The 131,448-nt window shown below is 44.0% G+C and overlaps 3 protein-coding genes across 3 annotated transcripts in view; 2 read left to right on the forward strand and 1 right to left on the reverse strand.

Annotated features, from left to right (window-relative positions):
• Positions 1 to 13,394: 13,394 nt before the first annotated feature.
• LOC311237969 (T-box protein VegT-like) lies at positions 13,395 to 26,300 on the forward strand (the record flags this gene model as incomplete). Its single annotated transcript, XM_084325942.1, has 9 exons — positions 13,395 to 13,437; positions 18,455 to 18,587; positions 19,638 to 19,740; positions 22,124 to 22,288; positions 22,661 to 22,807; positions 23,632 to 23,705; positions 24,296 to 24,375; positions 25,108 to 25,300; positions 25,787 to 26,300. The coding sequence occupies 9 exons, from the start codon at positions 13,395 to 13,397 to the stop codon at positions 26,298 to 26,300; spliced, it is 1,452 nt and encodes a 483-aa protein (XP_084182068.1).
• A 20,547-nt stretch (positions 26,301 to 46,847) lies between these two features.
• On the reverse strand, positions 46,848 to 95,901 carry crkl (v-crk avian sarcoma virus CT10 oncogene homolog-like). The gene is made up of 3 exons (XM_084326469.1): positions 94,430 to 95,901; positions 76,355 to 76,808; positions 46,848 to 48,653 (listed from the first exon to the last, which is right to left on the reverse strand). The coding sequence occupies exons 1-3, from the start codon at positions 94,738 to 94,740 to the stop codon at positions 48,519 to 48,521; spliced, it is 900 nt and encodes a 299-aa protein (XP_084182595.1). The 5' UTR covers positions 94,741 to 95,901; the 3' UTR covers positions 46,848 to 48,518.
• Positions 95,902 to 120,153: 24,252 nt separating this feature from the next.
• The window catches only part of LOC311237970 (acidic phospholipase A2 1-like), a gene marked incomplete at both ends in the record, with an annotated part of 13,802 nt that continues 2,507 nt past the window's right edge, over positions 120,154 to 131,448 (forward strand). The window contains one exon of the mRNA XM_084325943.1: positions 120,154 to 120,215. Within this exon, the coding sequence (XP_084182069.1) occupies positions 120,154 to 120,215 (62 nt within the window). The remainder of the gene's footprint in view (positions 120,216 to 131,448) is intronic.

The raw sequence follows: 131,448 nt of genomic DNA on the forward strand, positions 1-131,448 counted from the left end.
AGTTTTGCTTGTATATACAGTGTGCCCCCCCCCCCCCAACCACCTCCAATGTAGATTACCCAGTATGGTTGTCAATATCCCAGTGTACCCAACCCCCCCCCACCCAACCTCCTCCAATGTACAGTTTCTACGTCAAATGTATATACTCCCTTTTCCTGACTCCTTCTGTATCACAAACAGTACTGTATTTGCAAATCTGGTATGACATAAATGTATAGATGTAGCAGTACTGACTATCTGTATGTCATGTATGTCATATATGTCCTGATGAATTGAAAATGGGGGACCCTGATGTAAACAAGACGAAAGTCTTTCTCTGGTCTGCATCCCCTTAACAATTGTGTGTATTGAGCTGTACTGTATTGTACCCATTCTGCAATCTGTTAATAAAGTTTTCAATCAATCAATCAATCAATGTATGTCATATATGTCCTGATGAATTGAAAATGGGGGACCCTGATGTAAACAAGACGAAAGTCTTTCTCTGGTCTGCATTCCCTTAACAATTGTGTGTATTGAGCTGTACTGTATTGTACCCATTCTGCAATCTGTTAATAAAGTTTTCAATCAATCAATCAATCATGTGGACGAAGCCTTGCATCACGTGTCCCCTCCGGTACACGAGGAGGCAGCCGTTGCATCTTTTCACCTGCACAGCGTGATCTCTCAGCGGCGAGGGTCTGCGTGGGAGGGACACGCCGCCCCCGTTGCTTCCTGATTCTGCTGCACAGGCGCACCAACCGACCTGTAGGAGTCGCTGTCCACAACGTCCGATCCCCACCCACCAGCTTTCCCACCCCCTAATACTGCCAATTGTATTAGTATGAACGACCAGCCAAGCTGGTAGCAACGCCGAGAGCTGGACTCGAACCCAGCATCTCCTGCGTTGGTGGCGAGCGCCTTGCCCACTGCGCCACTTAGCCGCCCATTGTATTGCATAATTTCAACATGGAATTAAGGAATATCAAAATAAAAGCACTCGTTGTTGAACTTGATTCATGCATATTTATTCGAATTTTTTTTATTACAGCATGTATAACTTATCAATAGACATTTATAAAACAAGGCATATTTAGCCAAAATATGTTGCCAGAACATTAAAAAATAAATTTAATTTTTTTAATTTTTTTTTTATTTTTTACTTGCCAATACCTGCGACCCGTAGTTTGAGAACCGCTGGCTTAGACCAGGGGTTCCCAAACTTTTCAGGCCGGGGCCCAGAAAATAAGGTGTCAGAGAGCCGCAGCCCAATGCACATCGTCTGGCTTTTTTTTCTTTTTTTTTGCCAGGCGACCGATTTTTTAAGCCAAATATCACTTCAATCCTATTAAGTTAGTTCAAGTTAGTTATTCATTTATATGTGCTATTTATGAGAGGGCTAACTTGTTGCAAAATAATAATGATAATAATAATAGCCTCATTAAAATACTATTGTTGCTTCGGTTGTTTTCAGCGTTTTATGTGCATAATCTGTTATTTAGTTTGAAATGTTCGTTGAAATAAGTAGATTTTTCGTTTTTGTTTATTTATTAAGTTAATATAAAACCATATAGTCACATTTTAGAATACAATAGAATAGAATTTTAGAATACAACTAGAAACACTGTCCTGGCCTGCTTCTAAGTTCAGTGGCCTGACAAAAAAAAAAAAAAAAAAAAAAAAAATGTAAATCATCTCGCGGCCCATCCGTGGCTGCTCGCGGCCCACCTTTGGGTCGCGACCCCGACTTTGGGAACCACTGGCTTAGACCACCTCTATCTGTCTCTATGTAGACATGGCTCCTAGACCACCTCTATCTGTCTCTGTGTAGACATGGCCCCTAGACCACCTCTATCTGTCTCTGTGTAGACATGGCCCCTAGACCACCTCTATCTGTCTCTGTGTAGACATGGCTCCTAGACCACCTCTATCTGTCTCTGTGTAGACATGGCTCCTAGACCACCTCTATCTGTCTCTGTGTAGACATGGCCCCTAGACCACCTCTATCTGTCTCTGTGTAGACATGGCCCCTAGACCACCTCTATCTGTCTCTGTGTAGACATGGCCCCTAGACCACCTCTATCTGTCTCTGTGTAGACATGGCTCCTAGACCACCTCTATCTGTCTCTGTGTAGACATGGCCCCTAGACCACCACTATCTGTCTCTGTGTAGACATGGCCCCTAGACCAGTGGTTCTCAACTGCTCTAGCCTCGGGACCCAACATTTTCCTTAGTCATTAAGTCGCGACCCAAAATTTTTAACCACTATGATTTATGTAAAAAAAATATATATTTGCAGTAATACGCAATCTTTCAAAACATGAAATAAACACAAAAAAGTGCAACAAAAGTGCAACTATTGCTAAAAACCCAATGAAATAAAAGAATAATAAATAATATATGCTTCTTAGCAGATTTCTTAGCTTAACATAACAGACCTACATTTGGGGGAACTAATGGGATAACTGAGTTTGCAACAAAAGTGCAACTAGGGCTAAAACCCAATGAAATAAAATAATAATAAATAATATGCTTCTTAGCAGATTTCTTAGCTTAACATAACAGACCTAAGTTTGGGGGAACTAATTGGATAACTGGGGTTGCAACAAAAGTGCAACTAGGGCTAAAAACCCAATGAAATTAAATAATAATAATAAATAATTATGCTTCTTAGCAGACTTCTTAGCTTAACATAACAGACCTAAGTTTGGGGGAACTAATGGGATAACTGGGATTGCAATAAAAGTGCAACTAGGGCTAAAAACCCAATGAAATAAAATAATAATAAATAATATGCTTCTTAGCAGATTTCTTAGCTTAACATAACAGACCTACGTTTGGGGGAACTAAGGGGATAACTGGGGTTGCAACAAAAGTGCAACTAAGGGCTAAAAACACAATGAAATAAAATAATAATAATAATAAATAATATATCCTTCTTAGCAGAATTCTTAGCTTAACATGCAGGGGACTAATGGGATAACTGGGGATGATGTTTGCTCCTGACAAGAGTCTCAAAGTCTGGGGTGATTGTAGACAAAGCAACTCTGAGGTCATGCTCAATGTCCAATCTGTTCCTCCGCTTTGTCTTCAGCTGGACCAGAGCTGAGAAGCCACTTTCACAAAGATAGGTAGTGGAAAAAAAAAGTAAAAAAAAAAAAAAAAAATTTTTTTTTTTTTTCACACACATCCGCGACCCACTCAAAATGGCCCCGCGACCCACTTTTGGGTCGCGACCCACCAGTTGAGAAACACTGCCCTAGACCACCTCTATCTGTCTCTGTGTAGACATGGCCCCTAGACCACCTCTATCTGTCTCTGTGTAGACATGGCCCCTAGACCACCTCTATCTGTCTCTGTGTAGACATGGCCCCTAGACCACCTCTATCTGTCTCTGTGTAGACATGGCCCCTAGACCACCTCTATCTGTCTCTGTGTAGACATGGCCCCTAGACCACCTCTATCTGTCTCTGTGTAGACATGGCCCCTAGACCACCTCTATCTGTCTCTGTGTAGACATGGCTCCTAGACCACCTCTATCTGTCTCTGTGTAGACATGGCTCCTAGACCACCTCTATCTGTCTCTGTGTAGACATGGCCCCTAGACCACCACTATCTGTCTCTGTGTAGACATGGCTCCTAGACCACCTCTATCTGTCTCTGTGTAGACATGGCTCCTAGACCACCTCTATCTGTCTCTGTGTAGACATGGCCCCTAGACCACCACTATCTGTCTCTGTGTAGACATGGCTCCTAGACCACCTCTATCTGTCTCTGTGTAGACATGGCTCCTAGACCACCTCTATCTGTCTCTGTGTAGACATGGCCCCTAGACCACCACTATCTGTCTCTGTGTAGACATGGCTCCTAGACCACCTCTATCTGTCTCTGTGTAGACATGGCCCCTAGACCACCTCTATCTGTCTCTGTGTAGACATGGCCCCTAGACCACCTCTATCTGTCTCTGTGTAGACATGGCCCCTAGACCACCTCTATCTGTCTCTGTGTAGACATGGCTCCTAGACCACCTCTATCTGTCCCTGTGTAGACATGGCCCCTAGACCACCTCTATCTGTCTCTGTGTAGACATGGCCCCTAGACCACCTATATCTGTCTCTGTGTAGACATGGCTCCATTAAAAGTGTATCAAGTGTGTTTCACACTGTATTTTTGTCTGTCAGTCAGTCTTTTCCGATCTCACACACAAACAAATACAAGACAAGATACAGAACAGATACATCTATGCTTCACTGAAGTAAAAGTAATTTTAGATTAGATTAGATTCAAATGTATTGTCATCATCATACAGCACAAGTACAGTACAACGAAAAAAATAAGTTTGGCATCTAACCAGAGTGTAAATGTAGCAGTAAAGTGCAACAGCAATATACAATGTACAGGTGATTATAAATTGGGCACAAAACATACAAATTAGTACCACTGAGTGTAGTGCTAATTAGATGCATGTACAGAGTTGTAGTATAATATGTACAGTGATACAGGTGTAAAGACACCTGTGATGGCCTGGATGCCCTGCTACATGTGTCGGAGGTCGGTGGGAGTTGAAGTGCTCTTCAACCCTTAGCTTGTGGCCGCGCTCGGCCCACTGTATTCCCTTATTCAGGTCAGCCCTGGCTGCACAGTAGGCCTGTGTGTCACCAGATCTAAAAGCAGTGTCACATGCCTTTAGTAGTGTAGGTCTAAGTGCCTTTAGTAGTACTTTCATCAAACCTACGCACTTTGAACTGCAATTTCTGTATGAAAGGTGCTATACAAATAAAGTTATTATTATTATTATTATTACGCATTGCAAGTAAATCATTGGTTTACCGGACAAACTAGGACTAGATAACACCTGACAAGGAGTTTGATGTTGTGTAACCACTGACGTCTAGTCTGGCTCCTGAACCCCATCCATACAGTCACTTTTGAGACAATGGCCTCCACTCTCTAACACTCCAATCTCTTTGTATTCAGTGACGACAAGGAAGATGCATATTTCAGCATGAATATATTGTGGTAGTCTTATATATGTAGTGAAAGGTTAACCGTCTGTAGTGTGTGTGGTAGTGAAAGGTTAACCGTCTGTAGTGTGGTAGTGAAAGGTTAACCTCATGTAGTGTGGTAGTGAAAGGTTAACCTTCTGTAGTGTGGTAGTGAAAGGGTTAACCTTCTGTAGTGTGGTAGTGAAAGGTTATCCTTCTGTAGTGTGGTAGTGAAAGGTTAACCGTCTGTAGTGGTAGTGAAAGGTTAACCATCTGTAGTGGTAGTGAAAGGGTTAACCTTCTGTAGTGTGGTAGTGAAAGGTTGACCGTATGTAGTGTGGTAGTGAAAGGTTAACCGTCTGTAGTGGTAGTGAAAGGGTTAACCTTCTGTAGTGTGGTAGTGAAAGGTTAACCGTATGTAGTGTGGTAGTGAAAGGTTAACCGTCTGTAGTGTGGTAGTGAAAGGTTAATCTTCTGTAGTGTGGTAGTTAAAGGTTAACCGTCTGTAGTGAAAGGTTAACCGTCTGTAGTGTGGTAGTGAAAGGTTAACCGTCTGTAGTGAAAGGTTAACCTTCTGTAGTGTGGTAGTGAAAGGTTAATCTTCTGTAGTGTGGTAGTGAAAGGTTAACCGTCTTGTTGTCAAGTTGAAGTTGAACTTCAGTTTGAACAGGCTGACTCTAGAGGTATGTGGCAGCGCCTCAGAACGATGACAGATTACAAAGGCACCTCCCTCAAACTGAACAGTGACATCTCCTTAGCAAATGATCTCAATACCTTCTATGCGAGGTTTGAGGCTGTGAATAACAACACCAGCCTACAAACCACTGCAATGGAGGGGGGGGGGGCACTGCTGATAGAGACTCAGTGTTCAGGATAACAGAGCATGAGGTGAGGCGGACCTTTAAGAAAGTGAATATCAGGAAGGCAGCAGGACCGGACGGCATCCCCGGCCGCATCCTAAAAGTCTGTGCCGACCAACTGGCCCCGGTATTCACTGACATATTTAACCTGTCCTTAGAACAGGCTGTCATCCCCACCTGTCTGAAGAAATCCACCATTATCCCTGTACCCAAAAAATCTACGCCCTCTTGCCTCAACGACTACCGCCCTGTAGCTCTCACCTCCATAGCCATGAAGTGCTTTGAGAAGCTAGTGAAGGGCTACATCTGTTCCTCCCTCCCCATCAACCTGGACCCCCTGCAATATTGCCCCAACAGGTCCACGGAGGACGCCATAGCCCATGTGCTGCACACAGCAGCATCACACCTGGACAAGAGGCAGGGGAACTATGTGAGAATGCTGTTCATCGACTACAGCTCAGCATTCAATACCATAGTCCCCTCCAAACTCATAGCCAAGCTCAGGGACCTGGGCTTGAACTATGACCTCTGCCAGTGGGTCTTGGACTTCCTGACGGGTAGACCCCAGGTGGTGAGAGCAGGCAACTGCACCTCCTCATCCATCACGTTCAACATAGGGGCCCCCCAGGGCTGTGTTCTGAGTCCCCTCCTCTACTCCCTGTACACACATGACTGTGTGGCACAGTGTAACAACAACACAATCATCAAATTTGCTGATGACACAGTAGTGGTGGGCCTGATCTCTGCCAACGACGAGAGGGCCTACCTGGAAGAGGTAGAGAATCTGTTGCAGTGGTGTCAGGAGAACTGCCTCTCCCTGAACGTCAGCAAAACAAAAGAGATGATTGTGGACTTCAGGAGGTCGGGGGTCAGGGACTACAGCCCCCTCAGCATCGACGGGGCACCGGTTGAGAGAGTGAACAGTTTCAAGTACCTCGGAGTCCACATATCCGAGGACTTGACATGGACCACACACATTGACAGTGTTGTGAAGAAGGCACGGCAACGCCTCTACTTCCTCAGGCGCCTAAGGAAGTTCCAAGTCAGTCAGAAGATCCTTAAGAACTTCTACTCATGCACAATAGAGCGCATCCTGACTGGCAATATCACCTCCTGGTTTGGGAATAGCACCGCACAAGACCGTAGCAGACTACAGAGAGTGGCCCGTTCAGCCGAACGCACAATTGGAGGGGGGCTTCCCACTCTCCAGGACATTTACAACAAGCGGTGCATGGGTAAGGCTAAGAGAATTATCAAAGACTCCAGCCACCCAAACAACTGCCTCTTTGAACTGCTGCGATCAGGCAAGCGATACCGGAGTCTCATGGCAAGCACAGAGACTCAGAAGACGCTTCTATCCTCTGGCCATCAGAATGCTAAATGACAATAACACTATGTAACAACCATCAAATGCACTCACAGCTCACACATCCACACGCACACACTCACTTTAAACATACAACTCACTGCAGCACCCACTTTACCCACTTTAGAACACCTAAACACACTTTATATTTATTGGTAAAGAATTTGCACTACAACCCATACCTCATTACACCTTACTGTAAATTGTACCTAAATTGTACCTCATCCCATTTCTGCTTGTACTGTACAGTATATTGTATTGTAACTCAGGTACTTCTACTCTGCATTGTACATTGTATATTATGTATATACTAGTCTGAACATTTTTGTCTACGTACTTGACTTCTATTTTATACTTGCTATACTTATTTTGTACTTATCTATTTTGTCTAGCACAGTCTCTGGAGCGTAACAGAAAGAAGCATTTTGTATAAAAGTATTCTGTACTTCTGTATGACAACTAATAAAGAAACTTTAAACTCTGTAGTGTGGTAGTGAAAGGTTAACCTGTAGTGTGGTAGTGAAAGGGTTAACCTTCTGTAGTGTGGTAGTGAAATGGTTAACCATCTGTAGTGTGGTAGTGAAAGGTTAACCTGTAGTGTGGTAGTGAAAGGTTAACCTTCTGTAGTGTGGTAGTGAAAGGTTTACCTTCTGTAGTGTGGTAGTGAAATGGTTAACCATCTGTAGTGTGGTAGTGAAATGGTTAACCATCTGTAGTGTGGTAGTGAAAGGTTAACCATCTGTAGTGTGGTAGTGAAAGGGTTAACCTTCTGTAGTGTGGTAGTGAAATGGTTAACCATCTGTAGTGTGGTAGTGAAATGGTTAACCATCTGTAGTGTGGTAGTGAAAGGGTTAACCTTCTGTAGTGTGGTAGTGAAATGGTTAACCATCTGTAGTGTGGTAGTGAAAGGTTAACCTGTAGTGTGGTAGTGAAAGGTTAACCTTCTGTAGTGTGGTAGTGAAAGGTTTACCTTCTGTAGTGTGGTAGTGAAATGGTTAACCATCTGTAGTGTGGTAGTGAAATGGTTAACCTTCTGTAGTGTGGTAGTGAAATGGTTAACCTTCTGTAGTGTGGTAGTGAAATGGTTAACCTTCTGTAGTGTGGTAGTGAAAGGTTAACCTTCTGTAGTGTGGTAGTGAAATGGTTAACCTTCTGTAGTGTGGTAGTGAAAGGTTAACCTTCTGTAGTGTGGTAGTGAAAGGTTTACCTTCTGTAGTGTGGTAGTGAAAGGTTAACCTTCTGTAGTGTGGTAGTGAAATGGTTAACCATCTGTAGTGTGGTAGTGAAAGGTTAACCTTCTGTAGTGTGGTAGTGAAAGGTTAACCTTCTGTACAGAAACAAGCATTTCAGCATAAAGTATTCTGTATTTTGTTGTGACAAATAATAAACCAACTTGAAACTTGAACTAGTGAAAAGGGACCAATGCAAAGTCAATGGGCTGGAGCTCCTGTCCTACGAGCTGACTGTGATCTCCTTCACGTGTGGAGGAGGTCCCAGTTGTCTTCAGCCAGCTCGTACAGACAGAAGCTTGGCCCCACTGACTCTGCCTTGGTTTAGGGCAAACCACCCAGAGATAGAAGTAAGATAAGATAAGATAAGATATTCCTTTATTGATCCCCTTGGGGAAATTCAGGCATCATAGCAGCATGGGAGGGAGGGGGGGGGGGGGGTACAGGTAGTAAAACAACACAGTATACAGGTAGTAAAAAACAACACAGGCAGTGTAAACAATTTGATCAATATGGTCAATATAATTTACTATCTGACTAGCTGAGGAATATTCACATTATTAAGGTGCAGTATGCATGAGGTAGTGTTATAATTTACTATCTACTGAGTATACATTATTCACAGTATCACGGTATCCACTGAAATATACATTATTCACAGTATCACAGTATCCACATAGGGTGCAGTAAGCCTAAGGGTGCGGTTACACCTTTCGTTTCATTTTCGTATCATTGTCATATGCGTTTCGCCGCGACGTCGTGCGCCTCGAGTCACACTTTCGTTTTTTTTTGTTTTTGTCACCCGAGCACACTGATGTAGTACACTGCCAAAGCAGTAGGTGGCAGTAGGTGGCAAACATGAAGGCAATTTCAACCAATCAGAACAGAATGTGCCAATACACTTCCTGGAAGCTCCAGCAAAGAAAATGTCAATAAGGCAGGCGCCTATGCCGCGCCACCATCTTGCCTATTTACTCAATGCAGCAATTCTTTTTCAGCAAAGCCTAATAAAAGTGCAATAAACAAAACGGATACATTCACTGTGTGTTCTGCCTGTCATTTGTTGATGAAACAAAACTAACATCAACACAAGTGACCACCAAGAGCGGATAGTTTAGTCTAAAAAACGATCGGTAGCATTGTTAGCTGCATGCTAACGTCAATGGAATTTGCCATTATAACAGTATAGCATTGTGGCTAGAAGCTAACGTTAGCTCACGCTACTTAGCCAGCACCAAACTGATGATATCGGGAGCTATCAGTGGTTAGATAACATTAGAGACAATGCTGTGTGTATTAAACAAAGGTGAATAGATGACTGGGCCATTTTGTTTAATGCTTGTTAAGTTGAAAGAGGAGCTTTGAGCTAACAGGGTTTGATAGCTAACACTAGCTCATGTTATCCAGTGGCAGTGCCAATCGGTAATGCTAGCAGAATGAATGGATGTAAACTTTCTTTAACATATTGCATATGGGTACAATACAATACGGCTCAATACAAACAATTGTTAAGGGAATGCAGACTGTTGTAGCTTGGACTGGGGTCCTTATAACAATAACTTGACAACACATAGTAGCTGCAGCTATTTGGTTTGGGACAGCTCTCTGTCACCGGAAGGGCACGCAGATGGTATCTACTGCGCATGGGCGTTTTCGCAACAACGGCTCATGCAGACTACACGCTGTTGACGGCGCGTTTTTTAGCGTTTCTCCAAAACGCAAACACAATTTTGCGTTTCAGCCGTATCCACAAAAAAACGCCAAAAAACGCATTTCTGTGTAATAGGGACATGAAACGTATTCAAAAACGTATAAAAAAACGCCACAAATACACTAGTCTAACCATGGCCTTAAGGTAGTGTAGGTTGTCCTCCTTGGGTTCCTATAAGTCCCAGGTCAATGTCTGGTAGCAGTCGCTGTCGCTGCCCCCTGTTGTGGAGCCTGGAGGCTGCTAGTCGCTGCCCACTGTTGTGGAGCCTGATGGCCGCTGGTATGAAGGACTGTCCGAGGCGGTTAGTTGAGTGTTGGGGGGGAATGAGTCTGTGGCTGAACGAGCTTCTCATCTTGACTAGCTCGTCGTAGAGGGGGTGGTAGGGGTTCTCCATGATGGCAGCCAGCTTCCTTATCATCCCCCTCTCTACCATCACCTCAAGTCTAGGTAGCTCGACTCCCACCACGGAGCTAGCCTTCCTCACCAGCTTGTTGAGCTTGTTGGTGTCCCTTGAGTTGATGTAGCCTCCCCAGCATGCCACAGCATAGAAGAGGATGCTGGCCACAACAGACTGGTAAAAAGACTGCAGCAGTTTGTTGCACACATTGAAGGACCTGAGTCTCCTCAGGAAGAACAGCCTGCTCTGTCCCTTCCTGTAGAGGGCCTCTGTGTTGTCCGACCAGTCCAGTTTATTGTTCAGGTGTACCCCAAGGAACTTGTATGAGTCCACCATCTCCACATCCACCCCTCGGATGGAGATGGGAATCGGGGGGGGCCTCTTCTTGCCCCTCCGGAAGTCCACCACCAGCTCCTTGGTCTTACTGGTGTTGAGTTGGAGGTGGTTGCTGTCGCTCCACCCCACGAAGCTCTCCACCAGGGCTCTGTACTCCTCCTCATCATCGTCGGTTCATTATTAAGTAGCTAGATCTATACCTCGTCCTTGCATTTTTTTTTTGCATTTTAAAAAGCTTGCATTTGTACTTTATTGTTTGCATTACTTCGCTTTTATTCTTATTACTTTTTTATTATATGAAGCACATTCTCAGGAGGCTCATACAGAACCAAGCATTTCACTGTAATGTACCTATGTGACAAATTAAACAACTTGAACTTGAAACTTGAACTAGATGGCTACTTTTAAACATTCCCAGAGCAGACTTACAGGTTTTGTAAGACAAGTCAGCAGGAAGGGTACAACTCTATCAGCTGAGTAACAATGTTCATCAAAGTGTTGAAGAGTGCTACAGTGTAGTTGAGCTTATAGGACTAGATATTACAATCCCTTAGATAATCAGCACTTTTTTGAATGGGGTAGTGGTAAAAGCTTCACTGGGGTCTTATTAGAACAAGAGCATGACAGTAAGGTTCGTTTTTTTTTTATATTGATTGAACAAGTGTGTCTTTAGTAGACGGCGAAATATTGGTCGGGTTTCGGCTGTCCTAACTGTGGTGGGAAGTTCGTTCCACCATTGGGGGGCAAGGACCGAGAATAGGCGGCTTCTCTTTGATGAGTGATGACCCTCCCGGAGCTCGATAAGGAGTAGGTCTGAGGGGGCCAGAAGATGCAGAGCGTAGAGGTCTTGAGGATGTGTAGTTAGAGACCATTGACCTGAGGTAGGTGGGGGCCGTTCCCTTTGCCGCACGGTATGCTAGGTCGAGGGCCTTGAAGCGGATTCGTGCAGCAATGGGGAGCCAGTGCAGGTCTCTAAGGGCCCTTTCTCACTCACTCTATTCGTTTCTATTTCGTTCCGTTCTGCCCGTGCCGAGATCTGATGCAAACTCCCCCCCCCCCTTCTCCCCCCTCTAGTTTGTGTACACACTTCAGTCTGGGTGCGCTCTGGGTTTTGTTTACGGTTTGCGTTTTGAGCTTGTAAGCTTGCCGTAGTCGATGATGTCACGCTCGAAATGTAAACACAGGAAGTGTTAACACGGAGACTGGAGAATGGATGTTGATATAAAGAAACAAATAACTAATAAATATGAAGTTATATTTGAACCTCTGTTGTCAAGCCTTGTCAATATAACCCACCCCCCTTTTCTCACGAATGGAACTCTGTTGTAGAGTCCGCTTTTGATCGTTTTGCAGGGTTAACAATAACGCTAACGGCAAACGATAACGTTACATTGCTCGCATCGATTATATTGAATGTCATTGATCTACTGGTCGACCGAAAATGTAAACGGGAATGTCTTAACACGACTGCGGACTCTGGATGTTGATATAAAATGAACAAATTGCCAATAAATATGAAGTTATATTTGAACCTCTGTTGTCAAGCCTTGTCAATATAACCCACCCCATTTTATCACGAATGGATGGTGTTGTAGAGTCCGCTTTTGAGCGTTTTGAGCGATCTACTGGTCGACCACGGCCGACTGGTTGGGCACCACTGGTCTAATAGAAATAAATGCATTCGAACAATGTATAGACATAGCAATGGCAAACAAAATGTATGACGTTATGTCAGCACCAGGCGCCACACCCGTGAAAAGGTACAAGCTCGCAAAGCCACACCCCCCGTTCTCCCGGGACCGACCCCGAGACCACCTCTGCCAGCTGATCCCGTTCAGCGGGGGGTGAAACGATTCAGCGCCGTTTCGCACCCCAAAAGGGGTGAGTGAGAACACTGCCCCCCGTGCTCCGGGACGGTGATTCGATACAAAAGGCTGAGTGTGAAAGCCCCCTAAGAAGTGGGGTGACATGGGCTGACTTTGGTAGGTTTGAGATCAGGCGGGCAGCTGCATTCTGGATGAGTTGAAGAGGCTTGGACGGAAGGGCAGCAAGCAGTGCGTTGCAGTAGTCGAGGCGGGAGATGACTGTTGATTGGATGAGGAGTTTGGTGCCTTCTTTTGTCAGGAAGGGGCGGATCCTTCTGACGTTGCTCAGGAGGAATCTGCAGGTTCTGGTTGTTGCTGCGATGTGAGCAGAGAAGTTCAGCCGGTCTTCAAGGACAGCACCAAGGTTCTTGGCGGTTGGGGACGCGGTCACAGCTACATTCTCCACTGTGATGGAAAACGTCAGTCAGGGGGGAGGATTTGGCCGGCAGGTGAAGCAATTCTATTTAGCTTAGGTTCAGTTTGAGGTGGTTGGTCATCATCCAGGCAGAGATGTCGGACAGACAGGCCGAGATCCGCTCAGACATGTGGATATCTGAGGGAGGAAAGGAGAGGAAGAGTTGAGTATCATCGGCATAGCAATGATACGAGAAGGCATGAGACGTGATAATGTTACCCAAAGTGTAGAGCTAGAAGAGGAGGGGTCCATGGACGGAGCCCTGGGGGACACCCGTCCTCAGGGGGCACTTGGTAGGACAGGGACACTTCGGTAGGAGCGGTCGCTGAGGTATGATGTCAGCCATGTCAGCGCAGAGCCAGCCACTTCCATTCCTGCGAGGGACACAAGGAGGATCTGATGGTTGACTGTGTCGAAGGCTGCAGACAGGTCTAGGAGAATCAGGACAGAGGAGAGGCCTTTCGCTTTTGCTAAGTGAAGAGCCTCTGTGACTGATTAGGATCTTAGGATCTTAGATTCTAGGAGGTCATTCTGTAAGAGATAATCAGTAAGTCTACATATCTGTAGTCAGATACTATATCTGTACATATCCCTTACTAGTTACGCTGCTGGCCAGTATGACTACGGCCATACTGTCTTTGTACCTATATCACTCACTGTACATATTGGTATTACAACTCTGTACATGATGCCAATACATTTGAATCTAATCTAAGGAGGTCCAGACATCAGAAAGGATCCCTTGAAGCTTGTTTTCACGCTGGGCCTTGGTCTTTAGAAGACTCTGATGGTCTGAAGGTCCATACAGATGCTAAGCAGCAGCATGGAGCTGAGATGATGGACCATCAAATAGGTCGTTCAGAAGAGCTCTTCTGTCGTCCAGGAGTGTGTTTGTTCTGGTCGTTGACCAGGTTCACTGCTCACCACCTCTTTACATAATGATCAGTTAGAAATGCTATTGAACTCTGTATATAATTGACATCAATAGAGCCACCATTCTCAACCTCTCAACCCATGTCTGTCTGTACATACCTGCATATAATCCTTTTTACATATCTGTAGATACAATATCTGTACATATCCCTTACCTACTCTTACTAGTTACGCTGCTGGCCAGTATGACTTACTACCATACCGACTTTATACCTGTATTACTGTACATATTAATACTACAACTCTGTATACATCTGATTAGCACAGTAGTATCCATTTAAATATTTTATATCCAGTTTAATCACTTGTACAGTGTATATTGTTATTGCACTTTAATGCTACATTTGCACTCTGGTTGGATGCCAAATTTATTTCTGTTGTACTGTACTTGTGCTGTATGATGACAATACATTTTAATCTAATCTCATATAATTATGGTAGGTTCACTATTGTATGTTTTCAAAGAAATGACTCCACCACTGACTCTTCTCTGCTGTATCCGGTCAACATGTGGCTCAGGGACCTTCATCAGGACATAAATCATATATTATAGAGAAGGTTATAATATATTTAAAAAAAAAATCCTCATATTTTTATATTCCGATTTAATTTGAATTTGAAGTGATTTTATTTCTGTCTTTTTTTTCAAAGCATAGTAGTAGAACTTCCAAAAAAACAAAAAAATTAAATGACCGAAAAGGTGTAGGCTGAAGCCGAGGCTTATAATTGCCTACCCTTTTTACATTACATTACACTATTTACACAAAAAAAAATTAAATACAAAAAAGAAACATAATTCAGTATATCATTTAGCAAAGGTTACAAACGTTTCATAGTTTTATGTACAAAACTCATACACATTTATTTATGTTTTATTTCTTTTTTAAATACTTTTTCTTTTTTATATATATATATATATCTTTTTCTTTTTCCCTTTGTCACTATTTGAACACTGCTATGTTATAGATGAAATATAACTAGGATAATAATGAGGTTTTATATTTATGTATCACCTTATATTTGAATAATTTCTTAAAAGTATGTAGCGAACTACACATTTTTACTTCTTTGTCAAAGCTATTCCATAATTTTGCCCCTTTAACAGATATACATCGACTTTTTAAAGTTTTTATATTTGTCCATGCCTTTGCGATATTGAATACACAAGTTCCCCTAAGTCTATCTGCTCTCTCTAGTCTGGAACAGTTTACACTGTTTATTTTCTCATATGTTTATATTCGGGTCATGCTGATTTCCCAAAGGGGATCAATAAAGGAATATCTTATGAACTTTTTTCTTTTCTTACCATTATACATCAGGCATCTAACCCTATTCTAACCCTGGGTGTAAGAAGTAACACAGAAAGCGACAACAACAAATCACCAGGCACCCTTCTTCTCTTCTCCAGTTCTGAGGAGAATCCGCCACCTGAATTGAAAGTGAATCAACTATTTCCTCTGCCAACCCCCCCCCCCCCCCCCCCCCCCTCCAGGTTAACAACCTGCTAAGTACCAGCTCCATCACAGGGCCCCACTCTCCAAGGCATGTGGGGGGCAGGGGGGGGGGGGGGCGATAGGCTCGCAAAAGATTAGCGAGGACAATCTGCCATTCAAGGCCAGGGTACTCCACTGCATCTGCCCCCCCACCCTCAATACACAAACCCAGTCCTCCCAGCCGCCAGGAAGGAGAGAGGGGGGGCTCGTTCTTCCACCCCCTCAGGGACCTCTGAAGAGTCTGTATTCTAATGCCCTGCTTTCCCCTCAGGTCCTGTCTGTGTGGATGTGTCTGTTTGTGTCTCTCTCTCTCATGACGTCACAAAGCCCCATCTGATGCCTGTTTGTTAATTCACGACAAAAATGAAGTGTATTTGACTCGGCTACAGTTGACCAAAGAGTTACGCAAGGCTAAATAATAACGTTTAACCATTTCACTACCACGCCACCAAAGGGTTAACCCCTTTCACTGCGACAATACAGAAGGTTAACCCTTTCACTGCCACACAACAGAGGGTTAACCCTTTCACAACCACACTACAGAAGGTTAACCCTTTCACTACCACACTACAGACTGTAACCGTCTGTAGTGTGGTAGTGAAAGGGTTAACCTTCTGTAGTGTGGTTGTGAAAGGGTTAATAATAAAAGTGTGTTTTTTCAGACAGGATTTGAAGGAATCAACGGAGAGGGTGGTTCCGGTAGAGAGGAGTAACATACAGACATACTTCTTCTTGTATGTGCAGTGTCCAAACCTTCCCAGCATGCTCTCTGTCTCCCCATCCTCTCTGAGACATTGTGCTTTTTTTTTTTTTGCAATTAAGATGTTTAAGTTTGTCGGCCATCCAGCAAGGCAGCGGGTAACCATGGTAACCACTTCCCAAATATTCCATGCATGGCAAAGATACACTGCATACAATGATAAAAGATAAAAGCGTCAGCAAAATTACAAAAAAAATTATTGTGCAAAGATGTATACAGTAGTTTTTTAAAGTGACCTTTTTTGTAGCGTATTGTGTATGTAGGGGTATGTGAGAGGGTGTTAGTGAGGATGTGTAGTGTGTGTGTGTGTGTGTGTTTATGTGTGCTTGTGTGTGGAGAGATCAGTGTTGAGTGTTTTGATAGCCTGAGGGAAGATTGGCCAGTCTGCCTGAATGCGGAGGCATAATTATACCTATCTACTGCCTTCACTGTTAAAGGCAGTGACTTTAAACTGTTAATAAACAGTCATCCAGAACTATTTTATTGCACTGTAAAAAACTGTGATTTTATATGTCTGCACTTTATGTGCACTATTTTACTCTGTCTATTCTATCTTACTCTTTTTATTATTGTCTATTTAAAACTGAATCTAACCATAAACAATGTGGCCTGTTGGGCTGTTGTGAAGCACTTTGAGCTGCAGTTTCTGTATGAAAGGTGCTATACAAATCAAGTTTATTATTATTATTACAATGGCCTTACACTGTAATCATAACTACCTACCTCATCCTATAGTCTACCCATATATTACTGTTTACATACCTGTATGATAGACATGTACAATAATACTATACTACTGTATATAGCGTACATATATTTATCTATAACTGTTTGGATATCTGCATATTTTACATTTAGCTGATGCTTTTATCCAAAGTGACTTACAAGTTCTGTACAACAAGTCAGCAGGAAAGGTACAACTCTGGCAGCTAATATATATATATCCATGTTCACATACCTGTATATATGATATCTATATCTGTGTATATCCCATACCTACTCTTACTAGTTATACCACTGGCCACTATGGCTTACTACCATAGTATATTTATACCTGTATCACTGCACTTAATTATACTGTACATATATCAGTTTAGCATATTACTCAGTAGCTTGTTAAATATATCATATTTAATTGAATGTACATTGTATATCGTTATTGCACTTTACTGTTACATTTGCACTCTGATTAGATGGCAACATATTTTAGTTGTACTGTATGATGACAATACATTTGAATCGAATCTATACAACCCCCCCCCCACCCCATCTTGCTATTACAATGCCCCCCCCCCTCCCCCTCAAACACACACACACCACAGAACTGACTTCAAAGAGTTGATACCTGTCTGGATACAGTCTATCCTGACCACACCCACTGGCTGCTAAGACGCCTCCCCCCACAATCTGGGAGGAACCAATCAAGTTCAAGGGTCAGGGCCCTCTAACCCTGAGAGTGCAGACATCAACAGCCAGAGGTCAGACAGAGAGAGAGAGAGAGAAGAAGAGGTGATATGGTTAGATAGAATTTCTCTGTGGATTAAAGGACATTGTTTGTCCACACTGAACAACTGAGCTCCTAACAGTGAAATAATATCCAGGCGTCTGACGTCAGAACCGGTGAATATTTGGACCAGACAGGAGAGAGAATGCAGGATATCAACGGTAAGCGTGACTTTAAAAAGCTGTCTTGAATCAGTGCACACTGCACACTAGTGCCAAGGTTGGGGGACACTTGTACATGAGGGGAAAAAGGGGCATTGCACAATTCATTTATTATGTTTTAGTTTAATGTGTACAATGAGATTAGTGTGTTTTTCATTGTAAACAAATCTTTAAACATGAATTCCGTTCCCAGTGAGATGTTGAGTGTCCTTGATATAGTTCCTCATATGTAGGCATTCTACTGTTTGGTTATATTATTATTATACATTTTTTAATATATTTCTGATCAATTAGAATCCTGTACGTTAGACCAGGATCCAGGCCATGTGTTCTTGTGGCAGTGTGTGATTTCTACCCAAACGGTTCCACCACGCGCCACTGTACTACTAATGGTTACAGGCGGCCATGTTGGAAGAAACTTTTATAAAAGCCTCTTGTTCCTGTCCCTCTCTCCAACAGACGACATGCCCGCGTCCCCTCCGGCGAGCGACTCGTACCAGCCGGGTGGCATGGACTTGACCCTGCAGAACTCTGACCTCTGGAAGACCTTCCACTCCAGTGGCACCGAGATGATCATCGCCAAACACGGCAGGTAAGTCATCGCTCGCCTGACGGCTCAGCCCACAAGTCTTCCATGTCGTTAGCCTCAACCATAATTGCCTAAGTAATTTTTCAAGATTTTTGGAAAAGAAGAAATAGCCAAATTTTCCAGCAAATGTGTAAGAGTTTTTAATTTATATTTTGAAAATAAGTTCCAAAAGGTGTATCAACAAGTTTGCAAAAACACAACGACCATTGCGTAACAGAATAAGGTGACTTTTTAAACAAAATATGTCGTGACTTAGGCATTTTTCCCTCATACATACATGTCATACACTAAGGCAGTTGTTATACTTGCCTAAGTCATGCGATCGTCATCTGGGTATGTAATGTTGAAATGCACAAGTCAGTGCACGAGTGAGTTAGGCAGATGGGGATTTTTGAACGTAACAAGCATCCTGGCTGAGGACAGGGCTATGCAGCAGTGTGAGGAGAGTACAGTTAGGCAGAAATCTCAATTTGGCCAAAAATTTATCGTATGAGGCTAACGATATGCAGTAATATCTACCCCACTGCACACCGTGGTATACTGTAGTACTAACACAAGCCTTATGCATTACTGGCATTATCACTGTTCACAGCACAGCATAACCTCTCACTTAAGGGAATGTGCCGACGTTGTCGCAGCTAGGCTAACCCCGGCCCCTATCCGCTGCCATTCATTTGTGCTAAGCTAGTCGCTATCTCGCAGCCAGATAGGAAACAGTTGATTCACTTTAAATTCAGGTGGTTAGATTCTCTTCAGAACTGGAGAAGAGAAGAATGTTGCAATAGAATAGAAATACTTTTATTATCCCGAGGGAAATTTGACACTGCAAATCGCTCAACATTAAACACAGAACAGGTCACACCAATGACCTGGTGGTTTGTTGTTGTTGCTTTCAGTGGACTGATGTGTTACTTCTTACACCCAGGGTTAAAATAGGGTTAGATGCCTGATATATAATTGGTTTTTGATAAGATGTTCCTTTATTGATCCCCTTGGGGAAACGCACAGAGAAGAAATTGGTATCTAATCTTCTTGTCCAACTCTGGATCTCAGGAGGATGTTTCCACACTGTAACGTCAGCCTGTCTGGACTCCAGCCGTACGCCAACTATGTGATCATGGTGGATATGATCCCAGTAGACAACTTCAGATACAAGGTAAGGAAAACATCACCCTCCGCTAATCTAGTTGAACCCTTTCACTACCACACGACAGAGGGTTAACCATTTCACACCACACTACCAAATGGTTAACCCTTTCACTGCCACACGACAAATGGTTAACCCTTTCACAACCACACGACAGAAGGGTTAACCCTTTCACTACAGACAGATAACCGTCTGTAGTGTGGTCCACAGACCAGGGCTACACATGAATTCCCCTCCAGGGGTCCAGAGAACGTGGTAATCGGTCCCAACAATTCATATGGATTCTTTCATAGTAATTTCCCTCGTGGCGGTCTTAAAAGTTTGAACTTTATAACTTGTTTAAACCCGCAGGAGCCCTGTGGTAGCAGCACGAGCCACACAGCCCCAGACTCCACACGGCAAACATTTTTATTGATTTAGTGTAGCTAGCTGCTATACCGTCAGCTTTGTTCTGACGAAAACCCAGAATAAGAACGTTGTTTTCCCAGTTGCAGCCAACCAGCAAAATAAAAATAAAACATTACACAGAAGAATCAGTCTGCTCCACCAGACGCAGTCCTGCTCCCGCCACGCAGACCAGCCAATCAGCACAGCCGCTGCATATCAAAGATCATTATTACTTCCTGTTTTTCTACACCCAGCTGGTGGCCTCATTAATTAGCATCCTTTCAACCCCCCCCCCCCCACCCTGCTGCCACACACACACTGCTCCACCCCTCCCCCCTGAGCAGGGTGATTGGCAGCAATCAGACCTCTCCTCTGACATGCCTGCGACGATGCCCCCCCCCCCCCCCCCCTCAGCCAGACTCCTCCACCATTTGGTCACGTTATTAGCACACAAATGAAAGGAAAATATAGAGAGGTGTGGGGGAGCACTTCAGACCTCTGTCGTTCTCTGTTCTCTGAATGTAGCAAACTCTCTCCCACCCTATATTTCCTGCCCTTTCCTGCTGATTCTATCCCTCTGGTGTATGTGCAGATGTATGCTTTCATTTGTCAGGGACAATACAAAAGGAAACATTATAGCAGATTAGAATAACAAGATACGGATGAGTTGCATTGCATGTAGGATTTTTAGTCATGGCTAATTTGCGTCCTCTGTCCCTGGTTTGTGTGTGTGTCTGTTCATCTAGCTGTGTGTAATCTATGTGTGTCTGTTCCTCTAGCTGTGTGTAATCTATGTGTGTTTGTTCCTCTAGCTGTGTGTAATCTGTGCGTAATGGTTTCTATAAGTACCCAGTGTCGACACGTTCCTACATAACCTCCATGTCAAGTTGCTCAGTCATCCTGTGGAGAGATTGTAGTCTGCTTGTTAAGACTTGTCCTGGAGTTTCACACCTGGGTTAACCCCCCCCCCCCCCCATTCTCTTCTCTTCTCTACTCTTTTCCTCTTTCTCTCTTCTATTTATCCTCCTTTTTTTCAATCATGATTTCCTTCAGTCTAGAGCGGCAAAGAAAACACCACGTTAACCTTTTGCTGACACACTACAGAAGGTTAACATTTCCGTCTGTAGTGTGGTAGTGAAAGGGTTAACCTTCTGTAGTGTGGTTGTGAACGGGTTAACCTTCTGTAGTGTGGTTGTGAAAGGGTTAACCATTTGTCGTGTGGCAGTGAAAGGGTTAAGGAACACGTCAACATTATGCGAAATGTGCTTACTGTCTTCACCTGGTCGGACAACAGGATACATACCAATTCCCTCAAGCCTAGCTTAGCGCAAATGAATGGAAGCGGATACGGACTGGCTAGCCTTCGCTTTTGGGTCAATAATAACAACTCCCAGAGTTTTAACCTAGGCTAGCTGCTCCGTATCAGCTTCCATTCATTTGTGCTAAGCTAGGCTGTAGCTCGCAGCCGGGTAGCTTTCTACTGAACGCACAGAGAGGAAACTGGCATCCATCTTCTTGGTCCGACAGTATGGTGTTGTGTTCCTTTGCAGAAGCCGCTTTAAACAATCACTTTAAAAACAAAATGTCACTTTAAATAATGGAAAAGTCACTTTAAAAGAAGGAGGTATTGTAATAGTATAGTTTAGATACATTAAGTATAAAAAGGACAGAGTTAAAATTGTAAATTGTATATTGGATAGTAGTGTACATAGGAACCAGTGCCTTCTCAGGAACTTAGCATGTCTTTATTTTTTTATCATGCACATCTTGTGTCTTACCTATTTCTTTTTCTATGTCTATTTTATTATTGTATTATTGCACAATCGATGCGGGCATGACCACCCGCATTTCACTGTATGCCCTGGTATGTATGTGACAAATAAACCTCTTGATTCTTGCTTCTTGAGAAAAAATAACCCTGAAACAAATCTAACCTGGTTCTTCTTCTCCTCCTCCTCCTCCTCCTCCTCCTCCTCCTCCTCCTCCTCCTCCTCCTCCTCCGCAGTGGAACCGGGGCCAGTGGGAGGTGGCGGGCAAGGCAGAGCCCCAGCCCCCCTGTCGCACCTACCTGCACCCGGACTCCCCCGCGCCCGGGAGCCACTGGATGAAGCAGCCGGTGTCCTTCCTCAAGCTCAAGCTGACCAACAACACGCTGGACCAGCATGGCTATGTAAGAGCTGCATAGAACACAGAGCTCTAGATAGAAGAGCTGCAGAGTACAGAGCTCTAGATAGAAGAGCTTTATAGAACACAGAGCTCTAGATAGAAGAGCTTTATAGAACACAGAGCTCTAGATAGAAGAGCTGCATAGAGCTCTAGATAGAAAGGCTTTATAGAACACAGAGCTCTTTATAGACCGTTTGTAACCTCAGGATTTAGGGGCTGCCCTAAATCATAATCATGATTATTTTGGTCATTTTAACAGTGTGTTTCCACAATAGTTTTTATCTCTTGTTTTCATAATCCAAAATTGTATCATATATCCCGTCTGATAGCTGGTTAACAATAACAACAACCCTCTCTCTCTCTCTCTGCCTCTTAGATAATTCTACACTCCATGCACCGGTATTTTCCACGCTTCCATGTCATCCAGGCCGACAGCCAGTACACTGTCTGCTGGGGTCAGTTCCAGACCTTCACCTTCCCCGAGACCACCTTCACGGCCGTCACGGCCTACCAGAACACCAAGGTACCCAATGAGCTCCTCCTTCTCCAATCGTGAATCAAGTTAAATAAACCTGTAAAGGGGAAATAAAAAATCATTATTTTGTGTCACAAGTTCACCGTCTATCCTTGACTACAGGACTTTACAATTCCCCGTACATTTATTTATTGGTATATTTGTCAGGGGCGATGCAAAAAGGAAACATTGTAACAAGATACAGATGTGTTGGGCGGCCGGGTAGCGCAGCGGACTAAGCGCCTGTCTACCACCACAGAGACAGTGGGATTGAATCCAGCTGCGGTGCCTCACGCTTGGTCGACCGTCCATATACTGACACAATTGCCAGTGTCAGTGGGTGGGAAAGCCGGTGGGGGTGGGTCCTGGTCGTTGTAAACAGCGACTCCGGGGCCCCTGCACAGCGAGGGAAGGATCTGGGAGAGGTAGTGTGACCCTTCCACACGTTACACTCCCCCAGTGAGAGTCCGCGCTGCCAGGTGAAACGAAGCGGTGGGCCTGGCTACACATGTGTCGGAGGAAGCATGTGATTGATATAGTTTCCACTCTCCCGGACCGACGGTAGGGGGGTAGAGTGCGCAACGACCAGGAAGGGGATTGGGAATTGGCATACCGGCTAACATTGGGATGGGGGAAAAACGGAAAAGGTAGGGGGGGGGGGGATAAATAATAAATAAAAAAAAAAAACAGATGTGTCGCACAGACCTCCTGCTCTTGTTCTTTAGGTGTCATGAACCAAAAAGGTTGAGAACATCTGGTCTAGTTGAGATCGTTAGCTCTGGTTTCATGTGCTGATCACCTTCTCCCCCCTCCTCCTCCTCCTGGTTCTTCAGATCACTAAGCTGAAGATCGATCACAACCCCTTCGCCAAAGGCTTCAGAGAGGAGGGCCTGCTCTCCAGCAAGAGGTAACGGCTGCTTTTCTGTCTCACCTGTTGATGTTGTTGTTTATTAACCCCGTCACTGCCGCACTACCAAAGGGTTAACCCTTTCACTACCACACTACAGATGGTTAACCGTCTGTAGTGAAGGGGTTAACCTTCTGTAGTGTGGTAGTGAAAGGGTTAAGAGTGTGTGTGTGTGTGTGAGAGAGAGAGAGAGAGAGAGAGAGAGAGAGAGGGAATGATTGGGAATGATTGAGAGAATATCATTACTTTCAGAATCAGAAAGGTCTTTATTGCCAAGTAGTTTTCACATACAAGGAATTGACAAGGTTGTTTTTGGTGCGACATTGACAGACAGACAATTATGGTAGAAAAAAAAATAAAAAGGTGGAATAAAATAAAACATAAACTAAATTAACATAATACAATATAATATAATAATTATACAATAAGAATAGGCCAGGGCTGTACAACTGTGCACCATGTGGTCAAGTATATACACTCATTCGAATAAAAAATAACAATACATTGTTGAATATGTACAGGATGTAATATTTAGCATGGCTGTGCAATTGAGCAGTAATGTAATGTTTGATTATGTTTTTTGTGTGTAGGTGTCGGCCCAAGAGGAGTCCCATCGAGGCTTCATCAAAGAAGGCCAGACTAGACAGAAAGGCCTGCAGAAGTCCTCCAGGTAACAGTGCTAATATGCCTATACTACTACTAGGGCTGTCCCCGACTAAGGATTTGGATAGTCGCCTATGATTGGCCAAAATTTGCCGTTAGTCTACTATTAGTCGAAAAACAAAAACAAAAAGTATAATATATATATATATATATATATATATATATATATATATATATATATATATATATATATATATATATATATATATATATATATATATAAAAAATTACCATTCCATTTGGGCTGTGGGGGTGCTTAATGTCTGAAGGAGTCGACTGAAGGCTTCTTGTCCTCTGCAAAAGCATGCAATTGGTCCACTGATGGATACATCTTGATATTTGTCTAGTCTAGTGTGTTCATTAGATGGGTGAAATCATCTTTCAGTGCCTCTGTGCCTGTTTTCGTAGGCAGTTAGCCTCTGGTATGCGTGCCATTAGCGTTAGCCACGCTTCTAGGCCTCTTTTCTTTTGGAAAGAATGATAAAAAAATATATATATATTTTTTATACTTTTTTTATTTATTTTTTATTTTTTGTATTCGACTGGATATTATTGACACTTTGAATATAGAAGACACAGGTGATTGACAGTTCTGACTGACACGTATGTACTGGATCTATGATGAACTTCCCTGATTATTTTACAGCTTCCTTTTTCTTTTCTTTTTCCAATGCCACGATTTCCTGTTTTCATTGTTTTGATCTGACCACATCCCCTGAACGTTGTATTTCCCCCCCAGGCCTCCAGAGGGCTCCCTACGCCTCTCAGTCAGCAGAGTCCAAGTTGAGCCTGTGTTCCCCGGGAGACGAGGAGGGCCAGCTCTCGCCCTGGGCCCCGGGCCAGGACCTCTCCCAGAGCCTCCACCCCGAGCCCCAGGACTACAGCAGCGAGGAGCAGATGGTGCCGGCGTCCATGGCTTACCAGCCTTACAGGTACGGATAGATGCTCTGTCTGTTTGACCTTACTCTTTTTATTATTGTCTATTTAAAACTGAATCAACCCATAAACAAGGTGGCCTGTTGGGGTGTTAGATCCTAATGTGGAAAAACTGTGATTTTATATGTCTGCACTTTATGTGCTCATTTTATGCCTGACTTTTTTCTGTTGTGAAGCACTTTGAGCTGCAGTTTCTGTATGAAAGGTGCTATACAAATAAAGTTTATTATTATTATTATTACAGGATGGGAGCTAAACGCTGGTGTTTAAATGTTACAAAACACCTGTACACTCATCCGTCCACGTTTAAATGGATCTGTACATGTTATAGAGTATCCGTACATGTTATAGAGCATCTGTGTCACCACAGTACATACTATTATAAATATATAGCATATAAAGTGTCGCTGTCTGGCGACATTACAGATTCGATGTTTTACCGCTAACATTTGGCTAACATCTACACGTGTCATCCTCTCCAGATCGCTGGGCTACAGCAGACCTCCATCCCCGTTCTCCGTGACGGAGGACAGCGACGGACGGAGGAGCTACGAGTCCCACGTCCCCGACGTGGCCACCGTCCCCGCCGGACACAACGGCGCCACCGCCAGGCCGACCAGGGAGGCTGGTGCGAGTCACCAGCAGCAGGAGTACCGACTCACCCCCATCGGCGTGTCGCCCGTGCCGCTCAAATCCAACCCGGGCGTCCTGAGCTACCCGTTCTACGGACACGGGCAGGGTCTCTACCCCGCGGCCGAGCAGGGAGGCGGAGCGGGACAGTGGGTCCCCGAGTCGGAGGCCGGCGGCGGGGGGTCGTATCTGGTCCACGCCATCGCGTCCCACCACCACCACGCTCCTCCTCCTCCTAACCCGCACGCACACTCTCTCACCGCCACGGGGGGCGAGCACCACCACCAACGCGGCTATCATCACCAGCACGGCAACACGTCGACAGAGTGGAGCCAGTGTCCCCTGTTCTCGTACTCCTGCTGGTGAACTTCTGAGGACGACGACGACGTCACTCCTGTTTGACGGGGGATGAAAATGGAACGTTTTGGGACACAGTGACGCCGTTGGTACTTCAGGCTTTCTGGACGTTTCCCGTTTAAACTCGGGGTTCCTATACACACGTTTTTGCCTTCACCACACACTCCAAGCTGGGCCTCCGATGTACGGCTGCTGAGACTCTTTCCACTCTGGTTAAACGAGTTAGCGAGAGGCTAACGTCATGCTAGCCAGCCTTATTGTGGCTAAAGTGGGAAATCCATGGGAAATCAATGAATATAAATCGGACGGAATATTTGTTAAACTAGTTAGCTACCTAGCTGGCCACTTCTTTGTCTCAGCGGTTTTCACCAATAGATATATAGGTGACTAATCTAACCTAGTTTACACTGCAGATTAGTAGCCTAATGTGCTATCTGATACAGGATACAAGAGTCTGCCTAATGAATGTACATTGAGTGCATGTGTAATGAATTGAGTGCATGTGTAATGAAATCTTATATGACTATTTGATGGTTATGTCAATTGCCCTTTGAAAAATACAAATAAAAGGTTTTCTGAAAAGCAAACAATTTAAAGAACAGATGAATTGTTTTGTTATAATGAATAGTGCATGTTGCTATATATATATAATTATATATACATTAGTCTAGTTTCTATTGTTGTAAATTCATGGACAAGACTTTATCTGACAAACTGAGGAGGGATATTAGATATTAGTAGATATTATTTATTACACCATAGCTTGTTCTGCTGGTCTCCTCAGCAGACTGCACTAGCAGCTGCGCTGTAAATGTTTTAGGAGAGAGAGAGAGAGAGAGAGAGAGAGAGAGGGCCAGATTGAAGCTGGATGTGTATGCAGATGGAGAAAGGGAGGGAGTGTGATAGAGAGAGGAAGAGAGGGACAGGGAGATATATATTATATATATATATATATATATATATATATATATATATATATATATATATATATATATATATATATATATATATATAGAGAGAGAGAGAGAGAGAGAGAGAGAGAGAGGGGCTGAAACTGGGCCATGCATGGGGCTTCTCTTCTGGGAAAGAGACATTACACGGTCCAGGTCAGCTCGGGCCAAACAGATCTCATCTTCTCACGTCACCAGCAGCGTATAGACATACAGGTCAGATGGTGTGGCCTAGAAGCTCAGTTTTTGCCCTGGGAGGCTGAGAGTTGGGACTGGAGGTCAAGTGTGTGTGTGTGTACGTTTATACAGGCATGTGTATCTGCTTCCACGTGACTGTGTATTTGAGGGGAGGTGCTCCCCATAAGTACTTTCATCCTATATAAATGAAACTTTACATTTGGATACAAAATACAAAACAAAATACCTTTGTATTGTGACTTTTATGTATTTTGTTAATTTTGTATGTAATAACATACTCAAATGAGCTAATATTTGTATGTGCGTGTGTGTGTGTGTGTGAATGCATTTGCGTAGACGGTCACAGCTATTGTAGATTCATGCTTGTATAACTCTTATTAAAAGGAACACGCCAACATTATGGGAAATGTGTTTACTATCTTCTCCAGAGTTAGACAAGAAGGTAGATGCCAGTTTTTACAGCGTTCAGTAGAAAGCTATCCAGCTGCAAGCTAGCCTAGCTTAGCACAAATGGAACTAGCCTAGAACAAAGACCAGACCGGTCCAGAGTTATTGTGTACTGATCAAATCAAATAAAAATCACATGAATGTAACAAGAACAGAGTGGACTATATCTCTACATTTCAGACTAAACTGTATTCCTTTTGTTAATACCATTTTGTGGGTAATCCAGGAGGCTTTAAGCGTGCTATAGAGAACATTCAGCCACTAGATGTCGCACTAGAGCACCAGCAGTCCATTTATCCAATGATCAGGTGCATTCCACGTGGGGAAATGTAAACAACAACATTCATTTAGGAAAAGCTATTATTTTATTCTGCACCTTTCTAAAAGCTCTGTGGATGTATTATACACATTTTTTAAAGATTACTCTACATCATTTTCTAAAGCTATGGCACCTTTTAACTCATTCTGCGCCAGTCACGAGAAAAGCGAGCGCCCTGCTACAAGCCCCATTTCATGTATGCACGAGGAGACATAATAATGATAATCTAGCGTTGATTTCAGGAAGATTCGATAATCAGGCGAAAAATGACAACGTGATAAGTGGATTATTCCACTAAAACGCTATTATCGCGTCTTTTCCTGGGATTACTAAAGTGCTCCTCACACGGCGGCCGATTTTTTAAGCGAGGCGACCGACAGAATTCTATCGCCTCTATTGTTATGAATGAGAGAACCCACACGGCAGGAGATTTTGAAGCGACGGTCGCGCAGACATTTGTCGCCTCGCAAAAAATCGCCTCGATCCTATTTTTTGAGGCGACGGCAGGCGACACAGCAAGGACAATGAGGAAATAACATGACTTCTACTGGTGTATCATTTGTACACCATTAATTTATCAATACATTCATTGATCAATAACCTACGTATTATTACCATGCTACTTATGTTCATTATTATTAACAGGAACAATTTAAATATATAACGTTAGTGGTGTAGTGGTTAACACTGTCGCCTCACAGCAAGAAGGTCCAGGGTTCGAATCCCGCTTGGGGACCAGGTTTCCATGATGCCAGTTACCCAGGTGGGGTATCTCCCAGGCCTTTCTGTGTGGAGTTTGCATGTTCTCCCCGTGCTCGCAAGGGTTTCCCCCCCCGATAAGATAAACCCAATGGAAAAACATGCACAACAACAAGATCGCTAACGCTGTGGCGTCCTTGACGAAGACGGACAGGAGCACTTGGATTGGTCCCCTGGCGCGGCTCACGTGGCGCCTGTCTGCTCCCGGCTGCCCTTGGGGGGGAAGGACGACGGGATGGGTTAATCGCAGATACGCATTGTATGCATGGTTCGCATGTGTGCCAAATGATGACCTCGGAGCAGGTCCTAAATTATTATTATATTATAGAAGCTATAGTGGCCGCTTGTCATTAACTAATAAATGAACAATGCGCCACGATGCACCTACTAGTGTTTTTATACTCGGGTAACAAAATAAGTTGTGGGTGTTGACAGAGTTTAATGTCCAAGCTGCAGCTGATGTAGTTTATAAGGTTTATTGTCCAAAGAAAATTATGGTTGAATGAATGAATGAATGAATGAAAACTTTATTTAACAGATTGCAGAATGGGTACAATACAGTACGGCTCAATACATACAATTGTTAAGGGGATGCAGACCTGAGAAAGACGTTTGTCTTGTTTCCATCAGGGTCCCCCATTTTCAATTCATATAGACATTTATGACATACACAACATACATGACATTTATGGCATAGGGACATATAGGTATTTAGTACTGATACATTTGTGACATAAACGGTATTCAAATATACAGTACTGTTACCCCTAGATCCTGACAGAGTATATACATATGATGGGGAGGGGACTGTACATTAGGAGGGGGTGGGTGGGTGGGAGAGAAATATACATACGGCGGGGAGGGAATATTATACATGCGGTGGGGAGGAGACTGTCTATTAGGAGGTGGTGGGGGTTTTGGGCATTTAGAACATTTAGGTTGAGAACAGAACAGTTCGCGTCTTCAGTGAAAAAACATTCTCTCTCAGCAGGTGCATAATACTTGTCCAATCGGTGGTAGTGAACGTATTGTAGCGATGCAGTAATGTCAGGAAGAATGAGGAGAGGTTGTATTCGTATATATGGTGGTTTAATTCCAGCTCAATATGGGTTTTACAGGTTAATACTTCCCTCGTAAAGCACAACACAGCTACCTGCAAATACGCTAGGTTCAACCTAACATCCAGTCCGTCCTCCTATATCTCCCTCTGGGAGGAAGCAAGTAACCACACCCCCAGCTAGACAGATCGACACATTATTATACCTGTGAACGGTCGCCTCTGGTGTGGGGGGCCAGGCGATTGTCGTTGAGCGACAGACGATCGCATCGCCAGGCGACGTCGGTCATTCGCCGTGTGCGGACCACTTAAGAATGAGCCAAACTATACTCATATTCAAAACGGTATAAAACGGAAATGTACGGATCTGTTTTTTGCATGTTGACCAGAAGCAACTCACTGACAATCGATGGTGTTATTAGACCCATAGCTATAATATAAGATATATTTTAAGCACTCGCAAAAAAAAACGATGGCGTTCTAGCCAGTAGGTAGACAGCGCCCCCTGGCGCTGAATGAGTTAAGGAACTTTAAATGCACCATTTATAACACATCACAAACACTGACTGTAATTCCACTGATATACAGTGTACCATGTATATAATATAAATGTACATGATCTACATATATTATCCTGTATTATGATAGTAAGCAAACCACCTCTGCTACCCAAGAAACTAGATCTGACAAATCTAATTACAGTTGTCACCATATATTTTTTTATTTTTAACATTTTTATTTAGCCTTTATTTAACCAGGTCAGTCCCATTGAGACACAATGATCTCTTTTCCAAGGGAAGCCTGGTCAAGACAGCAGCTTAAAACATCGAATTTCGACAGTTAAAACAGACGATGCAAAATTACACAATAAAACAATACCAAATCAACAACAGATAGACTTAAGATACAATCTGGTCAGAGCAATAGAGTTACATAATGGGCCTTTCATATAAAGCAGGAGCAGCAAGACCCATATTAGGCTGATTCCAAGTTACTCACAGACAGTGGACAGCTCTCACCCCATAAATCCGGAGTATCAATTATTGCCTTCCGGCCAACGTTTGGAGACCCCTGCCACTAAAAACAATAGATACAAATTCTCATTTATACCTACCTCCATTTGTGCCATCAATGGAGGAGGCAGGAGAGGGCGGCTTTGAGGTGGGTGGGGGGATGGTTGTGGTTGCTTGTTGACTGTTATGATCTGATCCTGCAACCATGTACTGTAGGTGTTCTTCTTGTTATGTATGCTTGCTGTGTTTTTTTGGAGCTCCTATTTATCTGCTGTAACATGAATTGCCCAGTTTGGGGCATACTGTACCAATAAACTTGACCTTGACTCACAAGGTTTTTAAATGTTCTAAGAGAAATTAGCTTCTTCAGGTACAGAGTGCTCTGTAGTGAATTCCAGGCAGCGGGTGCAAAGTGCATGAAGGAGTGCTTGCCAAATTTAGTGCGAACTTTGGGGATATGTAGCAGATAACAGTTGTTGGAACGTAAGGAGTAAGTACTCTGGGTTCTTAAAATATAACCACATAAATATTGGGGGAGTAGGCCTAAAATGGCTTTATATATAAAGGTGTACCAGTGTGAGAAACGACGTGCAGCCAATGAGGGCCACTCAACTCTGCCATATAGGGTACAGTGGTGAGTGAGGGCTTTGCAACATGTGATGAACCTCAGGGCACTGTGATACAGTCCAGAGATTACAAACATTTAGCAAGGGCGTGCATATAAAGGTCGCCATAATCCAATACAGGAAGAAAGGTGGCTGCAACTAACTTCTTCCTGGCAGCAAATGTAAAGCATGTCCTGTGGCGGTAAAAGAAACCCAATTTCAGTTGTAACTTTTTGATCAGGTTCTCTATATGAGGTCTACAAGAAAGCCGATCATCGGTCAAAACACCCAGGTACTTATAACAAGGCACTAAATCGACCGTGTTTCCTTGTAAGGAGAACACACTGGGAGGGGGCAGTTAGAACAATTAATTTGTTTGGTTTTAGAAACATTTAAAACAAGTTTCAAGTCTATAAGCTGACGTTCCACACGGTTAAAGGCAGTCTGTAAGTAGCCAAAGGCCTCAGCAAGGATGGAACCACAACAAAGTATCATCAGCATAGAAATGGAATTTAGCATCAGGGACGTTTCTGCCAAGTGCATCCACATAAATACTAAACAAATTGGACCCAAAACAGAGCCCTGGGGCACGCCAGAAGAGACATTTAACATTGTAGAATAACTACCTTCAAAATATGTACATTGCATTCTGTCTGACAGATCATTAGCAAACCAACCAACTGCTTGATTTGACAGCCCAATATTCGACAATCGTTGCATCAAGATGGAATGATTCAGTATCAAAGGCCTTGGAGAGGTCAACAAAGAGGGATGTGCAGAATTGTGTTGTTGTCCAGTGACTATATTAGATCATTTGTGACTTTTAGGGAGGCTGGGTTGGTACTATGTTGTTTCCTGAAGCCAGATTGGTATGGGGAGAGAATATTGTTTGTTTTGGAGAAAGTCCTTCAACTGGTCATTTATTAACCTTTCAAGGACCTTTGACAAAATGCACAACTTAGAAATCGGTCGATAGTTGTTCAAGCAGGTTTATTTAATGGTTAATATTTTGATAAAAGGTAATTTACTGTATTCTTATGGCATTTACACTTAAAGTAGAAAAATAAAAGTAATCTGTAAAATAATACAGTGAATTTCCGGTGAAAAAACATAAATTTTTTACAGTGTACGTCATTTCAATTGTGTATTAATGTACGTTCTGACCAGACCTCTTGGTCACTTTCTGGTCAGACGCTTGTGTGTACACATGTGTGTTTCTCTATAAACTGATCTCTGTGGAAACACAGATATTAAACTATGTTCTATGTTTTTATATACAACTGACTCAATCAGAATTTCTACAGTTCACTGTCATGGCTCATTTAAAATATTCCACAACAAGGGGTTTAGAAATCAAATCAGCGGCTAACTTTAAAAACTGAGGTTTTAAACTATCTGGGCCGGCAGATTTAATAATATCCAGAGAAAGGAGAGCTCTATGGACTTCTTCCACTCCACTGTGAACAATGTAAAACAAAAAGGCTGACCAGCATGTATAGGGAGGTGTAGTCAGGCTGACCAGCATGTATAGGGAGGTGTTTAGTCTGACGTCACTTTAGTTTCCTGCGCGGCTATTGTAATAATTCTGCCTCATGAACATCGGCAAGCTTTCCATTTTTGCACAAAATGTGTTCCCCTTCTATCACTAACATTTTTGGTTGAAATTTTTTTTACGTCATTACGATTAATTGCTAATTGTTTCATGTTGAGCTATAGATTGTGGATGAATACACACAGAAAGGTACACCATGCGAATGTTCATGCTTTATTTGTTTTAAAACGAGACGATTTAGAAATGTGTCTATTGGAAATACATTTCAAGCGAGGTGGACCGCGCGGGAAACAACAATGATGTAACCACTACACTTCCCTATGAGACCAGCATCTGGAGCAGGAGGTACTGGGGCTGGTGAGTCAACTTGGGGAGAAGAACTAGAGAACAGGGAGCCAGAGGCAATAAAATGCTTGTTAAAACAATCAAGCATGGAAGCCCTATCAGATACAGTGGTGTCATTGTAAACAATGCTGGGTGGGAGGTCACTAGACCCCCTGGGCCAGCCCTTTATACCGGCAGCCATCAGGCTCTACAACAAAGGGCTCGGACGGCCGGCTCTGCTGCCAGAACTCCATGGTTACACTGGTATATACAGCAACGTTTTTGTTGCTGAATGATTACGTAAGAAACGCCGTTTTGGCAAGAAAAACGCGTTGTCCTACTGGTAACGCTGAAAAGGTGTTTCAGTTTTGGATACTCGCCAAAACTCGCAGACAATGGTGCCATGTAATCTGCGTGAGCCGGATACAGAGCCGTTCTGCTCAACGCCCATGCGCAGTAGAGACCTGCACGGTTATTTCCAGTGTTTACAGCAGAGCTGTCCCAAGTAGCTGCGGCTACCATGCGTTGTCAAGTTATTGTTATAAGGAGCCCAGTCCAAGCTACAACAGTCTGCATTCCTTTAACAATTGTTTGTATTGAGCCGTATTGTATTGTACCCATTCTGCAATCTGTTAAATAAAGTTTACATCCATTCATTCTGCTAGCACTGCTATACTGTTATAATGGCATATCCCAACCACGTTAGCACGTAAGCTAACAAACTTCGCTGCTAGCCACAATGCTATACTGTTATACTGGCATATCCCAATCACGTTAGCATGTAAGCTAACAAAATCGGCGACAATCTTTTTGTGAGACTAAACTGCGCTCTTGGTGGTCAATTGTGTTGATGTTAGTTTTGTTTCATCAACAAATGAGGCAGAACACACAGTGAATGTATCCGTTTTGTTTATTGCACTTTCTTTGCTGAAAAATAAATGCTACGTTGTCTAAATGGTTCACGCGAGGCATTTAAAGATGGTGGATTGTTGATTTTGAGCAGGAAGTGTATTGGCACATTCAAGTTTTCTGATTGGTTGAAAATTGCCTTCATGTTTGAACTACATCGACACCTACTGCTTTGGCATTGTACTACATGTATATACATCACTGTGCTCAGGAGGCAAAAACAATGTCTAACTTGCCTGCCATTATGTTGCGTTCTGAAAAGCTAAACTGACCCTGAAAACGAAACGAAAACTGGCGATAGTGTAACCGCAGCCTCACTGTCACAACTCGGGACTTGAGAACTAGAGACTCATATCACTTGGCCTATCTTATCACTGGAGAATTTTGTACTTTTTTATATTATATTGTATTTATATTTTATATTGTATCTATAGTGTATATAGATACTGGACTGTATCTAGCACACTCTCATCTAGCACACACTCAGGAGCAAAACAGAAAGAAGCATTTCATGCAAAGTATTCTGTAATCTGTATGACAACTAATAAAGAAACTTGAAACTTGTATAGGACTGTGAATCTCTGTATCCCCCCCCTGTATCCCCCCCCCCCCATGCTGCTTTGACACCCGAATTTTCCCAAGGGGATTAATAAAGGATCCTCTTATCTTATCTTACTACGATTCTAATCAGTTGAAATGGATTCTTATATGTCTCTCTCTTTCTCTCTCTCTGTGTACATTCAATGATTAGAAGTAGCCAGACGTTACACTATAAAAACGAACTGGATAGTTGATGATAATAAATATTTCACTTCATTAGCAGAAATATTCTAAAATCATTAGGTCTGCTATAAGATATTCTCCCTCTCTCTTGTCTGAGTGTTAATTTAAGGATCGGTTGAGGCTGCGGTTACATTAGGGCCAAAACTATTCTTTTTCATTTCGCTTTTCAGAACGCTGCTTAACACATTCCCTGCCACGCTTATATCCATCAATGTTTGATCACTGCCACCAGTCTAAGCCTATGGAGATGTTTACCTTCTTTGCAGGGCTATAACTTTTTAAATTGTATTGCTAAATTGACATTACTATGGCCCATTCAACATCGATTATCTATCGTTCAGGATGTAGGAACGTTTTCCTTTTTCATTCATAGATACATATACGAAAATACCGTCTAGAATATAAATATGTTTTTATCGTTTTCTGCAGTAATTCCTAGAACGTGAGATATAGGCATAAACGCATATAGATGATCAAATGCCGTTTGTTGGCGATACACGCTATATTAAAAATTTCAACTGTACATGATCCTAAACGTTATGACTGATCATGCGCGGATGAACGGGGGGGGGTCGTTTATAATTCCGTGATCGTCAGTAAATGCTTTATGTAGTATGGGTGATATATTGATCAGAGCAGTTTCAAGTTTCTTTAATAGTTGTCATACAGAAGTACAGAATACTTTTATACAAAATGTGTTATGGTTTGTAACCGACCTCAAACGCAATGGCACAGACAGGTAGTTCAGAGTTAGCCAAATACTAGGGCGTATTTATTTACACAGTCAAAAAAAGGGTAAAGTACAATTATCAAACAAACAGGGAGACTGCCTTCGGCAGAGACATCTGCGGCTCTGCAGAATCCTCCTGGTGATAGCGGTGGGGAATTGGCATGTGACGTTGTAGCGGCTCTGCAGATACTCCCAGCTTTAACTCAAGGTGGAAAACGGAGAGAGAGAGAGGTATCAGAAACAGTCCAACGAAACACAGAGGCAGTGTGGTTCCCTCCTCCCTTAGCTGTGTCCAGAACCAATTGACAGTGACAGTCTTCAGTGTTCCCCACAACACACAATCTAGCCGAGTCAGTGCAAACAAAACGAAATCTTCAGTGTCTCTTCTAAAACACACAATCAGAATAATCCAGAGGGGTTTGGTTCCACTCACCCAAGCGCAACGCATAAAGCGGGTAAAACGAGGCGCAGCTCCAAACGGGGAACAAGGTTCTCAACAGCGGTTCTCCACAGAAAGGTCCTGGAGAGAAAGTAGACCAGGAACAGCAACGGGGAAAAAGCAGGCAAATGCAGTTGTATTCCAGAACGACCCGACCACGATAGAAGGAAGGTCCAGGTATATAAAGCCCTCTGGGGCGCTAATCCCAAACTATGACAGCTGCGTGATGAAAGTGGCAATCGCTCAAAAAGCGCGTGGCGGGGAATGCACCAATCAGCACCGTACCTCAGGAGAGCGTGTGGCGGGGAACGAACCAAACCTCACAAAATGCTTCTTTCTGTTTGCATGGATAATAACAAACAAACGCGCTGAAAATGACGTCAGCGTCCTCTTACCGTTCGACGATGAGACTGGAGGAAAAAGATCCCACTTATTTGACGGCGATCTCCTAAATCCATTTCCGGTTTGTATAATCATAATAAACTCCCAAATCGTATCGATTATTGCGTTATGGCAGCGATCGCTACACACGGACGTGTATACAGTCCCGCAACAATATGCGAGTGCCGGACGCATTTGTCAGATGCACCGGAGATCTCCAGAGATCCACTTCCGGTTGCAACTCGCCGATCATCCACCAGGCGGCAGTATTGAAGCGTTGATGCGATCATCCCTGTACCAAAATCCAACAATATCTCCTGCCTTAACGACTACAGACCAATTGCCCTCACATCCGTAGTAATGAAATCATTTGAACGCATCATTCTCACCCACCTCAAAACCAGCACCACCCCCCTCATGGACCCACATCAATTTGCCTACAGAACCAACAGGTCTGTGGAAGACACAGTCAACACAGCCACCATCACCTGCTGCAACACCTGGAAACCCGCAACTCATACGCCCGCATTCTGGTCATGGACTTCAGTTCCGCATTCAACACAATCATCCCAGCCAAACTCATCAATAAACTACTGGACATGAACATTGACCCCTGCATCTGTCACTGGATCCATGGCTTCCTCTCCAACAGACAACAGAAGGTCAAAATAAACAACATCACATCCCACCCTCTATATCTCAGCACAGGAGCATCTTTCACCCTGGCTTTTCTCCCTATACACCAACCTGCTCATATCCCTCCACAACCTCCCCGTCAAAATATACAAATATGCAGACGACACAACCCTTATAGGCCTCATCACAGACAATAGTGAAACAGAATACCATACACAAATCAACCACACAATCACCTGGTGCACAGACAATGACCTCCTCCTCAACTCATCAAAAACCCAAGAACCCAAAAACCCAAGAACTCATCAAGAGTTCACAGACCACATCCACAAAAAAGCCAACCAAAGACTCTTCTTCCTCCGCCAGCTCAAAAAATTGTCAGAAAACATCTCCTGCTCCGCTTCTACCAGGCTATCATTCAAAGCATCCTCACCTTCTCCATAACAGTTTGGTACAGCAGTCTGGACACTCACTCCAAAAACAAACAACAAAGAATAATCAATAAATCCTCCAAAATAATCCGCACCCCCCTCCCATCTCTCGAATCGCTCCACCGCCAAAGCACAATTAGAAGAGCTAGGAAAATTATCTCTGACCCCACTCACCCAGCACACCACATCTTCCAGCTGCTGCCCTCCGGGAGGCGCTACAGATCCCTGACCACCAAAACATCCCGCTTTAAAAACAGCTTCTTCCCCACTGCCATACGGACACTGAACTCCCTGTAGCATGCCCCCCCCCCCCTACCTCTATGGACATGGACATAAACTCTGAACTTTGATATTGAAGTCTTGTAATTGTGTATTTATGTATTTAACTGCATGTAGTATGTACGTAATGTAAGTGATGTTATATGTTCTATGTTGGAACAATGCTGTAACATGCTGCACTGAAATCAAATTCCACCAGCCTGGCTGGGTGGTCATTAAAGATAATTGAATTGATTGAATTGTTGCAGAGTTGTGCAAGCTCCCACTGCATCAGACCAGGCTCCGTGAGGGAATTATGAATAACATGGCGAAAAAATGAAATATGATCTCAATAACGTTGTACGCCGTGGAATGGCAGAATTCGCATGAACTTGAAACACGTCGTAAGCCGTTTCCGGCGTGGGATGTGTTAATGGCAGGCAAGTTAGATGTCGTTTTGTCTCGTGAGCACTGAGTGATGTATATACATGTAGTACAATGCCAAAGCAGTAGGTGGCGATGTAGTTCAAACATGAAGGCCATTTTCAACCAATCAGAAAGGTTGAACGAGTCACTCCACATCCTGCTCAAAATCTCAGAAAGCCACCATCTTTAAATACCTCGCATGAGCCATTTAGCAACATAGCAGTTATTTTTCAGCAAGAAACAAAGTGCAATAAACAAAAACGGATACATTCACTGTGTGTTCTGCCTCATTTGTTTATGATTTGTTGATGAAACAAAACTAACATCAACACAATTGACCACCAAGAGCGGAGTTTAGTCTCACATGCTAACGTGATTGGGATATGCCATTATAACAGTATAGCATTGTGGCTATCGTACATTAACCTAGTAACCTAGATGGATGAAAACGTTATTTAACAGATTGCAGAATGGGTACAATACAATACGGCTCAATACAAACAATTGTTAAGGGGATGCAGACTGTTGTAGTTTGGACTGGGTTCCTTATAACAATAACTTGACAACACATGATCTTAGTTTAGCCGCAGCTACAGGCAATCTGAGGAGGACGCAGCTGATATCCTGTATAGGTCCAGCCAGGGGAGAATTTGGCGTCAGTGTTTACTACTGCGCATGGGCGTTGGGCAAGAACGGCTCCGTATCCGGCTCGCGCAAATTACATGGCACTGTTGTCGGCGAGTTTCCAAAACGAAAACACCCTTTCAGCGTTGCCACTAGGACGCGTTTTCCTGCCAAAGCGTTTTTTTTTTTTTTTTAGATTTTCTTTTGGCGTTTTATCGCTTTATTTCTACTCCAGTAGATAGAGACAGAGGAGGAATGGGAGACAGAGTGGGGGGAAGACATTCGGCAAATAACGACGGGTTCGGGAATCGAACCCATGTCGGCCGTGTCGCGGCTGAGCGCGCTATGTGGTTCGCCACTGGGGCGCCCGCCAAAGCGGTGTTTAGTTTTAACTTGGACATGCAAACGTAATCATTCGAAAATACAACGTTGCTGTTTTCCCCCAGTGTAACCATGGCCTGAAACGAAAGCTAAAATGGCATATGTGTACGCCGGTTGATTGACACACTGCTTGACCTATTACATGATTCCAATGTCGGATTATAAGACCAAACAGCCAACAAGCGTCAGTTTAGAAAAAGTGACTTCCAGAATATTCTGGGGTCATTTAGGTTTTCTGTTGTGGCAGAGAGAAAGAAGTCGGATTTGGCCTTTTTGATCAGAAAAGTTAAGCGATTTCTGAGTTGCCTGAAAGTGAGCCAATCAGCCTCGGACGCAGTGTTTCTGGCTGTAGCCCAAGCAAGATAAAATTTTTTCACAAAAGGTCAGATAGCTCAGGCGTGAACCATGGGGTTATCTCTTCCTTTGACTTTATACCTCCTGAAAGGAGCATGTTTATCAACGAGAGGATAAGCCTTCATGGAAGAACTCCCATGCAGTTTGTACATCATTACATTAATTCAATACGTTCCCAGTCAAAATCATACAAGTCATGAAGGAATCCCTGTTCAACAAAGGCCTTCATGTTACGTTTAGTAACAAAGCAGGGTTTGGTTTTTAGGAACCTTTGCATTTCTGACTGCAGCGATCACAGAGTGGTCACTTATATCATTTTTTAATCACATAAAAAAGACCTGCCATAGGGTACTTGTGTGGAGCATTAGTCAAGAACAAGTCAATTAGTGAGGATTTATCTGGGGATTTTAGATTGGGGTGTGTGGGACTCTCAATGAGCTGTGTAAGGTTAAGTGAATTTTACCATTTAATTGTAATGTTTACCATTTAATTGCTACGAACCATGAACCTTGAAAAAACGATAGTAAAATCTCAAAACGTTGTTATTTGTTGAGCTTTTTCAAACCAGTCGGACCCTTGCAGGCCAAAGTGGCTTAGAAGTGTCAACAGGCGACACGACAGGTCATGGATTATCAGAGGACAGAGTAGGTCTGTCCAAGACCCTGGGAATTACGTTATGAAGCAGGATAAAGAGGCCGTGGCTGTTTTGTGGGCCGTTTCAGCTCTGTGGCTGTTTTGTGGGCCGTTTCAGCTCTGTGGCTGTTTTGTGGGCTGTTTCTGACAAACGAGCAGAATGGTTTGAACACGCTTTTATGACAATTCTCGGAGTAGTGTTGATGGTCGATAAGAGGGATGATTGATGAGTAGGCTAGGCTATGGCATAGGGCAAAGAATGAGGGCATGCAATGCATACCGTTTGGCAAGTGTTTTGACATGAATACTTTGTGTCTAAATATTTTTGCCATATCACTGTAAGCCCCACAGCTAGTGAGAGTTTGTGCTGTGTTGTAGTTGGTCGGTTATTGTGGCATATAGTGCATGTGTAGCTTGTTTTCTATATCAGAAAAGTAAATTGTATACATCATCTCATATGGTAGGAGCTCACTTGATAACCCTGGTGATATACACATAATGTACAAGTGATTCAATGTGATATATATAACAAGCTGAGTAATATACCGGTATGCTAAACTGATGTATGTACAGTGTTATTACTATTATTGTGTACAGTGATAGAGGTATAAAGACACTATGATATTAAGTCATATTGGCCAGCGGTATGATTAGTAAGAGTAGGTAAGGGATATGTATAGTATCTACAGATAAATATATATATATACAGCATCATTGTACATACTATCATAGTTATATGGGCTATATGCAGATTTATAAATATGTATATAGAAAGGATTGTATGCAGGTATATTCAGACAGATATGTATATATATATATATGTGGTAAATATATATACATATTTATATACATCATTATTGTACACGCTATAAGTTATTTCACTCAAGTGAAACAAAATATCGCAAAATATAACAAAAGTGATGTTATAATATGAACAGATCATTTACCTGAGGCTGCGGAAGGATGGTATCGCGCCCCCAACCCACACACACACCCATACAGTATGAGGACCTTTTTATTTGACCCCATGATTAGCAGTGTTTGGCAACAGTTTCTTTATGGAGCGCGTATCCTGATCATTAGGGTATCTTGTGTTTTATTATAAATAGAATTGTGCCATTAACTTCTAGTCAGTGAAATAATAAGTCACATCAAACTGTTCCCAATTTTTCTGGGGACCCCCCCTGGGAGGTACGGTGGTCCCCTGGGAGGTCGCCGAACCCCACGTTGAGAACAAATGGTGCAGACGCTGTCCTAAAACATCTAATTAAAACCATGACACACTGCAGCTATGGAGGGGGAAAACAGAGTCATCTTAAAACCTTGCCCTTGAAAAGATTTCCACCTCTCGCTGCCTCTCTCTCTTTCTGTCTCTCTGGGTCAGTGAGTCGTTGGCTGTCTTTTCTTAGCACCTCATTAACATTCATTAATTGCTTCCTCTCTCCTGGGTGCTTCAGAATTGGCACTGGAGAGGAACTCTCGCTGCTCCAGATACACTCACTCAGCTCCACCATAATCTCAGCCCAATCTCACTTAGAACATGTAAATAAAGTACTACCACAGGAAGAGAGGTACATGAATGTACATTATTTTATAGCCACAAGTAATGTATTTACATATTGTATCGAATATGTAACATGTGTATGTATTTTCTTACTTACTTTTAAAGGAACACGCCAACTTTTGGGGAAATTAGCTTATTTGCCATCTACCCTAGAGTTAGACAAGGAGATACATACCCTTTTCTTCTCCTCGCACAGTTAGCCTAGCTTAGCGGCATTCACTGGAAGTAGGTGTGCCAGTGTAGCCTAGTTCCCAACAGTCACGAAATACACTGCAAATACAACTCCAAAACATTCCTGTAAAAAAAAAAATTTTCTCCACGTAAATACACAATTTACAGGAACGTTTTAGAGTTGTATTTGGAGTGTATTTCATGACTGTTGGGAACTAGGCTATACTGGCACACCTACTTCCAGTGAATGATGCTAAGCTAGGCTAACGGTGCGGCTGTTCCCTAAGCTAAGCCTAATGCATGCACAGAGAAGAAAAGGGTATGTATCTGCTTGTCTAACTCCAGTGTTCCTTTAAGTTCCCCTGCTGGGGATGGAACCCTAACCATAACCCTCTCACTTCCGCATTACATTGAGCTCATGGAGGAGAGAGCGGGGGGAGAAAATGAATGAATGTGGATGAGAGCCTTGAAATTAAGTGGTTGTAGCTACGGCTGTGGGGGCGCTGGAGACATGATCCAATATACCTTTATACGCCTGAGTCTCATGAACACGGCACGACCAATCCCAAGTCGATCGGCACTTTCGCGGCCGAGCTATAGTCACTTTTCTGCACCTACTCCCGAACTACGCATGTGCAGATTGCCCATCAATCTGCGCATGCATAGTTCGGCAGTAGGTGTGAAAAAGTGACATATAGCTCGGCCGCGAAAGTGCCGATCGACTTGGGATTGGTCGTGCCGTGTTCATGAGACTCAGGCGTATAAAGGTATATTGGATCGTGTCTCCAGCGCCCCCACAGCCGTAGCTACAACCACTTAATGGCAAGGCTCTCATCCACATTCATTAATTTTCTCCCCCCGCTCTCTCCTCCATGAGCTCAATGTAATGCGGAAGTGCAGTGGTCTACCTCCCTGGCCTTTCTGTGTGGAGTTTGCATGTTCTCCCCTCCAGAAAAAAAAGATAAACCCAATGGAAAAACATGCAGAACACATTGCTAACACTGTCGCATCCCTGACGAAGACGGACAGGAGCACTTGGATTCGTCACAGGGCATGTGTGTTCCTGTGTGTCGCCCATCTTACATGTGTGTTGCTGCATGACAAATAAAGACTTCTTCTTCTTAGTACCACGTAGTCATCCTTTGCCTATAGGCGGGTGCCGTTTTGACAAGATTGAACAGACCGAAGCTCTTAAAATAATCGAAGCGGTACAGCAGGTTAAAGAAGTAGAGGTACATTTTATTTACTTGCTCTGTACATAAAGGGTCATACCAACAGTTAACCATGGGAAATATTAACACATGGAAATGGTAGAATAAGAAAATAAAAAGGCACAATTTTTTTTCATTCTGAATTAAAAGACAACGAGGAGGCTCGTCTAAAACATGAGAAAAAGCACAGTAACACTGTTAATGCCTTAACGAACAGAATCTGAGCAAACGATGAGAAAACTATTAGGGTGTATTGCTTGATTAGTGGGTTTTCACTGTCGGGTCGACAGAAGGTAAGAACCCGAACTCAACTCTGCACGGATTGATTTCACAGACCAGGCGGCATAAAAAAAAAAAAAAGTGTTTAAAAAGAAGTGAAACTTGAAATAAGAAAGGACATGAAGCAGCGTTTGACCTGGAAGAACAACCTCCACCAAGCCAAGAGGTCATGCACACCAGCAGGCTCGGTTTTCCCTTTTACTAAAAAGTCACCTTTGCTTAAAAGTTATTTTGTTTTCTTTTATTCCTTCTCTCCTTTAAAACAAACAGTTTATTTAAACAATCATTAGATGCTTGATTCAACAGCTGGCTAAAAAAAACACAAAAAAAAACATGAGAATTCGGTTGGGACACGATTGAAATGTTGTACAGTAGTACTATTTTACTGCGTTGGAAGGCTGAGCAGGGACAGTGGGAGGAGGGCACGTCGGTCTTTAACAGCAGAGATTTCGAAAGAGCAAACCGCCCAAATCCTCAACTCCCAGTACGCTCCTCTTCGCTCAAAGAGTCCATTGGATTTCAGCCACGTTCCGTCTGTTAACCAGAGCTGCTCAGAGTATCGGTTAACCAGCCACAGAGCTGCTCAGAGTATCGGTTAACCAGCCACAGAGCTGCTCAGATCATCGGTTAACCAGCCACAGAGCTGCTCAGATCATCGGTTAACCAGCCACAGAGCTGCTCAGATCATCTGTTAACCAGCCACAGAGCTGTCAGGCTACTCAGACCATCTGTTAACCAGCCACAGAGCTGTCAGGCTGCTCAGACCATCTGTTAACCAGCCACAGAGCTGTCAGGCTGCTCAGACCATCTGTTAACCAGCCACAGAGCTGTCAGGCTGCTCAGACCATCTGTTAACCAGCCACAGAGCTGTCAGGCTGCTCAGACCATCTGTTAACCAGCCACAGAGCTGTCAGGCTGCTCAGACCATCTGTTAACCAGCCACAGAGCTGTCAGGCTGCTCAGACCATCTGTTAACCAGCCACAGAGCTGTCAGGCTGCTCAGACCATCTGTTAACCAGCCACAGAGCTGTCAGGCTGCTCAGACCATCTGTTAACCAGCCACAGAGCTGTCAGGCTGCTCAGACCATCTGTTAACCAGCCACAGAGCTGTCAGGCTGCTCAGACCATCTGTTAACCAGCCACAGAGCTGTCAGGCTGCTCAGACCATCTGTTAACCAGCCACAGAGCTGTCAGGCTGCTCAGACCATCTGTTAACCAGCCACAGAGCTGTCAGGCTGCTCAGACCATCTGTTAACCAGCCACAGAGCTGTCAGGCTGCTCAGACCATCTGTTAACCAGCCACAGAGCTGTCAGGCTGCTCAGACCATCTGTTAACCAGCCACAGAGCTGTCAGGCTGCTCAGACCATCTGTTAACCAGCCACAGAGCTGTCAGGCTGCTCAGACCATCTGTTAACCAGCCACAGAGCTGTCAGGCTGCTCAGACCATCTGTTAACCAGCCACAGAGCTGTCAGGCTGCTCAGACCATCTGTTAAGGGGAAGATTGCTTGTGCAAAGAAGTAGCATTTCTCTGCAAGAGAAAAAAAGGCATTGATGGGGTATCATTGGCTGGCCGTGACCTTTGGTCCTCCCGTGATCTCATACCATTGGACACAGGGACGTGCCCGTCTTGTAGAAAAAGCCCTTTTACTCGGCCACAGTGGTGCTTCTGAGCGAGTCAGGGTTGGGGTTGAATTCACTTTAAAAAATAATCTAAATTAATTGCAATTCACTTGCTTGACATCCTCATTTGCTCGTCAATAGGTTGGATGGTTCAACCTTTTCAGGCCAAAAAGTTGATCTAGCTTATATCTGAAAGGAAATCCACTTCCTGAACTCACTGATTTACATGCGAATGGATCCCAACCCTGGACTCGAGCACCCAGTCCCTCACAGGCTTACCGAAGCCCCGTTCAGACATGCACTCAGGACAGCGCACTGAGAATCGGGCATCGCCTGGAGTTGCCTTTCAGACAAGGAGCACACAGCATGCAATTCTCCGTGGCAGATGTGTTCGGACATATGGAAATAATGCGCTTGGTTTAGGAGGGGTGGCGTCTAGGAGGGGTGGAGTCTAGGCAGAGAGAGGGAGCAGACAGGGTGGTGTTTAGGCAGAACGAGGGCACGATGCGCAGACAACGCTTCACATCTCTCGTCCTCAGACAGGCAGCGGAGCAAAAAAATAAAATCTGGACTTGATGTTTTAAAAATTATTGGGCAAAAAGCTTGACTATTTTAACAAATTATGACCACTTAATAAGCGTTTTCATGCAGGCAAAACACTGCGAGAAGCACACATTTAATATAAATGTACCACTTTGCTGCAGTCCCCGTTGCTCGCGGTGTGAATACGGCAGATGATGACCTGTGTTGTGTTCAGACGCGGGCGGGCTGTGATCACTGAGGACCAGGGTGGGACCTGGGAGGGTGAACTCTGCGTGGAATACTCTGCACGTTTGCGTTTTGGACACACAGCAGCATCTCCGATTAATGTGCGGCTAAGACCAGGAGACGCACCTCGAAAAACACCCGACTACTCCGTCAGAAGCAGAAGCGGCCCCCGTGCTGCTGGGTCCCAACCCATAGCTTTAAGAAACCTTCTTACAGTATTACCAGCACTCGTATATAAACATCATCTGCAGTCAGGACTCGGGTGTACATCTGCATCCCAAAACAACCTCAACCTGTCCTGATCATTATTATGGCACAAATAATACAAAAAAAAGAGATGAAGTCACATAATAATTAATAACACAATGTCGTCTTGAGAAAAACATAAATAAAAAAGGAAATCTTTGCGGAACGAGGCTCTGAGGCCGGAGAGGCGGGGAGGTCGTTCACCAGACGGGTTTACAGTGGTATTGGATCTCCCAGCCATCAGTCAGAGTAACATCTCCCTCCCCTTCTGTCAGTCAGTCATCACTCATCTTCACACGCACCAATCAAACTCAACACGTCGTCTCTGTGTCTGTCCTGTTGTACTGGGCGGGGCTAGAATGAAGATACAACAGTGACTCGATTCAGATCCTCCACAGGACCAACCATCCATCCATCCATCCATCCCTCCCTCCCTCCCTCCCTCCCTCCCTCCCTCCCTCCCTCTTGTACAAATATCTTCCAGGCCCACAAAACACAAAAAAAACACACTTTCAAAAGCCCTCAAAATTCCAATAATAATAATGTGAGAAAGAAATGGTATCGCGATGGTGGGTTTAAGATCCACGGTGAACACACACACGCATATATACATACACACACACACGCACAAGGCCAATACCAATAGACCTCTCAAGTGTGTAATTTCGGAAGGAAAAAGAGAAAAACTGTTCCAAACCCCCTGTGTGCTTTCCTCTCCGTCTGCCAGTGATGCTGTCCTCCGTCTGTCCTCTATCCTCCGTCAGTTCTGTGTATATCCTGCGTCCATCCTCTGTCCTCTGTCTAGGGGTGAGAGGCTAGCGCTTCACAGGAGGACTACTGTGTTTTTGTAAATCTCTTGTTTAAAAAGCCACATCACTGATAATAATAATAATAATAATATTATTACCTGATGATCACCCGGATGACGCCTCCGCTATGGAGAACTCACAGATGCAGAATAAATACATACATTGTTATTGCTGCTTCAAAAAGTGAAACCCCCTGCCTTGTTATTAAAAAGAGAGATCCATATTAGGGTTGAAGAGTCTGTGTGAAGCACAAACGAAGCAGGGGGGGGGTTCTATAACCCGTCATGGATGGAGTGTAAAAAGAAGAAGAGACACTTAAGACGTCTAACGATGACGTGGAAATGATGAGGACACTGAGCAGCCTGGGACCAGGTGATGAGGACACTGAGCGGCCTGGGACCAGGTGATGAGGACACTGAGCGGCCTGGGACCAGGTGATGAGGACACTGAGCAGCCTGGGACCAGGTGATGAGGACACTGAGCGGCCTGGGACCAGGTGATGAGGACACTGAGCGGCCTGGGACCAGGTGATGAGGACACTGAGCAGCCTGGGACCAGGTGATGAGGACACTGAGCGGCCTGGGACCAGGTGATGAGGACACTGAGCGGCCTGGGACCAGGTGATGGCGACACTGAGCGGCCTGGGACCAGGTGATGAGGACACTGAGCGGCCTGGGACCAGGTGATGGCGACACTGAGCGGCCTGGGACCAGGTGATGTGATGAGGAACCTGGGGACAGGTTCTGGGGGACAGAGGGAAAGGTTCTGGGGGACAGAGGGACAGGTTCTGGGGGACAGAGGGACAGGTTCTGGGGGACAGAGGGACAGGTTCTGAGGGACAGGTTCTGGGGGACAGAGGGACAGGTTCTGGTGACAGAGGGACAGGTTCTGGGGGACATAGGGACAGGTTCTGGGGGACATAGGGACAGGTTCTGGGGGACAGGTTCTGGGGGACATAGGGACAGGTTCTGGGGGACATAGGGACAGGTTCTGGGGGACATAGGGACAGGTTCTGGGGGACAGAAGGACAGGTTCTGGGGGACAGAGGGACAGGTTCTGGGGGACAGAGGGACAGGTTCTGGGGGACAGAGGGACAGGTTCTGGTGACAGGGGGACAGGTTCTGGTGACAGAGGGACCAAGGAGGTTAGTAGGTGATCAAGGAGTCCAGAGCTGTAAACAGTCAGAAAGCCCATGCGGCGGTTGTTGTTGTTGACGACACAGGGAGCGCTTATCATTCCCTCCCCAAGCAGGCAAGCACGTAACCATGGTGACACTGGCAAGAAGGGTGCGGGAGACGGGCCCCCCCCCCGGCCAGACGGTTGGGTTCGGGTCACGGCCCCTCCGGGGTCACTCGCTCTCGTCCGGGTTCTGGGGGTCCATTATTTTTACGTGAGTGAAGGGAAAGTGACCCCGCCTCCCGTTGACCTCGCCCTCCCACTGACCGCTGATGTTCATCCGCAACACCTTGACGATGTCTCCGACCTGAGGACACAAGGAGGGACAGACGAGGCCCGTTAGAGGAGAGGTTCTGTACGACAGGGTGGGTTGGTCTTCTCTTGCAGAAAGGCCCAACAAAAACGGGTATTGGTTTATTTTCAAAGCCCTTATTGGTAAGCAACTTTTTTTTATGTGTTTCATTACACATATGTGTGCATGCTTACCAACTGTTTCGCCTGTTTTATTGCAACACTACTAGGGGCTGGGCAATTAAATCGAAAAAAAATTGCGATCTCGATTTATAGTCCTATGCAATCTAATTTCTGAATTATGACGATTTTCTTTTTTTACTTTTTACTTAACTTTTTTTAAATTATGACGATTCTGACTTGAGTTATTTTGTATGTTACAAGAGACTAAGTTTAAGTCAGGCACTTTGATATACGTTATGTTGTCTGTTTAAGAAAGAGTGCAATAAATGATTTTATTGAAAAAATAAGAATCATGTGAGAGAATCGTGATCTCAATTCTTAGAGAAAAATCGTGATTCACATTTTAGCAAGAATCGCCCAGCCCTAAACACTACTATCACCGACATCTAAGAAGGGAGATTGCCCCTTGAACAGCCCTTCTAAGGTTTCTCTCCTTCACATTGCCTGTGGTGCATTTTTTCCTATTGCTAGGTTTTAGTGAGTTTTTCCTTACCTTCGCGTGGGGTATGTCTGGGAGTGTTGCATTCATTTATTTAAAAATGTTTGGACTTCATGGTGTTTTTGTTTTGTTCTCGATTTATTGTGATGTTTCTTCTTGACTTGTTTGAAGAAGACGTGTCCGGCCCATGGGGACATTAACGTGTGTTGTCGGGCCTTACAAATAAATTTAATTTGATTTATATCTCTTCACTGTTGGAATGGAATATTAGAACCTATTTGACTCAAATCTAATGACTGGACGTTTCTTAGGGTCCCCAGCATGCCATGCAGTGGTGTAACAGTTAATAGGGGGGGGGGGGTCACCTCTCAATACACTACACAGTGTAGGTAGTGCCACAGGTCTCTACGACCCTACAAGCAGTCATACCACAGTCTCTACAAGCAGCAGTCATACCACAGTCTAGGGCTGGGGCGATATGGCCAAAAATGATATCGCGATAACGATATCGATAACAATATCATATCACTCGATATTCGATATTGTTATAAGTATAAATTTTATATATATATATATATATATATATATATATATATATATATATATATATATATATATATATATATATTTCTTTTTTAAACAACAGATGTATGTTTATTTTGCAGCAATTCTTTGTCGTTGCCGCCATCTTTAGTGTTACAGCCCCTGACACACCAGTTCTCAGGCTGCAGCTGGTTTGAAAGCTAAAGTAAACAGGCTTCTCTGCTGGCTGTGGCTCCAGGGGAGTTGAACAGTTCTGGCTCTGCTAGTTTCTTTTCTATCTTTTGGCGCTTTTTTGGTGGACAAACCACCGCACATGTGCACCGTGACTCGTGACTGGAGACTAGCTCTGCTAGCACCCATAGCCTACTGTGTACAGACGGATTCACACTGTATTTTAAATTAGAAAGCAAACAAAATAAATGGACAAGAGAAAAATAAATCTCAATTTGGTCAGTATTGTCATTTGGACAAGCAAGGCCATTACTTTAAGTTGCAGGCAAGAAAGACAAGTCTGTCCACTGTCTCTTGTTTTAAAACTGACCTGTTGCAGGTCCACAAAAAAAAAAAAAAAAAAAAAAACATTTTCTTTTTTCGACCCCCCCCCCCCCCCCCCGATATTGATTATTAAAATATATCGCGATAATTATCGTTATCGTTATATCGCCCAGCCCTACCACAGTCTCTACAAGCAGCAGCAATACCACAGGTCTCTACAAGCAACAGCGATACCATATTGGAATAGGATCCTGTTACATATCATACGGACGGAAAACAAGGACAGTTGCAAAAAGAAACTTAAAGGAGCCATAATCCGGAAGGAAATCAATATATGTCATGCATGAGTGTAGCTGCAGCCATGTTATCCAAACTTCTTCTGTTTACTTTGTGTTTTTCTTTAGTTTCTTTTAAGGTATGGTGAAATGGATTCACCTATCCTGGGGTGACTGGATCTCCAATCGCTTGATGCAATATGATTTCAGATCGCTAATTAAACTTGTTTTATTTTCTATTGATTATGTATGCGATATATGACTGATTTACACTGAATGTTTCATATTTGTATGTGTATATCTGTGAGGACCCCAGGAAGAATAATGACTAATGGGGATCCTAATAAACATAAACATACCACAGGTCTCTACAAGCAGCAGTCATACCCACAGGCCTCTAATACGCTGCAAGCAGCCATTCCACAGGTCCCTACAACACTGTAAGCAGCCACCATAGTTCTCTACAACGCTGTAAGCAGCCATACCACTAGGGATGGGTACTAGGCTTGGGCGGTATGACGGTATTAAGGTATACCAGGGTATTTAGAAATACCTACGGTATTGATTTTCAATACCGTCCGTCACCGTCAAAATCACAGATGCGCTTCAGTTTCTATAACAGTGAAACGGAGTTTTGAGTGTAGTGCACACACGCGCCAGCAGAGGGCGAGACCGCTCTAGTGGAGCGAGTGGGTCACAACGGTGTTCACGTTTTACGGTAATGTTGCGACAGTGCTGTGAAAATACCGTAAAGCGTTGTGACGAGAGCAGTGTTGTTGTGGAGCAATCCGTCTCTTATTATATGTGAACTAAAGAGTACAAGGTTTACACAACAGCCCCCACCCGCCTTTTTATTGTATTTGTACCGTCCTGTACTATCCGCTGTCAGCTGTTTATCTCTCTCTGTGAGCTACTGAGCTTGAATAACTAGCGTTAGCTCACGTTAAGTAGCGTTAGCTCTGCGGCTAATCTTAGATTACCCTGAACTAAATCAATGACTAGGTTATAAAGCATTCGAGTAGTTTTCACTGCACATAGAAGTAGCCAAACAACGGGAGCATTTCGGGAGCATATGACCAAAACCCAGGCAATTTCTAGCCCTTAAGGAATCAAATAGTCTGCCATGGCTATAGGCTAGATGCTAACGCTAAAACGGTGCGGGCTTCTACCGGTGCGGGACTACCATTCTGAGAGCTGACGATGATTTGTTTACTTGGTAACACGTAACCCCCCCCCCGCTGATGAAAATGAAAGTCATACCGTCAAATACCGTGCACCGGGGTATTATAACATAAATGTTTGCCGGTTTGAAAATAAGGATACCGCCCAAGCCTAATGGGTACCGAACTCTGTACTTTTAAGGGTATCGACCAAATTACGTCGGTACTACAGAGTATCGATTCGTGTTAGATCAATCTGTGGCATATTTCGATACCTAAGGCAGGGATTAAAGCAAAAAAAAATCTCCTGACTGAAATTTTTTTCAGGCCAAGTCATATTCTTATTTTAACCTCCACTTTATTTCTTTTTAATAGCGTTGGCGTTTTAAGGGAGCCTACTTGTTTCGGTTTCGTCGATAATCCAATGTACAGTTACCCCCCCACCCCGCCTACCCAACCCTTCCCTCCCCAACCACCTCCAATGTACAGTCCCCCCCCCCTCCAGTCCACCCAACCTCCTCCAATGTACAGTTTCTTCGTCAAATGTATATGCTCTCTTTTTTAGACTCTTATTGTATCACAAACAATACTGTGTAAATCTGGTACGTCATAAATGTATAGATGTAGCAGTATTATCTATCTGTATGTCATGTATGTCATATATGTTATGATGAATTGAAAATGGGGGACCCTGATGTAAAGAGGAAAGTCTTTCTCTGGTCTGCAACCCCTTGACAATTGTGTGTATTGAGCTGTACTGTATTGTACCCATTCTGCAATCCGTTATAACAATCAATCAATATTTAACCGATTGCAGAATGGGTACAATACAGTATGGCTCAATACACACAATTGTTAAGGGGATGCAGACCAGAGAAAGACGTTTGTCTTGTTTACATCATCAGGGTCCCCCATTTTCAATTCAGTGACATTTATGACATGCATGACATTGACATCATGACATTTATGGCATAGGGACATACTACAGGTATATAGTACTGTTACATTTGTGACATATACGATATGCAAATATACAGTAATGTTACCCATAGATCCTGACAGAGAGAATATATACGGTGGGGAGGAGACTGTCTACAGATACACCGGTGTGATGTTGCTACGGAGTTAAGCTAATAAACGTATACTCACAACCACAGCAGGGGACTCACATATTGTACTGTGAAGTAACACGACAATGACAAACGTGTTGTTTCCGTTTTTCTTTTTGACATCGTTGCGGCACACGGAACAAGTTAACTCACCACTACAGCCCCCAGTAGCGCTGCCTAGCCAGTCTCTTCAAACGTCCTCTCCTCTCGAAACTTTTTGTTACGTGGTCCCGCTGATCCTTTTCATCCGAGAACCCCGCGGTGGGTTCTCTTTTTAGTGGCCGGCTTACTCCTTCCATTTAACAGACGCTATTAAGCTAACGTTAGCTAATCGGTATATAGCAGCGAGTGCAAGCAGCGTGGTGGCTGTGACGTTGGTAAACAAGCAGTTGACGCGTGAGGCTGCAAAAAAGGCGACCTTCCATACAAGGAGGGACAGACGAGGCCCGTTAGAGGAGAGGTTCTGTACGACAGGGTGGGTTGGTCTTCTCTTGCAGAAAGGCCCAACAAAAACGGGTATTGGTTTATTTTCAAAGCCCTTATTGGTAAGCAACTTTTTTTTATGTGTTTCATTACACATATGTGTGCATGCTTACCAACTGTTTCGCCTGTTTTATTGCAACACTACTAGGGGCTGGGCAATTAAATCGAAAAAAAATTGCGATCTCGATTTATAGTCCTATGCAATCTAATTTCTGAATTATGACGATTTTCTTTTTTTACTTTTTACTTAACTTTTTTTAAATTATGACGATTCTGACTTGAGTTATTTTGTATGTTACAAGAGACTAAGTTTAAGTCAGGCACTTTGATATACGTTATGTTGTCTGTTTAAGAAAGAGTGCAATAAATGATTTTATTGAAAAAATAAGAATCATGTGAGAGAATCGTGATCTCAATTCTTAGAGAAAAATCGTGATTCACATTTTAGCAAGAATCGCCCAGCCCTAAACACTACTATCACCGACATCTAAGAAGGGAGATTGCCCCTTGAACAGCCCTTCTAAGGTTTCTCTCCTTCACATTGCCTGTGGTGCATTTTTTCCTATTGCTAGGTTTTAGTGAGTTTTTCCTTACCTTCGCGTGGGGTATGTCTGGGAGTGTTGCATTCATTTATTTAAAAATGTTTGGACTTCATGGTGTTTTTGTTTTGTTCTCGATTTATTGTGATGTTTCTTCTTGACTTGTTTGAAGAAGACGTGTCCGGCCCATGGGGACATTAACGTGTGTTGTCGGGCCTTACAAATAAATTTAATTTGATTTATATCTCTTCACTGTTGGAATGGAATATTAGAACCTATTTGACTCAAATCTAATGACTGGACGTTTCTTAGGGTCCCCAGCATGCCATGCAGTGGTGTAACAGTTAATAGGGGGGGGGGGGTCACCTCTCAATACACTACACAGTGTAGGTAGTGCCACAGGTCTCTACGACCCTACAAGCAGTCATACCACAGTCTCTACAAGCAGCAGTCATACCACAGTCTAGGGCTGGGGCGATATGGCCAAAAATGATATCGCGATAACGATATCGATAACAATATCATATCACTCGATATTCGATATTGTTATAAGTATAAATTTTATATATATATATATATATATATATATATATATATATATATATATATATATATATATATATATATATTTCTTTTTTAAACAACAGATGTATGTTTATTTTGCAGCAATTCTTTGTCGTTGCCGCCATCTTTAGTGTTACAGCCCCTGACACACCAGTTCTCAGGCTGCAGCTGGTTTGAAAGCTAAAGTAAACAGGCTTCTCTGCTGGCTGTGGCTCCAGGGGAGTTGAACAGTTCTGGCTCTGCTAGTTTCTTTTCTATCTTTTGGCGCTTTTTTGGTGGACAAACCACCGCACATGTGCACCGTGACTCGTGACTGGAGACTAGCTCTGCTAGCACCCATAGCCTACTGTGTACAGACGGATTCACACTGTATTTTAAATTAGAAAGCAAACAAAATAAATGGACAAGAGAAAAATAAATCTCAATTTGGTCAGTATTGTCATTTGGACAAGCAAGGCCATTACTTTAAGTTGCAGGCAAGAAAGACAAGTCTGTCCACTGTCTCTTGTTTTAAAACTGACCTGTTGCAGGTCCACAAAAAAAAAAAAAAAAAAAAAAACATTTTCTTTTTTCGACCCCCCCCCCCCCCCCCCGATATTGATTATTAAAATATATCGCGATAATTATCGTTATCGTTATATCGCCCAGCCCTACCACAGTCTCTACAAGCAGCAGCAATACCACAGGTCTCTACAAGCAACAGCGATACCATATTGGAATAGGATCCTGTTACATATCATACGGACGGAAAACAAGGACAGTTGCAAAAAGAAACTTAAAGGAGCCATAATCCGGAAGGAAATCAATATATGTCATGCATGAGTGTAGCTGCAGCCATGTTATCCAAACTTCTTCTGTTTACTTTGTGTTTTTCTTTAGTTTCTTTTAAGGTATGGTGAAATGGATTCACCTATCCTGGGGTGACTGGATCTCCAATCGCTTGATGCAATATGATTTCAGATCGCTAATTAAACTTGTTTTATTTTCTATTGATTATGTATGCGATATATGACTGATTTACACTGAATGTTTCATATTTGTATGTGTATATCTGTGAGGACCCCAGGAAGAATAATGACTAATGGGGATCCTAATAAACATAAACATACCACAGGTCTCTACAAGCAGCAGTCATACCCACAGGCCTCTAATACGCTGCAAGCAGCCATTCCACAGGTCCCTACAACACTGTAAGCAGCCACCATAGTTCTCTACAACGCTGTAAGCAGCCATACCACTAGGGATGGGTACTAGGCTTGGGCGGTATGACGGTATTAAGGTATACCAGGGTATTTAGAAATACCTACGGTATTGATTTTCAATACCGTCCGTCACCGTCAAAATCACAGATGCGCTTCAGTTTCTATAACAGTGAAACGGAGTTTTGAGTGTAGTGCACACACGCGCCAGCAGAGGGCGAGACCGCTCTAGTGGAGCGAGTGGGTCACAACGGTGTTCACGTTTTACGGTAATGTTGCGACAGTGCTGTGAAAATACCGTAAAGCGTTGTGACGAGAGCAGTGTTGTTGTGGAGCAATCCGTCTCTTATTATATGTGAACTAAAGAGTACAAGGTTTACACAACAGCCCCCACCCGCCTTTTTATTGTATTTGTACCGTCCTGTACTATCCGCTGTCAGCTGTTTATCTCTCTCTGTGAGCTACTGAGCTTGAATAACTAGCGTTAGCTCACGTTAAGTAGCGTTAGCTCTGCGGCTAATCTTAGATTACCCTGAACTAAATCAATGACTAGGTTATAAAGCATTCGAGTAGTTTTCACTGCACATAGAAGTAGCCAAACAACGGGAGCATTTCGGGAGCATATGACCAAAACCCAGGCAATTTCTAGCCCTTAAGGAATCAAATAGTCTGCCATGGCTATAGGCTAGATGCTAACGCTAAAACGGTGCGGGCTTCTACCGGTGCGGGACTACCATTCTGAGAGCTGACGATGATTTGTTTACTTGGTAACACGTAACCCCCCCCCCGCTGATGAAAATGAAAGTCATACCGTCAAATACCGTGCACCGGGGTATTATAACATAAATGTTTGCCGGTTTGAAAATAAGGATACCGCCCAAGCCTAATGGGTACCGAACTCTGTACTTTTAAGGGTATCGACCAAATTACGTCGGTACTACAGAGTATCGATTCGTGTTAGATCAATCTGTGGCATATTTCGATACCTAAGGCAGGGATTAAAGCAAAAAAAAATCTCCTGACTGAAATTTTTTTCAGGCCAAGTCATATTCTTATTTTAACCTCCACTTTATTTCTTTTTAATAGCGTTGGCGTTTTAAGGGAGCCTACTTGTTTCGGTTTCGTCGATAATCCAATGTACAGTTACCCCCCCACCCCGCCTACCCAACCCTTCCCTCCCCAACCACCTCCAATGTACAGTCCCCCCCCCCTCCAGTCCACCCAACCTCCTCCAATGTACAGTTTCTTCGTCAAATGTATATGCTCTCTTTTTTAGACTCTTATTGTATCACAAACAATACTGTGTAAATCTGGTACGTCATAAATGTATAGATGTAGCAGTATTATCTATCTGTATGTCATGTATGTCATATATGTTATGATGAATTGAAAATGGGGGACCCTGATGTAAAGAGGAAAGTCTTTCTCTGGTCTGCAACCCCTTGACAATTGTGTGTATTGAGCTGTACTGTATTGTACCCATTCTGCAATCCGTTATAACAATCAATCAATATTTAACCGATTGCAGAATGGGTACAATACAGTATGGCTCAATACACACAATTGTTAAGGGGATGCAGACCAGAGAAAGACGTTTGTCTTGTTTACATCATCAGGGTCCCCCATTTTCAATTCAGTGACATTTATGACATGCATGACATTGACATCATGACATTTATGGCATAGGGACATACTACAGGTATATAGTACTGTTACATTTGTGACATATACGATATGCAAATATACAGTAATGTTACCCATAGATCCTGACAGAGAGAATATATACGGTGGGGAGGAGACTGTCTACAGATACACCGGTGTGATGTTGCTACGGAGTTAAGCTAATAAACGTATACTCACAACCACAGCAGGGGACTCACATATTGTACTGTGAAGTAACACGACAATGACAAACGTGTTGTTTCCGTTTTTCTTTTTGACATCGTTGCGGCACACGGAACAAGTTAACTCACCACTACAGCCCCCAGTAGCGCTGCCTAGCCAGTCTCTTCAAACGTCCTCTCCTCTCGAAACTTTTTGTTACGTGGTCCCGCTGATCCTTTTCATCCGAGAACCCCGCGGTGGGTTCTCTTTTTAGTGGCCGGCTTACTCCTTCCATTTAACAGACGCTATTAAGCTAACGTTAGCTAATCGGTATATAGCAGCGAGTGCAAGCAGCGTGGTGGCTGTGACGTTGGTAAACAAGCAGTTGACGCGTGAGGCTGCAAAAAAGGCGACCTGTCTCTCGAGTCGCTGAGTGATGATGACTGCTTGGCGCGATAGGAAAAAAAAGCCCTTTTCCATATTTGGCGCCTCTGATTGGCTCAATTTTGTTTCAATCTGTATGCATCTACAAATCATGCAAATACTTCCGTCAGACTGCGAATCAAATGGACGGATCTCCCCAATCAAATTGACGGAAATCCGTCTGGAGACGGAATGCTTTAATGCATGACCTAAGGCCCGCCCAGTGAAGGCCCCCCCCCCCCCCTTAGATATATTTTTTTCAATCAGTTGTGCAATAGTCCATTTTGGTGAGTTGTTTCTATACAATTGAATTCAAGTCAAGTCAAGAGTTTTATTTGTCACATTTGGCATACAAGTATACAATGAAATGCGGGTGGTCTTGCCCACAACGATGTGCAATACAGTGGTACAACATATAATAGCGAATTCACTTATGACAAGTCATAACGCTGTGCGAGTCTCGGAATGTGCGTACTGCGTTGTGTGTAGGGATGGGAATTGATAAGATTTTATCGATACGATTCCATTATCGATTCTGCTTATCGATCCGATTCTTTATCGATTCCCTTATCGCTACCTGCTAAATTTATAATTTTAATAAATAAATTGGAAATGCAACAGAACTAAGCTGGTTAGAATAACAACATACAACTTGACATTTCTGATCGTCATTTATTGTTGAGCCCCCATGTCAGAAAAATACAAAAACTGTAAAAATTTACTATAAAAAATTAACTATAGCCTACACTTAAATAAAATAATGTTGTTAGGGGTGCACCGATATATCGGTCGGGTATCGGTATCGGCCGATAAGTGCCTTGTTGACTGCCATCGGCCTATAAGCTCAAATTTGCTGATGGCAGTGGCCGATAAATATACGTCAATTTGTGTCGCGTCAATCTGGTCCACACGTTCAAACTTTGAAAAAATTAAAACAATACTAAAACCCCACCTACTCCTCCGACATTCTGCAAACTGTCACAAGCATTCTGGCACTAGCTGAATCTGAATTAGATTATTCGTTCTACTCACGTGACATCATACATGTAACGTTAAGCTAACGTGTTGTCCAGTCCACATGTTCAAACCATGGGGTTTCAGTCAAGCGAACTGCAGTGCACAACCCCCTCACACACACGCTACTGCATCAACGTTACTTATGATTAACACATTCGCGGCCAACCACGGACATGTCTGTGTTTCGGATCCAACGGTTGAGGGCCAACCACGGATATGTCCGTGGCAAGGTTGTTTTGGCTTTTATTCCATTGTAATATCCCACTCAATGTCACCCTGCGGCACTGCAGATTTACCCTACTCTTAGAATTCGTGCATTACCGGCCCGATCCTCGTAGGGGCGCTGTCTCGATAATGCAGTGTTCCCTGTGGCAGAACGGATGAAGTTTTTTTTCATCATGCAGTGAATTTTCCTGCTAGCCTGAAGCTATGCCTGTAGCATGTAGCTTGGAATACCTTTTGCGACGCCGAATTCAGTATGCAGTAAAGGAATATATCATCAGTCAATGGACATATGGATCTACCAGATCGCGATTGATAACTGGGAAATCCTTTTTGCAGTCCAACCGGCCACAGGTAAGAACGATTTGACGTCAATTACAGCCCAATCGGGCCTTGCTTTGATAGCCATCCACCCGGTCAGCGAATTAGGCTACTGAAGCTAATGCCGTTATTGGTAATCAAAAATCAGAAACGACGTCCCCCCCCCCCTTTCATGCATTCATGGTGGACCATGATACCGATCAAATGCATTTAGATTTTTATCTCTAGCTGGTCTATGGCCGAAACGCCATTCGATTTAACGTTATTAGCTTAGCGCCTTGTGACCTACGTAGGACGCGACCCTGGTCAGACGCCTCTGGTTTTAGCTCCGCAACGATGTACACACTTTTAGCTATTATGTTTGTTTTTTCTACTTTTTTATTTAAAGCAACACTGGCGGGTACGTCATACGACCGTCAGACACTTATGGACCTGAACCCCGGGCTCAAAGAGGAGTTTGGAGACACTTTTGACCTAGAATGGCCAGCAGAAATCAGACGGGAGAATGACGGCAAGGAAAAGAACAAAGGCTACGGCAGGAGGAGACACAGAGGGAGACGTGGAGGTATCAGACTGAGACTAAAAAGAGCTGCTTACCGCCCAGCAATTCCATCCATCTTTCTGGCGAATGCCCGTTCGTTGGAGGGTAGGATGGATGACCTAAGGGCGAGGGTCCGGTTCCAACGGGAGATGAGAGACATCAACATCATGTGTCTCACGGAGACATGGCTCACGTCGGCGACTCCGGACAAAAGCGTATCTCCCTCGGATGCCTTCACAGTATTACGTGCAGATCGTACCGCTGCCTCAGGAAAGACCATCGGCGGCGGAGTCTGCCTCCTCACGAACAATTCCTGGGTTAATCCCGAGGGGGTGCATGTTCTCTCAAACTCGTGTTCCCCGGACATGGAACATCTTTCTATTCTGTGCCGTCCGTTTCACCTCCCGAGGGAGCTCACCGCGGTCGTCATGACCGCCGTATATATTCCCCCACACGCGAATACGGGCAAAGCGCTGGGAGAACTACACGAGCATCTCAACAGACACCAGATCAAACATCCAGACGCAGCGATTGTAGTGGCCGGCGATTTCAACCAGGCCAACCTGAAGAAAGTGATGCCGTCCTTTTTTCAGCACATCGCTTGCTCCACCAGAGGGAAAAACACTCGACCACTGTTATTCCCCGTTCAGAGCCGGCTACAAGGCAGTAGCCGCTCCGCCATTAACGGGGTCCACAAGCTCGAGCGACCACGACTCCATCTTGCTATTTCCGGCATATCAACAGAGATCACGTGACGCCGTCGTGTCACGTGAGACAAAGAAGTGGACCGACGAATCAGAGGCCACGCTCCAGGACGTGTTTACAGAAACGGATTGGGATATGTTCAAAGGAAGCGCCAGTGACGTCAGCGAGCTCGCAGACACAGTGGTGAGCTACATTACAACAATAGCCGATGGTATTGTCCCCAGAAAAACGGTGCGGGTTTTCCCAAACCAGAAACCGTGGGTGGATAGCACTATTAGAGCAGCTCTGAACTCTCGTACCACCGCCTACAACCTGGGTAGAGAGTCAGGAAACATGGAGGAGTATAAGGCTTCAGTCTATACTCTACGCAAGGCTGTCAAACTAGCTAAGAGGACATATGCTGATAAACTGGAGACACAAATGGCACAAAACGACACAAGAGGATTATGGCAGGGACTGAAGACAATAACTGACTATAAAGTCAGCGCCCCCTCAATGGGGAGCGACGACGCCTCCCTCGCGGACAAGCTCAACATCTTCTACGCTCGGTTTGGTGTAGACAGTGGCGCTGCTGGCTCTCCGGCTAGTGACGTCACTGGCGCGCCGGCTGTTGTGGAGGGGGGGGGGCAACCGCGGGGGGGCGGGGACGCTCTCTCGTTGTCGGAACACAGTGTGAGAAGAGCATTTATGCAGGTGAACACCAGGAAGGCTGCTGGCCCAGATGGCATAACAGGACGCATACTCAAGTCCTGTGCCAACCAGCTGGCCCCAGTGTTCACCGCCATATTTAATCAATCCCTGGCGGAGTCAGTGGTCCCTGCCTGCTTCAAGATGTCTACCATCATCCCTGTACCGAAGAAACCCTCCCCAACATGTCCAAATGACTACAGACCGGTGGCACTCACCTCTGTGGTCATGAAATGTTTCGAGAGGCTGGTCAAGGACCACATTTGTGCCTCCCTCCCCAGTGATATGGACCCTATGCAATTTGCATACAGGACAAACAGGTCCACCGACGACGCGGTCTCCCAGGTACTGCACAGCACCCTCTCGCACCTTGACCGTCAGAAGGGGGGCTATGTGAGACTGTTGTTCATTGACTACAGCTCAGCGTTCAACACCATAGTCCCCACCAGACTGGTGGACAAGCTGATCGAGCTAGGTCTGAGCTCCGCCCTGAGCGCCTGGGTACTGGACTTTCTGAGCTAAAGACCCCAGGCGGTCAGGGTGGGGGGTCAGACCTCCAACACCATCACCCTGAGCATCGGGTCCCCCCAGGGCTGTGTTCTGAGCCCCCTGCTGTACTCACTCTACACACACGACTGTGTGGCCAAGTTCAGCTCCAACTCCATAGTGAAGTTCGCAGACGACGCGGTGGTGGTAGGGCTGATCTCGGACAACGACGAGAAGGCCTACCGGGAGGAGGTTGAGGTACTGGAACGCTGGTGCCAGGACAACAGCCTGCTCCTGAACATTGGTAAAACCAAGGAGCTGATCGTGGATTATAGGAGAGGACAGCAGGAGACGCACACACCACTGATGATTAACGGGGCCACCGTGGACAGGGTGAGCAGCTTTAAGTACCTGGGGGTCCACATCTCAGAGGACCTGACATGGTCAACACACATAGACACAGTAGTAAAGAAGGCGAAACAGCGCCTCTACCACCTGAGACAGTTAAGGAAGTTCAGAGTATCGGGGAAGATACTCCAGTCCTTCTACTCAGGAGCTGTAGAGAGCATCCTGACCGGAAACATCACTGCCTGGTATGGAAACAGCACGGCATAGGACAAGAAGGCCCTACAGAGAGTGGTGCGCTCAGCCGAGCGTACCACGGGTATTGCACTACCCCCCCTGCAGGTTCTATACAACAAGAGGTGCAAATCCAGAGACTGCAGGATAATGAAAGACCCTCACCACCCCAATAACAGCCTGTTTCAGCTGCTGAGGTCAGGCAGACGCCTGCGAACCCCAGCTACTAGGACAGAGCGGCTTAGGCTCAGCTTCTTCCCCCAGGCCATCAGAGCCATGAACAATGAACATTGAGTGCTCAGAACATTGAACTATCCACACACAAGCACACATGAACACACACACGATACACACGCTGTGCACGCTCACACACGAGCAGCCACTTAACACTTTAACATGAGCGGGCACACACTCATGTCGCACACACGCACACGCCAAAGGAAAGGACACTTTAAATTAGAATAACAGGAACAGTGTATTGCACTACCAAAGCTAACTAGCATGTCCCATATGCTCTGTAAATAACTATGTACAGATACCGAGATGTCACTCCATGTTACCTGTTACCGGTTTACTGCACAATGTTGTTTTTTTCATTTTTTGATTCTATTATATGTTGTACCACTGTATTGCATATCGTTGCGGGCAAGACCACCCGCATTTCATTGTATACCTGTATGCCGTGACAATTAAAACTCTTGACTTGACTTGACCTGACTTGTAACTAGAGATGTTCCGATACCATTTTTTCCTTTCCGATCCGATTCCGATACCTAAGCTTTGGGTATCGGCCGATACCGATACTTATCCGATACCAGTGCATACATAAAAAAAAAAAAAAACGATATTATAATTTTTTTTTTATAAATATTTTTTTTTTTTTTTTTTAACAAATACTGTTTTATATATACTGTTTTTTAGTCATAACTAGAAAGTAATGGTATTTATTCAACAACAGGTGATTGTATAGATTTGTATTAGTATCATTAATCAATGAGTATGGGGCTTCAGCACTGCAGATATACCCTACTCCAATGATCCACACGGACATTATACGTTGCTGCACTCGCTACCCACTGGCTCTGCAGATATACCCTACTCAGTCTGTCTACAAGGCTCCGTTCAGTAGCAGTCGTATCTGTTGTGATTTTTGCACAATAAATATTCAACATTCTCTTTTGAGACTCCGCCTCAGACTCTTATCATTTGGCACTAAAAGCTAAACATTGTCGCCGATATGGCTGTCCGCAACATGTCATTAATTGTGTACGCGACGTGCAATTGTGCAATGACGACGTTAGCTAGCATGAGCTACCGGTATATGGGAAGACCATAGAAGACTGTAACGTTACTGGTGACATTGTGATTTAACTTGGAATACTCCTTTGCCAACTTGCTGTACTTTGCTTGCAGGTCTGCAGCCATTATTGCTGGATTATATGAATAGCCCCAACTTTAGCCAAGGTAATGTTAAAGCTAGCTTTCGGTTAGCTGACGCTAATAACACCAGCCACCAAGCGAACCCATGAGCTCTCCGTCAACACCGCTCTGTCGGGACGATGACATTTAAGAAAGTATCTGCTGTTAAAATGACAAATGGCATTGACACTTTAATCGATTAAGCACACGTTTGTTTTATAATGCTTACTCAACAGACCACAGTGTTGTTGATAAATTACGTCATATGGTATCGGAGCGCAGCATTAGAGGGTACTCGCCGATACCGATACCAGCATTTTAGCCAGTATCGGCGGCTTTTCCGATACCAGTATCGGTATCGGAACAACTCTACTTGTAACTCGCCTTCCAGGAAATACCCCAGAACATTCTGCTATATAGTTCATATTCACGATGCTATAAAATGGGAACGTATTAATGAATTATTTTTTTGTATAAGGCATATTGAAGGGACGGTTTATAGTGTCAATTGACTGAGAATGGACAGATAGCAATACTATAAAGTATAGATTTAGCTCTACAAACAGCCTCACGCACAAATGAAAGTTTGTTTTGATTTGCTGGTCATATAGAGTGGGATTAGACGGATCCAAATGGCCCGAATGTGTTAACAAAGGCATTCGTTTTGTGGCATTAACATTATATAGTTACACGTTCAATAACATCAGCATATTTACTCGACCATAGCAAGCATTGTTGGTCATTCATGTCTCTCAGTTCCTTCCTTTGCTCAGAGAGCCCGTACTGAAGTACCCATTCTGCAATCTGTTAATAAAGTTTTCAATCAGACAAATGTATAGAAAAGCTTCTATTATAACATTCGTTGCAGTAAAATCATTATGCCTCGTTTGGTCCTCCTGCGGAGCGCTGGTAGCCTACTCGTGGGCCGCGGGGAGCTAAAGTTATTAGCTCCGGTAAATTTGTGTTTGGTTTTCTCGTGTAACTTAGATCAATGGCGGACTTCCCGGAAGTAAAAAAACGAATAAGCGCTTGCCGATTGGTGGTAAGAAAGCAGAGGTGGGTGCAAGCGGTAGGGGTGGGAATCACCAGTTTCATCACGATACGATACGATATCGATTCTTTGGACAACGATACGATATTTGCCGATATCACAAAGTCTGCCATGATACGATATTCGATTCAGGTGCCTGCGATCGATATGAGACGATATTATGTGCCCATTTAACACAATCAGTCACATTTAGATCAACTAAAAAAAGGCTACGGAAATATCAATTGACGTTTTTATTTTTGAGCTCTTCCAGACATTTAAATGAAAAACAATCTATTGTTTTTAATACAAATATACCTCCTGTTCACTGTAAAGTGGCACGTTTTTATATATTGAGCTTTAAACTTTAAGTAAAATGTTTTGGAACTCACAACACGCAACCTAAAACCCCTCCCTCTCCCAAACTGTTCCTACAATTGTTTTATGTTGCATGTTAAATATCAACATTATCTGTCCATCCTCAGTAAATACTATCAATATAATATACTCCTGACTTCATCTGGTCTTTTCAAACGGACACACAGAATGCCCCTCCCCCAGTCCCCACACACAGAATGCCCCCGCCCCCCCTCCTTCTCCAGTCCTCTCCCGTTCTCTCACGGGTAGCTGCTTAGCTTAGTTAGCTTAAGAAGCTAACGTAACGTTAATTTAGGTCTGTCCACGCGACATGGGCATAAAGGAATGGCGACGATGCAAAGCATGTTAGATGCATTTGACCCGTTGCAGGGAAAAAACTGCACAGACTTATATCGGGTCGCAAAATAGGCGCTCTGTAGCCCTGCTCTGCTGTACAGAGCTGTACAGAGCTACACGGCGTTTCAGACTACTGGGCGGATACGACTCGCCGGATTTTCAAAATAAGAGTATCGCAATATGAATCGATCTTTTTACGTTGCATCGATCCTATTTGATTATTGATAATAGATCGATATATCGACCTGGATAGATGTATCGTCCCACCCCTAGCAAGCGGTGTGACATAATTGGCAGAATCGATTGTCAATCAAAATTGTTCTGTTGTACCTGATACAACACATGCATCGCAAACTTATGGGATAACACTGGAGAACATGGGGCTTTAGGGGTAGGGTTGGGCACCGAAAACCGGTTCTAATAGGAACCGGTTCCTAACTTCCGGTTCTGGAACCGGAAGTAACATATTTGAATTTCGATTCTAAATTTCGATTTTTTTTAACTTTTTTTCTTTTTACTTTTTTTTTTGTTAATTAATACCCTAGTTACAGTACAGCAACCAAATTAAACTGTATCAAGTCAACTGAAAATGTGAATAGTATGATTTTCTTTTTGAAATAAAAAAAAAATAAAAAATCTCCTTCGAAATAAGCTGTGACCTGTTTTGACCTGCACCTCAAAAAATCGGAATCGAGAATTGTTTAGAACAGGAATCGATATGGAGAATCGGAATCGGAACCGGAATCGTTCAAATCCAAACGATGCCCAACCCTATTTAGGGGTGGGAATCACCAGTTTCATCACGATACAATACGATATAGATTCTTTGGACAACGATACGATATTTTCCGATATCACAAAGTCTGCCACGATACGATACGATTCGATTCAGGTGCCTGTGATCGATATGAGACAATATTATATGCCAATTTAACACAATCAGTAACATTTAAATCAACAAAAAAAAGGCAATGGAAATATCATTTGACATTTTTATTTTTGAGCTCTTCCAGACATTTAAATGAAAAACAATCTATTGTTTTTAATACAAATAGACCTCCTGTTCACTATTTTTGGTTCGTTTTTCTTTTTTCTCTCTCGATATTAATATCCTATTCACTGTCAGAGCTGTATTTTGGCTGGAAAAGGCATATTGGGAGTCCGAAGGTGCAGTACCGGCCAGATCCTGGTAGTGGGGCTATCTCGAGAATGCAGTAACCCCCCTCCTTCCCAGTCCCTAGTGGACCTCTGCTGTTCTCTCTATATGGCTCTGATCAGCTTAGCTTAGTTAGCTTACGCTAACGCAATGTTAATTTCGGTATTTAACGCGACGTGGGCATAAAGGAATGGCGAGGATGCAAAGCATGTTAGATGCATTTGACCCGTTGTGGGGGGAAAAACAACAGACACTTATTTCGGGTTGCAAAATAGGCGGACTCTGAAGCAATGCTGTCTAACGTTAACACTGCTACTGAGCTACTGCTGTGGCGGCCGGGTGGATATGCATTGCTCACCAGGGGATTTTCAAAATAAGAGTATCGCAATATGAATTGATCTTTTTACGTTGCATCGATCCTATTTGATAATTGATAATAGATCGATCTGGATCGATGTATCGTCCCACCCCTAGGCATAACAAAAAATATTGTTTGTGTCCGGTTGCCGACCAACCCTGCCGATTTAGGTGCGACCCAATATATTTTATGAGTTTAAAAAAAAAAAAATTATATAAAGTTTCATAGAAATCTTAGTCAAACCTTTAGTATTATGGATATTAAACATGCTGGCAGAGTACATGCATCCATGTTGTTGTGAACAGTTTAATTAAATAAAAAAATTCCCTATCCATAGTCGCCGTGGGAAAGAATAAAATTAAATTAAATTAAATAAATTCCCTACTTACCCATGCCTTAACTGACAACCAACAGGAAACAAACAATATTTTTATGTCCTAGGGCTTTGTTTGAGAGATACAGTGAGTGCTGTCTCTTAAACTCTTAAAACTCAAACGTTTTAGTCTTTTTAGTCAAGTTAGTCTGTTAGGTTATGAAAGCCAGTGGGTATTGTATGACTCAGACTTCAGCAATAATCATGAGCATTATAAAATAAAACACATGGCATGGTGGAATACCATAAACATATTTCTTGATGTTTCCTTTTTTAAGTAAGTAAAGAGGCCTATGTTCATATCGGTGAGCACAATTTGTAACACAAAAAGAGAGACGTGTAGCCTATTTTATTAATTTAATATTTTATTTATTCATTTTATTATTATTATTTTATTTGTTGCCATGTCTAAAATAATAGTCAAGCATAGGGCTAAAACGTTTTCTTAAAAACAATATATATTTTTGTTATATGAAAGAATGTTATAAAAGCTTTTCTATACATTTGATTGATTGAAAACTTTATTAACAGATTGCAAAATGGGTACAATACAGTATGCCTATTCTTTAATTGGAGCCGAAGAGTGCTGCCGAGTGCTTGCGGAGCGGCAGAGCTTGCAGCATTATGTAGCCGTAATCCCCAATGTTTTTCCATCGACGCTTAGCTCAACTGGTACGCCGCCGTGTTGTGGAGCCTGCGGTGCGGTTGGTCACAAGTTCGAATCACTTAAATTTTTTTTTCTTACTTTTTTACGTTTATCATCTCTCGCTATAAACGTGCATTCTTCCGCTGGTTAAGTTTAGGCATTCTTTCGGGGTTGGTTAAGGTTAGGGTTAAGTTAAGGTTAGGCATTATTTCGGAGTTGGTTAAGGTTAGGGTTAAGTTAAGGTTCGGGAGGGTTAAGGTTAGGCATTCTTTCGGAGTTGGTTAAGGTTAGGGTTTGTCACAGAGAATGCCTGTCTGTCTTTCTTGACGTGGAGGATGCAGCCTATTTCCGCACTGCCGCTCTCTCGCGCTGCCGCGGTCACATGGGCGTCATGGCCAATCAGAGAAACGCGACGCACTCTTCGGCTGTGATAAATATAGACGCATACAGTACAGCTCAATACAACAACTGCTAAGACTGGAGGATGAAGACCAGAAAAATACTTTCAGCTTGTTTACATAAGGGTCCTCCATTTTCAATTAATCAAAACATTTAGAGACATAAAAATATACAGTAATATCATAAAAAAATTAAAAAGTACATAATTCTTTTATTTTTGTATGATACAAATATAGGTATCGGCCGATTGTGTTAGTTGAACTATCGGTATCAGCCGCACATTTTCATATCGGTGCATCCCTAGCTGTTGTTATGCAAATACAGGTGGCCAGCAGGGCTGCAACTAACGATTATTTTGGTAATCGACTAATCTGTCGATTATTTTTTCGATTAGTCGACTAATCTAACGATTATTTTTGTCATTCGATTAGTCTACTAATCTAACGATTCTTTTTGTCACACCCTCAATCTCTGCTTCCTGTGGGCATGGCTCCTTCTCCAATGCATGTTTTACCTCACATGCTCAAGTCTGCACACCTGTGAATGTCACCCTGTTGTCCAGTCCCTCTGCCTTAACAGTTAACTTAACATAACATGATGATCCCATAGCAAATTAAAATAATGACTCATGAAACATTCTTTCAACAACTTTCAATCAAAATGTATTTGAACAATACAAAAATCACTCATAACAAGATAAATAAATTAAATAATACAAATTAAAGTGGAAGTGTTTTTAACAAAAAAAAATATATAGCAGACTTCTTAGCTTAACATCCCAGGGAACTAATGGGATAACTGGGGATGTTGTTTGCTCCTGACAAGAGTCTCAAAGTCTGGGGTGATGGTAGACAAAGCAACTCTGAGGTCATGCTCAATGTCCAATCTGTTCCTCTGCTTTGTCTTCAGCTGGACCAGAGCTTTCACAAAGATAGGTAGTGAAAAAAAAAATATATATTTTATGACTAATCGACGCAAACATTCTGCGTCGACGAGTTTTTATGATCGACGTCGTCGATTATGTCGACTAATCGTTGCAGCCCTAGTGGCCAGGTCGGTACTTGGCGCGTGCACACAAAAATGCGACTCGTCCCTCGCCGGGTGCTCACCTGGCTACTTGTCTTTGCATAACAATAGCTCAGGTCGTCAGAGACCTGAGCTCAGAGATGGAACAAGCAGGCGTTTTCCGTGTGGTCCAAGTGCCGCGTCGCGTCACCGTTTATTATCGTGTAACATTGTTTTGGATGGTAAAAAAGTGCGGGGGACAATAACTGCCTTCTGAAACCATGCAGGGGACATGTGCCCCGTGTCCCCCCAATAATTACGCCCCTGACCCAACATACCACAGGTCTCTACAACACTGCACGCAGCCATCCTACAGGTCTCTACAACGCTGCACGCAGCCATCCTACAGGTCTCTACTACGCTGCACGCAGCCATCCTACAGGTCTCTACTACGCTGCACGCAGCCATCCTACAGGTCTCTACTACGCTGCACGCAGCCATCCTACAGGTCTCTACAACACTGCAAGCAGCCATCCTACAGGTCTCTACTACGCTGCACGCAGCCATCCTACAGGTCTCTACTACGCTGCACGCAGCCATCCTACAGGTCTCTACTACGCTGCACGCAGCCATCCTACAGGTCTCTACTACGCTGCACGCAGCCATCCTACAGGTCTCTACTACGCTGCACGCAGCCATACCACAGGTCTCTACTATGCTGCACGCAGCAATATCAAAGGTCTCTACAACGCTGCAAGCAGCCATCCTACAGGTCTCTACTACGCTGCACCAGCGTTTCCGTTAGCCAGTAATTACCGGTATTTGACCGGCAAAATCTGTTGAAGTCCGACATATTTAATCTCTCCGGTCATAATGTCCGGTGAAAATAATTCCCTCTAAGCACAATTTAAATTTAAATAGCCTATGCGATGAACAAAACAATCATTACATTTGTTTCATCGTTGCTTCACCAAGCAGGTATAATAATGTTGTCAGCGGGAGCTTGCTGCTAGATTTGCGACTGCATGCAGCTGCAGAGCCGGAGCTGCACACCAGCAGTGCCGGCACAGTGCAGTACTCCAATTCAGCCATTGGCAATTCAGCTGTTGGGTGGGGGGGCGCTGCTGAGCGGTCCCCAGATAGAGCCTGAAAACAGCTGAATCTGCTGCTCTGCAGCGTCATACTCTCGCTAGGGATGGGTATCGTTAGGATTTTATCGATACTACTACTTTTATCGATACTGCTTAACGGTTCGGTACTTTATCGATACTCTTATCGGTTCTTTTTGATTATTTTTTTTGCAAGAAAAAAAGACAATTAATTAAGAACAGAATCGACATTGCTTTATTATTTATACAACTTAATACTTTATAAATAAGTATTATAAATAAATATAATTTCTTCAGCAACAGCAGCAGCAATGTTCTTTTATATAACTTTATAAATAAATATAATAAATTAATATAATTTCTTCAGCAACAGCAGCAACAATGTTTTAAATGTGTCTGACTCTGAATTATAGACTTTTATAATAAACAACAAATGCAAAAGGCTAACAGAACTGTGACACTCGTTCACCCTATCCTCTGTCATCCTTCCTCTAGCTGCTAGGGAGAAAGGACTTTGGGTGGTAGAGGGAGGATGTGTGGTGGCCCTGGGCTCACTGGCCTGGGACACATTGGTGGCTGACGCCTCAGCTTGACGATCTATAAAAAGTTTTTAGATTGTAGTATTTGTAGCTAAACAATTATTTTGTTTATTAGCCTATTTGTAATAATTTGTTATTAGCCTAGGAAACTCCGTATCTTGGCTTACCGGCTGCAGTGGACGTGGATGCAGATGGACCACTGCGCGCAAGGCAGTCGAATACGGCGCATTTCTGCACGCTAATATCATGTTTTGCCAACAAATGTTTTGATAGGTTGCTCGTATTGCCACGCTTACAGGCAAATGTTTTGTTGCGCTTGTGGCAACGTACATTGTCGGCATTGACCCTTGTAAAGTATATCCATACTTTAGAACGCTTCGCTCTATCCGCCATGATCACGACTCAGTGCATGCAGAGCTGCTGTCTGTGTGCAGCGCGCTATAGCACGGGGCGTCGGGGACAGAACTTTCATTAAGGAGTACCCGTATGTAGTACCCGTATGTCTATGTGTAGCACTAGCGAGCGACTCGCGAGGAGTGTGTGTAATAATTGACTCGCTGGCTGCGGCTCGCTTCTCGTGCAGAGACAGAGAGAGGATCGTTCGCAACTTTTAAATAATAATAATAATAATAATAATAATAATAATAATTTCTCTAGAGTATCGATAGCAGTACCGAGGACGTCGGAGCTTATAAATACTCCGGTATTTTCTAATATAGTACCGGTTCCCGTTCAAAACCGGGGTCCGGGGGGCATCCCTAACTCTCGCAAATAAGTCGTTGGGAGGTGGAGAGAGTCATCACGCAAACACACGATAATGTTGCCGTCTCTCTCTGCCAAATTTCTCAGTTCTTCGCTTGATATAATTAATACAAATGTCCAATATAACGGAATTCGTTAGCTCATAAAAATGTGATTATAACAGACTGCTGTTTATTAATGTCGGGCGACTGCCCACAGACACCTATTTGATTTAAAGTCGGCAGCAGCACAGAGTCTCGGGACTTATTTTATTTGGAATATAATGACTATACGCAAAAGTAGCCTAATTTTAAGTTAAAATATTATAAATCTACATGCCTTGAGGATGTCATTCTTTATATAGCATGCCTATCAATTGTTTTTAAGCTCAATAAACTCTGACCAGAATTTCTCTAATTTGACCAGTAGATTGAAATCTACCGGACACTGAGGCCGACAACAATCTTTTCGAACGGAAACCCTGCGCTGCACGCAGCCATACCACAGGTCTCTACTACGCTGCAAGCAGCAATACCGGGAGCCAAGCAATTGGCCCATTCCAAACGGCACAGAATGGGAACTGCACTAATTGAAATGGAAGAGACAACAGTTGCCATGTGTTGATATACAAGAAATATATCAACAAAAACATAATAAGACAACGTTCCACGCAAGACCTTCATTGTATCCGTCAAGATAACTGAAACAGGATATTGCTGCATCATACAGCCCTACTCGGCTCAGTTGTCAATGTGGATTTTTACACATTAGTACGATTTGACCAGAGGACAGGGCGGGAAGGCCGAGCGGCGTTAATCAGATGGTGTTTGGCCCCAATCTGCATCTGCAGTCCATATTATGCTCTCAATCAGGATTAAAAGGAGAAGAGGGATGATTAAAACCTGAACGTGGAGAACATCCTATTTGTGTGCGAGAGATCAGCAGAGGACGCTCAGGCAGACACACTCATCATCTGTGATCATTTAATCCTCCGTCCTGTTCTGGTTAGGGCTATCATCCGTCATCATATAATCCTCTTATCCTATTCTGTAACCGTAAAGAATGTTGAACCCTTTAGACACGTCAGCTCAAGTGAAATAGGATCCGATGAAGTAGTAAGAGTGTCATAAGACGTAAAGCTGCTATAGACAACATTCAGCCACTAGATGGTGCTATAGACACCATTCAGCCACTAGATGTCGCACTAGAGCAGGGGTTCGGAAGGTTTTCAGGCTGCGACCCCCGAAATAACGGTGTCAGAGAGCCGCGACCCCCACTATTATAGGAGGTGGTTGAAACATGCAAACGTTCAAACGTTTGTGAGCGAGAGAGAGAGAGAGAGAGAGAGAGTTCTCCAACTTGTGTGCGTTTAGACTGCGTTACCCTCTGTTGCAGTCATCTACTGGTTGTTCCCCACCTAGGTTATCTAACTATCGCGCCGCCGCAACTAGAAACACTGGCCTGCTTCAAAGTTCAGTGGCCTGACGGCAAAAAATATATATTGTATATATATATATATATATACTTTTTATAATTTATGAAATAAATACATCCTGGAAATCATCTTGCGACCCCCCCCCCCCCTCCCGGCTGCTTGCGACCCTCACTTTGGGAACCACTGCACTAGAGCAGGGGTTCCCAAACTTTTCAGGCCGGGACCCAGAAAATAAGGCGTCAGAGAGCCGCGGCCCAATGCACATCGTCAGGCTTTTTTTTTTTTTTGCCAGGCGACCGATTTTTTAAGCCAAATATCATTTCAATCCTATTAAGTTAGTTCAAGTTAGTTATTCATTTATATGTGCTATTTATGAGAGGGCTAACTTGTTGCAAAATAATGATAATAATAATAGCCTCATTAAAATACTATTGTTGCTTCGGTTGTTTTCAGCGTTTTTATGTGCATAATCTGTTATTTAGTTTGAAATGTTCGTTGAAATAAGTAGATTTTTCGTTTGTTTATTTATTAAGTTAATATAAAACCATATAGTCACATTTTTTAATACAATAGAATAGAAATTTAGAATACAACTAGAAACACTGTCCTGGCCTGCTTCTAAGTTCAGTGGCCTGACAAAAAATAAATAAAAAAAATAAAATAAAAAAGGGGGATTTTTGGATATTTTTTTTTTAAATCATCTCGCGGCCCTCCCGTGGCTGCTCGCGGCCCACCTTTGGGTCGCAACCCCGACTTTGGGAACCACTGCACTAGAGCACCAGCACATCATTTATCCAAGGCATTGGTTGTCAGTTAAGGCCATGGGTAGGTAGGGAATTTATTTTATTTTTTCCCACGGCGACTATGGATAGGGAATTTCTTTATTTAATTAAAATGTTCACGACAACATGGATGCATGTACTCTGCCAGTTTAATATCCATAATACTAAAGGTTTGACTAAGATTTTTATGAAACTTTATTGTAAAAAAAATATATATATATATATATATATACCGTATATATATTTTTAATTTTAAATATATATTTTTTTAACTCATAAAATAAATTGGGTCGCACCTAAATCGGCAGGGTCGGTCGGCAACCGGAACCAAACCATTTTTTCTTTTAGGCCCAATCAGGTGCATTCCATGTGGGGAAATGGGAAGTAGGGAGGGGATACATGTAAACAACATTCAAAATGTAAGATAATATATTCCTTTATTGATCCCCTTGGGGGATCTCTGTTAATGTAAAAGCTCTGTGGATGTATTATTATAAAAAAAAGATATAATAATAATAATTATATATATTAGGGGTGTAATAGTACACGTATCCGTACCGTTTCAGTACTGGACCTTTGGTTCAGTGCGCGCTGTGTAGTGTGTACTGAACGAATGCAACGGAAGGCACGTGCACAACTATTTTTTGCATGCAGAATTTAACTCCAAGTTCGCCCCTTCCCAAAATATAATTTGCGCAAAGGGCCGGGTGTTCGTTCAACCCACGCATAACACAGATTACCTGTAATTTAGCATAGCCTCATAGTGTGGTAAACACACACACCCTCTCTCTCTCTCTCTCTCTCTCTCTCTCTCAGTGCATGAGGCGAATTGGTGCTAGATTGAGAAGGGGGCTGTCTGTTCGAAGATCAAATTAATGATATGAAACGGGACCTGCATGACGCTTTCTCTATTCAATAAAGTTTTACCCTGAGGGATGATTTACGGCGTTAGTCCTTAATCTGTATGTCTTTGGTGTTTATGTTAGTCCCAAGTCTTTATGATGTTACTCCTAAGTCTCAGTAAGGGTAAGGGGATTCCAGTCTGACTGATCAGATCAGTAAGGGGGTTTCAGTTTATGACTGGTCAGATCAGTAAGGGGGTTTCAGTATAATATGACTGATCAGGTTTCAGTCCATCTTTATTAGTACAACTCATTCAATGTACACTCAAACAACCACTAGTCTAACCGCGAGTGAGTGAGTAACTGAGTGAGTTACTGATGAGTAAATTGTCACACACCAACAAGTCTTAGCTCTTAGTCATCCATTTCTGTGGTTTTCTACAGTAAAGTATGACTCGAAGTGAGACCTGAACCCACAGTGTCATGGCTTTCTGCTTGTGTGCATGTAAACCCTGACAGGAAACACCCTACGGATGTCTGTAGCATCGGCCCTCTTTTTGCCTCTCAGAAGAGAACTGACCTACAGCCACCTGCAATGATGTCATCAGCAGCTACAGAATCTACGGGTCCCAAGTGGAAACAACACACTGGAAGCCGTACTGACGCTGCAATATGAAAATGCAGCATCTATAATGCACAGTGCAGCTTTTACTATACACACAATCAATCAATGAACTAGTGAGTTTGAGGGGTAAACATGTTTCTGCTGACTATTGTATTAACAAATATAAACCAGAATAAACATTTTGGTGTAAGAGTTTATTGTAATAAGGGGTAGAACCCGATAAGAGTCTTGTTTCTTCCTATTCCTTTTCGGACAAGATTTTTTCTTTCTTTCTTCACAGTAAACAATTTTCGTATTTTATCTTTTCGTAGTTATTTTTGGATTCTTTTTAGGGATGTCCGATATTATCGGCCTACCGATATTATCGGCCAATATTGGCAAATAAAATGTAATATCGGAAATTATCGGTATCAGTTTAAATTCTTTTTTATATATAATTTTTTTACATTTATTTAACCTTTATTTACCCAGGCAAGCAAGTAAGAACAAATTCTTATTTTATTTATTGTGAAAAGTATGCATAATGTGTTAATTCCACGACAAGAGATATATAATGTTAATTACCTGAAATTATTCCGTTTTTGAGGGGGGGGGGGGGGGGGCCTGCAATCCTGCATCTATCGGTATCAGTTGATATCGGTATCGGAAATTAAGAGTTGGACAATATCGGTATATCGGTAAAAAAGCCAATATCGAACATCCCTAATTATTTTATAACATTGTAAACAAACCGTTCATCCCGTCACTCACCTCCAGAGCCAGGGCCGTCTTATCGTAGGCACAGGGCACCCGTTTCTGGATGGCCTTGGCCATGACGGGGCCGTTCTGCACGGACGTGATGAGGCCGGGGGGCAGCGGCGAGGGGGTCTGGGGCTGGGCGTAGGCGTGGGCCGGCTCGGGGATGCCGTAGCTGTTGGAGTTGCGGGAGCCTCCTCCGTGCGGCAGGGCCTGCTGGCCCGGGTGCGGGGAGGAGCGCACCAGCTTCTCCACATAGGGCACGGGGATCATCCCCACGCGGCCCTCCTTGCTCTTGGCGCTCCACCACTGCTCCTCCGGCTTGTCCAGGATGATCAGGATCTCACCCTTCTTGAACGGCAGGTCCTCCGCGTCGCTGCCCGTGAAGTCGTACAGGGTCCTGACGTACTCCTGGTTCTCGTCGGGGCCCCCGAGGGGCTGGATGGGGCCCGTCACCGTGTTGGGATACCTGGGGGGAGTAAAGGGACTGCATTTTAGAGAGCCGCTTTTATCCAAAGCGCTTCACAACTTGTGCCTCACGTTCACTCACACACCGACGGCGGAGGCGACCATGCAAGGTGCCGACCCGCTTATGGGGAGCAGTTAAGAGGTTAAGTGTCTTGCTCAAGGACACTTCCGACACACTGCCGGGAGGAGCCGGAATCGAGCGGGGAACCTTCCGATTACCAGATGACCGCTCTACCTCCTGAGCCACTGTGTTGAGGCAGGGGAGGGAGTCATGCTATGTTTTAGGGATGCACAGAGAGCGATACCGTGGGAGATAACGGACCAGTAACAGGTTTAACCCCTTAACACTTTCAGTGCCAGCAGGGGGCGCACGATTTAGTGCTTGAGTGCCACCACACACTTCAATGATAGCGTTAAAACGCCTAATCTATGTTTTAAATTATGGCTATGTCTATGTGTCTAATCTGCCCCTCGCTTATCAATGACTTGTTTGCAGTCAACATTGTTGAAACGGATAGTTTTTTTATCGGTTCATTTTCGTTTTATAGCATCTTGAAAAGCCCTCGTTTTCAAGGAAAATATAAATATTCCATGATAATCGCCCTTTACTGGAATATTCTAGAATACACAAAAACTGTCATTTTTCAGCCTATTTATGAATCGTTTTAAAATAAGCGCTAGATTATCGATAGCATATGTGTACGTATGCACGTTATATAGGCGATCTGAAAAATCGATTATCTTATTTCCTGATCGCTCGCACAGCCACACATAGGGGAAAAGCTTATATCTCTGTGAAAACAGGTCTGATTATCCTAAGACTGGTAAAATAGATTCCTTACCTGAGATCAGATGTTATCCAAAAAGATTATTCCAATTCCTGATCGCCATTCCAAATATCGAACGCTTTTATTGATCCAACGCTACATACTGTACATGTGTATTCCACGCTGTTCTGAGGGTCCACAATGAATCCGATCGGCTCGGGTTACATGCCTGAGAAGTAAAATGTGGATTCTGGATTTTTCTTTTCTCATCCATTTTCATTGAGTCCATTCCAAAAGGGTGCATTACCATCTGGGAGACGATAGAGGTGGTTTTTTCACATCTGAGCTCCTACAGGGCTGCTGTACCAACGGGAGACTCGGTTGATGAAATATGAATTCAGATCGCTAATAAAAAAATAAAACGCTAATAAACGTTGTGGGCATTCAGGCATTGGGCTGATAAAACGTGATATGACGTGATGGGCACTGAAAGTGTTAAGCCCGAGCAGTACGAAATTGATATCACGCTATAAATAGATGAATACAGAACGTATTAATTAATGTTGAATTTCTTTTTCAAATGTAGCCAAGAGTAAAGACCCTAACCTGTCAAAAAAGCAGTCAACGTGTATATGTTCAGCACTATGTTTGTTTACCAATGATTTAAGTGTTAGTGAAAAGTTTATAGAAATATCAGCGCATCGAGTCGGAAAAAGGTGAATATTGACGCGAGGACTTGGTGCAAACTAACTTGAGTGTAGTCTTTTGAGAGAAGAGACCCAGGGCTTTCGAATTTCTAAAACTACTAGGGCTGGGACTTTATCGCCTTAATTTCTATTAATTAACTACAGAAAAAAGTAAACATAAAGATATGAGAACGGTTGTAGATATGTAGATGTAGATTGTAGATATGTAGGCTACAGTGGTAATGATATGTAGATATGCAGGCTACAGTGGTAATGATATGTAAATATGCAGGCTACAGTGGTAATGATATGTAGATATGTAGGCTACTGCGGTAATGATATGTAGGCTACAGTGGTAATGATATGTAGATATGTAGGCTACAGTGGTTATGATATGTAGATATGCAGGCTACAGTGGTAATGATATGTAGATATGTAGGCTACTGCTGTAATGATATGTAGGCTACAGTGGTAATGATATGTAGATATGTAGGCTACAGTGGTTATGATATGTGTAGGCTACAGTGGTTATGATATGTAGGCTACATTGGTAATGATATGTAGGCTACAGTGGTTACAATGGTGGAAATAAGTATTGAACACATCAGCATTTTGTCCCGTAAATATATTTCCAATGTGGCCATTCAAGTGAAATTTTCACCAGACTTTGGTATTAACTCAGGGAATCCAGACAAAACATTAAAGTCCATACATAAATAAAGTTATGTGTAATAAAGTGGAATGACGTAGGAAAAAAGTATTGAACACACTAACTGAAATTAATTCAATACTTAGTGGAGAAGCCTTTGTTGTAATGACAGCTCCAAGGATGCTTTCTGTATGATGTAACTAATCACCCGCAGTATTCAGGTGTGATTTTGGCCCATTCCTCTACACAGATTGTCTTTAAATCTTGAAGATTGCAGAGGGGCCTCTTGTGAATCTGGATCTTCAGATGCTTCCACTTGACTGGGCCATTCCAACAAGTTGATTTTCTTTCTCTGAAATCAACTGCAAGTTTCCTTTGCTGTATGCTTTGGATTGTTGTCATGGTGGAAGGTCCACCCACGTGTCATCCTCAGCATCCTGGTGGATGGCAGCAGGTTCATCTTAAGAATCTCTTGGTACATGGCTCCATTCATTGTTCCTTCAATGATATGAAGTCTGCCAGTACCAGGAAAGGAGAAGCAGCCCCACACCATGATACTTCCACCTCCAAACTTCACTGTTGGTATAGTGTTATTCGGGTAATGTGCAGTGCCATTTCTCCTCCAAACATGGTGTGTTGTGCGACAGCCAGAAAGTAACATTTTGGTCTCATCTGACCAGAGTACATGCTCCCAGTAATTCACTGGCTTGTCCAAATGTTGTTAGGCAAACTTTAAACAAGCTTCAACATGTCTTTTTTTCAGTAGTGGAGTCTTGCGGGCTGAGCGCGCACAGAGGCCATGGCGGTGGAGTGCATTGCCTATGGTCCTTTCTGTCACAGTTGTACCTGCTGCCTCCAAGTCTTTCTGGAGCTCTTTCCTAGTGGTCCATGGCTCTCTGGCTACTCTTCTAAGTATCCTTCTGACTCCCTGATCAGAAATGTTGCGAGGAGCACCTGTGCATGGCCGGTTGATGATGGAGTGATGTTGCTTCCACTTATGGATAATGCCCCCAATGGTGCTTACTGGAAAATTCTGAAGTTGTGAAATACGTCTTTTGCCAATTCTATTTTCATGATTTGCAACAATCTGTTTGTGAAGGTCTTGAGAGCTCTTTGCTTTTACCCATCATTTGATGTTTCTTGTGTGGCACCTTGGTAACAAAAAAAACATTTTATAGCCCATCAATATATTCTAACCCAGTTGACATTAGACTGTTCTCAGTGTCATACTTACAGACAGTACTTACCATCTCTCCCAATTCCTCGTCTATGGGGCACCTTCAGAGACACGATGACATGTCAAATTTGAGTTTTTAGCGCTCCAGTTTTGGGGGGATTTGGGAGACCATCTTAACCCTTTCACTGCCACACGACAGCAGGTTAACCTTTTCACTGCCACACTACAGAAGGTTAACCATTTACTATCACACTACCGACTGTTTCCGCGGCAGTGAAAGGGTTAAGACCATAGGAATAACATGAATTGTAAAAACACATTTAGTTCCCCTTTTATTTTTAAACAGATATTGCAATGTCATAGTCGTGTCATAGTGAAACAAGGCAATTATACATACATAGTTTGGTGCTATATATTAGATAACATTAGATCCAAATGTATTGTCATTAGGGCTGACCTTCTAATCTTTTTTTGGCAATCGAAGCTTCGGGCCGAGCTTCGAATTTTTTTTTAGTTCTTTATTATTTTTTTATTTTTTATCTTATGTTGTGGGACTTGTACAGCACTTTGGTAAACTTTGTTGTTTTTAAATGTGCTCTATAAATAAAGTGGATTGGATTAATGAATTAAGTAGCCCCTTTCGTGACTGACGCAGCCAACAAGGTTTCACTCGGCTGTGTGATTTAATTCAAGGTGGATCGCTGTTGTCGTTTGAACAACTTCAGATTTCATGGGAACTACCAATCCCCCAAATCAAGAATGTTTAAGATGAATGAAGTAAGATTTTGATTATTTGAAATATGGCCTGTGTAGACTAAACTACCGTATGCACAGAATTATGTCAGTCTACAAGGTCCGGATTCTACATGGTCCGGCAATGTAGACCTTGTAGACTCCACTACAGACCAATTATCCATGAATGTTCATGCATTTTTAAGAAGGGCTACTTCCACAACAAAACAAAGAACTCACCAAAACATCTCAGTAGCACCTTATCTAAATGTTCTATTTCATATATGGAAATTCATATTTATTTATTGCATGCATTTCTACATTTTATTTCCTATTTTGTTTATTCATCCCAGTATCTTTCTTTCTTATGTGTGGAATTCTACAAGGCATGTAGGTGTATATGTGTTTGAGGATGATATCCTTCAAACAGGCAATAGTGATGATATAATTTGGGCAGTGCTGAGCTGGGTTACTTTCCTCCAGTGTATTTGTCCCCCGGCCCCACCCAAGGCCTAAAAAAAATAATGGTTTGTTTCCGGTTGCCGACCGACCCTGCCGATTTAGGTGCGACCCAATATATATTTTTTTTAAATTATCAAAAAAAAAGAAAAAAAAAGAAGTTTCATATAAATCTTAGTCAAACCTTTAGTATTATGGATATTAAACATGCTGGCAGAGTACATGCATCCATGTTGTTGTGAACATTTTAATTAAATAAAGAAATTCCCTATCCATAGTCGCCGTGGGAAAGAATAAAATAAAATAAAATAAATTCCCTACCTACCCATGGCCTTAACTGACAACCAACCGGAAACAAACAATATTTTTTGTTATGCCCAATGGCCCCATGCGCACACACAAATCGAAGTAAAAAAAAGTTTGAATTTTATTTTTGAAAAGAAATATATTTATATATATATTTTTTTAACTTCCGATTTTTTTTTAATGTTTGAAGCTTGTGCCATCGCACAAAGCTTCGAAGCATTTAAGACAGCCCTAATTGTCATCATACAGCACAAGTACAGTACAACAAAAATAAGTTTGGCATCCAACCAGCATGCAAATGTAACAGTAAAGTGCAATAGTAACAATAGTACAATGTACAGGTGATTAAACTGGATAGAAAATGTACTACTGAGTAGGGGTGTAACGATGCATCGATTAATCGAAATGCAACGATTCTAATGTGACGATTCAACTGCATCGATTTGAAAATGTTAGAATCGATTATAATCAAAATTCATCGAAATAAAAAATAAAAATCTTTTTCTTTTTTAATGTTTTTTTTTTGTATTGTTTTTATTGGCCTATAGTCCATTCATGCCGAGTGAATCAGTTCCCCCAGCCACATTTTTTTAATCTACTTTTTCTCCCCATTTTCTATTTTTTCTCCCATCCCAATTTTTGTATTGTCCAATTCTACCCTCCCCTGTCTCGAACGTTGTTAGACCATGCCTCCCACTGGTCGGCTGCAATGTGGACCAAGCCTTGCATCACGTGTCCCCTCCGGAACACGAGGCAGCTGTCGCATATTTTCACCTGTACAGCGCGATCTCTCAGCGGCAAGGAGTAACGCGTGGGAGGCTCACGCCGCCCCCGTTGCTTCCTGATTCTGCTGTACAGGCGCACCAACCGACCTGTAGGAGTCGCTGTCCACAATGTCCGATCCCCACCCACCGGCTTTCCCACCCCCTAATACTGCCAATTCTATTAGTATGAACGACCAGCCAAGCCGGAAGCAATGCAGAGAACTGGGCTCAAACCCAGCATCCCCTGCGTTAGTGGCGAGCGCCTTGCCCACTGCGCCACTTAGCCGCCCCCCCAGCCACATGTGTGTATTCAAAAAAAATTGGGGAATTAACTGATAGAAAATTAATCGAATCGAGGTGAAATGAAGAGATTTCATGATGCATTGAATTGTTGCCTGAATAATCGTAATCGAAATTAATCGTTGTGAGGTTGCATCGTTACACCCCTACTACTGAGTAATAGCGCTAATCAGATGTATGTACAATGTTGTATTATTATGTACAGTAATACAGGTTGTGATGTAACTATTCACTCTGTCAGGTTGTGATGTAACTATTCACTGTGTCAGGTTGTCATGTAACTATTCACTGTGTCAGGTTGTGATGTAACTATTCACTGCGTCAGGTTGTGATGTAACTATTCACTGTGTCAGGTTGTCATGTAACTATTCACTGTGTCAGGTTGTGATGTAACTATTCACTGTGTCAGGTTGTGATGTAACTATTCACTGTGTCAGGTTGTGATGTAACTATACACTGTGTCAGGTTGTGATGTAACTATTCACTGTGTCAGGTTGTCATGTAACTATTCACTGTGTCAGGTTGTGATGTAACTATTCACTGTGTCAGGTTGTGATGTAACTATTCACTGTGTCAGGTTGTGATGTAACTATTCACTGTGTCAGGTTGTGATGTAACTATTCACTGTGTCAGGTTGTGATGTAACTTATTATAACACGATGGCTTAGAGGCTGGATGTAAGTTTGTAACTATTCACTGTCAGGTTGTGATGTACATAGTGGGGGAAATAAGTATTGAACACATCAACATTTTGTTCAGTAAATGTATTTCCAATGAGCGTATTCAAGCGAAATTTGCACCAGACTTTGGTATTAACTCAAGAAATTCAGATAAGAAATCTAAACATTAAAGTCCATATGTAAATAAAGTTATGTGTAATAAAGTGGAAATGAAACAGGAAAAAAAGTATTGGACACACTAAGAAAAAGCAGTACACCACAGCAAGGAAATAGCTGAAAACCAAAACTAATTAGGAGGCAACTCTACCTCCTATCTGTGCTAATAATGTCAACTGGGTTAGAATATATTGATGGGCTATAAAATGTTTTTTTTTGTTACCAAGGTGCCACACAAGAAACACCAAATTATGGGTAAAAGCAAAGAGCTCTCAAGACCTTCACAAACAGATTGTTGCAAATCATGAAAATAGAATTGGCTAAAGACATATTTCACAACTTCAGAATCTTCCAGTAAGCACCATTGGGGGCATTATCCATAAGTGGAAGCAACATCACTCCATCATCAACCGGCCATGCACAGGTGCTCCTCGCAACATTTCTGATCAGGGAGTCAGAAGGATACTTAGAAGAGTAGCCAGAGAGCCATGGACCACTAGGAAAGAGCTCCAGAAAGACTTGGAGGCAGCAGGTACAACTGTGACAGAAAGGACCATAGGCAATGCACTCCACCTCCATGGCCTCTGTGCATGCTCAGCCCACAAGACTCCACTACTGAAGAAAATACATGTTGAAGCTTGTTTAAAGTTTGCCTAACAACATTTGGACAAGCCAGTGAATTACTGGGAGCATGTACTCTGGTTAGATGAGACCAAAATGTTACTTTCTGGCTGTCACACAACACACCATGTTTGGAGGAGAAATGGCACTGCACATTACCTGAATAATACAATACCAACAGTGAAGTTTGGAGGTGGAAGTATCATGGTCTGGGGCTGCTTCTCCTCTCCTGGTACTGGCAGACTTCATATCATTGAAGGAACAATGAATGGAGCCATGTACCAAGAGATTCTTAAGATGAACCTGCTGCCATCCACCAGGATGCTGAGGATGACACGTGGGTGGACCTTCCACCATGACAACAATCCAAAGCATACAGCAAAGGAAACTCGCAGTTGATTTCAGAGAAAGAAAATCAACTTGTTGGAATGGCCCAGTCAATCACCCGACTTAAACCCAATTGAACATTTGTGGAAGCATCTGAAGATACAGATTCACAAGATTCCACTTTATTACACATAACTTTATTTATGTATGGGCTTTAATGTTTAGATTTTCGTCTGGATTCCCTGAGTTAATACCGAAGTCTGGTGAAAATTTCACTTGAATGGCCACATTGGAAATATATTTACGGGGCAAAATGCTGATGTGTTCAATACTTATTTCCCCCATTGTAACTATTCACTGTGTCAGGTTGTGATGTAACTATTCACTGTCAGGTTGTCATGTAACTATTCACTGTGTCAGGTTGTGATGTAACTATTCACTGTGTCAGGTTGTGATGTAACTATTCACTGTGTCAGGTTGTGATGTAACTATTCACTCTGTCAGGTTGTGATGTAACTATTCACTGTGTCAGGTTGTGATGTAACTATTCACTCTGTCAGGTTGTGATGTAACTATTCACTCTGTCAGGTTGTGATGTAACTATTCACTGTGTCAGGTTGTGATGTAACTATTCACTGTGTCAGGTTGTGTTATTCTAACACGCTGGCTTAGAGGCTGGATGTAACTATTCACTGAGACAGGTTGTGTTATTCTTAGAGATGTTCCGATACCATTTTTTCCTTTCCGATCCGATTCCGATACCTAAGCTTTGGGTATCGGCCGATACCGATACTTATCCGATACCAGTGCATACATTAAAAAAAAAAAGTATAAAAATTATATATATATATATATATATATATTTTTTTTACAGATACTGTTTTATATATACTGTTTTTTTTAGTAATAACTAGAAAGTAATGGTATTTATTCAACAGGTGATTGTATAGATTTGTATTAGTATCATTAATCAATGAGTATGGGGCTGCAGCACTGCAGATATACCCTACTCTAGATCCACTCGCTTTGCACTCGCTACCCAGTGGCTCTGCAGATATACCCTACTCAGTCTACAAGCTCCGTTGAAGTAGCAGAGGAACTGTTGTGATTTTTGCACAATAAATATTCAACATTCTCTTTTGAGACTCCGCCTCAGACTCTTATCATTTGGCACTAAAAGCTAAACATTGTCGCCGATATGGCTGTCCGCAACATGTCATTAATTGTGTACGCGACGTGCAATTGTGCAATGACGACATTAACGTGAGCTACTGTAGGTTAGCTAGCATGAGCTACCGGTATACGGAAAGACCATAGAAGACTGTAAGGTTACTGGTGACATTGTGATTTAACTTGGAATACTCCTTTGCCAACTTGCTGTACTTTGCTTGCAGGTCTGCAGCCATTATTGCTGGATTATGAATAGCCCCAACTTTAGCCAAGGTAACGTCAAAGCTAGCTTTCAGTTACTGTAGCTGTTCAATGCTAATAACACCAGCCACCAAGCGAACTCATCAGAGCTCCCTGTCAACAGCGCTCTGTCGGGACGATGGCATTTTAAGAAAGTATCTGCTCTGCTGTTAAAATGACAAATGGCAATTGACACTTTAATTCACGGTCGATTAAGCACACGTTTGTTTTATAAATTATAATGCTCACTCAGCGAGTAGGGTATATCTACAGAGCCGAACGTCCGCAGTGTTGTTGATAAATTACGTCATATGGTATCGGAGCGCAACATTAGAGGGTACTCGCCGATACCGATACCAGCATTTTAGGCAGTATCTGCGGCATTTCCGATACTGGTATCGGTATCGGAACAACTCTAGTTATTCTAACACCGTTGTGTTAACTATTCACTGTGTCAGGTAGGTTGTGATGTAACTATTCACTGAGACAGGTTGTGTTATTGTAACCGACCGCTGGCTTAGAGGCTGGAGGTAGGTAGGGATGCACGATAATTATCGGGCCGATATCAGCAATTATGACGTCATCCCGATAACGTTATTAATAGCTCCGATAATATAATTTTTGTATTATTGTTTATTTGTTTTTACTGTAGGCTCCTCCCGTTTTGCCAGTACTGTGGTACGACTGATATCATGTGGTTTAGGAAGAGGGCACTTTACACAAATCCAGCGCTCCCTTTCTTAGCTGTGACGTAGCCACGTAAGTTTCTGAAGCAGCGCGGATGTAAACAAAGATGGCGTCGGTAGTGTGGGAATAGTTTCAGAGGAAAAAAGTTTGCTTGCTATTTGTAACAAATGCAATGCAGAAGTTCCACGAGGAGGGAAAAGGGCAATAACTTATAATACATCCAACCTAACAAGTCACCTGCAACATCACCACCGCTACGATGGTGTGTTATTGTGTTAAAAGCCTACGACGACGCGCGAGCAGCTAAAGCTGCTGCAAATCTAGCCCCTTTCATGACTGTGATGCAACCCTTGGTTGAATATGCAGTCACTTATTGCTCCGTAGTAGCCAGGTTAATTTGCACCACCAAGCACTGCTTAAAAGCTAGCGGCTTGAGCCCTTGGGTCATTTCTGTCAAACTTCTTTAATTTAGCAAACGCCTCGTCAAGGGTTCCTTTGTAGCTGGCTTTGGATTCACAGCAGCTTTAGCTGCTCGCGCCGTCGTAGGCTTTTAACACACCATCGTAGCGGTGGTGATGTTGCAGGTGACTTGTTAGGTTGGATGTATTATAAGTTATTGACGGATTGTGAATTTTCATTTGGAAAAATAAATATGGTCACTATCAGTCAAAACTGTTGTCTTGGCTTTGTTTTGTTCATAGTAGTAAAGCTCATGTCATGATTAATCTGGTTAGGTCAAAACTACAGGAATATACATTTAAAAAAAAAATTGTATAATACAATAAATATCGGTTTATAGACTACAAAGAGTGACACGTTCAGCCGAACGCACAATTGGAGGGGGGCTCCCCACCCTCCAGAACATTTACAACAAGCGGTGCAGGGGTAAGGCTAAGAGAATCATTAAGGACTCCAGCCACCCGAACAACTGCCTCTTTGAACTGCTGCGGTCAGGCAAGCGATACCGGAGTCTCAAGGCGAGCACAGAAAGACTCAGAAGAAGCTTCTATCCCCAGGCCATCAGGCTGCTCAACGAACAATAAACACTATACAACAACCACCAAATGCACACAGCTAGAGCTGCCGCGATTACCGCGGTATTGCTGTTACATCACGGCCACCGCAGAGTAGGCTGAATACCGCATCACCGCTGTTTTTTATAATAATAATAATGAAGTACCCTCCTCTGAGTCCTCTCGTTGGGCTTGCGGCTCTGCAGATATACCCTACTCCTCTAGCGAGGTTCCAAGCGACCCTATTGGGTACCAGAAAAGTCACGTGAAACATTGCAGACCACTGATTGGTCAGAAGAGAGACGCGTCACACGTTGGGAGCGTCCTGCAGTTTTTTACATCCTGAATGTCAGCCATTGATCAGAGCTCATCACAATACGGCTAATAACGTTAGCTTTAACTCCCCGCCGGAGTGGACTACCATCGCTCCTCAGGAGTACTAAACGAGACATAATGATTTTACAGTCTGCAACGAATGTTATAATAAAAGCCCTTCGTTCTATACACTTGTCTGATTGAAAACTTTATTAACAGACCGCAGAATGGGACAACTCAGCACGCTCTGAGCAAAGAAAGGAACTGAGATGGTCCGGTAAATACGCTGATGTTATTGAACGTATAACTATATAATGGTAATGCCACAAAACGAATGCCTTTATTATAAAGTAGTAACTTTATAGTAATAATAATAAGGAAGGGTCGGGGGGGTAACCACCCCTGCCCGCGACACCGAGTGAACGGCGCACGACCAGAGGGGAAACTTCGAATCCGTGTTTCACTTTCAATAACTAATGCGTGCTTGCCGAATCCCAAACAATATTCATGCTGCAAAGTCATCCTCTAAAGATCAACATTTAGACTAGAGGCAGGCTATATGCTATAAAAAGTAGACTACTACTAAAAAAAAAATGCATTCAAACTTTTTTTTTTTTTTTTTGTGTGCGTGCGGTAATAACCGCGGCGGTAGGAAATATTTTGCAAATCCGTGCGGTAAGGAAAACATCAATACCGCGGCAGCTCTACACACAGCACACACATCCACACGCACACACTCACTTTAAACAAACAACACAATGCAGCACCCACTCTCCACACTTTAGATCACCTAAACACACTTTATATTTATTGATAAAGGATTTGCACTACAACTCGTACACCTTACTGTAAATTGTACCTAAATTGTACCTTATCCCATTTCTGCTTTGCACTATATAGTATTGTATATTAGTACACTGCATAGTATATTGTATATTATATGGTAACTCAGTTACGTCTATTCCATCGAACGTCTATTCCATTGAACATTGTACATATGTCTATACTGAACACTGTGACCTCATTTTTTACTTCTAATTTACATGCTATACTATGTTATTTCATACTTATCTTGTCTAGCACAGTCTCTGGAGCGTAACAGTAAGAAGCATTTTGTATAAAAGTATTCTGTACTTCTGTATGACAACTATTAAAGAAACTTGAACTTGCTTATCGGTATCGGTTATCGGCTTGAGAAGCATAAAGTTATCGGTATCGGGGTCAAAAAATCAATATCGTGCACCCCTAGAGGTAGGTAACTATTCACTGAGACAGGTTGTGTTATTGTAACATGCTGGCTTAGAGGCTGGAGGTAGGTAACTATTCACTGAGACAGGTTGTGTTATTGTAACACGCTGGCTTAGAGGCTGGAGGTAGGTAACCAGGGACCGAAACTAGAGAGCGCCACCCGCCATTTGCGCTCAGTTTTTACGTTTGGCGCCTCCCACTGAGACGTCTGAGCGCCGTGTGACGGGCAATCAAATAGTCATGTGAAAACCGAAAATCATGATCCAATTCTTTAGCGGAGTTCTCACTCGCTGTCTCAGCACAGACATGAAGCGCGCACCGCGCACTGCTGCTGCTGCTACCCCCTCCCCACCTGTTTCTGTATGCCTGCATGTAAACAGAGGCTATTGCCTCCGAGTCACCGTGACGTTAGTTAGCACTGCTGCTGCTGCTCCTACCGCTGTATGCCTGCATGTAAACAGAGGCTATTGCCTCACTGTGACGTTAGTCTAGTCAGTGTGGGACCTTCGTGAGATAACGTTAGCTACCGTTACAAAATGACCCAGTCAACTATTCACTTAGTTTAATACATGAGGCATTGTGTAACGTTATCCAGCCGGCTAGCTACGGATAGCTCCCGACATCAACAAATCCTCCAGCAATAGTCCAGTGCATAATACCTCCGTTGGCTAGGTAACTAGTCACTACGAAATGTCGCAGTAAACTAAATAGTTCACTGAGGCGTTGTCCCAACGCCATCCAGCAGTAGCTACAGATAGCTCCTGGCATCAATGTCCTACAACAACAACATGCGTATTCGAGTCCCTGGTTTACATTGCATGAGTGAGGGCTGCTGACTAGGGTCCAGGTGCAGCGCCGGAGAATTCTTTTGCATGCTGAATGTAGCGTTTAGGGTCCAGCTGCACCCCCGGAGAATCCTTGCTGGAGCTGGAGGCCACTCGAGTATACACACAGACAGTGGAGCTGTTTGCAGACAGCGAGGTGGCGATGTCTCGCAGATAACACAATCACAAGTATGATTATATAATATATATATTTTATTAAAAAAAAAATTATATAAAATAATAATAAAAAAAAATGTTATCAAAAAAAAGTTGGCAGGTAAGAAATATGCTTGGCGGGTAGATTCTTCCCATCTACCCGCCACTGGCCGGTGAGTCAAAAAGTTAATTTCGCTCCCTGTAGGTAACTATTCACTGAGACAGGTTGTGTTATTGTAACACGCTGGCTTAGAGGCTGGAGGTAGGTAACTATTCACTGAGTCAGGTTGTGTTATTGTAACATGCTGGCTTAGAGGCTGGAGGTAGGTAACTATTCACTGAGACAGGTTGTGTTATTGTAACACGCTGGCTTAGAGGCTGGAGGTAGGTAACTATTCACTGAGACAGGTTGTGTTATTGTAACACGCTGGCTTAGAGGCTGGAGTTAGGTAACTATTCACTGAGTCAGGTTGTGTTATTGTAACACGCTGGCTTAGAGGCTGGAGGAACGCGACCAAGAGGACCATAACATTAGCAGGTCTCAAACTGGGCCAACATGACTGACGAAGACTGCAGATTAATCACTGTAGCAGCACGCTGGGGCTATTTCTGCAGCCAGGATCAGAATGTAGGTTGGTTTCTGGTAAAAATAGACAGCCTAGTATGTTGGACTCGGGAGGCGGTGGGAGGCTCCGTTATCGAAAAGGAGACAAAAAGGTGTTTAGTAAGTTGTTGTTGTTGTTTTTAACTATGTTGTGTAGCTCAGCGGGTAGAGAAGGACAGGGTTCCATCATCCCACACCTCAACGGCTAATCACGGTACCGGCTCCATGCCAACCATATCCTATAGTCTACCTATATATTACTGTATGATAGCCATGTATATTCAGCTGATATTACTGTATGATAGCCATGTATTCAGCCGATATTACTGTATGATACAGGGCTCTACAGTGCGACCAAATTGCTCACATATGCCCCTAAAAATATGTGTGTGCGAACCGTAAAAATCAATTACGCGCACGGTGTGCGAGTACAGATTACAGCCTCTCTCGTCTTTTTTTCTCCACCGCGAGAATCGTTAAAAAACTACAAGTCCCACATTGCACTCAAGCCAATCACAGTAAAGTGACGTGACTGGTTTCATGAGAAATAAAGCAAATGACCAATCGGAAGCTCTCATTTGGCTTGTTTACTTCCTGAAACGCCACCATTGCGATATGCGAGTTTCCCGAGACATGTAACTTCTAGTCTTACCAATAGCAATATATTTTAGAACACCTAGATTTAGCGATAGCAATATAACGTAATATACCTCATCCCATTTCTGCTTTGCACTATATAGTACTGTACATTAGTACACTGCATAGTATTGTATATTATATGGTAACTCAGAACATTGTACATATGTCTATACCGAACACTGTGACCTCATTTTCTTCTTCTAAATTACATGCTATACTATGTCATTTGATACTATCTTGTCTAGCACAGTCTCTGGAGCGTAACAGTAAGAAGCATTTTGTATGAAAGTATTCTGTACTTCTGTATGACAACTATTAAAGAAACTTGAAAGAAACTTGAAACTTAATGCAACAAAACGAATGCCTTGCTTTGTTAATCATAACGTTGATGCAGTAGCGTATGCCGTTGTGTTGACTGTAACGGACATGATAACAACATAACACTGTGTACACATTAAAATTGCGATAATCGATTCTAACATTTTCAAATCGATGTAGTTGAATTTTCCCCTTAGGATCGATGCATTGTTACACCCCTACACCAAAGTAACTGGCCCACTGTGTATGTGTGTACAGCTAACTTGGCTAGCGTTATGAACAGCAGAGGTGGGCAATGGGGTCCAGCGCCGGATGGCCGGAGTGCAAGCGGTGTGACGTAATTGGCAGACTCGACTGTCAATCAATGGTCTACCTGACACGCAAACTCATAAACAATGTTTCTGTACTGGAGGTGTACAGTATTTCAATAGGCAACCCTGAAAGGATTATTTCTCTAGAAGAGCAACACAGCCAAAACACAGGCATTGTATGCATAAAAGGGGAAAAAGCTAAAGTTAAGTGACTGTTACTTTTGTAGCAGTAGTTTGATTTGATAGTTTATTTGATAGGGACAGCACATGTTAATGAACATCAAGTACAAAATACAAAATGTAAACATGCAGGGTTGTAGTAAGAGCTAATTTACACACATGCACGCACAGTACAAATATACATTTAATACTGTGCTCCTAAATATTTTTGGGTGCTCCTAAATTTCTTTGTGTGCTCCTAACTTTTTTCATTTAGGAGCACCTGTGCCCCTAGTGAAAAAGGTTAGCGTAGAGCCCTGTGATAGCCATGTATATTCAGCCGATATTACTGTATGATAGCCATGTATATTCAGCCGATATTACTGTATGATAGCCATGTATATTCAGCCGATATTACTGTATGATAGCCATGTATATTAAGCTGTACCATTCAGGCCGACTTGTCGTACAAAACTTGTAAGTCGTTTTGGATAAAAGCGTCAGCTAAATGACTAAATACCATATATATTAATATACAACTATTGGATGTATCTGCATATATCCTTGTTCACACAACTCATTTTAGCATTTTAAAAAGTTTGCATTTTGTACTTTAGTTGTATATTGTTCCGTCTCTCTATTCTTTTTACTGTATGAAGCACAATCTCAGGGGGAACCAAGCATTTCACTGTAAAAGCTTGAACATAGTATATTTATACCAGCATGTCTTACTACCATGTAGTATATTTATACCAGCATGTCTTACTATCATGTAGTATATTTATACCAGCATGTTTCACTACCATAGTATATTTATACCAGCATGTCTTACTACCATGTAGTATATTTATACAAGCATGTTTCACTACCATAGTATATTTATTAGGGGTGGGACGATACATCGATCCAGATCGATACATCGATGTAATTATCAACGATCGAATCGGATCGATGCGATGTAATAAGATCGATTCATATCGATACTCTTATTTTGAAAATCCTGTGGCGAGTCTCATAACTGATTGTGTTAAATGGGCATATGATATCATCTCATATCGATCGCAGGCACCTGAATCTAATCGTATCGTATTGTATCGTGAGAGACTTTGTGATATCGGCAAATATCGTATCGTTGTCCAAAGAATCGATATCGTATCGTATCATGATGAAACTGGTGATTCCCACCCCTAATATTTATACCAGCATGTTTCACTACCATAGTATATTTATACCAGTTTCACCTTTTTATACTTGCATCACCGTACATACTCATACTATTACATACAGACATTAGCATTATGTCATACCACTGGCTAGTATGACCTACTGCCAGTGTCTTTATACCTGTATCAAATAATAATACTATACATTCATCTGATTAGCACCAGGGAACAAAATAAGCACCCGCCAAGCGCCAATGGTGTGTAGATTTACTCTTTGGCTGGTAAATTACGGAGGCTACTCGCCACCCTTGCATGTACAAAAATTGGGAGCCAACTTTCTGAATTTCCATAAAAGAAATAGCTTCTGTGTCAGCAGTCGCTTCTATACACGACGTGTGTGTGTCCGTTCGTAGCATGAGATGAGTGCACCGCTTACTTCAAATTGTATGCAGTGATGAACGGTCTTTCCCAGTGGAACACAAGTTACTTAACGTTACACAGCCAGGTCGAGCTATGCACACTTAGCTTGCTAACGTTAGATCCACTATTATTCAGTAGTACGCATTACATATATATATATATCACATTTAATAACTTGTGCATTATATATTGTTATTGCACTTCATTGTTACACTCTGGTTAGATGGCAAACTTATTTTCGTTGTACTGTACTTGTGCTGCATGATGACAATTCATACAATATACATTTAAATAGAATCGAATCTGACTGGGGTCCAAGTATAGTGCTAGAATTCCGTGTATAGTCGGGGCACTTGTCGCGGGGTCGTTTGGACAAAACCCAGCACTGCGGTACCTGTCACCCACCTACCCAACCTCCTCCAATGTACAGTTTCTTCCCCCTCAAATGTATATACTCTCTTTTTTAGACTATTTTTTTTATCACAAACAGTACTGTATTTGTAGATCTGGTATGTCATAAATGTAGCAGTACTGTCTATCTGTATGTCATGTATGTTACGATGAATTGAAAATGGGGGACCCTGATGTAAACAAGACGAAAGTCTTTCTCTGGTCTGCATCCCCATAACAATGTGTATTGAGCCATACTGTATTTGTACCCATTCTGCAATCTGTTAATAAAATGTTCAATCAATCAATCAATCAATCTGTGTGTTCCGGGTCTCTCTTACCTGGGGGCGGGCTCGATCAGCGTGGTGGTGTCCAGGTAGTGGATCTTGTAGAACTCCAGCAGGGCGGCGAGGTGCTCGAACTCCTGGTCCCCGATCTTGAAGCGCTTGCTCGGCAGCGAGTTGACGATGTAGTGGGACACCTTGGAGTTCTCGGACACCGACAGCACGTAGTCACCGGGGCACGTCGACGAGTCGCGCACCAGGAACACGCCGTGCCGCTGGCCCTGCAGCCGGTTCTGCGCCTCCTGCCGCGACACGGGTCCGAAATACCACGCGGAGCGATCGGACGAGTCGAACCGCGCGGAGGACATGGTTGTTGGATGTTTATTAATTAATTAAAGAAAACAATACGGTGTACCGTTTTTTTTGTATAATGTACAAAAAAATACAAGAAGAAAAAAATATATAAATTAATAATACGTCTGCGAGGAGAACATAGAAAAAAAGATATCGCTTAAACAATAAATTAAACAAACGTCGCTGGACTTATTATCACGACCACACGGTTCTGACTGAGCTGGCACTCAGATTCGAGGCGGCAGGGCGTCCGTCGCCCCCGCTGCTCCCGGTACGGCTCCTACCCCGGTGCTCTCTAGCCCCCTCCACCAAAACAAAAAAAATATGCAGGCTCCCAAAGACACACAGAGACACCAGAAAGAGAAACACACCCAACCTGACGGCTCTCGGGGAGGGAAGAAGAAGACAGGCTGCGACTAGTAGTAGTGTGGCTTCTTCAACTCCACCACCAAACAGACGGTTGGCTTCCTTTTCGTTCTCTAGTCAAAAGCTGCGAGAAAAAGAGTAGTTTGTTGCACCGTGAGGAGGAAGAGGACGCTTCCTCTTTTCGTCCCTTCTTCAACAAAGTATAATCTCTCTATCGAAACACGTCGTATCTCCTCCTCAGGTCGGTGTAGTAGCAGGGCGAGGGAAGGAAGGGTCTCTCTCTCTCTCACTGTCTCATCATCATCATCATCACACTACTGACCTCCATGTTGATGCAATGTAGCGACGGTTAGCCTCGCGGCGCCGGAAGCGACACTGTGTGATACTGTAGCAGGTTAGCCTCGCGCCGCCGGAAGCGACACCGTGTGATACCAATGTAGCGACGGTTAGCCTCGCGCCGCCGGAAGCGACACTGTGTGGTACTTTGTATCTAACGTCACTCTCTCTGTGTGTGTAAAGCAAGTGTATAGAAATCCTTTCCAGACTTTCTGAGGTCTTAACAAAAATGGCGGCCCTTGCAACACGTCTTCCACACAAAAAAAACAAACGGAATTCACGTTAAGACGAGTGACTCGCCTCCCCGTCCCCGGTGCCGTTAAATAGTTGTTACTAAAACCGGACAACAAGGTATATAGCTCGCGAGCGTGTCCCCCCACCACCGGCTCGCGTTGAACAAAAATACTCAAGTATTTTAAAATACTTTCCCTTGTTTGTTTTCTTGCCTCTCTCGGCTCCACTCCTCCTCCTCTCGCCCGCTGGAGTCCCGAGTACGAGACCTAAAAAAAATGGCGTCTGGATGGATGGGCGGGTCTGCGCGCTCCCATGGCACCGCGGCACCGCCGTCTGTTTGTTACGTCACTGATGGCTCGTTCTCACCCAAAGCTGCCAAACGTATAGCAGCGCGCGGCTGCTTTCAATTCATTTCCAATATAGAGGAGCGCACGTGGTACCTCGCGGCAGTATGCGCGCCTCTACATCGGAAATGACTTGAATGAGGCCGCGCTGTTTAGACACGGCTGCTTTGGGTGAGAACGGACCATGGCGCCGCGAGGCTTTTGACACCCTGGCCAGGGCAGAGCTCTCGTGTCAATCATGTTTCCATGACAATAGGGATGACTGTGAAGAGCAGTCATAATAATATACATGTTGTTTTTTGTAAACAGTACCGAAGAAAGGTTTATGGTTGAGGGGCCTTATTAACTCCCTGATGGGGTTAATGAATGGATTCGATTCAAGTGTTTGTCATCATACAGCACAAGTACAGTACTGTTGTGAAGGATCAGATTAAACCGAATATGTATATTTATTTATATATATATATTTAATTGTATTTGTATATCGTTTGATATCCCCTGTATATTCCTTGTACAATATGCATTGAATATCCCCGTTTCTACTAAACAGCCCATAATAGTTTCATTCTACCATTGGACGAGAACCTGGCGCCAGGTTGCCATACCCCTAGGTCCAAGTTCAATCGTGCCGCCTAACATGTCGAGGCAACCCCCGGTTCCGCGCAGTAATATGCCGGGCGAAATACGAATGGTACTATTTGTTCATAGCGCATATATATATGGCGCTTGTAAAGTAGAACTTTCTTTTAGTCCAGTTCTTTACCCTCCAACAGAGTGACAGACGCAAAAGCCTCCCCACGATGCACGTGCGGTGTAGTAGGGCCTACTTGGCCCAGAATAGGCATTGAGATATCGTGTAGATTAATAGTTGAATGGTCATAGTTTGGCACCATACCGTCGAGTTGGACGTATTCTATTAAGCTAATAATAGTCTATTTATGTATGGTGCATCGTTCGGTTCGAGTTCTACAGTTATCAGTACCCCCATCGTTCCTGACGTTATCTGGACGCTTATCCAGGCTGGTCAGACCCCTAGTGGTGATTGCATCCGAGGAGCTCCGGGTCAAGAGCGACTGGACCTGTATATTGGATTACTCTACCCGACGACGGCGAGCCTTCCACGGCTCTTGGATTATGCTTTGTGTGCTTTGATTATTCCATGGATAAAGGCCAACACTGTCGAGTGTTGGAATTACCCCCCGGAGAGGACTCCAGGTGAGGCGGCGCTCTACACGTGAGGTCGCACCACGTCTCTCCGTTGTGGACCGGCAGATACCGTTCCACAGAGGGTCCAGCTGTATTCGTCTGCGGCCCGAGGTTCTGTGGGCACTGTGTCTAAGACTTTGGATTCTCCCAAGACACCGTCGGCCAGATGGGATACCGCCAGCGGCTTCTCTAACCCCCCCCTCCTACTGTCTTACAACCAGCGGGACCCCCCCCCCCTTAGTGTATCCAGCTATAATCATTTAAGTACCATCGCTATCGTTTCCTAAATATTCCAGGTTGTATACTTACTCCCTGCGCAACCAGAGATTGGACATTCAATGTTGATTTACCTACGAATACTCATTTGCCATAAAAGTGCATATTCAATATTTCAAATCATAAATGTAATTAAGTGAATGTTGTATACACCTTTTGCTGTATTAAATATTCGATTTGGTACATTTGTGTTGGTTCGTTTCATCAGGTGGGAAAGTGTTCATCATACTTATATCTTGTACTGGGTGGCCAGAAGTTAAAGTACATGAGGTAGTGGTATTAAATATCATATCTAACAATACAGTCAGGGAATTGTACCCCTCAGCTACAATTGGTCCTTCGAGCCGGAGGGTAACTAGTAGGGATGGGTACCTTTCACATTTGAACCGATACCGGTACCGGTACCTGTGAATCGATACCGGTACCCAACGGTACCTTTTTTCGGTACTTTAAAAAAATAAAAATAAAAAATAAAAAAAAATATTTTTTATAATTTTTTTTTTTTTACTTTTTTTTTTTTACTTTTTTCTTTTCATGTCAACGTTCACACGCACAATATATGCTTACCTAGGATTTGACTTGATTCAACAACAAAGCAGTCGGAGCAATGACGAGCCGAAAACTGTAAAAATGTTATTTACCTACCTCAGTCGTAAAAAAAAAATCCAAACTTCAAATAACTACAATTTCGACAGTTTTCGGCTTGTCATTGCTCCGACTGCTTTGTTGTTGAATCAAGTCAAATCCTAGGTAAGCATATATTGTGCGTGTGAACGTTGACATGAAAAGAAAAAAGTCAAAAAAAAAAAAAAAAAAAAGTAAAAAAAAAAATTAATAAAAAATATTTTTTTTTATTTTTTTTTTATTTTTTTTTCGGTTTCTCACTTGATTCGATACTCGGTAGTACCGACGTGTTTCGGTTCGGTACCTCAAAAGTACCGAATTCGGTACCCATCCCTAGTAACTAGTGTAATATTAATATAGTGTTATTAATATCGAAATGGCCTATGATGAACACTCCACGAAACGATCCTCCTAACCTAGAACGCCCGCGGCGCAGACGACAGACACCTCAGTACTTAGAGGCTTACACTGTCAGTCAACTACCTAGCCTTCGACAAACGGTAAACGTGGTAAAAGTAGAAAGTAAAATTATGTCTGACCTTAACGACCAGGTTTCCCCGACCACAGAGGCCCTAGTAGGTCCTAATGTAACTGACCAAGCCCACGGTGGGGACCAGGAGGGAATTGACATGCCTTTACCCCCCGCCACTACTAAAGAAGTAGTCCCCGACACGCCCCGGGAGGAAGACAACCCTACAGAGAGAGAACTCTGCACGGAAGAAGAAGAGGAGAGCGCCGAGGAACTAGAGCTCCAGGACTCCCCAACGAGTACCCCCAGGAGCGGTTCACGCAGGAGCGGCTCACCTCCACTACCGCCTTCCCCCAGCGAAGCGGAGAGGATACTACAACAGGCGTTCCTCGTCAGCCTGACAGCCTCTACCGAACGCGATCGGCTCCAAGCACAGACGCTTAGCGAGCGCGAACGTCTCCAAGCCCAGGCGACCAGCGAGCGCAAACACCTCCAAGCACAGCAACGGAGCGAAGAACAGCGCACAAGTCTGGAGATGAGACGCTTCCAGATGGAAGAGAATATGGCAAGAGACCGGGCCGACGCCCAGCGCGCCGCTGCCGGTGCCCAAAGAGAAACAGAGCGCGCCGCCGCCGACGCCCAGCGCACCGCTGCCGGTGCCCAAAGAGACGCAGAGCGCGACCGACTACAAGCGCAACTAATAGAGCAGCTGATCAAAAGGACAACTCCCTCTCCCTCCGCCAGGGGCTCAAGGAACTCGTCGAGACAGCAGTCAAGAGCAGCGTCACCGCAACGAGCAAGCGACCCTGAACTTGACCAACAGACCGAGTCTAGACCCCCCGCAGACCCCCTTCCCATACCGGTCCAAGCGAGACCCAGCTACAAGGAAGGAGCGGCCTACACTGCGGAGAAGCTAAATAAACGATTACAAGATCTGGAAGATTTGATAGAAGAAGAAGAGGGAGAAGAGGAGAACCAAGCCCGACGACAGCACAGTACTCCACCGGACCAGGAGGTCCCATACAGTCCAGGCTATAACCCCGCGGCGCTGCGCTACAGGCCCCGACTCTATTTACGGGTGAGCACGACGCACGACCAGCCCCGAGGAACAGTACCTGGACCAGCGGGCCATGGTACCCAGCCAGTACCAGCCCACAGCGAGGCGCAAGAGGGGACTCGCCCAGGAGGTCTCTCCCCCAACGCTCGCCGATGTATCAGCCATCCACGGCGTCATACAACGCCACGCCGTCATTCCAAGACTTCGCCTATGAGAGTCGAGCACAGTACACGGAGCTCCGGATGTGCTTAGAGACAATGATGGTGGATGTCGTTGATGAACGCCACAAGTATGCAATATTATTGAAGCACCTGAAAGTACCGCGAGCGCACAATATAGCGCTAGCCTATGCTACCTCCTCGACCCCATACACAGCAGCCCTTGCAGCGCTGGATCAAAGATATGGACGTATATGGGATTACGTAATCCAGGAGATAAGGCATATTGACCGCCTACCCCCAGCCACAGACAATCGCTCACTAGACGACCTGTCAATCAAAGTGCAGTCCCTGGTGGGGATGCTGGGAGCTCAACGGGAGAAGGGCAGGCATGAGCTGTACGCCAACTCTAACGTTGAGAGGATTTTGGAGAAGCTGCCACCCGCAAGACAGGAGCGCTTTCGGCGGCAGAGGGACTACCGAGATCCCGACGGCCCCGAGCCATCCCTCCTTGATCTGGCCGACTTCCTGGCGAGAGAGGTCAGCAGCTTACGACTGGACACCTTCGGGCGGAGCACGCCAAGCTCCAGAGAGGGACCCAGGAGAATAAGTGATGGAAGAAGATCGGTGACTGTCATGCACCAATCAGAGTCAGTACCGAGCAGTAAGAGTCACAGCACCCCCTCGAGAAAGGAGAAGTGGAAGATAGCGTGTCCCTACTGTGAGAAAGAACACTGGCTGTCACAATGTGACTCATTCACAAAGATGAATGCAGAAGAGGTGAGCCAATGGATAAAGTCCAACCGGCGCTGTTATCGATGTGCGCGGCCCCACATGGCAGCCGAATGCCGCCTAAAGAAAAGGTGCAGCCGGTGCGATGGAGCCCATCTAGATATACTACACGATAGTAACGGAAGACGGCCTATACCTGCACCACGGAGCGGCACCAAGGCAAGTGTCATGTACATTGACCCCGCCAGCAGCAACGGAGCTCAAGTGCTCTTAAAGGTAGTCCGTGTGACATTGAGCTACCAGGATAAAGTCATGGACACTTACGCCGTCCTTGATGACGGGTCAGAGAAAACCCTTCTGCTCGCCTCCGCTGCGACTCAACTGGGACTGCGGGGGAGCAAGAACGAAATGACGATTCGGACAATAAGAAGAGATTTAAAGACGATAAAGGGCGAGAATGTCTCCTTCACTATCGCAGCCAACGGGCAGCCAGAGCGACGGTACAAGATCACAAATGCTTTCACCAGCCAAGAAATAGGACTCTCGCAGTACACCTACCCTGTCACCAAGTTGATGGATAAATATGTGCACCTGCGCCAATTACCTATCCCGCTCATAGACGGCGCTACCCCGACCCTGTTGATAGGCTCCGACCATGCAGAACTCATAGTCCCGATTGACCGGGTCCATACAGGCCCCCGAGGCTGTCCTGCAGCAGTCGAGACCCGCCTAGGATGGACATTACAAGGCCCCCTCGCTAAATCTCTCAACCGAACCGCAGCCACTAGCTGCTTCCACTCCAGAACGACAGAAGAAGACACCACTCTCCTGCAGCATGTCGAGAGGCTATGGACCCTAGAGACAATGCCCTTTAAGAACGAAAAGAAAGACATTCGCTCTAAAGAAGACATTTACGCCATCCACCTACTCGAGCAGGGGACAAAGAGAGTCACAGTCGGCGGAGTGATGAGATACGCAACTCCACTCCTGAGGCGAGAGGGAATGCCCCCCTTTCACGCAAAGAAAGACGCCACGGAGCGCTATCTACTGAACACAGAGCGGCGCCTAGCCAAAGACCCCGCTCAACAGAGTGTGTACCGAGCTGAGATTGAGAAGCTAATCACAGCGGGACACGTAACAAAGATTGACATTAAAGAGGCCGATCAGACGACCGAATCATGGTACGTGCCGCATCACAAGGTCCATCACAATGGCAAGGATCGCATTGTGTTTAACTGCAGCTACCAGATCGGATCCCAAAATCTGAATAAAGAGCTCTTGCCCGGCCCCACACTCGGCCCCTCCCTACTAGGCGTGCTACTGCGCTTCCGCCAGGACAAGGTGGCTATAAGCGGGGATATCAAAGGGATGTTCTTGCAAGTGAGACTAGTAGAGGAGGACAAGCCTCTGCTACGGTTCCTATGGAGAGAGAAGATCGGAGATGAGAACCCATCCATCTACCAGTGGGAAGTACTCCCCTTCGGAACCACATGCAGCCCGTGCTGTGCTACATTTGCACTACAGAAACACGTCACAGAGGACCCAGCAGCAGATGAAGAGGTCCAACACAGTGTGAAGAACAGTTTCTACGTAGACAACTGTCTACAAAGCGTCTCGACTCAAGAAGAAGCCGAGGCTCTCCTAATCAAGTTACGCGCCTCCCTAATCAAAGGAGGCTTTGATCTCAGGCAGTGGGCCAGCAGTGACCCGCACGTATTGCGCAGCCTCTCCTCCGCAGACAAGGCTGCCAGCAGCGAGACCTGGATGGCGACAATCCCAGGAGAAGCCCAAGAAATGACACTAGGATTAGTCTGGCGCTTCAAAACAGACTCGCTCCACTATAGACACAAACCCTTGGCTCCAGAGCAAGGAAGGTCGGCGGCGATACCGACCACCAGACGGAGTGTGTACAGAACACTCGCCAGACAATATGACCCGCTGGGATGTATTCTACCTTACACCACCAGGGCAAAGATGATTGTACGAGCACTATGGGACAAGGACCAGGGCTGGGACGACCCAATACCCGCACACCTTGCCTCAACATGGAGAGAGTGGGAGACGGAACTCCGCTCACTCCCAGGTGTCAATATACGCCGCAGCTACTTCCCATCCACAGTGAGGCCAGAGACATGCGAGATTGAGCTACACGTCTTCAGCGACGCTTCCGATGTAGCCTACGGATCGGTTGCCTATTTGCGTGCCCAAGAGATGGGAGGAGAGATACACACTGCTTTCATACTGGCCCGCTCAAGAATAGCCCCACGTAAGCAACAATCTATCCCACGTCTAGAGCTCTGCGCAGCCCTCGCAGGAGCGCATCTAGCCACGTTAATCCAACGTGAACTCACCATTCCGGTGCATAGAACAATCTTGTGGTCAGATTCCACGACAGTACTCACATGGATTAAGTCTGATTCATGCAGATACAAAGTCTTCGTGGGAGTCAGAGTCACCGAGATCCAAGAATTAACAGAAGAAGCAAGCTGGAGGTATGTGGATACCAAACACAACCCAGCTGACGTCATCACCCGGGGAATGTCCCTGGATGACCTAACCCATCGCAACATCTACAGTGACGGACCAGCATTCCTCCAGCTCCCGGAAGGAGATTGGCCTACGCCCACCCTGAGGGAAGCAAGTAGAGAGGAGGCTGAGAACAAGAAGCCTATGTTCTGTGGACTGAGCACTGTCGCCTCCACAGACCCGAACATAGATGACTGCATTACCCTAGAGAGTGCGCAACAAAGAACATTCCTGCGGCACCACCCAGAGATTCAGTCCACCACTGACATGTCAGCAGCTGACTACGAAGAAGCAGAACTTCTTCTACTACAACGAGCCCAGAGAGACTCGTTCCCCGATGAGCTAGACTGTCTACAGGGAGGAAACCCCGTCCCATCAGACAGCAGACTGATTCACCTGGCACCAGAGAGTGACGCACATAATCTCATCAGAGTGGGTGGTCGCCTGCGGAGAGCCCCCGATCTACCAGATGACATTAAGCACCCGATCGTCTTGAACAGCCGACACAAGGTCACAGAGCTGATCATAAAGAAATACGACGAGGATGTGCACCACGCAGGAGCAGAGAGAGTCTTCGCGGAGATCAGACGTCGTTATTGGATATTGCAAGGCAGAGAAGCAGTACGGCGCTTCCAGCAAACCTGTCTAGACTGCCGTAAGTGGCGCGCGCAGCCCAGCATACCACGGATGGCTGACCTACCCCCCTGTCGCCTCCGAATCGGCGACAAGCCATTCCACTCCACAGGCATGGACTGTTTTGGCCCGTTGTATATAAAGAGAGGAAGAGGCACCGAGAAGCGGTGGGGTATTGTATTCAAATGCATGACCACCAAAGCGATACATATCGAGCTCCTTCCGACCATGAGCACAGACTCATTCCTTATGGCCTTCCGGAGATTCATATCACGGAAAGGACAACCGTCTACATTGTTGTCTGATCACGGGACCAACTTCAAAGGCGGAGAAAGAGAGCTGAGAGAGAGCTTCCAAGCTATGGGCCCAGAACTTAAGACCCACCTCGCTCCAGCCCAGATTGACTTCCAGTTTAATCCCCCGAACGCACCCCACTTCAATGGAACCTGGGAACGAGAAGTACGTTCTATAAAGACAGCCCTGTATGCCGTACTCGGAGCCCAGACTGTGGCAGAGGAAGTCCTAATGACAGTCCTCACGGAGATCGAGGGAGTATTGAACTCAAAGCCCCTCGGTTACGTCTCCAGTGATGTAGCAGATGTCGACCCAGTCACCCCCAACACACTCCTAATGGGGCGGCTGGACCCCGCGCTACCCCAGACAATGTACAGGCCCGAAGAAGCGAACGGCCGAAGAATGTGGAGGTACAGCCAAGTACTAGCTGACAAGTTTTGGAGCAGCTTCCTACTTCACTACCTACCGTCTCTACAGACCCGCCAGAAGTGGGTAAAAGAGAGAGACAATTTGACAGAAGGAACAGTCGTCATGATAGTTGACCAGTCACTCCCCAGAGCTATGTGGCCGGCTGGCCGCGTAAGCAAAGTGATCACCGGTGCCGATGGCAAGGTCCGAGCAGCTGAAGTACTCGTCCAAGGGCGCACCTACACACGGCCCGTGGCGAGGCTCATAGAACTGCCCCGACTCCCAGATACTATCGATGATGACCATGACCCTATGACTTTGTGAGTTGACTGACCTTACAGCGGACCTTGAGTGGTGGACAGTGCGGTTAATCTGTCTCTGCTTAGCTAATTAGGTGGGACTAATTAGGGGGCGGCTGTTGTGAAGGATCAGATTAAACCGAATATGTATATTTATTTATATATATATATTTAATTGTATTTGTATATCGTTTGATATCCCCTGTATATTCCTTGTACAATATGCATTGAATATCCCCGTTTCTACTAAACAGCCCATAATAGTTTCATTCTACCATTGGACGAGAACCTGGCGCCAGGTTGCCATACCCCTAGGTCCAAGTTCAATCGTGCCGCCTAACATGTTGAGGCAACCCCCGGTTCCGCGCAGTAATATGCCGGGCGAAATACGAATGGTACTATTTGTTCATAGCGCATATATATATGGCGCTCGTAAAGTAGAACTTTCTTTTAGTCCAGTTCTTTACCCTCCAACAGAGTGACAGACGCAAAAGCCTCCCCACGATGCACGTGCGGTGTAGTAGGGCCTACTTGGCCCAGAATAGGCATTGAGATATCGTGTAGATTAATAGTTGAATGGTCATAGTTTGGCACCATACCGTCAAGTTGGACGTATTCTATTAAGCTAATAATAGTCTATTTATGTATGGTGCATCGTTCGGTTCGAGTTCTACAGTTATCAGTACCCCCATCGTTCCTGACGTTATCTGGACGCTTATCCAGGCTGGTCAGACCCCTAGTGGTGATTGCATCCGAGGAGCTCCGGGTCAAGAGCGACTGGACCTGTATATTGGATTACTCTACCCGACGACGGCGAGCCTTCCACGGCTCTTGGATTATGCTTTGTGTGCTTTGATTATTCCATGGATAAAGGCCAACACTGTCGAGTGTTGGAATTACCCCCCGGAGAGGACTCCAGGTGAGGCGGCGCTCTACACGTGAGGTCGCACCACGTCTCTCCGTTGTGGACCGGCAGATACCGTTCCACAGAGAGTCCAGCTGTATTCGTCTGCGGCCCGAGGTTCTGTGGGCACTGTGTCTAAGACTTTGGATTCTCCCAAGACACCGTCGGCCAGATGGGATACCGCCAGCGGCTTCTCTAACCCCCCCCTCCTACTGTCTTACAACCAGCGGGACCCCCCCCCCCCCTTAGTGTATCCAGCTATAATAATTTAAGTACCATCGCTATCGTTTCCTAAATATTCCAGGTTGTATACTTACTCCCTGCGCAACCAGAGATTGGACATTCAATGTTGATTTACCTACGAATACTCATTTGCCATAAAAGTGCATATTCAATATTTCAAATCATAAATGTAATTAAGTGAATGTTGTATACACCTTTTGCTGTATTAAATATTCGATTTGGTACATTTGTGTTGGTTCGTTTCATCAGGTGGGAAAGTGTTCATCATACTTATATCTTGTACTGGGTGGCCAGAAGTTAAAGTACATGAGGTAGTGGTATTAAATATCATATCTAACAATACAGTCAGGGAATTGTACCCCTCAGCTACAAGTACAGTACAACGAAAATAAGTTTGTCATCTAACCAGAGTGCAAATGTAGCAGTAAAGTGCAACAGCAATATACAGTGTACAGGTGGTTAAACTGGGTACAAAATATACAAGTTAGTACTACTGAGTGTAGTGCTAATCAGATGTATGTACAGACTGTATTATATATAGAGACGAATATGACTACTACTATAGCCAGCAGTGTAGTAAGAGTAGGATATGTACATATATAGATATAGTAAGGGACTATGTGCAGGTAAGTACAGACAGGATAGCTATATATGCGGTGATAATAAATATATATATATTGTATATAGTAGGCCTACAGCATTACAGTACATGCTATCATACCCCCTCCTAATAGACAGTCTCCTCCCCACCGTATGTATATATTTTCTCCCACCCACCCACCCCCTCCTAATGTACAGTCGCCTCCCCATCATATGTATATATTTTCTGTTAGGATCTCTGGGTAACAGTACTGTATATTTGCATATCGTATATATGTCACAAATGTAACAGTACTATATACCTGTATGTCATGTATGTCATAAATGTCATGATGTATGTTGTGTATGTCATAAATGTCACTATGAATTGAAAATGGGGGACCCTGATGTAAACAAGACAAACGCCTTTCTCTGGTCTGCATCCCCTTAGCCGTACTGTATTGTACCCATTCTGCAATCTGTTAAATAAAGTTTTCATTCATTCATTCATTCATTCATTCATTCATTCATTCATTCATTCATTCATTCATTCATTCATTCATTCATTCATTCATTCATTCATGCATTCATTCATTCATTCATTCATGCATTCATTCATCCAGCTAAGGGTTATGTGCAGGTGTACAAGCAAGTATATGAGGGGTTATATGCAGGTATATTCAGATAACTATGGATATATGCAGTGATATAATTATGTAAGTGTAAATATGCTATATATACAGCACTGTTGCACATGCTATCATACAGGTATATTGGGTAGACAGTGAAAGCAGTTGGTAGGTATAAATAAAGTATAGAGTATATAGGGTATAGAGTAGGGATGCTCGATATTGGCTTTTTTTACCGATACCGATATACCGATATTGTCCAACTCTTAATTTCCGATACCGATATCAACCGATATCACATTTTAATGCCGATATCGGCCGATAATATCGGACATCATTTATATAGAAATGTAAAAATAAAATAAAAACCGATACCGATATTTTCCGATATCACATTTGAATGCCGATATCGGCCGATAATATCGGTAGGCCGATAATATCGGACATCCCTAGTATAGAGTTTAGGCAACAGAGGTCAGAGTCCTACGCCACAGAGATTTTAGAAAGCTGCGTAATAAAAGTATTGGGGGGCGACAGTGGCTCGGGAGGTAGAGCAGTCGTCTGGCAATCCGGAGGTTCCCGGTTTGATTCCCACTCCTCCCGGGAATCAATTTATACCTATCTACTGCCTTCGCTGCAGTGGCGGCTGCTGACCAAATTTTTTGGTGAAGCACAAATTATTATATTATATTATATATTAAATTATATTTTTAAAACATCCCCCACTGTGTGTGTCAGTGGTCAGTGGACACAGATGAAAACATATTAACATTAGGTGACGGCGCACCTGACCAGACACGGATGCAAAAAATTACATATTCGGTGACGGCACACCTGACCAGACAGATGAAAACATATTAGGTGACGCGTGACACACACCTAACCAGACACAGATCAAAACATATTAGGTGACAGCGCACCTGACCAGATAAAAACATATAGGTGACAGCGCACCTGACCAGATCAAAACATATTAGATGACAGCGCACCTGACCAGATCAAAACATATTAGGTGAAGGTGACAAGGAAAAGGAAAGATGAAATTACCTACCTAGGTTCCATCCTAGAGGCAAATCTTTCCTGTGACAAAATGGGATCCAATGTAATAAAACTAAGTCAACCAACGAACTAGATTCCTGTACCGGATCTCCTCTCTGGTAAACAAGAATACCTTGAAGACTCTAACAGGAGCACTCATTCAAGGGACTATGCTTGCACCTCATGGTACCAAAGCACCTCAAAGGCACTAAAAACAAGATTACAAACATCACAAAACAAACTGGTCAGACTACTGCTTGACCTTACTCCTAAAACCCACCTCACCCCTGCCCATTTTGACAACCTAGGATGGCTTAGAGTAGACGACAGAGTACAGCAACTTGCAATGGGCCTGGTCTACAAGATACACTACACCACTAAGATACCCATGTGCATGTCGAAATACTTCCCAAAGGTCAGTGAATACCACGACCACAACACCAGAGGGAGTTCCACAAATCATGTTCAACCCAGATAAAATCATTTAAAAAGTTTTAAAAAAAAAGAGAAAAAAAATGTAATAACTTTCTTTTTTTTTATAAAAAAAAAATCATCATAACTTAGAAATGAGATTGCATAGGTCTATGAATCGAGATCGCGATTTTGTTTCGATTAATTGCCCAGCCCTACTGTGTACAGTAAGTTAGCTTGGTGCTCATCGTTGTGATGTAATATAAGCTAAGCTAAAGGTAGCTAACAAATTGGCTAGCTACCGTTAGCATACAAGCTTTTACAAACACTGTACTTACTTTTTCATCCTCAACTTTTTTTCTGATCCAGATGCATAAGTCCTCTCCATGTTGCTGATTTATACTTCGGCCCTTTGGTGCAAAGTTTCATTTAGCCTACAGTGCTACTGCCACACAGTAATGTTACTGACTGTACAGGGCTCTCCAAGCCCTCTCAAAGCAGGAAATAGGAAATGGTGTTCTCTGATTGGTGTAAAAAAAAAGTGTCAGAACTGTCAATCATTCAAGCCCCATTCAAATTAATGAGTGAGTCTAAGCCTCACGGGTGTGCACTTAGACCAGTTACTGTCCAATCAAAGGTGCTATTTCGCTGCCATTCACTTACATTAGCTAGTGAGGGACTTGAGGAATGTGCCTCACTACTAGCCAATGTAAGTGATTGGGAGCTGTGTATCACTTGAAAAAAAAATCACTGGCATTTTTTTTCACAGAGGAAAATATTTCTAAAAAAAATATATATATATATTATGTATATTAATAATAATTAGAGCTGGGCCGTTAACGCCGTTAACGTGCTGCGTTAACGTGAGACTATTATCGCGCGATAATACAATTGATGCCGTTAATCTATTTCTCAAAGTTGGGTCTCTATTGTCCTTAAATACTTGCCGTAGTTCCCAGCTGTGGTACCCGGAATTGATTGCACAAGTATGTACCGGAGCTGTAGTCAGAATAATGTGTCAAACTAAAGTAGTGGTCCGGTAATCATTGTTATACAGGTGAGGTTAAGAAGTCCTCAGGATATAACACAATTCGGCGATGAGGATGTCTGAATCTGCGCAATGCAAGAAAGAAGAAGTCCGTCTGGAGCTTTGTTTACATTATTAACGTTAGCTTAGCGAGTTGGCATGTTAGCTCACGTTGCTCGGGCGGCACTTGGAAACATCTACAAGAGGAGGAAATCCACTTTACACACTAAAGGAAGGATCGACTGGACTATCGTGAGTGTTTACAATAGAAATGGCTTGGGTTATTGGAAATAGTGGACCGTTTGATGACAATGTGGAGCAATATGAAATGAAAATGGGGGACCCTGATGTAAACAAGACAAACGTCTTTCTCTGGTCTGCATCCCCTTAACAATTGTGTGTATTGAGCCGTACTGTATTGTACCCATTCTGCAATCTGTTAAATAAAGTTTTCATTCATTCATTCATGGAACTGTTACACTGAGCTTGCACTGAATTTGTTGAGAAACCTGCTTCTGCAGCAGTCTGTGTGTGAGCAACCAGTCAGCAGCATTGTGAATTTAGAGATTCACTAAAAGACACATTGAGAGACAGGTTTGTGTGTGGATTAAGAAATGAAGGTGCACAGAAGAAACTACTGACAGAGAGTGATTTGACACTGGAGAGAGCTGTCAATATCAGTGTAACAATGGAAATGGCATCAAAGGAAGGGCACAGAAAATTACGATAAATCTGGTTTAAAAAGAAACACTGGAAGTTACAAAAAGAAGAGACATGTTCATGCTGTTGAACAAGGAGATAGAACAGCTAGTGACTCCTCAGATGAAGAGGAGAGCATAAATCTCCTCCTTTGGTCATTATTTGGGTAGAACACACATATTTTGAATGCCTTCGGCAGATTTTTTTTTTTAGTCATTTTAATCTAGATTAACTCCAGGATTGCAGATAGATTAATCTAGATTAAAAAAATTAATCTATGCCCACCTCTAATAATAATATATATATATTTTTTGTATACTTGTGAAGCACTGCCTCACTAGTAGTCATGCAATAACCTCCACTGCTTCGCTGTCTACAACTGCCTTGCACTGTAATCACAATATACCTACCTCATTCTATACCTACCCATATAACTCTGTATGATAGCATGTACAATAATACTGCTTATACCATATATATATTTATATTTACCATATATATGGCCATATATATATATATATATCCTCACCTGTATGAATATACCTGCATATATTCCTGTTTACATACCTGTATATACTATATCTATATCTCCTTACCTACTCTACTAGTTATACCACTGGCCAGTATGGCTTACTACCATAGTGTATTTATACCTGTATCACTGTACATAATAATACTGTAACACTGTAACATACATCAGATTAGCATTATGAGCACAGTAGTACTCATTATATATATTCCAGTTTAATCACATTGTATATTGTTAATGCACTTTTCTGTTGTTTACAGAGTACTGTTAGATGTTAGGATCTGTTTAACAGTACTGTATATTTGCATTTCTTGTATGTCACAAATGTAACAGTACTGTATACCTGTATGTCATAAATGTCATGATATATATCTGTATATCTGAATGTTGTGTATGTGTAGCCGGTTCAACACTGAACCTGCCACTACTTCGACCATGCCTTGAGTGGGAGTCGAACCCCGGGCGACATCACAGACCACTGTGCCAAGAAAGGAATTCCTCTCTAAGCGCTCAGTCTGGATGCCTCTGGGGAGTGAGTTTTGCTTCCTGGTACCGCTACCGCGCCTCAGCCACTTCTCAACTCACGACCGAAGTGCTTCCTGACTGGGCTTCGGGGTACCATCCGTTACATTCACCCCCCCTAAACTCACACCACTCAGGCATCCGGGTCACGGCACCACTGTAGCCGGTTCAACACTGAACCTGCCACTACTTCGACCATGCCTTGAGTGGGAGTCGAACCCCGGGCGTCCGCACTGCGGGCGACATCACAGACCACTGTGCCAAGAAAGGAATTCCTCTCTAAGCGCTCAGTCTGGATGCCTCTGGGGAGTGAGTTTTACTTCCTGGTACCGCTACCGCGCCTCAGCCACTTCTCAACTCACGACCGAAGTGCTTCGTGACTGGGCTTCGCGGTACTATCCGTTACATTTGTCATAAATGTCATTATGAATTGAAAATGGGGGACCCTGATGTAAACAAGATGAAAGTCTTTCTCTGGTCTGCATCCCCTTAACAATTGTGTGTATTGAGCCATACTGTATTGTACCCATTCTGTAATCTATTAATAAAGTTTTCAATCAATCAATGCCAAACCTCTTTTCGTTGTACTGTACTTGTGGTGTATAATGTCAATACATATTAATCTAATCTAGTCTAATCTAATCTAGTCTAATCAAGTCTAGTCTAGTCTATATACTGTAGGGGGGAGATAACATTGAGAGAGTGAAACCTTATTAGAGTAGTCACTCTTATACTCTCATTGGGCTTAACTTCTAGTGAATGAAATAGTGAAATTAAACTCTTCCCCTTGGAATGTCCTCGTGGAACCCCTGGAACGTCCTTGTGGAACCCCTGGGGGTCCCGTCACTGAGAACCACGGGTGTAGAGCCAGATCTGTCTATAGGAGCCTTTTCAAAGTGGATTGAATTGTCCTTTGAAAGCCGATAGTACCTATCTTCACTCTCAAGGATCGACAAACATTAACATTTTGACTAGACACAGCTTGTGAAAAGTATACAAATTCATACCGTACTTAAGTAACATTTAATGATGTAGCAGTACTTCTGCCTGATTAACATATTTTAATCCTCTCTCCAGTGCCCTCTGGCTGTGATTCAGAAAGAGACCGGTTCAGTAGCTATAGATCTTTTGTCATTTCAGACTTCCCACAAACATAACTACATTGTTTCCCGTTGATCTCCTACTTCCTCTCTGTTCAACCTCAGCAGTGTCATCTGGTACAGACACATCGGTTTGGATCTGAGCCGCACGACATGCCGGCAGAGAGGCAGAGGGTATTTCAGCGAACGGGACAGTGCCTTTCTGAGTGGCCTCCATTGACATCCCTGGAACAGCCCCCGAATCCTCAAAGACATCTTTTGACCATGTCTCTGGTCAAGCGGTTTGGTGTACCAACTACCTTTATAAGATAAGATAAGATATTCCTTTATTGATCCCCTTGGGGAAATGCAGGTATCATAGCAGCATGGGGGAGGGGGGAGGGGAGGTACAGGTAGTAGAAGACATACAGGTACAGGTCACAGAATATAATTATTACAGTGGAGAAGTAAAAAATAAAAATAGAATAAAAAGGCACTGTAAACAATATACAATATAATTAACTCTGAACCTGCGCATAATGGGTAACAAGGTGCGAGATGAGGGTATGTATGCCCTCTCAGTTATTTTGCCGTACAATAAATATAGTTACAATATGTAATCTAATAATCTAAATCTAATATAATATATAATAAAAAAATAAACAGGTGAGGTTTAATGAGAATCATGTGAACGGCCTGGGAGGACTTCTTTTTTTTCTTAAATGTAAATGGTGATATTATGTCTCATATATTGTGACATCACAAAGTAACAGCACACTTTAAATCATCATGATCGGGGAAAGCCGTTGAGTGTGTTTTCATTTTCATGAGAACAGCGCCACCATGAGGTCAAGCATCTCGGAACCCCCTTGCTATTGTTATTGTATTGCTCAGGCCTCCTTGCTATTGTAAGGCAAACACAAAACATTGTCAAGAAACAGCAGCAGAATCAGGGAACAGCAGCAGAATCAGGGAACAGCAGCAGAATCAGGGAACAGCAGCAGATTCAGAAACAGCAGCAGAATCAGAAACAGCAGCAGAATCAGAAACAGCAGCAGAATCAGAAACAGAATCAGAATCAGGAACAGAATCAGAATCAGGAACAGAATCAGAATCAGGAACAGAATCAGAATCAGGAACAGAATCAGAATCAGGAACAGCAGCAGAATCAGGGAACAACAGCAGAATCAGGGAACAACAGCAGAATCAGAAACAGCAGCAGAATCAGGAACAGCAGCAGAATCAGAAACAGCAGCAGAATCAGAAACAGCAGCAGAATCAGAAACAGCAGCAGAATCAGAAAAAAACAGCAGCAGAATCAGGAATCAGAAACAGCAGCAGAATCAGAAACAGCAGCAGAATCAGGAACAGCAGCAGAATCAGAAAAAAACAGCAGCAGAATCAGGAATCAGAAACAGCAGCAGAATCAGAAACAGCAGCAGAATCAGAACCAGGAACAACAGCAGAATCAGAAACAGCAGCAGAAATTAGATTACACCAGGATATTATTAAGAATAAAAGTGGACAACACTTTTTACCACGGCAATACTATGGTAAATTACATTTACATTTAGTCATTTAGCTGACGCTTATATCCAAAGCAACTTACAAATGTGTGAACACGTCACGTAAGCAGGAAGGGTACAACTAAGGGTCAGTGGTATTGTTCGTCAAACAGTGTCAAACTTGAGTGTTACAACTCTGAGTGCATAGTAGTATAGACTATTAGCACGATAGGTAGCAGTGTAAGTATAGCAACATAGCGGTAAGGTACATAATAGTAAAATAATTTCAGATATTGATTGAAGAGGTGTGTTTTTAGTCGACAGCACATCTTTTCAATCAATATCTCAAATTGATTGAATACCTCAATAGTTATAATATAATAATAATAAGATATTATCTGAAAACGACCACAATCGTTTATTTTTTATAAGGGATGATAGAAAGCAGCTCTCTCTGTCCCTGGGAAGGTAAAACAGTAGATATGTGTTAAGAAGAATCACTGCATAAGAGTTGGTTTCAATGTTGGACAGGACGACTTCTGCCCCCTGATGAAAGTAAACAGCGAGATGCAGACTTCCATTCCTCTCTTCGGATGCGGAGGTTTGGGTGACAGAGTCTCACAGAGCGGCAACACAGTCTGCATCTTAATAGATTTGCACCCACTGCTTCTTAAGCCTACTAATGGCTTCAACCCCGGCCAATTCCCACATTCCTGCAAAGGCTCAGCGATGCAACAAATTGGATGAAAACAATCAGGCCCCCCCCCCCCCCCCTTCCGTCTCCCACTCTCCAGGTTGAAGGCAGAGGTTCTGTGTAGGATTGTTAGTAACTGTCTAACTGCATATATAACTGTTCACACTATTAACTGTCTACCTGCATATATAACTGTGTCCACTAGAGGGCGCCCTAGGCGGAGACACTCAGGAGTACTACCAGGTGGCGAGTATAAGTAGCTATGTCTCCTCCCACTTATTTCTCTCCCCCCATGTCTCTCAGTGAGAGAAGACCTGTAGAACTGCTGCTTTCCATGTGAATAATAAACCACGCCGATTAAAGGCTCAAGATAGAAACCATGCCTCTTTTTTTTTTTTTTTTTTTTTTTAACTTTGGCCATTCCCCTGGCTCTTTTATACGTTTATCGCATTTATTCTGGTCAAGGACGACCGACAGAAACAGGCTGAAAGGGTTCAGATGGGGGGGAAGACACTCTGGGAAAGGCACGGCTGCAGTCCGGGATTCGAACTCGCTAAACCCCAGATCCGTGACGAGCACGGTTGTCCACGGCGCTGAAATAGCGCTCGCGGTACGTGGTGAGCTACTGGAGCTCCCCGAAACCATGCCTCTTGACCACATTATTGTCGCCCTATAGCCGAATTCTGTTAACAGGTCATGGGCCCAGATAACGCCGGGGCGAAAGAACAAGGGTACTGTAGCAAGCTTAGCTGAAGTATAGGCTAGGTTAGCGCCGGGAGCACCGCGTGGCTAGACGCTAGGCCAACAAGAGCAAAAGCTAAGCATACCACTAACGAAGAGGATGGAAAACAAGAGAAGGGGCAAATGGCCGACATTCAATTGAAAAGCAGAGGACTATGAGCTCTGGGAAGAGCGCATGCTATGCTGCATGCACGGAGCGGGACTGAAGGAGACGATCCTGGCAGCCCCCACGGGAGAACTGACGGAGGAAGAGCAAGCCCTGGACGACCAGCGTAACGCAAACGCGTACTGTGAGTTAGCGCCACTGCTCGACGACACCAGCTTGGGGCTGATATTCCGCGACACTAAAGACAGAGGCCGAGAAAGCCTGGAGGTATTGAGAGAGCATTACATAGGGCAAGGAAGACCCAGAGTCGTGGCTCTCTACATAGCACTAACGGGCCTGAGGAAGGGGCCCACCGAGACTGTGACCGAATACGTCAACAGAGCGGAGCAGATCACGACGCCATTGAGGAGTGCCGGAGAAGCACCAAGCGATGGGCTAATGATGGCGATGATAATGAGAGGACTACCGGAGCTGTACAAACCGTTCACACTCCTGGTAACACACGGTTCAACGGACATGACGTTGGGACAGTTCAAGGCTAAGTTAAGGAACTTCGAGGCCTCAGAAGACACTCACCCAGCCGCCGCGGAGGAGGGGGAGAGGGTGCTAAAGGCCTGAGCGACGCCAAGGGAGAGAACCAGGACCACAACGGAACTGGCGTGTTGGCGCTGCAGAGATAAAGGCCATCGGAGAAGAGACTGCACAAAGACTGTCTGGTGTAGCTTCTGCAAATCCACGGGGCACACAGACAGAGCGTGCATGAAGAAACACGACCAGAGCGCGCGATACAAGCATGGGCAAGATGACGGCCATGGACGAGACGACGGCCATGGACGGGACGGAGGCCACGGACAAAATGGCGGCTACAGACGAAATGGCGGCTACGGACGAGACGGCGGCCATGAACGAGACGGAGGCCACGGACAAAATGTCGGCTATGGACAAGAAGACGGCTGTGGACAGGATGACGACAGCGGACACGATGGCGGTGACGGTCGACGTGAGACGGATCGAGACGACGCCCAGAGAATAACGGGACAAGAAGACTGCGCTTTCGGGGCGCGGACGGCGGGCACCGCCGGACCGGCCCAGCTGCAGCGGGCCCAGAGAAGGGGACTGACCGTGGACACAGGTGCGTCGTCCCACATCATCAACGACAGGAGTCGGTTCAAGAACTTTGATGACACTTTCCACCCGGAGAGGCACAGCATGGAGCTGGTGGACGGGAGACGCACCTACGGATTGGCGCAAGAGAGGGGAGACGCACAGGTATGCCTCACGGACAGTAAGGGGCGCCGGCGTACGGTGACGTTAAAGAACGCTCTCTACGTACCATCGTTCCCACAAGGACTATTCTCTGTAATAGCTGCTACCGCAAGCGGTGCCAAGGTATTCTTCGATAAAGGTAAACATTTTCTTGTAGAACCTGACGGTACCCGGTTTGACATAAAGATGTACCAGAGAATATATGATCTGAAAACGGAGTGTAATGACAACGACCAGTGTAATGATAATGATGATGTGTGTAGCGGGACGGCCAGTCACGATATTCAGACATGGCACGAGATTATGGGTCATTGTAATTACGAGGATTTACTGAAACTGCAAGTAGTGTCAGAGGGCATGCACATTGAAGGGGAAAAGCGTAGACCTGACAAAAATTGTGCAATGTGCAAAACGGGGAAGTTTACTCAACCGAGATACAGAAATCCCACAGACAGATTAAGGGTACCACTTGCACTAGTTGACATGGACCTAGCAGGCCCAGTAAGCAACGAGTCCATAGGAGGTTTTAGATATGTACAGTATTTTACAGACGTGTGTACAGGGGCAGTGTTTGTTTACTTTCTCAAAGCAAAGAGTGACACACTCCAGGCCACAGAGAAATTCCTAGCAGACGTAGCCCCTTATGGTACAGTAAGATGTTTGAGGTCCGACCACGAAACCGAGTTCACAAACAGAAAGTTCCAATCACTGTTGAGAAGGTATAAGATAAGACACGAGACGTCACGTCCATACCCCCCACACCAGAACGGGGTGGCAGAGAGGGAATGGCATACCCTTTTCGAAATGGCTAAGAGTAAGCTAGCAGATAGTAACTTACCTAAGAGCCTATGGCATTATGCGGTGCAAGAAGCCTCTTACACCAGAAACAGAAGCTTTAATAAGCACTTGGGCACCACCCCGTATACAGCACTGACAGGAAAGAAGTGTAATCTAGCCAGAATGCACCGATTTGGATCAGTGTGTTATGCATACCTGCAGGACAGGGGAAAAACCCAAGTCCAAGGGTGTAAAAGGATTTTTCGTAGGACACGACAAAGGAAGCCCTGCTTTCCTAGTTTATCATCCCGGTAACGGGAGAGTGCAGAAACACATGCTAGTCAAGTTTGTCACGAAGACAACCTGTGAGAGCGAGACACAGACAGAGGAGCCAGAGCTGGACACCAGAGCAAGGTGTGTAGAAACAGAGACACATCAACCCAGTGTACTTAGTACAATCGTGCAGACAGACAGTCAGAAACCCCCAGAGGGCGATGACGAGGAGCACCCAAGGGTGACGTCAAGTGCCCCAAGCAGTGGGAGGTATCCCTCAAGGGAACACAAACCCCCAAAATATCTGACAGACTATGCCAGGAAAGGGAGTGACGAGGAGGACAATACACCTACCCCCGTTGAGTACTACTACAGGGTAGTCAGTGGGGTAAACCCGACCTTTAAAGAGGCCACATTGTCCCCTGAAGAGGGCAGACAGACAGTGGGAGGGAAATGGGTGTATTCAACCAAGTTACCAGAGGGCAGACAGACAGTGGGAGGAAAATGGGTGTATTCAATCCAGGAGGGTATTGAAGGCCACGGCAAATACAAAGTATGGTTCGTAGAAAATTGCTTAAATGCTGAAGGAGGGTACCCCATGTTTAAATAATGAAGAAGGGTGACAAATTGCTTAAATGCTGAAGGAGGATACTCCAGGTTTAAATACGGGAGGAGTAGAATCCAGGTTTGAATACAGAAATGGGTCCCATGTTTAAGTACAGAGGTGGATGAGTTACCATGTTTAAAATACTGAAAATTGTGTGGAGGTATCCCAGTGGAGATATGTGGAAAAGCTCCTGACATGTTTTGACTGAAGTAAGAGATGTATAGATAAACTGTGGGTAGGTTCATTTTGTTAGACAACCTGTACTCGCCCTGACCTATGTTTTGTAGTGAGTAAGAGTGTCATAGTATTTTTGCTGACCCCACAGAGAAGCATTGAACTACGTCAAAAATATGTTTTTCGTTATCCCAGAGGTGCTGCAGACGGACAGCGGTGTTTCAGAAAAGACAACAAAGGTTTAAGGCTTAAAGCCTACAGTGATACTATCAGCCTGTGAAGCTGAGTATATGTTTCTAGCTATGACAATGCAAATTGTGTTTATCTAGACTAGCAACTGCTCGAAGTGATGGAGATACGGTTATGAATATATTGCTCAAAATGCAGTAGGTAATTGAAATGTATCCTCTATACCGGATATGGTGTTTTTGAAGAATGGGCGTTCTCTCAAAATCGTTTAAAATGATGGACATTGTGTATATATGGAGACTGTTGTTTATGAGGACAACCAGGGGACCATTGTGATAGCTAGGAACCCAATGTGTCAACATAGATGTAAACATGCCATTATAGAAAATATCATCTCATCAGGTATGTCATCAGAGAAGAAAGAATGACACCGGCTTACTGTCCAATGGACGACAGAGTAGCAGACACTATGAGGAAACCTGTGTAGGACATTCTGCCCGATAGGTGGGATGAAGATTGAAGACGCATATTTTGTGATTCACAAATTGTATGTATTTTCAACGAGGGACAAGAGAAGTAATAAGATCTGTCATAACTTTGTGTCGTAACGGTGAGGCGCACGACCTGGAGACCACTGGTGAGGGAGAAAGATTCAGCAACTCTTGGATGGATTTTCTAAAAATGATTAAACACCAACCCTGATGGAGGCAGATTGCAGAGACACGTTTTATTTATTTAAACTTTATTTAACCAGGCAGGTCATTTTAGAACAAATTCTGATTTACAATGATGCTGAATTCTTCTCCCTTTTCAACTGACAGGGTCATCAGGGTAATCTTCTCTGGACAGGTCATCAGACGTCACATGGTTCCATCCAGACTGTCCCCGGACAGGTCATCAGACGTCACATGGCTTCATCCAGACTGTCCCCGGACAGGTCATCAGACGTCACATGGCTTCATCCAGACTGTCCCCGGACAGGTCATCAGACGTCACATGGCTTCATCCAGACTGTCCCCGGACAGGTCATCAGACGTCACATGGTTCCATCCAGACTGTCCCTGGACAGTGTCATCAGACGTCACATGGTTCCATCCAGACTGTCCCTGGACAGTGTCATCAGACGTCACATGGTTCCATCCAGACTGTCCCTGGACAGTGTCATCAGACGTCACATGGTTCCATCCAGACTGTCCCTGGACAGTGTCATCAGACGTCACATGGCGTCATCCAGACTGTCCCTGGACAGTGTCATCAGACGTCACATGGCTTCATCCAGACTGTCCCTGGACAGTGTGGTATCCTCTGATGGTCGATGAGATGGATACAATACTAACTTGTAGGAAAAAGAGTTCTGTACTACTTCTATAATTTCAGAAGTTGCTTTATTACAAAATAAGGTCAGTTGTCACATCAGTTAAGTCATGATTTGACTCCAGACGTCCTTCTAAGTTAAAACTCACAAACACAAACATGGTCAGGTCATCAGGAGCAGAGCAGGAGCCAGGAGCCAAAGCAGGGAGCAGCAGCAAAAAGCAAGGAGCACTACAGTTTAAATACTAAGATATAACAGGGCGGCTACGTGGTGTAGTGGGCAAGGCACTCGCCACGAAATGCTGGAGACGCTGGGCTCGTCAGTTCGAGCCCAGCGCTCCACATTTGCTTTCAGTTTAGCTGGTCGTCCGTATTAATACACATTGGCCGTATTAGGGGGTGGGAAACTGATGGGTGGGGATCGGGCGTTGTGGACAGCGACTCCTACAGGTCGGTTGGTGCGCCTGCGCAGTAGAATCAGGAAGTGTCGGGGGCAGCGTGAGCCTCCCACGCGTTACTCCTCGCCACTGAGAGATCGAGCTGCGCAGGTGAAAAGATGCGACTGCTGTTACCTCAAGTACCGGAGGGGACTTGTGCTATGTATATGTATGTGCTAAGAAACAGCGTCCGTGACAGGGGAGGGTTGAATTGGATGATACAAAATTGGGATGGGAGAAAAATATAGAAAATGGGAGAAAAAGTGGATAAAAAAAAAATACTAAGATATAACCACTCCTATTCTAAAATTATTGGCCTAATCAATTATACTTCCCTATTATGCCGTCCATTCACAGCTCTGTTTAGCTTCCCTAATTTACATCTCAGTACCTTTTTTAACCAACTAATTTACTGGCCTAATCTTAGCTTTTTATAAGGAATTTGCTGAAAGCTGCATGGCCCTTATAATAACAAGCTGGCTCCTGCATCTGTCCTTCTGAAGCTCATTTTGTTCTCAAAATGGGCCTTGTCTCTCTCTCACACTCTGACAAACACAGTAGTATTAGCTGTAGTATTAACCATTAACTGACATCTAACATTCTATCAATGTATTAACTCAAATTCAAGTTCAAGTTTCTTTATTAGTTGTCATACAGAAGTACAGAATACTTTTATACAAAATGCTTCTTTCTGTTTAGCTCCAGAGACTGTGCTAGGCAAAAATAGATAATAAAATAAGTATAGCAAGTATAAAATAGAAGTCAAGTACGTAGAAAAAAAATTCAGTATATACATATATACAATGCTCTATGTAGAGTAGAAGTAACTGAGTTACCATACAATATACTATACAGTGCAAAGCAGAAGTGGGATGAGGTACAATTTAGGTACAATATAATTTACAGTAAGGTGTAATGAGGTATGGGTTGTAGTGCAAATTCTTTACCGATTGATTGATTGATTGAAAACTTTATTAACAGATTGCAGAATGGGTACAGTATACAGTACAGCTCAATACATACAATTGTTAAGGGGATGCAGACCAGAGAAAGACTTTCGTCTTGTTTACATCAGGGTCCCCCATTTTCAATTCATCATAACATATGACATACATGACATACAGATAGACAGTACCGCTACATCTATACATTTATGACGTACCAGATTTGCAAATACAGTACTGTTTGTGATACGAAAAGAGTCCAGAAAAGAGAGTATATACATTTGACGTATAAACTGTACATTGGAGGAGGTTGGGTAGGTGGGGTGGGGGGGACTGTACATTGGAGGTGGTTGGGGGGGGGGGGGGGGGGGGTAGGAGGGGGGGGTGGGTGGGGGACACTGTACAACTGTACAAGCAAAACTATACATTGGAATATTGACAAAACCATACTTGGTCATTTACTGTACATTGGAGGGGGTTGTGTTAGGACATTTACAGGGGCCAGTTTCGAATTGCAGTCTCCCGTAGGTGTTCTTTGAGAGTGTTTTTGAAAGTGGGTAGTGATTCACATTCCTTTACAGCTTTGGGTAGGGCGTTCCACATTGATGTGGCATAATTGCAAAACGTGTTTAGTCCCTTGTTTGAGCCGAATCTGGGTTTAACATGATTTGTGGAGCTCCCTCTGGTGTTGTGATCGTGGTATTCACTGACCTTTGGGAAGTATTTTGACATGTACATGGGTACCTTGATAGTGTAGTGTATCTTGTAGACCAGGCCCATTGCAAGTTGCTGTACTCTGTCGTCTACTCTAAGCCATCCTAGGTTGTCAAAGTGGGCAGGGGTGAGGTGGGTTCTAGGAGTAAGGTCAAGCAGTAGTCTGACCAGTTTGTTTTGAGATGTTTGTAATTTTGTTTTTAGCGCCTTTGAGGTGCTTTGGTACCATGAGGTGCAAGCATAGTCGTAGTACCCTTGAATGAGTGCTCCTGCCAGAGTCTTCAGGGTATTCTTGTTTACCAGTGAGGAGATCCGGTACAAGAATCGTGTTCGTTGGTTGACTTTTTTTATTACATTGGATGCCATTTTGTCACAGGAAAGATTTGCCTCTAGGATGGAACCCAGGTAGGTAATTTCTTCTTTCCTTGTGACAATATTGTCACCCACTGTAACTGAGAAGCCGTCGGTCTTGCTGAGTTTGTTATTTGAACCGAAGAGAATGGACTCTGTTTTGCCCATGTGTAATGATAGTTTGTTATCAGCGAGTCATATGCAGATTTTGCCTAGTTCTGAGCTGAGGGTTTTTTCAACCTGTAATTTGTTCTTGTCAGAGACCAGCAGGGCTGAGTCGTCCGCAAACAGGAACAAGTTGCAGTCACAAGCTGACGACATGTCATTTGCATAAATTAGGAACAGTAGCGGTCCTAGTATGCTTCCTTGTGGAACACCACAGCTCACTGTGAGGGGGGGGATAGGGTACCGTTTACCTCCACCATCTGTTCTCTCCCCTCCAGGTAGGATTGCATCCAGCTCACTGATAGACTATCAAAACCAATTGCTTTTAGCTTGTCAATCAGAATGGTGTGATTGACAGTGTCGAAGGCCTTTTGTAGGTCCAGCATGACCATGCCGCAGTATTTGCCCGCGTCCACCTCTTGTTTGATGTGGTCGTTTAAATAGAGAAGGCATGTGTCAGTGGAGTGGGATGTTCTGAAGCCAGATTGGAATTCGTAGATTAGATTTTTTTCCGCAAGGTATTTTTCGACCTGTTCGTATAATTTTTTTTCCATGACTTTCGAGATGGAGGTAAGGATAGAAACAGGGCGGTAAGGATAGATAAATATGAAGTGTGCTTAGGTGTACTAAAGTGGTTAAAGTGGGTGCTGCAGTGAGTTGTATGTTTAAAGTGAGTGTGTGCGTGTGGATGTGTGTGCTGTGAGTGCTTGATGGTTGCCCATGCACCGCTTGTTGTAAATGCCCTGGAGAGTGGGAAGCCCCCCTCCAATTGTGTGTTCGGCTGCGTTCGTAATTTATAATTCCGTATGAACAGATTAAAATATACCTCAACAGGTCATCAGATGTCACATGGTTCCCTAAATTACTAAATGTAAGTTTAGATAAGTGAGTCACACACGTCCCAAATTGGAACCAGGGTTTCCAGGTGGAGGTAGAGTAGGAGCAGACAGGTGGAGGTAGAGGAGGAGCAGACAGGTGGAGGTAGAGGAGGAGCAGACAGGTAGAGGTAGAGGAGGAGCAGACAGGTGGAGGTAGAGTAGGAGCAGACAGGTGGAGGTAGAGGAGGAGCAGACAGGTGGAGGTAGAGAAGGAGCAGACAGGTGGAGGTAGAGGAGGAGCAGACAGGTGGAGGTAGAGTAGGAGCAGACAGGTGGAGGTAGAGTAGGAGCAGACAGGAGCAGGTAGAGGAGGAGCAGACAGGTGGAGGTAGAGGAGGAGCAGACAGGTAGAGGTAGAGTAGGAGCAGACAGGTGGAGGTAGAGTAGGAGCAGACAGGAGCAGGTAGAGGAGGAGCAGACAGGTGGAGGTAGAGGAGGAGCAGACAGGTAGAGGTAGAGGAGGAGCAGACAGGTGGAGGTAGAGGAGGAGCAGACAGGTGGAGGTAGAGGAGGAGCAGACAGGTGGAGGTAGAGGAGGAGCAGACAGGTGGAGGTAGAGGAGGAGCAGACAGGTGGAGGTAGAGGAGGAGCAGACAGGTGGAGGTAGAGGAGGAGCAGACAGGTGGAGGTAGAGGAGGAGCAGACAGGTGGAGGTAGAGGAGGAGCAGACAGGTGGAGGTAGAGTAGGAGCAGACAGGTAGAGGTAGAGAAGGAGCAGACAGGTGGAGGTAGAGGAGGAGCAGACAGGTGGAGGTAGAGGAGGAGCAGACAGGTAGAGGTAGAGAAGGAGCAGACAGGAGGAGGTAGAGGAGGAGCAGACAGGTGGAGGTAGAGGAGGAGCAGACAGGTGGAGGTAGAGGAGGAGCAGACAGGTGGAGGTAGAGGAGGAGCAGACAGGTGGAGGTAGAGGAGGAGCAGACAGGTGGAGGTAGAGGAGGAGCAGACAGGTGGAGGTAGAGGAGGAGCAGACAGGTGGAGGTAGAGGAGGAGCAGACAGGTGGAGGTAGAGGAGGAGCAGACAGGTGGAGGAGGAGCAGACAGGTGGAGGTGGAGGAGGAGCAGACAGGTGGAGGTAGCGGAGGAGCAGACAGGTGGAGGTAGAGGAGGAGCAGACAGGTGGAGGTAGAGGAGGGACAGGTGGAGGTAGAGGAGGAGCAGACAGGTGGAGGTAGAGGAGGAGCAGACAGGTGGAGGTAGAGGAGGAGCAGACAGGAGCAGGTAGAGGAGGAGCAGACAGGTGGAGGTAGAGGAGGAGCAGACAGGAGCAGGTAGAGGAGGAGCAGACAGGTAGAGGTAGAGGAGGAGCAGACAGGTGGAGGTAGAGGAGGAGCAGACAGGTGGAGGTAGAGGAGGAGCAGACAGGTAGAGGTAGAGGAGGAGCAGACAGGTAGAGGTAGAGTAGGAGCAGACAGGTGGAGGTAGAGGAGGAGCAGACAGGTAGAGGTAGAGGAGGAGCAGACAGGTAGAGGTAGAGTAGGAGCAGACAGGTGGAGGTAGAGGAGGAGCAGACAGGTAGAGGTAGAGGAGGAGCAGACAGGTGGAGGTAGAGGAGGAGCAGACAGGTGGAGGTGGAGGAGGAGCAGACAGGTGGAGGTAGAGGAGGAGCAGACAGGTGGAGGTAGCGGAGGAGCAGACAGGTGGAGGTAGAGGAGGAGCAGACAGGTGGAGGTAGAGGAGGGACAGGTGGAGGTAGAGGAGGAGCAGACAGGTGGAGGTAGAGGAGGAGCAGACAGGTGGAGGTAGAGGAGGAGCAGACAGGTGGAGGTAGAGGAGGAGCAGACAGGTGGAGGTAGAGGAGGAGCAGACAGGTGGAGGTAGAGTAGGAGCAGACAGGTAGAGGTAGAGGAGGAGCAGACAGGTGGAGGTAGAGTAGGAGCAGACAGGTAGAGGTAGAGGAGGAGCAGACAGGTGGAGGTAGAGGAGGAGCAGACAGGTGGAGGTAGAGGAGGAGCAGACAGGTGGAGGTAGAGTAGGAGCAGACAGGAGCAGGTAGAGGAGGAGCAGACAGGAGGAGGTAGAGGAGGAGCAGACAGGTGGAGGTAGAGGAGGAGAAGACAGGTGGAGGTAGAGGAGGAGCAGACAGGAGCAGGTAGAGGAGGAGCAGACAGGAGGAGGTAGAGGAGGAGCAGACAGGTGGAGGTAGAGGAGAAGCAGACAGGTGGAGGTAGAGGAGGAGCAGACAGGTGGAGGTAGAGGAGGAGCAGACAGGTGGAGGTAGAGGAGGAGCAGACAGGTGGAGGTAGAGGAGGAGCAGACAGGTGGAGGTAGAGGAGGAGCAGACAGGTAGAGGTAGAGGAGGAGCAGACAGGTAGAGGTAGAGAAGGAGCAGACAGGTAGAGGTAGAGGAGGAGAGACAGGTGGAGGTAGAGTAGGAGCAGACAGGTGGAGGTAGAGGAGGAGCAGACAGGTGGAGGTAGAGGAGGAGCAGACAGGTGGAGGTAGAGGAGGAGAGACAGGTGGAGGTAGAGGAGGAGCAGACAGGTGGAGGTAGAGGAGGAGCAGACAGGTGGAGGTAGAGGAGGAGGAGCAGACAGGTGGAGGTAGAGGAGGAGCAGACAGGTGGAGGTAGAGGAGGAGCAGACAGGTGGAGGTAGAGGAGGAGCAGACAGGTAGAGGTAGAGGAGGAGCAGACAGGTGGAGGTAGAGGAGGAGCAGACAGGTGGAGGTAGAGGAGGAGCAGACAGGTGGAGGTAGAGGAGGAGCAGACAGGTGGAGGTAGAGGAGGTGCAGACAGGTGGAGGTAGAGGAGGAGCAGACAGGTGGAGGTAGAGGAGGAGCAGACAGGTGGAGGTAGAGGAGGAGCAGACAGGTGGAGGTAGAGGAGGAGCAGACAGGTGGAGGTAGAGGAGGAGCAGACAGGTGGAGGTAGAGGAGGAGCAGACAGGTGGAGGTAGAGGAGGAGCAGACAGGTGGAGGTAGAGGAGGTGCAGACAGGTGGAGGTAGAGGAGGAGCAGACAGGTGGAGGTAGAGGAGGAGCAGACAGGTGGAGGTAGAGGAGGAGCAGACAGGTGGAGGTAGAGGAGGAGCAGACAGGGTTTACCACATATATATCCATATCTGTCTGAATATACCTGCATATAATCCTTTCTATATTCCTATTTATACACCTGCATATAACCCTGTATAATAATACAATAATGCTGTACATACCGTATATATATATATTTATACTTACCATATATATATGTATCCACATCTGTCTATATATACCTGCATATAATCCTTTTTATCTGTAGATACTATATCTATATCTGTACGTATCCCTTACCTACTCTTACTAGTTACACTGCTGGCCAGTATGACTTACTACCATAGTGTCTTTATACCTGTATCACTGTACATATTAATACTATAACACTGTACATACATCTGTTTATCACTATTACTTAGTAGTACTAATATATTTTATACCCAGTTTACTTACCTGTATATTACTATTGCACTTTACTGTTACATTTGCACTCTGGTTGGATGCCAAACTTATTTTCGTTGTACTGTACTTGTGCTGTATCATGACAATACATTTTAATGTAATGTAATCTAATGTAATGTAATCTAATGTAATGTAATCTAATCTAATACGCACGTGAGTGAGGCCAGAGCCAAAAGCCCCCTTCCCCTCATCCAGCCATATTTGATAGAAAACAGGACAGATCACCCACATCACATACCTTTCTTTATTAAAACTTGTTTACCTCAGTCACCAAGTTCTTGCAACACCTCATCGCAGCACTTGTATTAGTCGTGTCCATGGAATCTTTCTAGAACGTTCTCTGACCATCAGGTGAAAACGAGCTTCTTGCTAAATCTGGTGCATCCATCTCCTTGTTTTCTATAAACTATTAAAGTATGTGCACGGCATGCGTCTATACTTCCCACAAGCAAGTTGTCCTTCCGCGTTGCTCTGATTGGCCACTGACCTACGGTTCGTGCGTTTTGCTAATATGATTGGCCACTGACGTTTCTGGTCATGTGACATGTGCGCCCAATCGCATGATGAGCAGTGTCTTAGCCCATTTCCGCGTCGAACAGCCTGCAAACGACCTAACGCCTAGTTTATCACTGGTTAAGCTTAGGCGACTCTTTCGCAGTTGGTTAAGGTTAGAGTTTGGAATCAGGGCTGGCGTTCTATCGCCATGCTCTAAGACAAACTCTAACCTTAACCAACTTCAAAAGAGCGCCTAAGCTTAATCGTCCAAAGAACTTGCCGTCACACGATTGGGCGCACATGTCAGAGCAACGCGGAAGGACAACTTGCTTGTCGGAAGTATAGAGGCGCACGGGCGTGCTGTCCTTTTCATAAACCAAATAAACTAAACAGACAGTGACTCATTCCATTTTAACTTGATAAAAACTCAATATCTCTGTCTCCTCCAGAGGGCACCATCTCCCTGAAAAGGGACAAATCCTTGTCCCACATTTTGGAAAATATTATTAATCATAAGATGGAATACAACAGGATTTGAGGAGTACCGTTAACCTGGCTGTTACCCTTTCAGAGCGAGCTCCTCCAACTCTCACTTGAGCTGGTCCCTCATCCAAACATCTAAAACACCAACTACAGCCTCCTTGTGGCCCCAGGTTCTGCAGTTCACAGACACTCCACGAGTCCATGGTTTCACTTCTAAAAACGACATCCTGGTATTTTACATTTATTGATGTTTTGCTGACGCATTTAGCTGACTTACAAATTGTGTACAACAAGTCAGCAGGAGAGGGGTACACCTCTGGCAGCTAAGGGTAAGTGGTATTGTTTGTCTAGCAGTGCTGAATGTGAGTGCTACCCTCGGAGTGCATAGTAGTATAGTCTAGACATATTAACAAGATAGGTAGTAGTATAAAGGATAGTAATGTAGTACATAGTGGTAAGGTACATAATAGTAAAATACATTACAATGATTAGTTTATTTTTTTAATTATTATTTCAGATATTGATTGAAGAGGTGTGTCAGGAAGTTTGTTCCACCATCATAGAAGGAGGACAGAGAATAGCCCCCCCCCACCCCACCCTAGGAGCCAGAATAGGAGTGGGTCTGAGGCGGCCAGAAGACGCAGAGCGTAGGGGTCTTCAGGGTGTGTACTTAGAGACACAAATTAGAGACATATTAGAGACACTAATGTTAAACAAAAAAACAACACCTAAAACTCCCCTGACTAAAAGTATAATGGAACTCTATGGAGAAACCATGACTCTCCCCTGACTAAAAGTATACTGGAGCTCTATGGAGAAATCATAGCACTCCCCTGACTAAAAGTATAATGGAGCTCTATGGAGAAATCATAGCACTCCCCTGACTAAAGGTTGTTTGAAATGAAAATGACTGGATGTCATTTAGCCAAATCAGCATGACTGTGAGTGTGAGTCTTTCACCTTTTACTATATAAAATATCCATTTAAGATACAGTTTGAACAGATAAAACATGTGCAATTAATCACAGTTAACTAAGGATAATCATGTGATTAATCACAATTAAATATTTTAATCAATTGACAGCCCTACTGAATACATTTTGTTCTGATATTTTGTTCCACTGGTCGTCTCTCATAACCAGACCTGACACTGTGTTAGCGCTGTGCCAGCAGACACTAGACTAACAAGAACAACCATAAAACTACAGTATATGAGGGAAAAACCATAGAACTATATGAGGGAAAAACCATAGAACTATATGAGGGAACAACCATAGAACTATATGGGGGAACAACCATAGAACTATATGGGGGAAAAACCATAGAACTATATGATGGAAGGGTGGCTAAGTGGCGCAGTGGGCAAGGCGCTCGCCACTAACGCAGGAGACGCTGGGTTCGAGCCCAGCTCTCGGCGTTGCTACCAGCTTGGCTGGTCGTTCATACTAACACAATTGGCAGTGTTAGGGGTGGGAAAGCTGGTGGGTGGGGATTGGACGTTGTGGACAGCGACTCCTACAGGTCGGTTGGTGCGCCTGTACAGCAGAATCAGGAAGTGACGGGGGCAGCGTGAGCCTCCCACGCGTTACTCCTCGCCACTGAGAGATCGCGCTGTACAGGTGAAAAGATGCGACAGCTGCCTCCTCGTGTACCGGAGGGGACACGTGATGCAAGGCTTGGTCCTCACTGCAGCCGACCAGTGGGAGGCATGGTCTAGCAACGTTCGAGACAGAGGAGGGGAGAATTGAAGGGAGAATTGGCGAGGCGAAATTGGGATGGGAGAAAAATAGAAGAATAAGGAGAAAAAGTGGATAAAAAAAAAGAACTATATGAGGGAACAAGTACAACCATAGAACTATATGAGGGAACATGTACAACCATAGAACTATATGAGGGAACAAGTACAACCATAGAACTATATGAGGGAACAAGTACAACCATAGAACTATATGAGGGAACGTCTCCAGCAGTCCACTAGACTAACAGGAACAACCATAAAACTACAGTAGCCTATATGAGGGAAAAACCATAGAACTATATGAGGGAACAACCATAGAACTATATGAGGGAACAGCGTCTCCAGCAGTCCACTTGACTAGTAGGAACAACCATAGAACTATATGAGGGAACAACCATAACTATATGAGGGAACAACCTTATAACTATATGAGGGAACAACCATAGAACTATATGAGGGAACAACCATAGAACTATATGAGGGATGTAACGTATGTGCATCAGGGATATATATGCACAATGTATAGTAATGTTTTTTTTTGTAAGTGCTTTTTTAATTTCCATGTCAGTTGTATGAGTCTTTTGTATGTTTTGTATGATGTTACGAAAAAGAAAAAGACAAATCTTGGATGTTGCATATTATGCTGTGGAAAGATGTCTTGTGAATATTGGAAAGATTTGTGCAAAAATAAATAAAAATAAAAATAAAAACTATATGAGGGAACAACCATAGAACTATATGAGGGAACAGCGTCTCCAGCAGTCCACTAGACTAGTAGGAACAACCATAGAACTATATGAGGGAATGTTTTTTTTTCTCCCTCTATCTCATCTCCCTGCGACCCCCAATGGGTGCTCGCTCCACAGTGTTACACAAGGCATAGATTGTGTTACACAAGAGTGTTCCACAAGGCATAGATAACTATATATATATCTATAGCTGATGACCTCCACCTCACCTTCAACCCCGAGGTCAACTCTGCACTGATGCAACTGAGAGACACCTTGCCAGCTTGTGGAAGCCCATGGTCGGGGTGAGAGATCAGCAGAAAATAACTCCCACATCTTTCTGTAATGGCAACAGTTTAAAGATTTTCAGTCATTGAAAATGTGAAAATGTTAAGAATGTCATGTATAACCAAAGAGCAGTCATAGCAGTCTATTTCATATCTATAACTAAAGAGTCCAAAATCACATTACATATCTTAATGGGCTTAACCCCAATGTCATAACACCCAACAGAAGATAAGGAAAAACGTGCACAGAAAAAAAAACCTGAACAGGAAAAGCAGACTCTTTACTAAAGAAAAAGGCCCTTGATCCTATGTCGTAACACTTAGACACTGAGACGTCTCGGCACGTCAGTTGTGAGCTTCCGCTCTGTAACTAAAAAGGGAAGAAACCTTACATGAGAGGACTAGGGGTGTAACGGTACACAAAAACCACGGTATGGTACGGACCTCGGTTTTGAAGTCAAAGTTCGGTACGGGTTTTCGGTACAGTGGGGGAAAGTTTGGCTTTCCATGTTCCACTCAGGGGTGATGTAGTGTGCAGTAACTAATTGCACTTGTAGGGCTGTCAACGAATATTCTATATTGAAATTAATAATTGACTTGTAAAGAAAAGATAATAATAATTATATTAGATTGTGAACGTTAGATTAGATTACGTTAGTTGTTAACATACCGCTGTATTCTTACGGTACACAGCCGTTCGGTACGGTACACACTGAAACGGTTCGGTTCGGTACGGATATGTACCTTTACACCCCTAGAGAGGACATTTCAACGAGAGATAAACTAGAAACGGACAGAAG

The sequence above is a fragment of the Notolepis coatsorum genome, assembly GCF_963971535.1.
Source record: "Notolepis coatsorum genome assembly, chromosome: 12".
In the NCBI taxonomy this organism is placed as follows: Eukaryota; Metazoa; Chordata; class Actinopteri; order Aulopiformes; family Paralepididae; genus Notolepis; species Notolepis coatsorum.

Excerpts from the sequence above, each read along its gene's own strand:
- crkl (XM_084326469.1), bottom strand. The coding sequence starts at position 94,740 with ATGTCCTCCGCGCGGTTCGACTCGTCCGATCGCTCCGCGTGGTATTTC. Across the intron at positions 76,809-94,429 it reads CTGATCGAGCCCGCCCCCAG|GTATCCCAACACGGTGACGG; the intron begins GTAAGAGAGACC and ends TACTCCCCCCAG. Across the intron at positions 48,654-76,354 it reads AGACGGCCCTGGCTCTGGAG|GTCGGAGACATCGTCAAGGT; the intron begins GTGAGTGACGGG and ends TTGTGTCCTCAG.